Source organism: Protopterus annectens, chromosome 12.part0, assembly GCF_019279795.1.
Source record: "Protopterus annectens isolate FY-2018-M chromosome 12.part0, PAN1.0, whole genome shotgun sequence".
In the NCBI taxonomy this organism is placed as follows: Eukaryota; Metazoa; Chordata; order Ceratodontiformes; family Protopteridae; genus Protopterus; species Protopterus annectens.
In genome coordinates this window covers 432,673,414-432,817,592 of record NC_056746.1, presented here as the reverse complement: position 1 = coordinate 432,817,592, position 144,179 = coordinate 432,673,414, and positions in this window count along the sequence as shown.

Here is a 144,179-nt window from a genome sequence, read left to right as displayed (position 1 = left end):
TGAAGTGATGTTAGCCTAGTACTTTCCTCAGTTACTTCAGTGAAGTGATGTTAGCCTAGTACTTTCCTCAGTTACTTCAGTGAAGTGATGTTAGCCTAGTACTTTCCTCAGTTACTTCAGTGAAGTGATGTTAGCCTAGTACTTTCCTCAGTTACTTCAGTGAAGTGATGTTAGCCTAGTACGTTCCTCTGTTACTTCAGTGAAGTGATTTTAGCCTAGTACTTTCCTCAGTTACTTCAGTGAAGTGATGTTGGCCTAGTACTTTCCTCAGTTACTTCAGTGAAGTGATTTTAGCCTAGTACTTTCCTCAGTTACTTCAGTGAAGTGATGTTAGCCTAGTACTTTCCTCTATTACTTCTCTGCTTTTCCGACTTCACTCCCTTTTGTACACGTGTACTTATCCATACTGCGCCACACCTCCAAATGGGCTCTGTGCCTTTCTTCTCCCTGTAGTATCAAGAAGAAGAACCTTGTTCAGCATTTCTGCCTGATGTCTAGAATTCTCATACGTGTCCTTCCCCTTTCTCCACTAACCCTATACTCTACAGCTCCTTTTATAGTCTGCAAGCTACCTGAACAACTTTCACTTTTTTGCTCATGGATGATTCTCCCCCCATATTGCCTGTTTCAGTTTAGTTAAGTAGTTTTGTTTTAACATATTTTCCATTATATTCTGGAAAAGAGAGAAGTGCTTTGTAGATCCATTGACAGAAAATACTGGAACACAGAAGTCATTGATATTTTTTACCTGAACTATTATAGGTTTTGCAACACCATATCTCGAAAATTTGGTCTAGCAAAAGCTCTTCATCAAGAACTGATGAACTGCTTCTGTTAGTCAAAAAGCTGTATTGTAAAATATTTGTTGCTTGAATAAAAGGTATGACATCATGTCTGTGTTCCAGTCATTTACACTTAAATACAAACAGTTTTAAGTGTAAAGACTCAAATCCGGTCACATAGTTCCCCAAACAGTTACTATCCTATGTCACTGGTAATATCTCAGTTCCCACAGTATCCTTGGTAATATCACTGATCCCACACTCACTCGTATTCCCTAATTCTTTTTTTTTCTAGCCATTCCCACACACAGCATTGTCATTATCTCTGACAGAAGCTTCTTACTTCTTATTAACTTTCCTATAATGCTCCCTAAATTCCTCTGCTCTGTGATGTACCACTCTGAAGGTGTCAACTGTTATACTAATGAATCTAACTTACCCACATGCTCAGGCACTTTGGTAGTACTTGGGCATTATTTGATGTCTCTTTAACAGGAATTAATTTGATCTTTCACTGTCAGACCTCACACAGATTTTATGCAGACTAAACTACCCTTTTGCCTGTGTCATCCCCTCTTAAAAGCATTGGTCATTTGCTTAAAACAGATTCTATTAAGTGCAACTGTTTTACATAATTTCACTGAAAACTACCACAAACAGTAGCATTCTTATCAGGACTTTGTATTGTCAGACAGCTGGTATTCACATTACATTTATTTTTATAAGCAGTACTGACCTTAGAGAGAATTACATTAGTAAGCAGAAAGTGTGGTGGGATGTAACCTCACCTTAGGGATAAGCAAGGTTGCCCCATGTGGAAACATCATTTTTTTTTTGCATTTTTCCAGTATTTGATTCCCTTTGGGAAACAGTACATACTACAAACCATAATCAGAGAAATACAAATGTCCTTAATGCAGCCTGATAAACACATTACATAACCTGTGTAAAAACATCTCAAAAACAGTACACTGGTTGCCCTGTTAGATCCTTTTGCTTTCCGTTTGTCATTACACTTACTTATGAGCTACCTTTACCTTAAATTACACTTCTCTTTTATGGCCTTGTCCCACTAGTGTTCCTTCCTTCCGCATGATGTAGAATGTTCTGTCCGACACATTGTATTAGTGTCTTCTCAAGTCCCCCCAGCCAGAACTGACATCTTTCCCTCGGATCCCTGTCCTTCTTTGCTTTTCATTAGCCATATTGTAGCTACCAATCTTTTTAATTCCTATCCTGCTGCCTTTCCTCTGCCTTTTCATGTCATTCTCCTCCTATTTCTTTCTAATGGGCCTGTTCCTGTCTCTGCTGACTTTTACTATACATGTGTCTACAGTCCTTTGCATATTTCTCCTGTATCTCGTCATCATCTTCCCACACACATGGTCATGTGCAAACTACATAATTACACACTTACTGGAAGTGTAATAATTAGTACCTGCCTGCTAACTCTTTGTAATTTGCACATTATAAGCAGAAATAGACGTTATATACTTTGTTAATATCTGATAAGACTTTGTAATTAATAAAGCAGCAGTGACACATTATGCTTCGCAGGTGTCGAACCAATCATCATAACCTCTTCCCTTCAACCTACATTTAGAAATTGATTCATCATAAAGTCAGTAGTTTCTGTTATGCAGATTTTCAACAGATGAAAGGATAATGCTGAAGATAAACATTCCCACAATGGCTGTTCTCTGTATTTCCCTGTAACATGTATCATTGAGCATTCATGAGTCATTGCACTGAAAAACTTATTTCTTCAGAGGAGATTTGCATAGATCATGTTAGAACTATCATTGTACAGCTATTTATGTGTTCTGCAAACTTTTTTTCTGGTTTCGTCCTATATGCATTTGAAGTGGAACTTTTGTTCTTTTATAAAATGCACATAGAATGCTTTCAACCTGTGAGATTTAAGTTCTTTGGTCTAGTTGCTCAGTTAGAAATTTAGTTTAAAAGGCTGGTGAAGAAAACTATGTGTTGCATCCCCTCAAACAGATACAGAAAATGTTTAGCTCTGACTTTCTGACATCCAGTTCATTGTAAAATTGTGGAACAATGCATTGACTTTGTTTTGATTAGAAAGAAAAAGTCTCTTTTTAGAGGCTTAAACACACAACCTTGAAAAAAATAAATATATATGTGTTATATACACATTTGCAATATGTTATAACAAGGAAGGAAAGCAATATATCCAAGTCTCAAAACAACAGTCAGAAAATTGATACTTTGTGAGAGGTGACCATCGGGCTACTAAGCTGCAGTTACTTTTACTGACCAGTAATGTCATAGGTAATTTCACTCACTCCGTAAAGTATTGACAGTACTCAAAGCAGTAAATCTTATAAAAAGTTTAATGTTGTGCACTATGGAATAGTATACTGATGTGAAATTAAGAAAAATATTTTGAAAAAGAATGAAAAAAAGTTTTTTGAAAAAAAGATTTATAAATATCTCTTTATAAAAAAGACTGTTCACATGGTGCTTAATATCCCAAATTACTGTTGTACAGTAACACAATGTTAATATGGGAGTATCTTTAACAGTAATGATAATTTATTTTAAGCTTTCTACTAGTACAATAAAATGCAGCATTACTGGACATTTCCAAGTTAAGCAATACTGATACTCGCTTTTCAGCTAGACTGTTTGCACTACGAATAAGATATGCCACACCAGACTTGTAGTTCCATTTATACTCTGTTTACAAAAATGACTCAGCCCAAGCAAAAGAGTTGCCTGTATCTAAACTGCACATTTCTTGTGAAAAAGGAAGTATATGATTCTGTTTAAACCTAAATGTCTATAAAATGAAAATTATTCTGATCAATTTTCTTTTCAAAAGCAGTGAAATTTACAAAATAATATTGGATCCCCTTCAGTTAAGCCTGTTATTCCTGGGATTTAGACAAGGCTATTGCTCCCTCTAGTGTCCACTTATTTTAATTGAAGCATTTAAGGTTTGCTACAAAATGTAACTTAAAAAACAGCAAACGGGCCAGTGACTTAAGTAAAAAAATAAGCATGGAAAAGCTTGCACAAGTAAGTTTCAGTTACAATACATTTAAACTGATGTAGTCTATTACAGCTTACTATCATCACTAAGTAAAATAAGATATGGAACCCAACAGCATACCTTTCAACCGTCCAGAATTTTGCAGAACATCTCTAAATTTGTCTCATATTTTTGCCCTGCCCCTCTTAAAATGTTTGATTTTCTGGTAAATCACTGAAGATTACAGTTGGACAATAATGTCAGATATTAAAGTTTCATATTACTTACTTTTCAAAAAAATGCATATTGATGGAAAAATTGTCCCCAGGTTTGGACCTTTGTAGTCGCCCCATTATAATTGCTTTTGTCCAGATTCTTTTTTTTTAAGTTATTAAAGATCTTATTTATTTTTAACACCTTTATTAAATTATCACTTAAGACATAGGTCCACATACATTTGTAGAAAAGAAAACAAACTGTGTTAACATTTTTTCATGCATCATATAATACAAGAAAATAAACCATTTTTAAAAGAAAATCAACCATTAACGTTTCATGCATTATATATATATATATATATATATATATATATATATATATATATATATATATATATATATATATCTTCTTTCTTTATAACACCTGTCATACATAAATTACATACATTGCTCAGTTCATGCTTTCTCTTAAATCTCATTCTTCCTCAGCAGTATTCTATATGTATTGTTCCCACAAATTCCATTTATTTATATGTAATTTTCTCCTTCCCATTTCTAAAGATCCACTTCCATTTCTTTTATTTCTTTAATGATATTCAATATTTCAGTTACAGTTGGTTTAGATTTTGATTTCCATTTTTTAATAATTGTTTTTTTTTTTTTTTTTGCAGCCAGTAGCATTAAACTTAATAAGGCCTTACTACATTTAGGCAATTCAGATCCTGTGTCCCAACTCAAAAGAATCATTTCCTTAGTTGCAGCCATTTTCTCCACTAATAGTTCTGATAGAGTACTCTGTTTTAAATTTTGCCAACTTATTAAATTCGCTAAAAACATGTTCCCAGTTAACATTTCTCTTCCCCATCATATCTCCAGTATTTGCTATCTACCTGAGGAAAACCTCTTTGAAGTCTGCTTGCAGTATAAAAATGCCTATTCAAACTCTTCCAAGCAAAGATCTTAAACCTCATAGATGTTGTTGCATGCTTGGGGAGTCATACATATATTCTGCCATTGTTTCTTTGTGAATTGCTTATCCAGTCTGACTTTTCAAACCTCATTTGATTGATTATGATTCCTATAGTTATCATGGAATATTTTATATGCCCTTCTAATTATCCTTTTAACAGCAGCTTCTGTTCTAGATCCACCTAAAAATCTCTACTAGCATTGTCCGGAATTCTTGAGGAAAGAAATTGAAAGGTATACCAACAGAGAGCATACAAAAAATGATTGACTTTGAGAATTCAAACAAAGGGATAAAATATTTGTATTAGTTTCCACTGTTGAAAATAAGTTACTTGCAAAGTGACAAAAGACATTTTGAAACTGTAGAAAAAAATTACTGTAGCAATTGATATGGTAAAATAACCTGGAAAAGGAAAAACAGAACAGTTATACCACATAAATGTCTGAAGCCTTGAAGAGCAAGTGAAGTGGCTGTAATAAGTATGTTTACAGAGGTTGTTAAGCCCCCTAGTATGTTCTGAAGTTGTAAGGCAATTTGTGCTCAGGAAAAAATAAATGTTTTCAGAACTGCCTTAAAAAAACAGATTTCTCCAGTGAAAGCACTGTTGTAAATATCAAAGTCCAAATGGCAAGTGGTTAAGAAAGTGGCACAGAAAATGTTCAAATCTGAGGGCCATTAAAGAATCCCAAAGCTTGATGGGTCTATAATGTTTTGCAACAACTTCAGAAAATGAAATAGCATATCTAAATTTGATTCATATCCCATGCCTAAGGAGGACAAACAAGTTAAAACATTGAGCAAGGCTACTTTTCTGTCCACTTTAGCAGAAGCGTAGCTGGTTCAACTAGTTCCCTGGGTCCGTACTATGAAGCAGTGCCCCACCACCTCAGCTCATCAAGGGAAGAGTAAACCATCTCAACTCATTAAGGGAAGAGTAAACCACTTCAGCTCATCAAGGGAAGAGTAAACCATCTCAGGTCATCAAGGGAAGAGTGAAAAAAAGCACTTCACTGTCATAAGCTGATGTTTACATTGTAAGTAATCAGTTTATTACACTTAGATCTATGTCCCCCCTCCCCCAGCTCTTCCATTGAAGAGCAAAAAAGAAAAAAAATAGATGTTCCTTCTACTGGCACACTAACTAGATGACCAGATGCACAACATATCTCCCCCCACCCCCACCCCAGCCATTCAGGTCCTATTTCTGTGGCCTGCCACCACCTACCCTTCAACATATTTCCTGCCTGTACAGAGCACTACAGGACTCATTTTCAGGTTTAAAAAAATCCTCTTTTTTAAACTGTAGCAAGTTGTTTGTTACAAATGAAGTTTATACCCTGCCACCACAGAGCACTAGGAAGCTCATATTTTAGTTTAAAAGAGGAATCATTTATTTTTTTTTTAAACTGTAGCAAACTGATTGCTACAAATGTAGCATGCATTTGCTACAGTTTATATCCTGCCTGCACAGAGTGTTACAGTGATCAGGTTTTAGTTAAAAAAAAAGATTTTTTTTAAATAACTTTTAAACTGTAGCAAGCAGTCTACAGTTTAGACCACACAGAGAGTGTAACAGGAATCAGGTTTAACTGCAAATGCAATATCAGCTTTTAAAAGCCAGTATTATATTAAAGAGAGATTGGGGTTGGGTGATTGCACCCCCCAAAACCCTGCACGCTGAGCAGTTGTCCTTCTGTACCCACCCTAGCTATACTACTGCAGTTTGCACCTAACAAAAGGCTATTGTCAAATTCCAGTATCCCTAAAAGATATGGAAAAAAATGGCATTTTCCACACCATATGGACTGGTTGCATAGGTCTGCCTTTTGGTAAGAGGTCAACTGGCAAAATGTAAAAGCCACATACCAAATACTCAGTAGCCTACCTGGATAATGCACTAATATTTGCTGAAGTTTGGGAAAGCTATCTCCTTAAAGTTCAAGCCATTTTTAATTCTCCCCATCAGGTTGAGTTAACTGCTAAATAGCTAAATGCAAGTTAGGCCTGGCAGAATTCTGCTATTAGGTCTATGCAATTGGAAAACATTAATGAAACCACATGTAGGGAAATCTGAAGCAACGCAAAACTGGTCCATGCAAACCACTAGGAAACAAATTAGGGCTTATTAGGTCTGGATGGCTATTAGGCTGATTATTAACATTTTGAAACTTGCATTGCCGAGTCCTAAGAGACCAAAGAAGAAGACAGACAATACAGAAGAGCAAATATGGAACATTGTTCTTCTCTTTTAAACTTATTTTTTGCAATCTGCAATTTAGTGAGCGAGCCTCTGTTACCCCCAAACTTATGCATACCAACTCCTAGATCGCCATGTCTCAGAGAAAGAGAAATATTTTGCAAAATAACAGTCTTGAACTTAGTATAAGTAAGTCCAGATTTCTGGCCATTTGGTGTCCAAATTTCAGGACTCAGTACTGCAGTTCCCAAAATTATAAATGTTTACCAAGCTATTATTATAAATAAATAATGCCCCTTAAAGATTAACTGGACAGTTGAAGCAGGACAAACCTTTAGGTAACTAAAATATGTAGTGTTCTGAACAGGTACTAGTAGTTCTAGACATTTCCAAGCAATTCTTTGTTCAAACAGATGCCTCTAAGCTAGAAATAGACACACCCCAGGATTCACGAAGCCTCCGTGTAAGAGTTATAACTCTTACACGGAGGCTGCAGTTAAACGGAGTGATGTCAGCATGCTTTGCATATTCATGAGAGCATGCTGAATCACACCTAAGTCTAACACGGTCCGTGTAAGACAGTAGGGGGCGTGTCCGTAGGCTGAGCCCTGCAAGCGGACACGCCCCCAGAAGTGTAAAAGTGCCCAAAGTAAACACCCACAACAGAGTCCACGGAAATGTGAATAAACACAACACAACACATGCCCCCACAGACTATGAACATAAAATATATATAAATGAATATGTTATATATTTTTTTAAGTTGTAAAGATGTTTAACCGTGAGTGCGCTCGTTTGCGCGGGCGTGCCCGTAGCGCAGCTACAGTTAGCAGTCAGTGGGAAAGCATATAAGAACTAAATATGCAAAATAAGCCAGGAAGCAATAGCGTAGCAGTAGAGATGTTGGCTGAAGAGCAGGCATTCATGGTTCAAGCCCCCACAATACCAATTATTTTTTTTCAAAATAAGCAGGAAACAAGTCCCTGACAAATATGTACACATAAAACCACAATTTATGTAAAATGTAATGAAATAGCCCATTTATATTGAAGACATGTGAGGTAACAAAAGAAGAAAAAATGCCAGATGTGCTCATAGCTGAGCTACAGTTTAACAGAGTGAGTGCATGTGCCCGTAGATGAGCAGTGGTTTAACTGGTGCAAAATGAGTGCCCGTAGCTGAGCAGTGGTCTAACACGCTAAATCTATGTGCCCCTAACTGAGCTGAGTGTAATATGCGTGCCGATAGCCAAATGAGGCTTAAACCAGTGTATCCCATTTGCGCAGAGCTGCGCACCGCGCAAACCAGCTAACCGACGGGCAACGTTGAGCAAGCCGTATCAAAACTGCCTTTACACAGACACACCCCTCAGCATGTCTAGACAGTCATGAAAAATAAAAAGCAGTGGCCAGGTTCGAACCCAGGATACTATACACCATAGTCAAGGTACCAAACCACTAAGCCACGACAGAAGTACCTAAAAATGCAATAATAGCTAATATATAGGAATGAATACAAACTGGAGCATGACAATGCAGGTTTACTGAAGTTGATACAATTCCAAAATGGCCAATCACAGATATGTGCAGGAAAAACGGACTATATAAGCCCCATAGGCGGGAATACACAGCATAAACGATTGTAGAACTGACCTGCAAGCAGAATGACAGGAGTAGGAGAGGGTAGCTGCTTCCGAGCACAGAGGTGGGGTGTTGAGGAGTCCAGGTACATGGTCTGGCTCCTAGTCCATAATCATGAGGCCCAACTCATGCAGGGCCAGGTCCTCTGGGGAGCATACAGGGCTGAGGCGTGGGACCGGTTGGCTCATGATCTCACCAGTGCCACAGGGATTCCAAGGACTGGTGAGCAGGTCCATCACCACCATGCTGACCTGAAGTGACGCAAGCAGGACCAACTGAACCTTTGGATCCAGGAGGCCCGGCAAACACCCAACGCCCCACTACTGAGTAAGTAACATTTAATTATGTATGTAAGAAATTAAACTAGCTGATATTATGGAGATGTGTATTCCAATATTACTTCATTTATATTACAGCTGCAGGTGTCCGTTCTGCGAACCGCAGAGCCTATGGAGATAGGCTGGTGCGGTTGCGCCACCAGGCAGGTCAGTAATCCACTACCAGTAACTGTAAAGAAATATAAAAGTATGACAGTCAGCAAAAGAGTGCAGTGTAGTCAGTAAGGAATTAAATCTGCAAGTAACAGTGTGAAAGTATATGCAAGTATTGCTTGATTACAAAAGTGTGTTTCAGCCTGTAAGTTTAACCAAAAAATGAAACTGTCTGACATATATTCTGAAATAAAAATGCCCTACCTGTAAGAAAATAGTACACAACCTGCAGCAGGCTGAAAAGTATAGCTGCATAAGATGACGAAATCACATGTGTGAAATATATCCCTGTGGAAATACTGAAACATGACAGACGTGAGACTGCTGGAAAGGATTGTAATAACTACTGGTAAAACATGTCAATAAAGCCTAGAAGTACCATCCTGAATAGTAAAATGAAAGCAAGTGAGAGAGTGTGAGAAAGTGTTATGAATCCAGCAATAGAGTAGTAATAACCCCTGAATAAAGTATACTGCAGTCAAGACAGAATGGAATGCATGTGAGATTCAAAACCAAACAGCAAAATATGTTCAAAGTGTTGCTGCATCTGGAATGTGTATCCCAAAATCTGGATATGTTGCTCTCAGTCTGCAATATGCAGATAGGATGATTGTCTGATATACCAAACATCCACACTTGTCTACAGCTATATAAAGCAAATGTAGCAGGATGATGTAGCTGAACAAAGCTAGATATGAATGTGTATGAAGAACCATAAAATGTATATTGATGTTGCAGTAACAGTCCTATCACCAAGTTGAAATAGTTATCATATAGGAAACTGTAGTTAGAACAGTAGTGTGTATATAACTGTAGCTATTAGAAATGTACAGCATATGTATTGTTATTCGAAGGTGTTAATATTACTTTCTTTACCCCACCCTATAACCACATATAACCCATTCCACGTGAAAATGGTATGTGCAATCACAATTAACACCCCTGGACATTTGTCCTGTTGGGTCATATATATTTGCATGTCCGTTGATGCATCTGCCCTGTTCATACATCCACACCTGATGGCCTGTTGCCATCAATTAACCCTACATGTTGTTGGACTGTGTATTTCTGTTCAAATTATGCATGTGTTATGCACGCTGTTCAATGGTGTGAATATCTGGGTGTTTGGTTAATGGGAATACTAATGCATGCTGTTACAACTAATTGTGAATGGTATTATATGTCACTAACCCAAACTGTCATGACATAATGCAAAACATAGGACGACAGGGAAGGCGGGTTCCAGCGGACCCACCTCTCCCACCTCAGCTGGCGAGTGCACCTGGCACTAGTGCCGAGCCCGGACCCTCCTCCGGTGGCCCTGTGCCACCTGCGGGTGGAAGCGCTGCAGGGGATGGGGCTCGCCCCCCCTCTGCAAGTGTGGCCAGAGGAGAACCACCACTCACCCTCCGTAGCGTCTGGACTGTGGTGCGTAGGGAGATTCGGGACTCTGTTCTTGAGCCCCTATGCCAGCTGAAGGCATGGGTGGCGCAACTAATGGGCATGCCTGTTGCCCCGCCTGCACAGCCCCCAGCACAGCCCCATCCTGGGCAGTGAAGGAACAGTGGCAACTGCCTATGGGTGGGGATATCAGTTCCACTGTTGCCATCTGTGGGCTCATGGGCTCTGGATATCCAAACCTCCATCCCCGTCAATTGCGTAACCCCCCCACATGTGTCATACACCGCCCCTGTATGCATCTTGTTTGTCTTGTCTGTTTACCTACCCAACCTACCTCCCCAGCTGTACCGACTTCCGTCACCTGACATACCACTCTCACCTGAAAAAAAAAGGGCACTCTGTACCCACAAACAAATTACACCCCATACATAGCTGCCCATTCCGCACACATGTCTGCTGGACATGGAACCTATCAATTACAATTGGCTGTACAACAAGTATTATTGTTGTCCTGACACCTCTCTCAGGGTGGAAGGTTTCAAATGTCACACCAAATTACATACATATGCACAGCTGTTGCTGATGAAGAAATGGGCAGCTATGGGCCTTACCTAAATCCCTCCTGCACATCCCAAGCTTGTTTCCCTACTGTCTTACCCTCTTTGTGACCCCTTTTTCACCACTTTCCTGTCTCCCCATTTTCTTTTCTTTCAAAGAAAATAGCGCGGGTGTGCGCAAGAGTAAGCACGTTTAAGCGGTTGTAAGCGGGTGTGCGCAGAGCTAACCACCAGTGCGCATGCATGAGCTCCACGCAAACCAGCGCTAACCCGGTTACAACTGCTTAAAAGTGCCTTAGTCACTTTGATTGACAGGTCCTGTACTCAGTTCAAAAGCAAAATAAAATCCCACTATCAGTCCCGAACCCAGGATCTTGGAAACAGTAGTCTGCATGACTTACCACTAAGCCATGACTCTTATACAAGAACATTGTGCTAAAATAAATATATCATGTAATAGTAGGAATGAATGTAAAGGGAATATAGATGTGTAGTACACAAAGCATGCCATTTAGAATTACTATCAAAACTAGTGGATTTCCATAATAGTAGTGTGTGAACAGAAACAGCCATGCTAGTTGGAAGCTAGTAGGTAATAATGTCACTATAGCACCTTGCAAGCCACACACATACTCACAGCAGGATAATCACTGCCCATACCCCACAACCTCTTACAGGACCACATCTGGACCAAGTAATAAAATATGTGGAGCAAAGGCCCAAAACAAGGGACACATTACAAATAATGTTACAACAAACGCAGACAGTTCAGAGAGTAACAGGGTCTGCACTTTGTGGGATGTTTGGAAGGGTATGCAGTCTGAAACTTGAATGTTTGTCACCATATTCTGACTTGAGCCCAGAGTGATTTGCCAGAAAAAGGTGTGCATGAGATATTGACCAAAATATGAGGCAGAAATGTGGACAACCTGCAAATATCTGTACACATGACGGGTCTGACACCACCATATTTGAATAGTTAAGAGCCTAGACATAGCAACAGTGAATGACTTACAGGGATGCCCCACAGACTCCATGTGAAATGTACAAACAGTAGGCAGAAAGGTGTAACACATGCAATGGTAACTATGGAGTCCTGAAAGTATTCATCACTTGCATGGCAGAAAAAGTGCAAATACATATGCTCATGCTAACCCACAGTCACAACTGCAGCATACCAGACATTTTAATGGGTGTACCCCACTGATATGTACCATTCCATGAGGCACATAACAGATGAACCTGAAAGTCTCTGGGGCCTGCTCAGCAGCATACTCAAATACCCTAATAGATGTCAAGGCCCACACCATGGCCAGACCACACTGCATGCTGTAACACCCTAGCAGATATAGCAAGCATTCCAAGGTGTGAATGTACATGGAAAATAGGAAAGCTACAGCAGCACACTACAGTCAGGACACCTAGCAGGCATACAAGTAGTGACTGTAAAGGGCAACTATTGAAGCCTTAGCAACAAAGTGCAAGCAAAAGTGAAAGGAAAGCACACACACACACATTAACAGTAGTAGTAGTTGTAGGTGTCAGTGTACATACACAGTTAGTACAGGAAACTGGAGAAATGAATGGAGGAATGTTAATCTACAACACACCTGGAAATATGAGAGAGATACCAACCTTTACACTCACAGAACATTGTCCACAGCATAACAGCATGGTCCCTGCCCTTAAAATCTGAAAGGGCTATGCCTATCTCACATACCTTTTTATAGCACTGTTCTGAAATCACAGTGAGAACTGCAGTCAGTACACAACTGGCTGCATGCAATTAACAAATGCTGGCTAACAATTGGTGCAGAGGCCATCACATGGGCATATGCAGATACCTACAAAAGTATGCTGTACTCCCAGTCCACACATGCAATACTTCCATTGCACCCTGAGAAGGACGTGAGAGACAGACAGACAGAGAGAGAGAGAGAGAGAGAGAGAGACAGAGACAGAGACAGAGAAAATTGCAATTAAGCAGACACAAACAAATTGTTCAGCAACAGCCACCTGAAAGCTGACAACTGGGAAGTGGAGCAGCAGGACAGAGAACCAGACAGCAACACAAGCAGCTGTGACAAACACAGGTAATGTAAAGTAATACTATAAAGGTCTACATACTGTGAACCCTCCATATGTGTCATTGGTCTGTATCCATATGTATATGAAGATGTGTAAAGGGCAGGGGACATACAGCAACTATCAGTGAAGGCTGTACATACATTTGTATGTGAGAGCATCTATGTGCACATATCAATGTTGGTTGATTGTAGGTTGTAGTGCCATGTACAAAGTAGGTTTCACAGTTATGTATGTTTAGCAGTATGTTAGTGTGTGTATACAGTATGGTAGACAAACATGTTGATATACCTGCCTAACATATGGATACATATGTATGTGTATGTATATATATATATATATATATATATATATATATATATATATATATATATATATGATATGCATATATGTATACATACATAGAGAGAGATGTAGGAATACATAGACAGATGTAGATAGAATATTGTACAAACATATATTTGTAATGCACACATACAGATATAGATATATGTAGATACATATACATAGACAGACTGATCTGACTATCTACAGGTATGACTGTATATGACGACCTTCAACACAGCCTGTCCCACCCCCTCTGTCACTCTCACCCCCTCTGTGCCCCCCCTCTCCACATCTATAGCAATATATGTACATCAATATATATATGTGTATATGTATACAGACATATATATATATATATATATATATATATATATATATATATATATATATATATATATATATATATATATATACACATATAGATATATACATATATATATATAGAGAGAGAGAGAGAGAGATGTATATAAATTCTGAGTGAGGCACATGTGTACAGATGTATTGCAACAGGTGCCTGGTGACAAAGGCATGGAGTGAACACCAGTGTCAAAACCGGGTACCATACCACATTCCAAATCACCTACACCAGTAACCACCAGATATGTGATTGGCTGCCCACCACTGCATGTGTCAGGGGTGAACAGGGTCATAAATGTGTACAATAGTGGCCCCAATGATATTCACAGTGGCACACTATCCCTGGAATACCTGCACATGGTATGTGTCAGCGGACATGGTGTGTCAGCTATGGACATGTAGGTCGGTGTACCCCTCCACACCACATAATGGATGCCATGGTATGGACCTCACATGACAGCTACAGATATGGAGAAGGACACAGTGACATGTACAACACTGTGAAAATGCACTCAAACACATTACCAATGCACAGTGACTGACAACACCACAGAGTACACATATACTACCCACATAGAGGTTACCACTCCTGGATTTACATATGTAAGTCACACCCATGACAGATGTCCAACAACCATAGTAACACCTCACACCATCCACAACCTAAATGTCTGCTGTGTGTCGTCCGTGCCACTGCAATAGAGTGCACATGTGGTGGTAAAAGTTCCTACCCACAGATAAGACATACCCTGCAATAAACCACACAGTGTTAAGAAGCAAGACTCCCCATGAGTACATGTCACACATACCCCTGCTGAATGTTAGTCAGATAGGTAATATGCCATTTGAGTCACCCTGTGTAACTGTGTGACAGCAGCAGGTACCATCACACCACATGTGTCACAATGGTCAGGGTAGCAGAACAGTACGCTGCTGTAGTCCCAGGGCAATAGCATATTGTATAGTATTGTATTGTAATGTAATGTATTGTGTTGTATTGTATTGGTATGTTGAGGTGCCTCCTTCGTGGAGTGGAACCACTGCTGCTGTCGCCAGTGTACAGGTACATATCCTGTAGTCAGGCTAGTGTTACATAGCACTTCTATATGTGTGTTTAGCTCCTGTCAGAGTTTATGCAGCATGCAACTGGGGATACCATCAGGTCCCATTCATGTTGTGTATTCTGCTGTCCTGAGGGTGGCTCTCACCTGGACATCTGTGATGATTACAGTCAGCTGGGATAACTATGTCTTATTTTGGGGGAGAGGGCGGGGTGACACCTGCACTGAACCTGTCTGCCACAATGTTGTCAATATCTGTGGTGTCAGTGAAATATGTGTTGTTGTGTACTAACTATGGGCATAGAGGATGGATCCTGACCAGGTTGCTAACATAACTGAAGAATGCCTTCTGGTTATCTGTAGTGTCCCTCTTGATTTCCCTCTCAAAGTTGCCCATGGATGTTTGTATGATGGAAAATAGATCCTTACTAGTGCTGCTCAGACATGCCCTCCCTTTATGGAATTATGCTCTGTCTTGCAGTAGCTTCCATCTTCTGTAATACAATCTGTCTATGGCTGGGGTCCACCAGACAGGATGCTGTCCTTTGTGGAGAGTGTCTTGGTCATATATGGGATTGCATGATCCATGCATTCTCGGAGATGTCTGTAGAAAGCAATTGTGTAGGGGTCAGCATTGTGGGTTGTATCTGCCATTGGCCCAGTGGGCTGAAAGGATACCATGTCACTGTTACAAAGTGTAAAGTTTGCATCTGTAATGTTATTCACTATAGTCGTTTGTGCTGGTGGTGGAGGTGGGATATGTATATCCAGGGCAATCAGTGTGTGGTCAGCTCACAGTAGTTGATGATGTAGGCCATACAGTACCTAGATACAAACCCCAGAGTGAGGAGGTGCTCTTGACCTGAATCAGTGTTCTGACTGCTGGGGTTTGGTAGTATGTCGTATGGAGTGTGCCAGGTACTGTTGCACAGTTGCTGGCTGAGCACTGATACCTGGCCATTTACATGTGTATCCACCAATAGACAGACAGATGCTACATATGTGAGATATGTTGTATCATAACAGTTGAGTAGCATGTGTAGTATGTGTGCCAAATTCTGCTGACATATATTGCTGATATCAGGTTATTTTCTTTCTCAGGTACATGGCCCACCCGCAGAATCCCACTTACTCCACAGCTGAGGATGAGGAGATACACCAGAGCCTGGTGCGGGATTATGCAATACTCTTTTCCCGCACCAGCCAGAATCAGCAGGAGAGGGCTGCACTGTGGCAAGACTTTGTCCGTCGGGTAAATGACATAGGCACGCATAATAGGATATATGAGCAGGTACGACATCACTGCAGTGATATAATCAGACATGTCCGTCAGCGTGCGTCGGATATCCACAGGCAACAGGTCACCACAGGTGGTGGGGTGGCTACACATCCCCCACTCACCAGACTGGAGGGACTACTCATGAGTGTAGTGGCTCCAGTCCGCCAGCAACAACAACAGCAGCAGACATGCATTATGATGGAGGCTGGAGCCACGCAGCAGCAAGACAGTGAGCGTGCAGGTAATATGCCATATGTATAGTTGACTGTTGTGTACACTGGTAGTTAATGCATGTGTGAGGTGTGTCCTTGGTTTGTAGCTGTCACCATAGTATTTAATGTGCAAGTGTGATATCCTCAATATTAGCAGCTGACCTGTGAAAGGTGACTGTTGTACTACTGACCTGTATCATACTCAGTAACAATGGCACAGTTGTGCCCACTGACATTAGTTTCTTCACGTCTGCAGGTCCCTCTGGTATAACAGCAATGCAGCCTATCCATGCTGGTGAGTGTGTATTAACAATTCCTGTAATAGTGTTAATAGTAATAGTACTATTTGGCACACTTAGTAGTGCTTTTTGTATGCATGTAGGTGTGTCTGTGTCTGTGTGTTGATATCACGCATACTGAGTACTGTACAATTGTGTGAATCTGTGTGCATGTGTGCATGTGTGCATGTGTGCACGTGTGCATGTGTGCATGTGTGCATGTGTGTACCTGTGCATGTGTGCATGCGTGCATGTGTGCACCTGTGCATGTGTGCATGTGTGCATGTGTGCACCTGTGCATGTGTGCATGTGTGCATGTGTGCACCTGTGCATGTGTGCATGTGTGCACCTGTGCATGTGTGCACGTGTGCACATGTGCACCTGTGCACCTGTGCATGTGTGCATGTGTGCATGTGTGCATGTGTGCACCTGTGAATGTGTGCATGTGTGCATGTGTGCATGTGTGCACCTGTGCATGTGTGCATGTGTGCACCTGTGCATGTGTGCACCTGTGTACCTGTGCATGTGTGCATGTGTACATGTGTGCACCTGTGCATGTGTGCACCTGTGCATGTGTGCATGTGTGCACCTGTGCACCTGTGCATGTGTGCATGTGTGCATATGCACCTGTGCATGTGTGCATGTGTGCACCTGTGCATGTGTGCATGTGTGCACCTGTGCATGTGTGCACCTATGCACCTGTGCATGTGTGCATGTGTGCATCACTGGTAATGTGTAGACATTGTAAACTGTGTTTCCTGTTTCCCTCCCACAGGTTCTGGTGCTGCTCTGGTGTCATGTAGCAGGGAACCTGAACCAGGTGCCGTGGGTACTGATAATGATGACATCTGTGTAATGGCACAGGAAAGTATGCCAGGGTCTGCCATTGGTCAGTCGATTGACAGTACACAGCTGTCGACCCCATCAATGCGCACAGTTATCCTGCCAATACACCCTTTGTCACCAATGTCCCTAGGTGATGGACAGCATACAGTGGGTATTGACCAGGGTAATGTGGTATCTGTGGCACATGCCTCCCCACACAGCAGCCATGGGCATGGCCCAGAGATGGTACCACACAGACAGATGTCCAGGGGTTCTCGTGGGAGCATCCGTGGGCATACTGCCCCTGTCAGACGTGCCCACAGAGGTCTTACAACCTCAGCTATATTTTGGGCTGTCATGCAGGCACAGTCACGTATGGAACGGTACACCAGACAGGGTCTGAGGGAGCTGACAGCATGTCGCACAGCCATGACTGACAGTATGCGTGACATTGCGGCTGCCATCCGTGATTTCACCGATGTCATGGACAGACGTTGTGGGGACATATTAGACTGGTTCCACAACTACATGTCCATGAGCCAGGGCGATGGTGGGCGGTTGAGGCGTCGATGTGGCTGTATTGCCAGCAAAAGCAGCAGCTGGCAGTCGTCGCGGGTGACAACAGGGCCGCGGCCGCCCCTGTAGTGCCAGCAGCAGCCCCAGCAATGCTGGGTCTGTGCTGTCATCAGACCGCCCCAGGAGACCACGTGCACGTGGCTCTGGCCGGGCCCGACAGGGATCTGTGTCCAGTCAACGAACACCTGCTTCTGATGACAGTACCCAGTCTGGGTTGGTACTGGATACGGTCTGTAGCACCCCTGCAAGGCACAGGTACCGTGTCCATGGCCAGAGACACTGATCTGTATGACCTGGCAGGTACAGTCTGTGGCTGTCCACAAGCACCAGTATATGGCAGCCATGAGGTGGAACTGTGTGCATCCATACACACATGCGAATTGACAACACCTAGGGCTACCGCATTCATGCACACACTGCATCAACATTGCCCCACCTTCTACTGCCGTCCCTCACCAGCACACATACACATACATGTCAATCGGTGGTATCAGTGGCTGACTCAGGCATACCAAGTTCACACCCTGTGCATATGATGAAACTGTGCCACCTCCTGCAATCTGTAACAACTGTGCAGGTACAGGTTAACATGTTGCTGATGCACAGGGTGACCACATAGATGTGTAGCAATAGTATCATGTTGTTAACAGTACTGTGTGCTGAATTAATTGTGGGTATATCACAGCATGCCTGATGCAGTAAGTGTGTGATTGTCATGTCCTGTTGTCTACACCCATGGTAAGTACCATAGTATATCATCTGCACATGTTGGCATACTGGTGGTAATGATGTCAACAGAAGGCTACATACATAGGTAGCACAGGGGATAAGGTAATGAATGTAGTAATATGCAATGATGGACATGTAAATTGCAAGTGGCATGTTGCCCACACTGGACTCTGCAATGCAGATGTTTGAGGATGTTGATATGTGTGCAGTACTACACGACTGGTACAGGACACACAGGAGCACCCTAGCACTGCATGCTCACATCTCATACCATGCTAGACAGCCCCAACACACAAAACTAACTGTCACAGGAGGGAGAGTCCCCATATATGTCAGGGATACTGTGGTGGCAGGCCGGGTAGCATACATCCTACTAAGTATGGAACCACTGAGTGAAGGCTCAGTGTCTGTTATTTGACATGTGTATTACTGCAGGTATGAGCATATGGGTTTCCATCCAGTTATTGTACATCCTGACAGTACATGGTCTGTACACTTGTGTGCACTGAGACTAGACCCTAGACATCTGACCCGTGTATTTCCATGTACATGTGCATAGTGCCTGCATATTTGCAGTGTTACCTACTGGAACTGGTACAGCTTGTTTGTTGTACAATGGACTACATGCAGCCCTGTTTACTGTAGCTTTGTTTGCATGCATGTTTGCTTGCAATTACCCTGGAATACTGATCACACCTGCAATGCATAGTTATAGAGCTTCTGTGGATTCCTAGTGCCATCTGCATAGCTTACTATATGTATGTCCATGTCCCACTTGACAGGATGTCACTGTTTGTCCTGTTCACATGTACATTGCCTGTGACACAGTGCATATGACTTACCTGGCATGTGTCCACGTGAGCAGTCATATATGCTACTGCTAACTAATCACAGGCACTACACCTTCACATATTCATCTTCTGTTGAACTACCTGCTTCGCTAGGGACGGCCTGCACCTGTCACCCCTGGGCTTTCAGATATTGGCAAAGGCTCTTGCTACCCCCATAGTGCCTATGTTAGGCAAGGCTCAAATGACAAATCCACCTTCATAGGTATCACAAGGGATAGGAAACTAAGAGTAATGCTACCCAACGCCAGAAGTCTAAACCTCCAGATGCATGCACCCAAAACACTCCTTGGCATGGAGAACATCGATATCTGTGCAGTAACAGATGCCTGGTTCAGGGCTACTGAGATCACACCAGCACTACCAGGTTTAACCTGGTTGATTTCTTTGAAACAGTCACCAAGGCCATTGACGAGGGGAAGGTGGTTCACACAGCCTACCTGGACCTCGCAAAAGCCTTCACAACAATACCCCACTTGGGCATTCTAGAGAAGCTCACCAGCTTAAACATAAGCCCCTATGTCACTAGATGGATTGCACAGTGGCTCAAGGACAGAACCCACATGGTTAGAATTGCTGGAGCCATGCCAGACTCCAAACCAGTTACGAGTTGTGTCCCACAAGGCTCAGTCCTGGGACCTCTCTTGTTTGGTATATATTTATTGGAGGTACAGGCCAACACGGACGGACTGTGGCTGACCAAATATGCAGATGACTGCGAACTGGCCACCATAATCGACTCTCCAGCCGACACAAGCATCTTCCAAAGGGGCATCATAGGAACAGACAACTTGTGCCAGAGCCATGGCCTTCAGCTGAACAGTGTTTAGAAAGGAAATGTGCATCCTGTAGTCTGTTCACCTAGTTGCCAAAAGGGACATTTTCCTCACACACACTAACCCCCCTCAGCCAAAAACACACACTTGCCAATTGCAGGATTCAAACCCCTATCTGACTATGTTATGACACTCGAGACGGACACATTAGCAGAGTGTGCTATTCGCATTACTGGGAGGTTTTCCTTCTCTTGCTGTACTTATAGGGTGCTGACATCATCAGGGTTTAGAAAGGGAAATGTGCATCCTGTAGTCTGTTCAACTAGTTGCCAAAAGGGACATTTCCCTCTCACACAATTGCACACACACTAACCCCCCTCAGCCAACCACACACACTTGCTATTTGCAGGATTCAAACCCCTACCTAACTATGTTATGACACTTGAGACGGACACATTAGCAGAGCGCGCTATTCGCATTACTGGGAAGTTTCTCTTCTCCTGCTATACTTATAGAGTGCTGACATCATCTGTGTTTAGAAAGGGGAATGTGCATCCTGTAGTCTGTTCTCCTAATTGCCAAAAGGGACATTTCCCTCACACACAATTGCACACACACTAACCCCCCTCAGACAAACACACACACTTGCTATTTGCAGGATTCAAACTCCTACCTAACTATGTTATGACACTTGAGACAGACGCATTAGCGGAGCGCGCTATTCGCATTACTGCGAGGTTTCCCTTCTCCTGCTATACTTATAGAGTGCTGACATCATCGGTGTTTAGAAAGGGGAATGTGCATCCTGTAGTCTGTTCTCCTAGTTGCCAAAAGGGACATTTCGCTCACACACAATTGCACACATACTAAGCCCCCTCAGACAAACACACACACTTTCCATTTGCAGGATTCAAACCCCTATTTAACTATGTTATGACACTTGAGATGGACGCATTAGCAGAGCGCACTATTCGCATTACTGGGAGGTTTCTCTTCTCCTGCTGTACTTATAGAGTGCTGACATCATCGGTGTTTAGAAAGGGGAATGTGCATCCTGTAGTGTGTTTTCCCAGTTGCCAAAAGGGACATTTCTCTCCCACAGACTTACACACACACCAACCCCACTCACACACACACTGAGCATTTGCAGGATTCAAACCCCTATCTAACTATGTTAGAACACTTGTGACAGACGCATTAGCGGAGCACGCTATTCGCATTACTGGGAGGTTTATCTTCCCCTGCTATACTTATAGAGTGCTGACATCATCGGTGTTTAGAAAGGGGAATGTGCATCCTGTGGGGAGGCAGACACCAAGCACACTCTGGCTAAGCTGTCATTCCCTAGGGCAAACAGCCTAGTGTTGACCTCTACACCCATATGTTTAATTGTCAAATGCACATTATTTGTTGCTGATAGACTGCACATCTTTATTGCCATAGCATTCCCTGTTTGTATGAACAACTTGTGCATCTGTGGAAGATGTTTGCATATGGGAGGGATCCACTATATCACGTATGTCTCTGTAGTCATTTAACTGTGTGCACTGGGCAGACTGCTGTAATGTGGTTGGTTCCTGGAATAACATGTAAAAATACCAGATATGTGTGTCCAACTGCTAAACTGAGATTTGGCCTAAGTGTGTGAGCATGCCCAGTTCAGCCTTCCCATGGCATGTTGTCTGACATATGTCTCATTTATCAAAGTGTGTGAGCATGCCCAGTGTGAGCATTCCATATGTTGGACTCTGCAGCCCACCACATTTGTGGATGAGTGTGAACTTCAACAAATATCACCCGTTTATGGTTGTGTGTTGTGTGTCATGTTGTGTAGTTACTGTACAACTGCTTTGTGTGTGAACACAACAGGATTATACTGTGCCTGCAGTGTTTGCATGGGATACTTTGCATACAGTTGTCAACATCCGTTCACACTGACCTAACACTGTAGTACTGTATAGTGTACTGGTAGTACTTTGACTGTGGTGGACAGTATCCTGGGCTTTAGTGCTATCACTGCTTTACATTTCGATAGAGAGCACAACAGCCTGGTTAGGGGCCAGTTGCGTACATCTGACCATGTTGCATTCTGTTCAGATATGAACTACTTAAACCAGGCTTGTCCAACATTGGTAGTGTATTCCACAACATAGGTGTACATTTGCAAACACTAGCGATGTGCCCTTGTCCATGTCTAATGCTAGTTGGAGAGTGTGTTTGTCCTTCAACACACATTGTAAGTGGAGTTTGCCATGACATATGTCATGGTTAGTATACTGTGCCTCGGTCTACCTGTGACATGACAGTGATACCCAGGATAAAGCTACCATCTCCCATCCACTCATCAAGATTCCTATTGAGGAAGATTGATAAGTGACTCTATGGGTAGCCTGTACTGGGAGTTCACTCATGGGTGGGGGTGGCTTCTGTGTTATGGATCATGCAGTACAACTTGTCCTATGTAAGTCAGTGCTGGGGTTCAGGTCTCTCATGTGCATAGCTCACTGCCATTCAGATTGTACAAGGTGCAGCATGTTTATTGATACCAGCAACACAGGCAACACATGGCATCTGTGCAAGCTCTTTGATACTCCTGGTGAGGTACTGTTGGGGAATTTACGGTTGATGGAGGTGTCTGCTGAGGTACATCCCACAGGGGCTATTGTAGTCAATTGTACCGCTGATGAAGGATGACTGCAGAGCCACAATGACCTCCCTTATCTAGATCTGACAACCTTCATGATTAGGTGGGTATATGGTATGTTTCTGTAAACACTACAGCACATGTTTGTCCAATGCAGGATATCTATCACCTTGTGTCCCCAGGTCTCTCATTACATGTTAACTACATAATGGGTTAACACCTATGTGGTAATTGGTGGGCACTTACTGTATATCCATGGGGGTTGACTATACACTTTTCTGCAATTAGCTTGCTGACATGGCTATGGCACCAGTTGTCTGTTTCTATGTGGCCCTTTTGTGGGATGCTTGTGTCGGCTGGTGGATCATATGTGGTGAGCAGTTTGTAGTCCTCTGCAAACATGTTCGGACACAGTCCTTCCATGTTTGCCTGTACCTATGGGACATATATACCAGACGAGGGAGATCCCAGGACCAAGCCTTGTGGGATGCCAGTTATATCTGGTTTGTAGTCTGACACATGGCTGCAGCATGTTTGACCATGTCTGTTCTGTCCTTGGTCTGGTTTGCAACCCCTCTACTGACATATGGGTTTATATTTAAGCTGGTGAGCTTATCTATAATGAACACGTAGGGTATTGTATAGAAGGTCCAGCTACGCTGTGTGGACCACATTGCCCTCATCAATGACCTTAATGACTGTTTCAATTGAGTCAAACATGTTTAGGGGCAGGATCTGCACTTAAGAAAGCCACACTGGGTAGGGTCCGGTGTCAGTAGGTCCCCAATATCTTTATGTCTGTGGTACATGCTGATCCTTTCCATAGCTGTGCAGACCGAGCTTCTCAGGATTCTGGGGTAGTAGTTTTCAGTATCCATTCAGGCAACACCTTTGTTGAGAAGGACCACTGTTGTTGTACACTGCTCTTTGGGTACATATTCTGTGGTAAGGCTGACATTGAGCAGTAGTGTGATTTGGCATTCCATTCATCTTGGAGTCCATGTTGCACTAAGCCCAGGACACCATCTCATACCATTGCTGCTGTGTGTTTTGCTTTGTAGATGCTGGCTGTTACCTCAGCATCTGCAATGTCAGGGGCCAGCAGTCTGCTGGGATAGATATTCTGCATTCGGGGGTTTGCACTGCACCTGTCAGGATGTATGTTGGCAATATGTGTGTGTGTTTGTGATATTTGTGTGATTCAGAGCATATCTGTGAATTCCCAACATGGTTCCTACCATCAGTTGTGAAAGCCTTGGGATTATCCTTAGTGTCCTGTACAATTTGTATCTTCATAGGTTCATAGGTTCATACTAGGCTATCCACCCTAGGGCATTTGTTAGCCTAGCCAGAGTGTGTGTGGCTTTTGCCACCCCTTGCTATGTGAATATTATGGCCATTTATGATTTTCTTTGCTGTGCCTCTGTCTGGACATGACACAGTGAAGACCCCCAGTGTAACTCTACAATCATCCATCCACTTGGCAAGATTCCTGTTGAAGAGTGTCAGTGAGGGGCTCTGCCTAACATGGAGTGGGATTCTGGTCCAGGGTGTGGGGAGCCTCTGGATTATGTATCTGTCCCACCAGCACATCCTATTTCATTATTTGTTGAGGTTGACATCTCTCACTCTCACAGCTCCGATGGCTTTGAGTTTTCTGGGGTGGAGCATGTCCATTACTCCTGTGTTGGGCATGGCCTTCTACAACAGGCATGCAATGCCTCTGTGTAGGCAGTATGTGACTGCATTCAGCTGGGGTGTCTACAGCCAGGCAGCATATGACATATATTTGAGACCCTTTATCCTCTTCGTGAGGTACCTTTGAGGTCTTTCTAACTGCTGTAGGTGTCAGGTAAGGTACATCCCATATGAGGCATTGTACTAGATTATGGGTGTGATAAGAGAACAGTATAGGGGCACAATGACCTCTGTTGATGTAGATGTGAATCCTTTCCTGATACGGTGTCAAATGTAGACAGTCTTCCTAGCCACATTGGCAATGTGGGTGTCACATAACAGGTTACTGTCCACTTGTGTCCCTAGGTCCCTGGTTACTCCTTCCATACATAATGGTTTACCACCTATGTGGTAATTTGTGGTACCTTGTTTGGTATTTGGTGGGGCATTCATACTGTCCAGTGTCTTCAGGATGGCTGGGTGGGGTTCCTGTGTATGAGAGTGTGGTCTGTAGCATGCTACAGACTGTACAGCAGTCTTGCCTACAGTTAGTTGCACATGGGTGGACTCCAATACCTTGTGCATTGTCAGTTACCTGGACGTATGGGTGCCTGTGCTGAATATGGATACTCACCCTCCTTTTATGTTTTGTTCCAGGTTTTGGGGCCATGACACATGATATGTGGTATAACCTGGTAGTGCTGGTGTGCTGTCAGGAGGCTTGCATCAGGTTTCTGTCACTGCACAGACATCAATGTTCTCCATACTGGGGATGGCCTTGGGAGCATGCATATTGGGGTTTACACATCTGGCATTGGTCAGCATTACCCTTATGTTTCTTTCCACTTATGTTTTCTAGGGTGGTGGGTCAGTCTTTTCAGCCTTGCCTACAAAAGGCTCTATGGAGGTGGCAAAGGCCTTATCCAATATCCAGACGCCCAGGGGTAACAGGTGCAAGCCATCCCAAGAACAGCTGCGTGGCTTGTCAAGCATGACATCCCAAGCAGACAGGCATTGGATCCCCTTGGAATGACACCAGTAAGTGTGCCACTTGCTATGACTGATCATTCCGTGTTTGTACTGTGGCATTATTCTTGGTAAGGGTAGGATGCAAACGGTGAGTGTCATACCGGCCTGGACTACATAATCAGAGAGCTCATCTATGTCTCTTTTCATGTAGTCTAGGGAGGTACATCTCAGGTCATTCACACCAGCATGGACTATGACTGCATCATATTTCTACTTGCTTTGGAGTGACCTGCATACTTCTGTTATGTAGCGTATTGTGGCAGCCTACAGGCAGCTTACTGTACCCTTTCCCTTGTTCAGTCTGGTATGCGGGACAGCAGTGTGTCTGACTATGGAGTCACCTATTACAACAGTATCAGGCATGCTGTTTCTCCTTCTGGCCTGTGACTGTTTGGCCTTACCTATTCAGGGCACACTGTGGGTAACAACAGCCTTTGCCAGTATCCATACGGCCTGCACTGATAGGTGCAAGCCAGTCCTAGCAGGTGGAGCAACATGTCATGCTCAGCATGTCATCCCAGACTGGTACACATTGGATCCCCTTTGACTAACTGCGATACTTCAGTCAATTATTGCACTTGATCATCTCATTGTCATATTGTGGCATGATGCTTGGTGAGGGTAGGATGTTAGTCAGGGTCCTCAGGTGTGCATATAGTACATGGTGTTACATTACTTAACACATAGCATTCATGCCTCAGGTGGTGCTGCAGGGCTGCCTCTGTCGGATGCGCATATTACACTTCTCTGTACATGTTTGAGAGCAGGTTGTGTCATGTTAGGCATCCCTGTTACTATATGAGTGAGTCAGAGAGGGGTATCATTCCCAGGGTTCCTACAGAGCCAGTGTATGTGCTATGTGTTGCCTCTTTGCCAAGACCAGGGCATACTGGGCACGCCTCCTTCTGCCTACTGGGGCAGGCTCAGGTTGTTCCTCCTCCGAGTCACGCTCTGCCTGTGATGGCCTTGGCAATGGTGGGGGGCTGTTTGGCCCAGCCCTATGCTGGTCCTGCTGCAGCTGTTTTTGCAAGATCATATTATGTAGCATAGCACATACCATGACAATTTGGGTACATGTAGTTGGTGTGTACTGCAAGGCTCCACCAGATGTGTCCAGACACCGGAACCGTGACTTGAGCAGCCCAAACACACGCTCTATTACATTATGTGTTTGTGCGTGTGCCTCATTATGGTGTTCCTGTTCAGGTGTGTGTGTGTTTCTGATGGGTGTCATCAGCCACTGCTCCAGTGCATAACCTGCATCCCCCACTAGGTGTCCGTGCGGGATGTCCCCATTGGCAAATGTCTGGTACAGCTGCGTCAAATGCCAGATGTGGGAATCATTGTAGCTCCCAGGACAGCCAGCACACACATTCATTATTATGCCCTGGGCATCACACACGACCTGGCAGTTGATGGAGGGGAAGCCCTTGTGGTTGATGTATGCCCTACCCCGCTCACTGGCTGGTGCTTTGATGCGTATGTGCATGCAGTCTATTGCACCCACTACCTCAGGGTATTCCGCTATTTGCTGGAAGAGACGCATATTGCAGGCCAATACCTCACGGGCATTGGGGAAATATACATGATCACCGACATGTGCTGACATGGCATCCAGGAACTGGTGCAGTACCCTGGAGGCTGATGCCTGTGATATCCCCATCATATCACCAGTTGGTCTCTGGAAGGTACCTGTTGCTAGTATTCTTAGGCCAACACATACCTTGGTTTCCACTGGGATGGGTTCCCTCTGTTGGTTCTGTGTGTGAGGCGTGGCCTGCACAGCTCCACTATTTGCTGCAGGAGGTCTCTGTCCACTCTATAGCGCTCTACTATCTCCAGCTCATGTAATCCATGGTAGGTGACCCTGGGCCTGTACACTCTTCTCCGTCTCCTCACTGTGGGTTGTCTGGCACCATCTGCATTGTCACCACCCTCAGCAAGTCGCCTATGTCTCCTTATGACAGCTATGGCAGCCCCTAACATTTCTGCTCTGAGTTCAGCTTTTTCAGTTTTCACTTCTAATAACTTAACTCCTGTCTTGCAGTGTCTCTTGAGAGAAACATCCTGCACTGCTGTTTGCAGAGTTTTAAGTGCTGGGCTGGGCTACTATTCTGCCTGTGTAATTGCCTGCTTCTAATTGTTTTCACCTGCTAGCTCCAGCAGTATTCCCTGCTAGCTTCCTACTAAATCTGTTGCTTCCTTTTCCTCTCTGTTTCCTCAGGGAGGAGCCATGTGCAAACCAGCAGAAACACGCTCACAGTGGCTTACATGCGCACACATGCTTATACGGTTCAGAATCTGCTTATTCGGATTAAAATGCGTGCACACCCGCACAAACAGTGTTAAACATCTCCCAACACGGTCCCACATGCTCAGTCTGCCTTACACGTGTGCACACTGCCTTACTCGCGCTTCATGGCGTGCACACGTGCGCATGCACGCCCAGCAAGAAACTTTGGTGTAGGCAACAGTGTACACCTTCCATTTCTTGACTTTCTCATGCTTATTTAGTGGCACACCTCTTTCCATGATATCTGTCTGACATCTGTCATGTAACTCTGACCTCCAATGAACTGCATTTCTTTCTACCATTCCCCCCTGTGATGTCACCTATCTCCTACTCTGTTCCTCCCCTTCTGTAACTCTTACACTACTCAGACTGTGCTCATTTGCTATGTGACAGTGGAATTCAGTATCCTAACACTCATTTGCATCAGATTGCCTACTAATGCTTAGTTACATCTCTTAGACTCAGCTTCCCCCCTTAGCAACCACTACACGGTGGCCATGTTGGTTTTGGTCTGCTGGTCCCTGCATTGACATTCCATGTATTGCATAAAATCCACATTTGTGGGTTTATAACCTTCGTTTTTATGTTTTATACAGTGCAGCCTGTTTGCGTGGGGCTGCGCTGGGTTTAAACATTGGCGATCGCCGAAAAAAAAATTATATTTTTAAGATATTTGCATCAGGTTACCTTGCCAATGGCCACATATTTGGCCATTGGCATGCTGCCTGACACATATGCACCCTTTATTTGGAGCTGACATGGCTCCATTGGTTTGCAGAAGCGTGCTCAGTTGTCAACTGAGTACATTTCTGCAGCTAAACGCTCTTACGGGCTGTTCTGGGCTTCCTGGATCGCTAATCATCCTCATTTGCATGCTATTCAGCTGCAAGTGAGGTGATTAGCTTATCCACGCCCACTCCGTGTAAGAGCCGTTTTAGCTTGTCTCTTACACGGACTTTGGGCTGTTCCTGGATCGCGAAGGCTGCATGGAGTCTTACACTACTCTCAGACTCCGTGCAAGCCTTCGTGAATCTGGCCCACAGTCTTGTCTCAGATTCTAAATGGAGAAGAGCATCTCATTTATTATATAAGTAGAAAACCCAGCAATGCTGAAAGACATTATTCAGTCATCGAAAAAGAGAGAGTTCCTTGCCATAAAATAGATTATCACCACCCTAAAATACTATGTATTAAGTGCAGAATTTGTTTTAATCACAGATTATATCCCTGTACAATAGCTCTGCCATCAGAAAGACTGTAACCCAAAATTATCCAGGCAAGCTTTGACCTCCAGTCTTATAATTTCAAATACACAATGTTGTCCAAATAACAATCACTTAAACACAGGCAGGCTGTCTCAGACTTATATCTCATTTGGCAATGCTGGAACAAGTGGTTCTACTCAAGGAGATGGAGTTATGTGACATATTGACTGCTGAGCCAGGCAAATACATTGCTTGTGATGATATTGTTATTTGTATACCAATTAAGGTGGCCTTTACCAGAGGCTGTGTTCTGGAAGGAAAATTTATTTTACATTATTACTTCGATTTTGTTTTTATCCGAGGTGGTGCAGCAGTAGCATTGTTGCCTCACAGCAAGAGGTTCTCCCGTTCGATTCTCGGCTGGAGTGTGGGGAGTGCCTTCTGTGTGGAGTCTGCATGTCCTTCCCATGGTTGGGTGGGCGTTCGAAAGACATGCGTGTGCCTTGGTTGAAGGTTGGACATCAAGCTGGCACCTCGGCGTTCGTGAAAATCTACTGCCAGTCATTAGCGTACCGTTGTTCCACTGTGGTGACCCCAACCAGGAAAAGCCAAAAGACAAACAACAACAACAACTTCTAATTTGTTTTTGTTAGCCAGGTTTGTCTGACTAGGTTTAGTCAAAAAAACCTTTTCAGCAGAGGCTCAGGGAGAAAAGCTCCAACAATTACAAATATTTTTAAAAAGACATTCAGTAATAAACATGAACAGACATCAAATAATATACATTAACAATTACACATACAGTTGCTAATTAGATTATATTCATATGAAAATAGATTCAAATATTACAATGTAAAAGATACTTATACATTAGTAGATGACCAAGAATATGAAGAGGTGTGACGGCCTCTTTACACTGAGCCAGTAATCAAGGAGCCTCTATCCTCACTGTAAATCTGTGTGTGTGATATACCTTTAAGAAGCTTTCTAGTGAGCTAGCACATGCATATAAGTACTGAGCATGTGCAAGCAAGAGTCCCATTTTGAGTGAGCAGCCAGAGTGAGAGCATGCAAGTATGTAGTCAGGCAGTTAGTTAGATAGTTTGTTTAAGTTTAATGTTCCTGCCATCCATCCTGATGTGTTTGTATATGATAAACTATTTAAATAAACACCCAAGCCTTATCATCTTCTTAATGCACATAAGATGAGCAGCATGGTGTCAGAAGTAGGATCCAGAGTTACAGCCATGAGGCAACTGGTTAAAGTTGGAGGAATATATAGGAGTGGATCATCCCTACTGCTCAAACGACTCACAAAAAAGGTCAGAAACAAATTCCAGGTACTAAAATTTGCTTAAATGATTTCTTTCACTACAAATATAAAACAAAGCACTCAGAATGCTCAAAACAAATTTCTTACTAAACAAAATGTCTGATACTGCAACATATTGATAAAAATATTCAAAATAATTACAAAAACGTTTGAAACAATATCCAAATTGCATAAAATGTATAAAACAAGGAAAACGACCATATTTTTTGCTATGTACTACTTTTTTTTCATTAACTGAAGCTATTCAAAATATCTGAAGTGTGCAAAGTATTTGCAAACATGTGTAAATTACAGTGCAGTTATTTCACAAAATACAGTTATTTCAAAGCATATTTTGCAGAGTACAGTATTTTAAGAGTTTATTGTGCATTTAAATATTATTACAAGTACCTGATGTCTGTGAATGTTCATACATAATTACAAGGGCCATTTTGCATTGTGTTGTACTATAATTTGTGGGAATGGCAGAATGATCTTGCATACCTGCACTGCTTGTGTTTGATAACAATATTGCAGAAAAATTGGAGAGTGTTTGAGGAGGAATATGATGTTTTCATACAGGCTGTTTTTTTCTGACAAAGATGCACATACAAAAGCATTTATTCTGCTTAATCTAGCTAGTTCAGAGACCATTAAAAGAGAGCGTACATTTGTGTATGCACCTGCTGTGTTTGCAGGGGAGGGGAAAGACCACCATATAGTGGTACTGGCTGAAATGCGGGAAGTGGTAGGGATTCCTGGCACTTCCAAAGCTTGATGAGTGGTATTGAATATTCTGATGAAGTTCTTTTTTTGACTGTTGATGTAAAAGATCTTTTTTCTGTAATACCCCAGCAGGAGGGTATTCAGGTCATAGAACAATTTTTATTTGAATAGGCGGAGCCACAATCAGAAATCAATCTGTATAGTGATCTATTTGATACTGTACTTCCCAATAACTTTCTTCTATTTAATAACAGCTACTATCTTCAAAAAGTAGGACTTGCGATGGGGTCACCTTGTGGAACCGTTTTTGCTAATTTAGTTATGGTAGGATGGGAAAATAAATATATCCTGGGTGACGGTTACTCTGATAAGATCGTATTATATCTCTGCTACCTAGATGATATATTTATCCTATGGAAAAGTGATCAACAATCTGTGGAGCAATTTTTGGGATACATCAATAGTGCCACATATTACTTAAAATTTACTCATGCCATAGATGAGCAAGAAATGAATTATCTGGATGTCAACCTTAGTAAGGATAGAATCAACAGTAGATTCATTGCTAAAATACATAGGAAACCCACTTATTCTAACTCTTTCCTGCACTTTAAAATCTCCCTTTCTTTTTCAAACAAAAAAGCAGTTGTAAAAGGGCAATTTATCCGGACTGCTAAAATGGTAAGTTTGGAAGCAGATTTCATGCTTGAGTGCAAGTATTTAACTGAGATGTTTGTAAGTAGAGGTTATCCTAGTAGTTTGAAGTACTTACTGAGGTTAGTTATAAAAAGAATAATGGACACTTTACACCAATCCTTAATCAACAGGTATGTCAGGTACACAGTCAAAAGGAATATAATTATATTGATTATAAGGCTACTTTTATTACATTTAGTGTTCATTTTTATGAGATAAAAACAATAATTTAAAAAACTGGTGCTTAATTGAAGCAGAAGCACCTGTTATTAACATATTTAAGGATGGTGTCAGAATGATAGATAGGAGGGGCAAGAATTTAAAAACTCTTGTTGAAATGTGTCATAAAACAAAAAAACTCCAAGTAGAAGGCATGAAAAATGTGGAATGTGGAATTTTTGCAAACATATGCATGAGGGTCAATATGTTGAAATTAATAGTCAGAAATATATGATATATAATAAATTAAGTTATAATTCTAAAGGGCTGGTATATGTAGCAAAGTGTAGACATTGTACGGCTTATTATATAGGGAAGACTATTAGAACCCTCAAGGAAAGGGTATATGAGCACCTATATGCCATTAGAAAGATGAATTTATCAAATGCACTTGCTAAACATATACAGGAGTATAGTGAACATAGTTTTACATTTTTGTGGTATTTAACAGGTCCATGAGCAACCTAGAGGAGGCCCATGGATGCTACATTTAGAAAAAACAGAATTAATCTGGCAATTAAAGTTGCATTCATATGTATGGCCAGGTCTTAATGACTACTCTGCAATCAATAGCATGCTTAAATTAAAAGCACTGCTTAAATGAAGTTAAAATAAAAACTGTTTTTAATTATTGGTTATTAAGTTATTATGTGATTTTGATCAATCAAGTTTGTTTAGTATCATTTGTACATATATATTGCTCATTTCAAGAAATAGTATGTATTTATAAGTATGTTTATATAAATTAATATGATGATTTTATCAGTTTGTATTTAATATTAATATATGCTTCTTATTAAATAGTTTTTATTTTACTGCACATTGGAATATTATATACTATATATTTAAAATGTGATGTTTAGTATTAATTCTAGTATGGCATCATTTCCTTTTTGTGTACTGGCAGGATTCATAAATGTTATTTATGTAGGTCATCTGTAGTATAGTATTTTATAGTATAGTTATTTCTCAAATGAAATGCGCTTCACCTTATTCAACAAGAATTTTGTCTGCACTCCTGCTGTTTTTATTTGTGTTAAATCAAATAAGGCACATTCTTTTATTTAAAAATGGCATTCCAAGAGGCAAGCTGATCAATTAGAAAGCTGTGGCACTACTTTTTATAGTAATGGTGTGTCTGTGCTTGGTAAAACAGTCACTGCAGTAGATTTATGGGCAGAAAACCAAATCTTTTGTGCTGTTTGGATTAATGGGATTCCTGTAGAGATCAAAGTAGATACTGACTCAAAGTGCAATGATATGTCACCAGAAACGTTTGCTAAAGTAAAAGCTGCAGAACATCTTGATTTGACAAAGTGGGCGAAGCTTGTTGCTTATGGTGGTGAAGAGATTCAAACAAAAGGCTCAGTGGTGCTTTTATATTATTCTGCTGGGAACAGCTATGACTTGCAATTTTTTGTAGTCAAGATATGTGCTGTCATTATTAGACCTCAGAGACAGTTTAAAAATGGGACTGCTTTCATTTAATAAATAGGTCCACCATGTAAGCCTGCATGACAACAGCTCAAATGTCGCCCAGATTATTTTTCTGAGTATTCTGATATTTTTGCTGACAAAATAGGCAAACTACCAGTTGTGTAGTCTATGAAGGTAGACTCAGAGGTCAGACCAATTATCAGATCAACATGGAAAGTTGCAGTAGCTATGCAGAGCAGAGTCAAAGCCAAGCTAGACAGAATGATGCAGCTAGGAGTAATTTGTCCAGTAGAAGAACCTACTGAATGGGTATCCTCCATGGTGATAGCTCATGAGAAAAGTTCAGATGATATCAGAATATGTATTGATCCAAGAGATTTGAACAAAGCATTAAAAAGGCCTCATCGTTGAAGAGGTTGCTGCCCTCATGCCAAATGCCACTGTTTTTCTGTCTTAAATGCAAAGAGTTAATTTTGGAAAATTTTGCTTGCCAAAAAATCTTCATTGTCAGCCACATTTGGTACGTCATTTGGGAGATACAGATTTCTGAGAATGCCATTTGGAATACATTCTGCCAGTGTGAAGTCTTTCAGAGTGCGATGGAGCAAATTTTTTCAGGCTATCCCTGTGCTGTTATAGAAGATGATATTCTAGTAGAAAGCAATGGTGAAGTCGAAAATGATAGAAACCTCAAGAAAGTTCTGGAAAGAGCACATGTAGTGAATCTTAAGCTGAATCCTCAGAAGTGAAAATTCAGGCTACTAGAAGTTACTTACATTGGTCACTTGTTTACCAGTTCAGGCTTATGTCCGGATCCTTCCAAGCAAGCAGCAATTCTTGAGATGCCAGCTCCAGACAATATTCAACCCCTACAATGTTTTATTGGCATGGTCAACTACCTAGGCAAGTTCATTTCAGATTTAAGCCAACTTTCAGCACCACTAAGAGAGTTGACATGCAAAGATGCAATTTGCTCATTGTCAGAACAGCACCAAAGAGTATTTGATGTCCTGAAAGAGAAAATTGCCACTCCACCAACTCTCAGCTACTATGATGTTCACAAACCAGCTACTCTTTCTTGTGATGCTTTTAAGTTTGGTCTAGGTGCAGTCATTCTTCAAGAGTGTAGACCAGTAGCCTATGCATCAAGAACTCTTACCCAGACCAAGATGCAGTATGCCCATATTGAGAAAGAGCTTTTGGCAATTGTGCTTGCATGTTCGAAGTTTCATGATTATATTTATGGTTGACCTATCTGGATTGAAACTGATCACCAACCACCAGTTACTATTTTGAAAAAGCCTATACATACAGCTCCAGCCAAATTACAATGTATGATGCTCAAATTACAGAAGTACAATTTCAATCTTGTTTACACAAAAGGCAAACTTTTTTATCTTGCTGATACTTTATCCAGATCACCCAGAAAAAGCACAGAACAGCATAACAATGATTTTGAAGTCATGGAAGTGAGAAATTTTTTCCACACATCTTGATGAGCTTAGAACTCACACAGTTTCAGATCCAATTCTCCAGAAGCTAAACCTCTTTATCAGTTGAGGATGGCCTTCAAAACAATCTTCTTTACCAGCAGAAGTGCGACCATATTTTCCACACAGTGATGAGATTTTGTCAGATAATGGTATCATCACGAAAGGTCCTAAAGTGATTGTTCCAAAGTCTTTGCAACCAGAGTATATTAAGATCTTGCATTGCAGCTACCCAGGAACTGATTATACCAAAAGAAGGATGAAAGGTCTAGTATTTGGCCTTCTATGTCAAAAGATATTGACAAACCACTTTCATCTTGTTCAGTTTGTAATAATACAAAGCCGCATCAACAAAAAGAACCACTTCAGTTAAGCCAGATTCCTGAACTACCTTGGTCAACAGTAGCCACAGATATCTTTGAGTTGAATGGTCAACATTATTTGGTGTTAGTAGACTCATATTCAAATTGGTTTGAGACTGACCTACTTCCCATCCTAACTTCCAGTATTGTCATTACTAGGTTGAAGTGACATTTTTCTGTCCATGGTAGTCTGCACAGAGTTATTTCTGACAATGGTGCACAGTTTATTAGTCAGCAGGTCAAGAAATTTGCAGAAGCATGGGACTTTGTTCATATTCAGTAGTCCTGAATATCCTCAGTCAAATGGTTTGGCAGAATGTGCAATTCAAAGTGCAAAACAGCTGTTAAAGAAATCCAGACATGACAATATCAATGTTTTTCTAAACTTGTTAAATCTCAGAAACATTCCTCATGGTAATCATCTTGGTTCACCTGTCGAGAGACTCATGTCGAGACAAACCAGAACTACATTACCAATCAGCAGTAATTTATTGGTTCCATGTGTTAAAAACAACAAAGCAATGAAAGCCCAACTGTTGAAAAAAGCATTTATCTTAGAAGTCTTACTATGATAAAACCAGAAAACCGCTCAGTTCATTGAAAAAAAGGAGGTAGTGAGGATGCAGATGTTAAAAAGTTTTGATCACATCGGATTTGTGAAAAGTTTGTGTCAAGAACTGAGACTGTATGTCATGGAATCACAACGACTGGAATTCAGACAAAATTGGAAGCATTTGTTACCAGTGTCTGAACCAGTGTTAAAGCATCTTGCCTGTTGCAAAGACTTTAGTTCTCAGAGTGACTTGTCCAATGTTCCTGTTCCACAGGATATTCCGTCAGCAATCCCCATTCCTGAGAAAATTCCAGAGACTTCTCAAGCAGAACATTCCCCAGTGACTGTCCCTGTTGCTAAACCCAGTCCTAACAATTAAGTCACGAGATGAGGTTGCATCTCAAAACTTAGTTCCAGATACACGGCAAGTTGGACTTGACTGTTGTTTTTCTTTATTAGTGTCTGTATAATTGCATGCCTATTGAAATGTTATTGTTTATATGAAACAGCTCAGTAAAGAGGGAGGATGTAGATCAGTGTGTGTGATATACCTTTAAGAAGCTTTCCAGTGAGCTAGCATGTGCATATAAGTACTGAGCACATGCAAGAAAGAGTGCCATTTTGAGTGAGCAGCCAGAGTGAGAGCATGCACGTATGTAGTTAGGCAGTTAGATAGTTTGTTTAAGTTTAATGTTCCTGCCATCCATCTTGATGTGTTTGTATACAATAAACTACTTAAATGAACACCTATGCTTCATTGCCTTCTTAATGCACATAAGACAAGCAACACTCACCACTGACACCAATGAGAGATGGTCACTAAGCACAGGAGTGGATTTACACAGTATTTTAAGATGCAGCTCTCTGCATCAAGTACAATTTCCCCCAACAGCACACAGGGAATATGCTCCTGACCTGGGACTGGACTGTCTGTCTCTCCAGATCCCAAACAAGACTCACTTTGGAGTGTTGTGTCCCAGTTCCAAGTAGCTGACACACCCACATCTGGGTACTTGATCTTCACACACACAGACTCCTGGGAAAGACTGGCAAATATTTACTAGTTGTACCCCTTCTGCCAGGCTATAAGGTAACCATGCTGCCACCAGTCAATCACTCTGAGGCTCTTATAAGTGTACAAAACAAAGCCAGCAAGCTGAGAAGGTGGAAAGACTGTTTAATTCAACCCAAGGAACAAATCCTATGGGTTATAGAAAAACAATAAATCCACAGAGCCTTCTTCAGTGGATACAAATAAGAATGAGAACAATGCATTAAAAGAACATCTCATTATATATGTGTATGCACACCTAACACATAACAGTGTAACCAATCAGAACAAGACATTAATCAATTAAACAAAACATTAAAATTGGTCATTAAGACCAGGTGGAAACAGAGCTCCCAGTTTGACTATCCATTTTTTCTCTAAGAAATTAAGTAACTCATGCCAACCATCTTTATCTTTACAAATCCCACTAATGTGATCAATGACCACAAATTTGAAGTTAGCAGTAGTATGCTTTAAAGTGTGTTTGAATAATGCATTATTAGGACGTTTATTTTTAATAGCACTTAGATGTTCACATATTCTTAAGCGAAAGCTCGAGAAGTTTGTCCCACATAAAATGCTAGACACGTGCAGGTCACCAAATAGATGACCCACTTAGTGCTACAATTAGCCCATAGCTTGATTTCAAAAACCTGAGAGGTATTTTTACTGGTAAACTCTGAAGTATTGGAGACCCGCATGCAATATGCACAATGGCCACAAGCAAAGCAACCCACTATGGGACCTCCAGTCAAGGAAATTTGATGGCTACCTATGGGATTGCCAACACACTTTTTGTAATGGCTGAGTCTGGAACCTATGGATCTTCCCTTTCTAAACGAGAAAAGACATCTATCCCTAAGAAAGGGATGCAGTCTGTCTCAGCCAACAGGACATTCCAATGTCTCTGAATAATGTTCATAAAACCTTGAGTATTGCGTCCATAAGTTGTGACAAGGCGTAAAGGCTGTATATCCACATTGTTATTACGATGTTTATATCGTAATAAATCTGACCTATTGAAATTGGCAGCCCATTGTTTGACCTGATTGATGATCCCTGGACGATAGCCCCTCTCTAAAAATCTATAAGCCAAATCATCACGTGTTTCAATATAAGATGCCTGGTTAGAACAGATCCTCTTAGCTCTAAGAAATTGTGATTTGGGTATATTTTGGATGATATGTTGTGGGTGGAGGCTCGAAGCATGTAATAGGGAATTGTATTCAGGAAATTTTCTAAAAATAGTAGTGGACAATGTATTGTCAGGGTTCCTAGTAATTTCCACATCCAGAAAACATATGTTGAGTCTGTGGAAAGACATTTTGAATTCAATGCCCCATACATTGTTGTTAAGATAATTAAGAAATTCCCTGAGATACTCCTCAACCAAAACAGCCAGGCTTTTCGGAGTAGCCAAGGCATCACTAAAATAAGCCCAAATACACTCAAGACATTAAATGTATTCTCTAAAAGACCAGCCACAATGAAAGGTATAAAAATATTTAATAATAAATAATAAAACAGGAAACATGTGAATATTAAATATCTAAGTGCAATAAACATCAGAGTTTCAATCACAGGATAAATAAAAATAACACAATCGGACAGATTCAAACAGATGCAGAAAAACAGTACTCAACCAATCTCTCTCTATTTCCTGACTGTCTAATGAATAACTTTGCCCTAGCTAACTTAATTAATACAGCAAGGGAAGATATGATGCTGAGATGCTTATTTCCACAAGGTACAGTGATGAGTTTTCAACTAACTGAACTGAACTGATCTTACTGTGATAACTGTCATAGATTTTTATATCAGATTCCAAAGAAAACAAAACTAAACAAGCTGCTGTGTGAGTTCCATCCTCTCAATGTTGGGTATAGAATGACATCACATTAGATCACCTGACTCTGGTACAATACACATTCAGAGCTTTGCTAAGATCTGTTGCAGTATTTGAAAATTATAGAACAATTTCAACAACCTCTACTTTTCCCTTTCAGAATTATTTGTTTAAATGTAAACATTTAACCAGTTAGAGTAACACTGTTGATAATTTTTTAACACAAGCATCTGTACAAGTCAGAGTGATAGTCAAATGACACAAAATTATTTACAAAACTCCAGCTAACTATGCTGACATATGTTACAGATGCACTACTCTATTCTCCCTGGCATAGATGGCAATACCTCACATTATCACAAGATGTGTATTAGTGAGTTTGCCAGATAGATAATAGATTGTGTGATTAGTGCTTAGAAATTCAAAGAAATGGAGGTGAGAGAAGGAACTAGGTAGGACAGAAAATGTCAGTATTGTAGTTAAGAGGTGGAGATCAAAGCATGTTCAGAGACAATTATGTATATGGCTAACATAAGGTTTATATTAGAAGTACAGAGGAGGGAGTGAGCGATGTCACAAAATGATGTTTAAAGCTGGGAGATTATAGTAAAGCTATTCATTTATTAGTGAAGACTGGTTGTGGAGCAAAGTATTCTGAATGAATGAGAAATGGTTTGATGATATGTCAACCTGAAGATATCAGAGGCATTTATCCTGGAGATTTACTGGAGCATATCTACTGACTTGATAGGTGAAGTTTTAGTTGTATTTTAAATGAGTTTGCATTCTGAATGGATTTAATTGGTAGTGGGATGTGGTTACATAGTTGAGCTACACTGCTTGAATACAGATATTCACCTGCAGTATTAGACGGTATGGTTATAGTGATTAGTGACTTTTCTCTAAACTGTAAATTTCTTTTGGGGGAGTAGTGTTGTATACGTTGTTAAGGGCTGGGCAATTTTTTTCTGGCTTATAGAGAAGGCTGTGCATTGTAGTTAGCTGGGAAAGAACTAGTTGATGTGACAGTTCTAACCAGTTTAATTCTCTAAGAGCTAGGTAGTGGTGTGTTCTTTGTTACAGTTTACTCCACTTTGTCTATTTTATTGTTACATTGCTCAAGTTTGGATAGTTGTGAGTCTTGAAGGTTAGTGAAGATTGCAGCAGCATAGCAGAGAGATGGCAGTAACAGAATAGAAGCTATATATCTTCTAGCCACAACAGTGAGGTAGGTTTTTACTCAGTGCAGAGCTTCTGTGAAATACCGAGCAGGCAGGCAGGTGAACCACAGAGAGGATCTCCATGACAAAAATGTGAAGCAGGTTCTTCTTACAGAATGTCATGGCCACTATCTCTGTAAGGAGTCAAATTCCTGACCTCTCTCTAGAGACAGAGTTGGGAAGAGGAGTCTCCAGGGAGTTATATGCAAGAATGAAGGCAGTGTGGAAGGCAACCTTGAAATCTGAGAAAAAGATACAAGCTGTTGTCCTGAAAAGAGGATCTAATGGAATTCATTCTGCCTTCATGGTAAAGAGTGGATAAGAGAAAAGAGTAATGTTTATAAGAAATACTTGCTTGCCAGCCAACTTTGCTAGAGAAACCTAAATAATCAATGGATGTCTGAAAATGTGTTAGTTAAAAAGATGCCATGCTGAAATGAACTTTGGAAAATAACCTAGTAGGCTATAATGACTGAGTTTCTTTTATGTTACTCCCATTTCATGTACTTCCATGTAAATAAACCTCAGCTTAAAACTGAGAAGGTACCTTCTGAGAATATTTGTTATAACTCCAAGCACAGGAAATTGCTACAATGTACACACATATATATATATATATATATATATATATATATATATATATATATATATATATATATATATATATATATATTGACTTTCACAGGGTGTTTTGTCAAATGTTGCTTTGTTCAACAAACACTAGGGGTGGTTGCGATTGTCAAATATTCAAATAGTTGCACTTTGTGGGTATTGGGAAGGTGTTAGAGTGTATGTGTGTGTGTTTGGGTGTTTAGATATGAGTATAGGTGTTGTGTGTTTGTATGTGAGTGTGTGCGTGTGTGTGTGTGTGTGTGTGTGTGTGTGTGTGTGTGTGTGTGTGTGTGTGTGTGTGTGTGTGTGTGTGTGTGTGTTTTAGGGTTAGGTTCAGGGTTAGATATTATGTTTGTAATGTGTGTTTTTATATGAGTGTGTCTTGTGTAGTAGCAGTGTTACAGGAAGGTTTTTTTAAGGTACAGTGTAGGGTTAGGTTTGGAGCAGGGGCCAGTTTAGGATTAGTGCTAGCACACATTAATGAGGTGATATATAGATATGCATGGTAACATATTGATTCTGGAAAAGGGGTATTATGTCTTTATAATGTGTGTTGCATTGTGCAGTGTGGGAACATTCTCACCAGAGGTAGCCAGGCAGCACTCTGTCCTAGCCAGTGATGAGGTGCCAGTTGATCATCACTGTTGTTTAGAAGAAGGTATCGTGCAAAACTGACAAGTTTGTTCCTCAGCTGGAGGTTCAGACTAGATGAGATACAGTTTGTCTGAAAGTCTCTGGAAGTACGGAGTGTGAGATAAGTTGTGGATAATATATGAAAGAACCTTCTGAGGTTTAGAGCTGCAGTTGGTTCCTAGTCAAGGCCTACTGTCTCGGACTTCTTTAAGACAGCCAGTACTTATAAAAGCTGTGAGAGACTGTAATACTGTTTGAAAGAAACAAATCCAAAAGTACTGTTTTGGTTTGATTTTGAGCCAAGTAGGCTATTAACTTTAATTTTCATACACCTCTGAAAACAACAAACCTGCATTTATAGAAGCTCTGCTTTCAAAGTCTCCTTGAACTTACACACACATACACACACACACACGCACGCACACACATGCACATGCACACCCACGCATGCACGCACACATGCGTGCCCGTGCACGCGCACACACACACACACACACACAAAGGAAGAATAGTGACAGAGACAGAAAAATATAATTTGCAATTAAAATTGAAAGTAAAACAGCCTGTTCCATCACATTAAATGTAGGAATCTGATGAATTTAAGTATAACTTGAGGCAATTTTTTTTTTACTGAGGACATGCTAAAACACGATATACAAACTAAAACAGGCAGTATCTGGTATACCTATAGATTAAATCTCATATCCAGAAATAGTTTGTCACTCACCACAAAAGTATGTGAGACCTAGACAAACAATGGAATTTTAAGTGACGCAAAAGAACTTTAAAAGTTAAGTGAGGTTATAGTGTATCCCATAAAAATCTGCTTGTTTTGTTTTGAATTCTTTTCTATTAAATCTCTCAGTTCTGTATTCTGTGTGGTAGTGGGTTGTCAGAAGAAATTTACTTTGTGTGTTTTTTTCATAACTGAAATAACAAAAGCCTTAATTAAAAACTCAGATCATTAAACATGGTTTGAAAAGGCGGTGCAAAGGAAATGGATCTGCCAAGGCTTGTTAGCTGCTATGAAATTATTTGTTGTAGGTCACTGATTTGTGACGTTGGTATTACATTTTAAATATAACTTATTTTTCAGTTTGTTAACTAGGAGAATGTATGGTAACTATTTGAAATGATGGGACCTGATACAGCAAGTCCCGAAGCATGGAGACTAAATGGCTGGAAAATGGACTTGCATATACCAAGTCCAAGATGGCCATTTCTCAGAATATTCCCATTTCTCTGAGGTATGGTGATCTCTGAGTTGGTATATATGAATTTCGGGCTGTGTGGGGGGAGCTTGTCCCCCACACTAGGGGTCAAAAAGAAGGTTAAAGGAGAAGAGCAATCTTCAAGATTTGCTCTTCTGCCATAGCTTTGGTCTTTTTTTTTCTACCTTGTCGGCAATAGCTTTTGCCTTTTTTTTTCTGGCTTGCCGGCACTCAGCATTTTGAGTACCAACATTTCAATAGAGAGACGATTTTATAATAGCGCTTTTCAAAGTTGAGGAGCAGTACCATGAAGCAGTGTTGACAGAGTGACATACCATGGCAGATTAGAGTTTGGTTTCTCTTTAACCTTGATTGGCACTTTGTTCCTCTGCAGTACTTTCTCAGACCAGCCAGATATCTGCTTTCAAACTGGGCACATAGTCAATTCTGATCTCTTTATTAATACACTTCTTACAACAGATTTGTGTTACTTCTCAATGACATAATTTAAATTATGAAATTTTTACTGGGGATATGTAGAGAAAGTCCACTTAACCAGGTGGGGGGGATTCATTGTTAATCTCCTAATACTACTGATGAAATGGCTGTGCTCTGGATGGTCTCCATTGGCGATAAGCTTAGTAGGAACATATAAACCTAGAGACTCCTACCACAAATGTAATAACAATGTCTGAATATGTTACTTTACATTCCATATCTTGTATCATGTGAAGCATACCAGAGTCCCGCAATTAATATTTTCAGTGGTGAGCACTTGAATCCACAGTGTATGATATTTATAAATACGAAATAAGTTGAAGTCTGCTGTATATAGATGACACATTGGTACCTGCTATTTCATAAATGACATGTTAGTATCCGCTGTGTGATAAATGATAAATCTTGTGTTAGCATGGCTTCATAGGACAGACAGATGGAGCCTTTACTGTGACCCAGGTGACTGGCAATCAATAAGCAGCCTTGACACTGGAATAGCAAACAGGGAGGGAGAGAGAAGCCCACACATCTTTCCCATGAGGTGGAGAGCAGATGCCATCAGGAGCATGCTGAGCCAGTGTAATTTCTCTGAGAGAGCCCAGGAAACCACCACTAGTACTTCCTGAGAAGGTTGGCCTGATTGAAGGGTATGCCTCTTGCAGAAATGAGAAGATGACCTCTGTATTCAGTCCACTGTATAACTTCCACCTGTAGCTTATCTAAGTAAATGTTGGAGGTTAGGGCCAACGTAGCAGAAAACTCAGCTATCCCTGATGACTGCCTTAAAGATGATCTGTCTCAGCTGGCTCTTGCCCCCATGATGGGGAATGAATAGGTTAATTGGTTGGTCAAGTCTGATAACTGGCAGGCACTGGGGGCAAATAAACAGCAAAAATATAAGACTGTCTGGTATTTCTGGCACAGAGATTTTAAGACTATGGCTGATACATCAGTACTCTACACCAGTCCGGCATTTGATTCTCGCAGTGTCTGTTTGCACACTATCTTACACTACGCAAGTCACTTAACTAACGAATGCTCTTGGACTGAGCCCGAAATGGGTCTGCGTGAATTAGTGCTCTATGGCAGGGAAGAAGCAATTGTTTGGCAGTTAGCACAGGGGATTAATTCTATGAGCTGCTAACATGCTGCATTCTATATCCCAGAGTTTGATTCCATCAGTTTCTCTTTGCCCCCTGTGTGACTCTGAGTAAGTCACTCAACCAGTGTTGTGGGTTTGGAAAATGAACTAGACTCCTCAATGGTCTTCTTGACTGCATGCCTAGTTACTAGGTATGAACCTATAAGATGTTGTTTCCTAATCCTATAGTACAACATATTTAATTTATCATTGTAGCAGATTCCTGTATGTTGCATATATCTGCTTTTTTCATTCATTAATTCTGGAATACTATTTCCTGTTTTAAGGGAAAGCGGTAAATATGGAAGCTATCAGATGAGCAGGGCTTTGCACGCGTTACATATCTTTTTATGAGCAAGTTCCCACATGGCTGGTTTTCTACTGTAATTCTGAAGTAAATCTTAACTTTTTAAATAGTGTCAGGGAATTATGTTGTACTATTTAACTAATACAGTGAGACATGTACAGATTTGTTAGTTTTATTATAGTTATGTTTTTCTTTGTTAGTTTAATAATATTTAGTGCAGATTTGATTCTGGTCTGCTTTGCAGGTAATGCTGTTTTCATAGGTTCATAGGTTGGTACTAGGCTATCAGCCCTAGGGCCTATACAAACCTAGCCATAACAATTCCCTGGCTATTTCTTCCCACACTGTTGACTTCCCTGGACCCCTGTCTAGCAGGGCGACTGACGTGATCCCCGGGGTGAATTTCTTTTCTCCCATCCAATCATCTGGGTTCCTTTTGAAGAGGGCCAAAGTGGCACTCTGCTTGACATGTATGGGCAATCTATTCCAGAGACTAGGGAGTCTCTGGGTCAGGAACCTATCCCTCCAGCATGTTTTGTTTATTGTGATGACAAGGTTTAGATCCCTGGAGCATGTGGCTCTGAGGGATTGGGATTTCTTTAAGTGTAGCATGTCCAACAGCTCTGGGTTTGACATGGCCTTGTATGTTAAGCAGAGATTGCCTCTGAGTAGACAATATGCGACAGAGTATAGCTGGAGTTTTTTAAGGCGGTCAGCATAGGGCATCTGCTTTAGGCCTGTGATTCTTTTAGTGAGGTATTTCTGTGGCCTTTCCAGTTGTTGCAGATGTCTTGAGAGGTACATACCAAACGGGGTGTTGTATTTTATAATGGGTCTAATGAGGGATGAGTACAGTGGGACAATGACCTCCTTTTTTCTGGATGAAAAGCCCTTAGTGATGAGGTGTGCCACATAGAAGGATTTCCTGACTGTTGTGGCGATGTGGTTATCGAAGGTGAGACCACTGTCCACCTGTATCCTTAAGTCTCTTATCACACTTTCGGTGTTTAGTGTACTGCCACCTATATGGTAATTCACGGATACATGTTTTTTCCCAAAGGGGATAACTATACATTTCTTGGCATTGAGCTTGAGCCCATGGCTCTGGCACCAAGCATATGTTTCTGTAAGGCCCTTTTGTAGAGTATCCACATAATTTGGGGATTCAATAATGGCTCCCAGTTTGCAGTCATCTGCGAACTTTGTTAGCCAGAGTCCCTTAGTGTTGGCCTGTACTTCAGAGAAGTAGATGCCAAACAAGAGCGATCTCAGGACTGAACCCTGAGGTACGCCACTTGTCACTTGTCTGGATCTGGATTTGGAGTCGGCTACTTTTACAGTGTGGGTTCTATCAGTAAGCCAGTTAGCAACCCATTGGGTGACATAGGGATTAATACCCAGCTTAGTAAGTTTATCTATGATTCCAGAGTGGGGGATGGTGTCAAAGGCCTTGGCAAGGTATAGATAGGCTGTGTGGACTACCTTACCCTTGTCCATGTCTCTGGAGACTGATTGGAAGAAGTCAATCAGGTTCAGGAGAGAAGATCGGCCCTTCACGAACCCAAACTGGGTGGAGTCCAGTGTTTGAAGGTTGCCAATGTCTTTGTTTATAAGTTCCATGATAATACACTGCATGGCCTTGCAGATAAGGCTTGTCAGACTGATAGGATGGTAGTTTCTGGGATCCAAGGTGGATCCCCCCTTGTGGAGTGGGATAACTGTAGCTCTGCACCACTCAGTAGGCACAAAACCTGAGGTGAGGCTATGATTAAACATGGCACTTAGGTGAGGTGCCAGTTCATATTGTAGTTCATGTAGTACACAGCCCGGGATGTCATCTGGTCCCATGGATGCTGTATTATTAGCTTTAGAGAGTGCGTTTTTTACCTGTGTGGCCATTATTACCAGAATTTGGCAATCTTCTGGTACTGAGATAGGCCATTTAGGGGGTGAGAGGGGGGTGAAGTTGGCACTGAATCGATCTGCCAGGATATTGGCAATATCCTTGGGATCAGTATATTTAATGCCATTCTGTTTTAGCTCAGAGCAGATCTGAGCATTGCCATTTAGATTCTTGACATAGTTATAGAATGCCTTGTGGTTGTCTTTGGAATCTTTGGCAATTTTATTTTCATACCTAGCTTTGGAGGATTTTATGAGGGATCGCAGTTTCTTACCGAGGCTGGTAAGGAAGTTTTTTGCATCCTGGGATTTTCCTCTTTTCTGCAACAGTTTCTTCCTTTTGTTGTAAAGTTTGTTTATGGCAGGGGACCACCAGATTGGCTTCCTTTTTTGGATGAGAGCATCTTGGTTCTATTTGGGATGGCACGATTCATGCATGAGTGGATGTGCTCATACAGTGCCTTAGTGTAGGATTCAGCAGTTGAACTTTCAGTTCCCGTCTGCATGGGTATCATGAAGTTTGTAATTTCTGACTTCAGTAGCATGAAGTTGGCTTTGGAGAAGTTTTTTATGGAGGTTTCCTTACTGTGGGGTGGGGGAGGGATGTGGTTGTTAAGGGTGATTAGCTTATGGTCAGACCTGACTAACGAGGGGATGACCATAGATGTGGAGCATCGATTTCCCATGTTGGTAATGACCAGGTCTAGGATATTGGAGCCCCTGGTGAGACTATGGATTAGTTGATCCAGGGCGTTGGAATTTATGAATTCCAAGAACCATTGGGCAAAGGTGTTGGTACATGAGTAGTTTTCCCAGTTAATGGCAGGGTAGTTAAAATCACCCAGTATTAGGGTGTTTGGTTCTATCTTAATATTTTCCAGTATGTTTAGAAAGGTGTAGTGAGAATCTTGGGGTATGGTGGGGGATCTGTAGCAAGCTACAATTTGGATTGCAGTCTTACCTAGTGTTAGTTGCACCTGAAGAATTTCAGACGCATTGTGTAGGGCAACTAGCCTGGTGGTGTGAATATCCTTGGTGAATATTGACACTCCTCCACCTTTAGTGTTTCAGTCCTGGTTTGGTGGCCGAAAAGTGTGGTAAGAGTTGTAGCCTGGTATTGCAGGGGTGCTCTCTGGAGCCTTGAACCAGGTCTCAGTTACTGCACAGATATCAATGTTCTCCATAGTACTCATTCTTTCTTTCTTTCTGTCTTTATTATTATTATTGATACTTTATCTTTTTCATTCTCATTTTATGAAATTTCATTTATACTGGTTTGATTTATGTTATGAGTGGTAGTTGTTTTGTAGGGTTTGAGCATATGTCAGTAACCAACTTCCCTAGTCATACAGTAGAAGATATTTCATGTACCACATAAAGAAGACCCTAGCATATTCCAGTTATCAATTTTTTGCTGTGTTAAAGTGGACTACATTAATTTTTTTGTAGTGTTAGCCACCATCAAGCTTTCCCCAGACAGGCTCATCCATTCCCTTGACCTAGGGGGTTTCACCCAATATCAAGGTGAAAGCTGTCCAAGGGTGGGAGCCATTATATACTCAGCCACAAGGGCACCTTCTCCAGCATCCTGACAATGAGGGATTACAAGATCATAGGAAATACATGGCATCTGAGTGTTATGATCATTTATGCCTTGCCAGTACCCACCTTTAGACTAAGCTTCTTTTTTTGAGGATAGCTAGGCCATCATGCCATGGGTGAATTTGTCAATGCCCGTCCAATCATCCCTTTCTTGGTTGAAGGAAGATAATGTTATTACACTGCTTAATTTGCTGCTGGAGTCTATTCCAGAGGTGGGGAAGACAATGCGTAATGAAACTATCTCTCTACTCTATTTAATTTATTTTCTGATGAAGATTTAGATCCCTGGTTATGGTATTTGTAGGACTATTTCATTTGTGGTGGTACAAGAGATCCAAGAACACTGGGTGCCAATGGCATAGAACGCAAGGCATGGATCTCCTCACAGGAGTCTATGACATACTGAATAAAGGGTCAGTGCTTCAAGTCTTTTCTGGTAGCTTCTTAGTGAAGAACTTCTGGGGTCTTTCTAGTTTCTTCATATGTCTAGTGAGGTACATTCCAAAGGGGGCATACTATTCAATAACTGGCCTGCTCAATGCAGAATATAGGATGACAATGACTTTTTTAGATCTGGATAATATTCCTTTGACACTTGACTGTGCTGTGTAAATGAACTTTCTGACTACTGCCATCACATGATGAGCAAAGGAGAGGGAATTATCAACTCAAACTCCAAGGTCTTGAGCAACATTCTCATTTTGAGGTGGGGTGTTGTCTACATTGTATGCTGAGGGATGTGGTTGTCTACCAAATGTGACAATATTGCACTTTTTAGCACTTAATTTGAGCCCATTTTCGTACAACAAGTGTTTATAAGTTGTTGTTGAAGTATTTGGGCATCTGAAAAAACTTAATAATGTCTCTCAGTTTAAAGCCGTCTGCATACTTGGTTAGTCAGAGGTCTTGGTTCGTGGTCTGGGGATCAGAAAAGTAAATGTCTAACAAAAGAGGCCCCAGCACTGAACCCTGCAAAGTGCCACTAGTCACCTTCATATTCTCTGATGAGGTACCTGCTACCCTCACCACATGAGTTTTGTCTTTTAGGGAATTTGCTATCTACCTTACCACATATGAATATATTTTGTAATGTATTAAGCTTACTAAAACTGCTAGCATGAGGGGATGGTGTCAAATGTTTTGGCCTGGTCATGATTTGCTAAGTGGACAGCATGGACAGTGTCAACAGCCTGTGTTACCTTCTTGAAGAAGTTAACCAGATTCATTAGACATGATCTACCTACATACCTCTCAACTGTCCAGATTTACACAGAATGTCCAGACTTTTGCCTCATATTTTTGATCTCTTCCTCATAACATTTTTGGGTTTCTAGCAAATCAGTGAGGATTGAAGTCACTAAATGACAGTCATTTGAGTTCCAGACGTTACGTCCTTCAGAAAATATTCTGATGAAGTCTGAAACTTGACGAAAAGTGCTTAAATAAACTTGGATTTCGCTGGTGGTCTGTTCTGCATGCTTCTTTCATCTATTTGCTGCTTTTGAGTGGTTTTACTTTGTTTATTCCTTCAGAAAATACATTCTAACACAAAACATGTTATTCTAGCAAATTTCTAAGTTTATAAAAGCAATATTTAAAATCTGTTCCTATTTTGGGGCCTTTGTCCCCCTATCATTTTTGGCTTTGTCCAAACTTTTTGTGCAAAGAGGTTGAGAGGAACATCTACCTATGGCAAAGCCAAACTGCTCCAGATCTAGTTTGATGAGAATTTTAATATCTTAGTTTATCAGGTCTGTTATAATACATTCCATGGCTTTACAAATAAGGGTCATCAGACCGCCCTTGTAGACTGAGGGACAAAGCCACTGGCTGAACTCCTGTTAAATAGTTTAAGGAGTAGCTTGCCATGGCTTGTTTAGTACTGTTCATTTAACAGCCAGGTGTACTAACAGGTCCCATGTAGAAGCAGTTTTAGCCTTAGAGAGCACATTCAGTATATGTCTTTTAATGGTGATGATGGGGTGGTCTGAGAGATTCAGGAATAAGTGAGCTTTGAATTTCATCTCTAAGGCAAAATTCATAGTGACTTTGTTAGTTAGTATGTTGACAATGTCTACTGGATCAAAATATGTGCTGCCATTATGGGTACATTCAGACTAATGTTGAGTGTTATTTCTTATGTTCCTAATATACCTAAAGAAGGATTTGTAGTTGTCTTTAGCTTCAGATGCTAACCTAGGTTTGTGCTCTGCTTTAGTAGACCTAATAGTATTTTTATTCAATTTACTGATGTTTTCTTTGATATGATGGCCTTTTGTTCTGTTGTAACTTTAAGGAGGGTTTTTTCTTATACTTTCATGAGTTTTTTTTTCTCTTAATGTTCACATTATTTATGTTTGTGGACCATCAGGGTGTTTTATTTTTAAATTTCCCACTGTATTTGTATCTAATTGTTACTGCTGGTTCTATAAATGTATCTAAGTGGACATAGGATTCCTTTGTGAAGCTACCAGCAGTGGCAACATCTGTGGTGATGCTGCTATGAGTGAATCTTGAAATCAGCATTTGATGAAATTAATGCATTTGAAATAATTTAATTTTGAAATATTGCTTTCAGTGGCTTTAGAGATTTTGAAGATGAAGGTTCAAGTACATTTAGGAAGCTTACATAATTTTCAGGAGAAGTAGAAGGGGCTTTGACAGGCTACGCAGTTATAGTTGGTCCTGTTTAGTATGATTTGGAGCTCAGTGAGTTCCATTTCTGGGTTTCTAGGAATCAGTGTAGAGATGATATAGTCCCTAACAAATATGAGATGCCACTACAGTTGTCATGGGGTCTAAAGGCATGATAGTCACTCCACTACAGTTGTCATAGGATCTAAAGGCATGGTAGTCACAAAACTCAGATATGGAGGGAAAGCTTTCTAAACAATTATACCAAGTTTTTGTAACTACATGGATTTGGGTGCATTTCCAAATACAGGAGAGCCACTACATGGATTTCGGTGCATTTCCAAATACAGGAGAGCCTCAGGGTCAGGCAGTTTGTTGCTGAGACTTCTGGTGCTGAGTAGAGACACCTTAATGTGATCCTGTTTTGGATTTGATATGTTAGTTACATTGAGATGTGCATTAGATGTACACTAACTAAAAAGGCACTATGTGGACAACAAATGTTTTAGCTAGTATACAGCAGTCTTGGAATGAGAGCTGCAGGCTATCCTTTGCAAAGCAAGGGCTGTCAAGCATCTCATCCTGTGCCAGCACATACTGGACCAATTATTTAGCCAATGGGGTAGCAAATTAGCTTTTCTTTGCACCTAGACATCATTCTTAGAGAAGGAAAGATTCCACTCAGAACCTCATTCTTGCCTGCATTGGTAACATGCATGGAGAATTCTGACATGTCTCTCTGTATATCCCTCAGGGTTTATTCTTTCCAAGTCATTCAGTCCCTCATGGGCTACATCTATGCCCTAGTAATATTTGTTAGGTGAAAGTGTCTTAGGGGGCCTCAGAATATCAGAGATCCTGGCCCCTGAAAGACAATTCATCAATAGCCAGCCTTTGTCCAACCTAGTAAGAAGATGATCAGTGTGTCTGACTATAGAGTTATCAATCACTGAAACATTTTTATTTGTAGAGTGGTCTGGAATACTGGATTTTGGGTAATTCTTTTTTGAAAGTGTGCTTGAAGGTGATGTGGTGCTGAATTTTCACTGAGATCACTTATTGGGTCTAGGAGGCTTTGGTAATGTTTTTATAGTCCCAGCATAAGACATTTTAATGTGGGTTGGTGCAGACTGAGGGGTTTTGTATATTGCCCACAGTATGTGCTTTTCGTGAAAGGAAAGTTTCCATATGTGTTAAATATTTCCATCCATCATAAACAAAGCATCTTGTGCTGAGTAAAAGTTTGTTATCTGTGAACATAAGGCTCTTACTACACTGCCCAAGGATATCAAGTGCTATGAGTCTGGCAATAGAAGGGAAATAAGCAGGCTGACCTTCCATCTTGGTCCACAGATTTAGAGTTAATAAGGATAATACTGAGTACTGTATGTAGTTCATGGGCTATACTGTGATGGCTGCAGTTCTGCAGATTTTATTATGAAGGGTTTACATTATAATAAGGTACATTAGGTTTGGTTTGTAGGGGTTCTGAGTCTGCTATTATTCGAACTAAATAAGGCAAATCAGGTTTGGTTGGTCTGGATAAATTGACTGACAAAATAAATGAAATAAGTTGGGTTAAGTTGCAGATGTGACAAGGAATAGTATAGCATTGCTAAGCTACTGTACAATATGAACAGTGTGGAGTTACTATGGGCTGCTTTTAGTAGAGTAGAACATTATGGGCTATGTAGGATACGGCAGAGCAGCTATGGGGTGCTAGAGACCACCTGGAGGATATGTGATATACAGTGTGATTTGCATGCAACTGGAAGTAACTGCCTGCACTTCTATGTATCACCAGCCACATTAACTAATAGGTTATTAGGTAGATGTATGTGGTATCAAGACAGACAGGAATCAATGCTTGCAACTATGCAGAACATGTAATACCACTGAGCTAAGAGCAGTGTCACACAAGTGTGGGAAATGTATAGCAACATTGACAAAAGCTCAAAAATTCAAACAAGTACATTAGCCAATAGCAAACGACACTCTTTAAGGTCATCTTCAGCAATCTGAGAACCAGATCTACAAAAATGTGTGAGGATATCACAGTAAACTCAGTAGAAAAGAAAAAAAAACAATTACTCCAGATCTTACAGGGCTGATTAGCTTATAAAGTGAATGCAGCAACAGGCGTATGCAACTATGACAGAATACAGAGAATATGTTGAAGGCTCTCCAGTAAATTGCAGTCTACTCCCAGATGTTGCAGAAGGCTCTCCAGTAAATTGCAGTCTACTCCCAGATGTTGCAGAAGGCTCTCCAGTAAATTGCAGTCTACTCCCAGATGTTGCAGAAGGCTCTCCAGTAAATTGCAGTCTACTCCCACATGTTGCAGGTTTAAATGTCAGATGGGAAAAAGGGATTGACATATCTAGGTACTGCAGTGGGCACTAAACTTACAAGAAGAGATGAAGGACAGAGTAACTCAAGCTGCAGCAACCTAAGAAGAGGAACTTCTAGCTTGATCTTCTTGTGTGCACTAGTAACAATAGAAATGACAATGGGAGGGGCCTCCAAAGGCAATTTGCAGTAACTGCAGGTGAAGAGACACTCTGTATGAAAGAGCAACATGGGCTGGTTGGGTAGGCACCCTGTATTCAGGATCTATCGAAAACAATTGAAGGGTAAAAGTATTTAAATAGCTAATAGGGAGTGGATTTGCAAGCTGATAATTTTGTGCTTGATGACAATAGCCAATGAAAAATGAGAGGGAGGATTTCTATGGTCAAATTGGCATAATAGTCAGATAACAAGAGAGACAAATCCTAGGTTTTTAAGAACAAAACAAGAGCAGGATGGGAAAATGGAAATTCTTTTTTTTTTTTATTTAATTTTTTAGCCTAAGGCTCTCTTGTTGAATTGCCTAGGACTAGCACAAACAGAAGCAGAAGGCCTGACTGAAAAGCTCATGGGCCTCAGACAATAACAATTAACTATATAGGTTCATAGGTTCATAGGTTCATACTAGGCTATCTGCCCTAGGGCATTTATAAGCCTAGCCAGAATGTGTTTGGCTTTCGCCACCCATTTTAAATTTATTTTGCTATGCCCTTTTTCGAGGTTAGTATACTGTGCCTCTGTCTAACAGTGACACAGAAGTGATACCCGGGGTAAACCTACGATCTCCCATCCACTCATCAAGATTCCTCTTGAAGAGTGTCAATGAGGGACTCTGCCTAACCTGGACTGGGATTTTATTCCAGAGTGAAGGGAGCCTCTGGGTTATGAATCTGTCCCTCCAGCATGTCCTATTTATTTCAGTGCTGCAGTTCAAGTCTCTCGAGCGGGTAGCTCGATGAGATTTGGATTTTCTGAGGTGCAACATGTCCATTAATTCTGAGTTGGACATGGCTTTATACGTCAGGCACAGATCGCCTCTGAACAGGCGGTATGCCACTGAGTAAAGCTGGAGTTTCTTTAACCGGGCAGCATATGGCATCTGTTTGAGCCCTTTGATCCTCTTGGTGAGGTACTTTTGGGGTCTTTCCAGTTGCTGCAGGTGTCTGGTAAGGTACATCCCAAAAGGGGCATTTGTACTCAATTATGGGCCTGATGAGGGATGAGTAAAGAGGCACGATGACCTCCCCTGATCTAGATGTGAATCCCTTCATGATTAGGTGGGCTATATAAAATGTTTTTCTAACCACTTTGGCCACGTGGTTGTCAAATGAGAGATTGCTATCAACTTGGGTCCCCAGGTCCCTAATTACTTCTTCTGTACTTAATGGATTACCACCTATGTGGTAATTTGTGGCACTTTGTTTTGCCAAAGGGATGACTATACACTTTTGGCATTTAGCTTGAGGCCATGGCTCTGGCACCAGTTGTCTGTTTCTATGAGGCCCTTTTGGAGGATGCTTGTGTCGGCTGGAGAGTCGATTATGGCACCCAGTTTGCAGTCATCTGCGAACTTGGTCAGCCACAGTCCTTCCGTGTTGGCCTGTACCTCCGAGAAATATATACCGAACAAGAGAGGTCCCAGGACTGAGCCTTGTGGGACACCACTTGTAACTGGTTTGGAGTCTGACATGGCTCCAGCAATTCTAACCATCTGGGTTCTGTCCTTGAGCCAGTTTGCAATCCATCTAGTGACATAGGGGTTTATATTTAAGCTGGTGAGCTTATCTATAATGCCTGAGTGGGGTATTGTATCGAAGGCTTTTGCGAGGTCCAGGTAGGCTGTGTCGACCAGCTTCCCCTCATCAATGGCCTTGGTGACTGTTTCAAAGAAATCAACCAGGTTTAAGATGCAGGATCTGCCCTTAACAAAGCCGAACTGGGTAGGATCCAGTGTCTGTAGGTCCCCAATATTTTTATTTATGAGGTCCATGATGATCCTTTCCATAGCTTTGCACACCAAGCTAGTCAGGCTTATGGGGCGATAGTTTCCAGGATCCGTTGAGGCACCACCTTTATGGAGAGGGACCACTGTTGCTGTACGCCACTCTTTGGGCACATATCCTGTAGTAAGGCTGAGATTGAACAGTAGTTTTATGTTTGGGTTTAGCTCTTCTTGGAGTCCATGTAGGACGCAGCCTGGGACACCGTCTGGTCCCATTGATGCTGTGTTTTTTGCTTTGGAGAGGGCGGCTATTACCTGAGCATCTGAGATGTCAGGGGGGCAGCACTCTGCTGGGATAGATATTTGCCCTTTTGGTGGGGAGGGGGGGCAGAAGTTTGCACTGAACCTGTCAGCTAGGATGTTGGCAATGTCTGTGGGTTCGGTGTATTTTTTGTCATTTTGGACTAATTCTGAGCATATCTGGGAATTACCACCCAGGTTCCTAACATAACTAAAGAAAGCCTTGTGATTATCCTTAGTGTCCTGTGTAATTTTTCTCTCAAAGCTGGCCTTAGACAATTTTATGAGTGCCCGTAGTTTTTTGCTAATACTGATCAGTGATGCCTTCTCTTTTTGGGATTTTGCTCTATCATTTAGTAGCTTCCTCCTTCTATTGTATAGTTTGTTTATGGCTGGGGTCCACCAGACAGGACGTCTGCCTTTGGAGGATTGGGTCTTGGTTTTATTTGGAATCGCATGATCCATGCATTCCTGGAGGTGTTCATAGAATGCGTTTATAAAGGATTCTGCAGTCTGGGCCATATTTTCCACAGGCCTGGGGGCTTTGAAGGATTCCACCTCGGTTTTGAGGAGTGTGAAATTTGCTTTAGAGAAGTTTTTCACTGTGATGTTCTGGGCAGGGGGTGGGGTCGGGATGTGAATATCCAGTGAGATTAGTTTCTGGTCTGATCTTACCAGTGAGGGATACACTTCTGGTCTTGAGCATAGAGTCCCCATGTTGGTGATGATCAGGTCCAGTATGTTTTCCCCTCTTGTGGGAGTGGTAACAAGTTGTTCCATAGCATTTGAGTTTATAAATTCTAGGAACCTTTGGGGTAGGGTGTTGGAGCTAGAGTAATGCTCCCAGTCTATGTTTGTGTAGTTGAAGTTGCCCAATATAATGGTGTTTGGAGAGACCTTCATTTTTTCCAGTGTTCTCAGGAAGGCCGAGTGGGGTTCCTGGGTTTGAGAGGGTGGTCTGTAGCAGGCTATAAACTGGAAGGCAGTTTTACCCACTGTTAGTTGCACATGGATAGTCTCTGATGCTTCTTGCTTTGCCACCAACCTGGAGGTGTAGGTATATTTGATGAATATCGATACTCCCCCTCCTTTTGTGGTTCGGTCCAAGTTTTAGGGCCGAAAAGCATGGTATGAGGTATAACCTGGTAGTGCTGGGGTGCTCTCGGGAGCTCTGAACCAGGTTTCTGTTACTGCACAGATATCGATGTTCTCCATGCTAAGGAGAGTTTCGAGTGCATGCATCTTGAGGTTTAGACTTCTGGCATTGAGTAGCATTACTCTTAGTTTCTTACCCCTTGTGATACCTATGGAGGTGGGTTTGTCTTTTGAGCCTTGCCTAAAAAAGGCACTATGGGGGTAGCAAGAGCCTTTGCCAATATCCAAAAGCTCAGGAGTGACAGGTGCAAGCCGTCCCTAGCGAAGCATCGTGGCTTGTCGAGCATGTCATCCCAGACTGACAGGCATTGGATCCCCTTTGAATGACACCAATACTTAAGCCAATTGTTGAAATTGATCATCTTGTCTTCATATTGTGGCATCATTCTTGGTGAGGGTAAGATGCTACTCAAGGTCAGGGTCATACCGGCCTGGGCTACATGCTCAGAGAGCTCCTCTATGTCTCTTTTCATGTAGTCCAGGGAGGTACATCTCAGGTCATTCACACCAGCATGGACAATGACTGAGTCATATTTGTACTTGCCTTGGAGTCTCCTTAGTGCTTGTGTTATGTGGCGTATCCTAGCGCCCGACAGGCTGCTCACCGTGACCCTCTCCTTGTTCAGCCTGGTGAGCGGGACGTCAGTGTGTCTGACGAAAGAGTCACCTATTACAAGTGTATCAGGTGTGTTGCTTCCTGCCCCCACCAGAAAATCAGTTAGAACTTATACAAGCAACAGTCTGACTCTTATTTCCTCTCACAAAAAGAAAAGCATAATTTTAATTCCAAAAGTTATACCACTTGAAAGGTAAAAGGAGTGTAGTTGTTTACAAGAATTACTGAATAAAGGCTTAAAGAGCTTGCAACCCTTTAACCAGATGATGTAGGGTCAGAAACAGAAGAAGCACTTGTGGGGTACGTGATCCATATCAAAATGAAGGCTACTGCCTGTTGGTGGCTTACTGAGCCTAACACCCAACCACATGCCATTTGTTTGCTTCATAGTCTTTCCTCCAAGGGAGACTGGTGCAGTATGTGGCTGGTTTTAACCTGTCTTCACCCCCAAAAAACACTCCTTGTCAGCACTGTCAAGCACCCTTGCCACAAGTCAGACTTGGACCACCTGTGCCTTAGGGCTTTATCCCTCTATACTATCAGTGTGGGCTCTTTTATGCCACAGGTGCTGCTGAGTGGGCTGCATTCATTGCCTAAGTATATGCTGAATGGGACTTTTGGTAGTTTGCATATGTTTTTAAGTCTGGAGTGCCTTTTGACTGGTTTTGTCCTTGTGAAGTAAATGTTATTTTCTTTTAGTGTTAATTCATTTGTTTGATGCATTTTAATAGCCATAGTGAACGCTCTTTTAAGATTTGTTAGTTTTATAATTTAACTATATTTTATGTCCTTGTTTATTTTAGTTAGTTAAACTCAGGTCCATTTCGTTAGTAATAACATGTTATGACTCTGCATTTGGGGTTTGTGTTTTCTTTTTTTGCCTTTTATTTATTTGTTTGATTGTTTGTTTATTTATTTAATTATTGTTTATTGTTTTGACATAAATACATTTCACATCTACAGATTTGAATTGCATGACAGTATTGTTTTTGGGGGAGGTTGTATATGTTGATTTTGTGTGCAATAAATGAAGTTCACCTTTTATCTATTGCAGTGGCATGGAAATGCAGTCAGTGATTTATTTTGTATTTAGTGATTGATTTTTTTCATTTCTGGGGTATAGCTTAGGTGGGCACTATTTCTTAGGGTTTTATATGTGTATTTTGTCAGTGGAGTGTTTATGATTATTTTTACATTGTAGAGAATAGGAAATACAGTCTATGTTTTGGTTATTTTATTATTTTATGCTGTTTAACTATAAATGTGGGTTTAGATGAGCTATTTATTTTAGGTATCTTGGGGTGTTTATGTGACAGTGTGCATGTTATGTGCATGCAGTATATAAAGTTATATATTTACCCTAGGATTCAGTAAAATTCTCATTGCTCACACTAGTTGCCCAAAATGGGTTGGTCAATTAGAGTGCTGTTGAGAAAATTTTCAGAGAGGCTACAATAAGAAAGACCTTATTATCAACTCATTGCCATGTTTCTGAATCATACACTAGCATTTGCAGACCTGACACTGCTAGTGTTTTCTCCATAGCACCTCATGTATTGTGTTATCAAAGGTACCCCTTTTTTAATTTCTCCAAATCTTTTGGATTTCTAATACCATGACGGGAATGGACCCCATTCCTAAATCAAAGTACAATTAAAGTTCATGAAATTAGTATTGTTTCAATCTTTGATGTCAGCCAGAAGTGCTCTTCGCAGCACCCGCAATGTACCCAGTAATGACTCCTTCTGTAATTCGTATGGGGTTACAAGTATTGGTAACATATCTAAATATGAGTGTAGATTCTTTTTTATAAGACCCATTGTTCCTCTTCCACATTGCTCTCGTTTCTGCCTGCAAATCCTGATATTTTATGACTTTGTGTCTCTCTGTATGGAAGACACTGTAATCACTGGGTGTGGCGATTTCAATGATCAATGCTACTTTTGTCTTCTTTTCATGGACCACTATATCTAGTTTTCTAGCCTCTCCCTTTTGAACTGTTGGTAATGGATGATTCCATGTGATATAAACTTCATTATTTTCTATGATGCTTTGTGGCTCCTGTTTCCAGTGTTTGTCAGCCACTTCCATACCATAATGTTTGTACAATCCCCAGTGAACAATCTTGCCACATTATTATGCCTTTCAGTGTACAGTCCTTCTGCCATTAGTATGTTACAACAAGCAACAAGGTGTGTGACTGTTTCCAATTCAGTTTTACAAAACCTACATTTGTCTGTTTCTCCCACATGTTCAATGGATTTTGTAAACCAACGTGTACACAGCCCACTATCTTGGGCCGCCAATATTAACCTTTCATTTCTTGGTTTATATTCGCCTCTCGTTAACCATTCCTGTGTTCGTTCTTAATCAACATGAGGTTCTTCCAGACGTTTTCTATACTTGCAACTATATTTATGCATTTTCCACATTTCTTGCCTTCTCATCTGGTCCTTCACCTTGTATTCCTTCTTTTGTTTTTTGACACATTCAGTTGCTGCCTGATTTTAATCTACTTCTGGTTTGATTTCCATTCCTGCTTGACGCCAATATGCTTCTGCTAAATTAAGCAGAGAAGTCATTTTACATTTATTCTCCTCATGTTTCAAAACTTTCACTACATTTGGGTCTTGTGAGGTCAGCAGTTATGTGTGGAGTCCCATGATTGCAGATCTATACATGTAATCAGTTTCAAGGAAGACCACTCCTCCTTCAGAATGTGGAATATATAATCTTGGTATGCGCTAAATTTTATAAAGCATTTGGTAAACATGAAGTATCCTTTTTGTTTTCCTATCTAATCTATCCAACATGTTTTGGGGCCAGTCAATCACTCTAAAACTGTAAATTAGGACAGGAAGAGCAAACTGGTTTATAGCTTGGATTTTGTCGTAGATGTCAAGGCTGTTTTCAGGATTAATTTTAATCTTCTAAAGTATTCCTTACTAAGTTTTATTTACATTTGTTCATGTTTTATTGTTGATCCTTCATCACTTCCCAGATATTTATAAACTCCCTCTTGCTCAAGTTCTTTTATATCACATTCTTGTCCCAAACTGATGTTTTCCTGGTGCTGCAGTTTTCCTGCTTTAAATGTTGCTTTTGCACATTTATTAAGACCAAATTACATTTTTATATAATCTGAAAAAGTTTTGACAACTTGCAGTTGTGCTTTCAGTTTCTCATCTGATGAGCTATACAGTTTTAAATTATCGACAAAGAGAAGATGATACGTCTTTACACTTCGCTGTTTTCTAGGAGCCAAATTATAGCCATGGCCTAAACTGTTAAGTAGACAGCTTAATAGGTTAAGGGCAAGGCAGAATAGCAGAGGTGACAGAGACTCACCCTGGAATATCCCCCTTTGAATTTTTATCCCTGGGATAATAATTTGTCCTTTATCACGGCTTAATTGCAAAGTGGTCTGCCACTGTTTCATGGTCACAGTAATGTAGTCGATCAGTGTAGGGTGCATCTTATACATCTTTAAGCACTTTTTTATCCACGAATGTGGGACACTATCAAATGCTTTTTTGTACTCAACCCATGCCATACTTAGATTCTTTCCCTTTATACAGTTCTCCACTATGACTTTATTAAACAACAAATGATGCTTTGTTCCATATGACTTTCTTTTATTGTCCTTTTGTTCTACTGCCATAATTGAGTTTTCTTCTAAATGAGTATAAATTCTGTCAGCATTAATTCCTATGTATAGTGCTGGAAGGCAAGTTATCAGTCTATAATTTTTAGGGTAGCTTTCAGGTTCATTCTTAAGTAGGAGCATTATTTTTCCTGTTGTTAGCCAGGTTGGTGTCTGTTCGGGGTGCGCACATAAACAGTTCTTACTCATGGCTAAATCTTCATGCAAAGATGTTAATACTTTTAGCCATAAGTTAGGTACTGCATCTGGTCCTGGGGTTTTCCAATTAGAGGCTTTTCTTAACTTTGTTTCAATCTCTCAGGCTGTTACTTCATCCCATTTCATATCCTGTACTTTTGAACTTCTTATTCTTTCTTTAATTTCTTCTATCCATTTAGCATCTTTGTTATGTTCCACAGGCTCTTCATAGATACTTCTCCAAAATGTATCAATTTCTTCTTTTTTTTTTTTGGCGGTCTTTCAATTCCTTTTACCTTGTTTCCCAGTTCTCTATAAAACCTTTTTGTGTCATCAATAAGTTGCTTATTTTGTACTTTTCCTTTATATTTTTCTGCATATCTTCTAAGTTTTTCCACCTGTGCTGAAATTTTTAGTTTGTTATTTGCAATAGTGCATGATAGAACCTGATCTGTTCTAATAATTGCTTTTATCACGCCTTTCTTAGTATTTTTGTTGATCTGTTCCCACTTCTATATTCCTCTTTCTTGGTATTTTTGCTGATCTGTTTCCTCTTCTATATTCCTCTAACAGTGACACTTCTAGTCTTAATTGCTTTATAGTTTTCTCTATTCGATACTTCCATGATGGTATATGATTTCTCCCCTTTCTTTCCCTCACTACCCTGTGTTCTGTTGATAGAACTTTATCAGTTATTAATTTAGCTGCACAGTAATATATCCTGTTTATTTCTGTTATATCACATGGATCTCTATGGACAGTCCTAATTACTGTGTTCATTTGCTTTATCAAACTTCTGACCTTTTGAGCTTTATTGACCTTCTGTAGTCTATTTCTTTCATTGATCTTAATATGTCTATCTATGTCTATTAAATCAAGCAACTCTTCTCTTACCTAATTTTCTTCTAAACTGATGGCACATTTTTTGTTTTCCATTTCCTGCTGGCATTCTATAGAAAGTGCTATAGCATCTTCCTGTGGCATGTTCTCTTCAATTTCATCCTGTGCCATCTGTTGCTCTGTCATATGAGAACTCACTGGCCTATCACTCCTCAACATTAACTGTGTCAGAATTTCAACAGTTTCCTATTCCTTCCCTTGCTGTCCAGCTTCAAGTGAATGTTTATACTGATTTCCTGTGGAACGCTCGAAAATATCTTCATATGGAACCTGACCAACTGCTTCCTATTCCACTGGTCTCCCCTTAATTTGGATATCCATTGCTCTATCCTGTTATGGTGTTTTCTAAATTAGATTTTCTGCACTGAATCCTTCACTTTGCAGGTACTCCATAACCTCAGTTTCTATTTCTTTAACTTCTCCATTACTGATCTCCTTTTGTATTTTCCCTCTTTGTCTTCTTATTTTTTTGTATTGTAAAGTTTTCCATGTCCAGATTCCTTTGCCTGTATTTCTCTTTGAATATCTTCGGTGCTGCTCTTTTTGTATTGGTTGGTTTTGCTTTCTTCTTTGCATAAATATTACACCATATTAAATCTCTTTTTCTCTCTCATGTCCATATTTCTTCTTCAGATGTCTCCTGATCTTCCTGCTTCTCCTTACCTTGTGGATTCACTACATTTTGCTGTGATGTAACCTGTGTTAGACCTTCTACACCAAATCCTTCACTTTGCAGGCACTCCATTACTTCACCTTTTATTTTTTTAACTTCTACTTTACTAAACTTTTTTATATTCTCTCTTTGTGACATTATTTTTTATTGTGAAATTTTCCATATCAGGATGCCTTTGCATATATTTCTCTGAATATCGTTGGGGCTGCCTTCTTTATAATGATTAATTTGGCTTTTTCCTTTGCATAAATATTGCACCATATCAAATCTCTCTTTCTTTCCCATGTCCATATTTTTTTATACTTTTCAAAAATCTCAAAGTTTTGTTGTTTATATTTTTACACTTCCTCAGATGCTTCTTTTTCCAAACAGATCAAAGTTTCTTGATCTATATACTGTTTTTCACAAATCTGTTGTATTAATATGAATACAATTTTTTATTTGAAGCTTCTGACCGTTTTTGTTGTGGAAGTATTTTGCTTTCCTCTAATTTCTCTCTTAATCATTTTCTATATCTTGTGTCTGGAAATTCTGGGTTTTTTTGCATAATAGTAACAATACATCATTTTTTTCTTATCCTCACTAGTCCACTTTATCATCTTTATGGCTCTTCTTTGGCCTATCAGTTTTTGTGATTTTTGTGGACTACTACTTCCTTCTACAACAAAAGGGCCATCCTCCTCCCTGAGCCTGGCCTGGCCCCATTGAAGGAATGTTTCTGTATTTGGAGGATTCTACGCTGTCATGTTTTCCAGCCCTGGCACCAGTGTGCCTACCAGGATTGGACATTTTTTTATCCTGGGTCTTGTGTACCCAGCTATCTTTTTTAATTTTTAGCTTAATTCTGTCCATAATATATGCTATATAAATACAATCTATATATCTGTGTCATCTTGGTGAGATTTTGTGAAAACAGAGTCCACCTCATGAAGGTACTTACCAAGACTTGAGGATGAATTCAATTTCAGCAAAACTACCACTTGCCTGTTGACTTATCATCTCTCCATTCGGACCCCGCACCCCCCTTAAGGACATGCACATGCATACACAGGCACAGGCACAGACACACACACACACACACACACACACACACACACACACACACACACACACACACACACACTTATCAACAGACAAGTGCCCCCTCCCGCACTGAATTCCACTCATGGAATCTCTCGTCCATTACTGGTTCAGTACAGTGTCTCTGTAAGAAACTCTAGCACTATGTTAGACCTGACAGTCATAGTTTTCTCCATAGCAGCCCATGCATTGAGTTAACAAAGGCACCGCTACATGTACAAACCAGCATACACATACACACAGACACAGACACAGACACACACACACACACACACACACACACACACACACACACACACACACACACACACACACACACACACACACACACACACACACACACACACACACACACGTGCTCAGACACATGCATGCACACAAACACACACACACACACACACACACACACACAGTTAATGCAGGATCATTCATGCACCCACAGACACACACACACACACACACACACACACACACAAAACACATACACACACACTCACATAACCACATACATACATGCCTACCCCCCCCCCCACTTCTTCTCTGAACTTATGTACTGTCATGGGAGTGAATAGGTGACCAAAATGATTTTATGGTGGTTACTTTCTCATCCTAGAGTAACATTTGAATTGCTTAGCCCAGAAAATAGGAAGACACAGAAAGGATTAGCATATTGTGGAAACATTCTGAGTTAAGGCTTCCACATCACACTAAGCTTCTTGAATTAGTTATTATTTAGTGAGTAGCAAAATTAAGGTGGGTTTAAAGGAATCTTAGCAGCTTTGATGACACACCTAAGATTTAGATAAACTATTTATGCTGCACTAGATATGTAGATAGATGTTGATGATGCACCAAGAGAATTAGCTTAACAAATATCTATCTGCACAGAATCTCAGATTATCTGCACAGAATATCAGATATGTAATTTAATCTTGCAGTTTATCATTAGTCTGTAGTGAGAATAAAAGGGTTGTTAGAACCAGAAGCAAGTACTGCTTGTTTTTGATGAATACAACTCTTTTTGCATTGATTCATGAACTGTTTGACATAAAGATATTGAATGGGGGATAAACACATCATATATAATTTTTTTTTAATACTGTTGGACTTGATTTTGAAACCACACTGCAGTCTTGAGCACGTGTGACATGGAAGAATATACCATTATGTTACCTTGAATACAACTTTGTGTGTATTTGCTAATATGAAAATTAGCATAAATATGTTTGGGGTAAATGCAAAGGATGGATGGGAATACATTTTATTTTTATTAACTCTTTCATTTTATTTTATGACTGCACCTATGGCGCAGTGTGATTTGACAAAGCATACCATTCATCTGACTCAAGAACACATAGTTGATACAAGGGATTTGTCAGTTTGAAAGCCAGCAGGAGTACAAATAAACAACAATGATTAGACAGGGAGTTTTTTTTTAACTGATAGTGGGAACAGCTTTGAGTCACCTGTGATTATCAATCTTTCTTACTACTCCACATCTTTTTTTTTTTGCATCTACACAACCCCATCTCGTGGTTCCCCTAATTGTTCCCAAATGGCCTATTCATTCCTCCAGGAACTTCATCAATCTATTTATTCCAGTATCAGGAGCTAGAAATCAGGCCAGTCTGTCAAGTCATACAGACCCCCCTTCCTATATTTGGTTTAGCCCCTCCATGTGGTGTCCATGCTTTCTGATATACACTGTTGCCAGGTAGAACTAATGCATACTACTGCATAAGTCGTCCCTGTTCCAAGGAGCATGGAATCACTTAGTGACCCCTATGAAAAGAAAGACGACAATGAGAATAGAACCAGGAGAAACAATAAAAATCTATGACATCCCAGAGCAGATGGAGGGGGACAATATGATTAATTTCCTGACTTCTTGGATTCCTAAAATACTAAACCTACCTGAAACACTATACTTCTGGATAGAAAGGGCACACAGGTCTTTAACTACAACTTCTGTATGCAGTAAGAACAGCCATCAAAGATCTATTATTGTAAAATTTATCTCCACTCAAGACAAAGGCTTTGTTTTAAGAACTGCCTGGTTACTTGCTCCATTAAAAATTGGTGACCAAACTATCAGGTTTGTCAACAACTTTTCACCCTTTGTAATGTCCAAAAGAACAGCATGTGTTCCTCTAATAAAATCATTAAAAAAGGAAGGAATCTAAGCACAACTCATATTCCCAGCAAGAATAAGACTATCCCTGCCAGAAGGAAAGAAAACATTTGACTCTCTCAAAAAAGCATCCATATTTATCCAAAAAAAGAAACTTTTAAGTCAACCTGAACCCATGGATTCTTCAATGAACTTAAAAAGACAAGCTTCAAAAAATGAGTGGACTATTAAAGAAAAAAAGAAACCCAGAGACAACTGATTATACATAACTTCACAATTTATGCAAGTTTTTGTTTAATCCATTCTAAATAATATAATCATACACAGAAGGTAATGTAACTTTGTTCTCTCCTATTACCTTTTCCACAAAAATGCTAACTTTATAAGTAATATACAATCTTATCCAACTGCAAACTACTATTTTATACTTTTATCTCTTTTATAAATGGCATAGCACTAGTGAAATGGTATAAAACCACTCACTCATTTCATAGATTTATATATATTTATTTTATATCCTATACTTATTTCTTCATGTATGTGCCTTCCCTTTCTGTTTTAGTCCTACTGTCATAGTATTTAATCACTGCAGGAGAGAGAAATGCTTACTGTACTTTTAAGTATTTAAAAAGAAAGTGGTGACATTTTATTATTATATATACATTTACTACTTAACTAAACTTCTGTAATGTGCTCCATTTAGCTAATATATCTTATAGCTATGTATTACTGGTAATTTGGAGCCTTTATTTTAAATATTCATCATTTTACAAGTTATGCTTAAAAGTTTCACTTCACTAGAAAATTCCTGCCTACTTACTTTTTTGATGGAATTTTGATAACTTTTGTGACAAGCTTGAGCTTCTAAAGACTTCAGTTAGCTCCTAGACTTATGAGAAGCAATCTGTGCTGCCTTCCAGGAAGTAGGTGTGACATTTGAACCTGTTTCTCTTCACTGAACTCTAACAGCCAATCATATTCAAGAATCATCATTTGAACTATGTTTTCTTTCATTTAGAAATTATTTTTATCTAAAAAGTATAGTAAGCATATTCTTTACTGTAAACAGTGAATTATTTAATCTGTATTACATTTATATTTAAATTAGAATTACAAATATGCTTCTGGCAGTGATAGTTTTAAATGCATTTTTTTTCCTTTCTGCTTTAATGGCATTATAGTCCTGTATTTACCCATAGTAACAAATAATTATTAGGATTAATCAATTTACCTTATTTAGTCTGTTTAGATAAAAAAAATAAGAAATTGTATACAGCTTCAGGTTCTTAGTTCATGCATACGTAGAATATTAAATCGATTTTTTCCTTTTGTATGTTTTTTAATGTATACACAGTTTCCCTTCTGCTTGCTATTAACCAGTAGTAGCTAGGAATTCCCACTAGATGCCATGAGAGGGTTAGTTTGTGGCTTCTATGAGAGATATAGTAAGCCTGGATTTAATTTATCCATGCAGAAGGTTGTTAAAATGTACAGTTTTTTTTATTTTCAAATTTAGAGTTTTTAAATTGTCCATAGCAGTTTTTAAATGTATTTGCCATAATGAATCAAGGAAAGTACTTTTCAGTTTTACGTACAATAGCAATTTCATCAAATAATAATATTTAACATAATATCTATTAATGTCAATGGGTTGAACAACCCCATGAAAAGGAATAGTGTCAACAAATATTTAATGCTACATAAAGCAGATTTTGCATTCATTCAGTAATCTCACTTAGTAACAGAAGATAAAAAAAAATTAACCTTTAGGGATTATAAGATTTTGGTAAGTTCAAACTACTACTGCAAGAGAAGAGATGTCCTAATTTTACACAGAAAATCAATGAGAATTCCAGAAATAGTTGACTGATACTCAAGCAATGATGGCATGCTTGCTTTAATCACACTAAAACTAGATAAAAAGATGTACACTTTTGGAAACACCTACTGGATACTGGGTATTGGGACTAAAACTGTAAAAAAAACATTTAGACACCATAACATTAAAGTCTAAAGGTGAGTTACTATTAGCAGGTGATTTTAATTGTATCTTGTCCTCCACTGATACTACAAGCTCTAAGCCATTTAAGTTGTCCCTTGTTGCCAAGCACTTGAACAACTATATAAAAGATAGAAACCTAATTGACATTGATGGTATAAAAATATTATCCTCCCTGAAATATTCTTACTACTCTTACAGATTTGGTATGCAGACCAACATAGACAAAGTCTTTGTAACCAGTTCTTTACTGGCCAAAATTGGTAATGTAGTGCTGACATCATGCCCTATGTCTGACCACAATGCTATCACCTTCAGTGTAACACTTAATACTGACCCCTTAAACTTCTGCCAAAGACTACCTGCTTATCTAGTAACAGTACAAGGATTTAAATAATGGTTAAAAGATGAAATAAAGCTTTACCTAGATGGCAATAATAATGGAGAGGCTTCAGAAATTATCCTATGGGACACTTTAAAGGTAGTCTTACGTGGAAAAGTCAAACGTTGGTATATAAATAAAAGGAAAGAGTGGGATAAAAACTGGTAGACATACAAAAAGAAATTGATGAACTAAAATTAAAACTTACAGCAAATGACAAATCTGTATTAGTTGACATATATAAACTGAACAAGGAATATCAGGCTATCATGCAGCATAAAATATCAATAAATCTGGAAAAAAATCAGATCACAGCCTTACTCAATTAATCCCAAGAGTATGCACAGGATTGTGAGTAGATCTAAACACTTAAATAAAAAAATCATATAAAAGAAATAATATACACTAGAAGTAATCAGACTATCAAAATTACAGATCTAAAAATATCTTGTTATGTTTTAAAAACCATTGCAAGAATATTAATAATAATAATTCATCTACAAGTGATAACAAACGTATAAAAAACATTCTTGCTAATAATATTCAAAAGAAGCTATCCAAACACAGTATTCATAACAAAGATAAACCCCTTTCCTTTAAAGAATTAAAGGGACAAATAAAAAATCTTAAGACAAAAAAGGCACCAGGGCTGGATGGTCTGATTCTAGAATTTTACAAACTCTTACCTGATAACATCTTTTTTTTTTTTTGTGCAAAATCTTTTATTTCTTTTTTATAAAAACATATACAGTGAGCATAACAATGATAATTGACAGGTAACAGTATGACCAGTGAATACATTGCTGATTAATAAAACATAAAAGCAAAATAGTGAAAACTATTTACACATATGCCAAAAGTCCATCCTTAATTATATATACCTTCAAATTAGAATGTGTTCAAAAAGGGATTTCCAAAATTCTGTAAAGCGGGTGTGGGATTTCTGAGTGTACATTAAATATTTGTGAGCTAGTAGGTGTTTAATAGCTAATTGTTTGAACCCCTCCCAGGTGAGTGATGCTCTATCCTTCCAATGTAATGTAATGTAGTATTTAAGTAACAAAACTAGTGTTATTAATATACATGTTTGTAGTTTAGTCAGGGCAGGGAAGGAATGTGTAAGAGAGCTAGTTTCCAAGATAAGGTTGCTTTTTCATAACCCATTTTTTCTAGCTGGACTCTAAGTGAGCACCATAGCTTATAGGTGCACTTGCAGCTCCAGAAGATGTGGACTAGATCAGCTTTGTGATTATCACAGTAAGGGTCGAATGGCGAGGTGGTTGGGTATATTTTCTTTAGAATGATTGGAGTAAGAAAGGTGTTATGGAGTATCATGATCTGTGTATATTTAAGTTTTTTAAGGAGAATAAGTCTGGAGGTAAGCTGGATCACTTGAGATGTTTGTTTGTGATTGAAGGATCTATTTCCTTCCAGTAACTAGAATAAATAACTTATTTTTGCATTTTGATCGATAGAATAAGTTTGTAGGAGTTAGATAACATTTTTTTGTTTGAAGATAGGAGGTTCCATATGGTTTTACAGGTTTGAATGTCATTTGCATTGACATCAGGATTGTCTATGCTATATCGGCTAAGGTCTCAAGTTTGCCTTAAAATGATTGTATAGCTTTTAGGGAGCTTTAATTGTGTTCTCATTTCCGTGATAGTATTGTTCTTGAAGGGAAATATATCAGAGATGGTTAGTTTCTTGAGGAGGGGATAACTGTTTAGGTTAATCATATTCATTTTGAGATTGGGGTTAAGGTGGATTGGTTTTAGGGAAGTGAATGCATAATATAGATTTAATGACTTGAAAATCTTTTAGTGATTTTATGTTTAATAATTGGGTGTAGTTTAAGATTTTTTACATTCTCATTGTAAAGGAAAGGGAGGGGTCTGGGGTTGATGCATAGCGTTTTGATATAGTTGTGTAATAGTTTGACCCAGGCTGGAGACCATTGTTGTGGTGACCGGGTGTGGTAAGCTATTGTTATTAGTCTATTACAGTTTATGATATCGTACTAGAGTTTAAAGTCTGGCAGCCCTAACCCTCCATAACCTTTATGGTAGGTCAATTTATTATAACTGATTCTGATTGATTTGGGGACCCAAATAAATTTGGAAATTGTGGAGTGGATGGTTTTGAAGAGTTTTAGGTTGATAATAGTATTGGAGGCATTAAAAATATATAGAAATCTAGGTAGAAGATTTGTTTTGATTGTGGCTATTTTAGCAAGGAACAGAAGTTGAAGTTTTGTCCATCTGCTAATATCCTGCTGTATGTCTGACCAGAGTTTAATGATATTATTTGTATATGATTGTTTAGGATCTTGGTGGAAGGATATTCCAAGATATTTTAATGATTGCTTAATTTTAATACAAGCTGCTAAGGAGTATGTGGGAAGCTGACAGAGGGAGTTAATAGGGAAGATATTTATTTTCTTTAGATTTAGATTGTAATTCGAGAAAGTTGAGAAGGTGTCTATAGCAGATAGTAGTTTCTGGAGGTCTAAATTAGGTAGAGAGTAGATTTAGATCATCAGCGAAAGCTGCTTACGTAATTTTAGTGTTAAAGATATTGGGGATATGGTGGAAAGTTTTCTGAGAAATGAGAAGGAAAAGGGATTCAATGTATAGATTTAAAAGATAGGGGGACATAGAACAACTTTGTCTGGCACCATTCTTAATGTTAATTAGAGAATTGCCTGATAACATCTTGAAAATTTTACTCGAGGCATTTCAAGAAGTTAAAACTACAGCAAACATTCCCCCTCATGGAAATATGCTATCATCTTTCCCATCTTAAAACCAAATAAAGAGCCCAATGTTTGCAGATCATACAGGCCAATTTCTTTGCTTAACATTGATTACAAGATATTCATGTCCATCTTAGCAGGCAGATTAAATAATATTCTTTCAATATTAATTCATAAAGATCAAACAGGGTTTATCAAAAACAGAAAGGTACAAGACAATGTAATTAGATTACTGTCCTTAATTGACTTAGCAAACAAGAAAAAAAAATGAGCTTTCTATTTTAAGCCTTGATATAGATAAAGCTTTCAACTCCCTAAGTTGGCCATATCTGTTTAAACCTCTGCAAAAATACAATTTCTCCCCAGACTTTATAGGATTAATTAAAAAAACTATATGAAAAGTCCATAGCCTATGTAAAGATTGGATCTTATCTATCTTTCCCATTCGAAATATTAAGAGGTACTAAACAGGGGTGTCCCCTCTCCCCATTACTCTTTTGCCCTGGCTATTGAGCCTCTTGCAAATTATATTACAAATAATGACAGCATTAAAGGATATAAAGTGTCAAACAAATTATCCCCCAAGATTTAACTGTTTGCTGTTGACCTACTAATAAATTCTAATTATATTGAAAATTCAGTAGATCACCTATTACATAACCTAGACATATTTGCAAACATCTCTGACCTAAACTTCAATCACAACAAAACTCAGGGACTTCTAGTGAATAAAAATGTTACTATGAAACTTAGATAAAAAGAGACTTAAACTGAAAGGGCACGCATATTAAATATCTAGGTATCATTACTGAATCTAATTATAAAAAAAACACACATATCTAATTACCAACCACTTATAAACTCAATTACAAGTCTAACTGACAGTTGGAGCAGACTCTTCTTCACATGTGAAGACAGACAAACTTTAATCAAAATGATACTGTTACCTAAAATCTTATTCATTCGCCAAGTTCTAATACCTCACCTGTCAAAATTAAGCAGAAAATTAATAACTTATTACTCAACTTCCTTTGGTATCCCCAAACAACAAGAATTTCTTTTCTTTGGCACTCCACAAACTGGGATGAAGGAGGTATAAGGTTTCCAAATATTGATTTTTATTTAAACTCCACATTTATTAACATAGTGTTGCTTTGGAATAATACTTCTTATACATCATATTGAAATCAATACATGAAACCTTACTTCTTAATAGTAACAGGACACTCCTTGAACCATATATTCAAATACATACATCTTTATATGGATTTTAAAAATATACACTAAAAGTGAAAGGTCAAAACTTATTCTTACACCTCTTACAAACCAAATTTTGCTGTTGTTTAAAAAGCTTATGTTTTCTAATCAATTAATTAAAAATGTATAGTGTTGTTGCCTCACAGCAAGACGTTGTGCCGTTCGATTCTCATCTAGAGTGTCTTCTGTGTGGAGACATGCATTAATGGGCATACCTTCATTGAAGGTTGTGCATCAGGGCTGGCAAACTCGGCACATAAAAAATCTACTGCCAATCATTAGCAGACCGGAGTTCCGCTGTGGCGACCCCTAACTGAGAAAAGCCGAAAGACACAAAATGAATAATTATGTTTCTTATTGCCTACACAAATGAATGTTTGATATCTTTTGATACTCAGAAAATGTTAGAAGTTAAGAAGGGTGACCTATTATATTGGAATCAATTTCTCTCAGGTAATAAAATAAGTTCTGCAGACTATTTAATCAGCAGATATAGTTTGCAAAATTGTAATTGGCTGGACATCCAAACTTGTAAGGATTTTATACATACTAAGCTTGTACCCTCATTAGAGGCATACTATAAGAGTAACTTAAAAATCTTGAATTTTATCTCAAGAATAATTAATAGCTCCCCCAAGAACATTTCATACATATCTGTTATTTATAAAATTCTCAGAAATTATTTTAGCAAAACAGGTGTTTCTTTGTGGAATTATTCAAGTGACGTTAATAAACAAGTATTCTCAGAAAAAGATAAAAAAAACTTTGTTTACAGCCAGTGAAGGAATCCACATCTTCCCTGTTCTAGCATGTATACACATGGAAATTTTTGCATAGATGTTTTTTCACCCCACATAGATTAGCAATAATGTACGAGAAAGATGAAATTAAATACTGGAGATGTGGACACCCTGATGCTGACTGGATACATATAATTGTTAATTGCAAAATAATTTCCCCATTTTGGTTAAAAGCTCAATGGAATGACAACTGTATAATTTCTGACTCCCTTATCCTTTTCAATGTTCCTGAAGTCATTCCTAAAAACCAAACATTTTTACTATGGTCTACCCTCTCTATAGTAAGGAAAATTGTTACTAAAAATTGGAAATCCCAATCTACTCCTGTCTTTAAAGTTGAGTTTATTTATCTTGTGAAATACATTTGTAAGAATGAGATTGCTACTATAAAAGCAAGGACTAACAACATAACTCATCATTTAATTGTTTGGACAACATTGTCTAATCCATTAGAGAAATATTAAGTGTTCTTCTATGCATATTGCTTTTTTAATTGTTATGGACATTGTATATAGTTTGTTTTTTTCTTATTACTATACTGTTAAGTTATTGTGTTATAAAATGAATAAAAACATTTTGGAAAAAAATTTAAACAACAAGCAGCCTAACGTTGAGGCACTCCTGTATTTGGAAGGAACCTATATATGTGTATTCACTGAAACCTGGTTTAAATGCTTAGAAAGCAGTCTCTCCATACCTTGGTTTAATGCCTATCATACCTTCAGAACCAAAGGCAACAGTGGTGGTCTACTCGTTTTTGTCAGAGACCATATCACCTCTGCAAAGATTCCTAGAAGCCCACAAATTGAACTTAATGAACTCCAAATCACACTTCATAAAATCAGATCTTTTTATGGTCTGTTACAGGACCCCTTCCATGACCCAGAAGTCCATAAGGGGTCCCTAAACATCACGGATGAACTCCCTATAAATAAAAACCCCATCACTCTGTCAGATTTTAACTACCTATCAATTGACTGGAGTAACTACACCACCAATGTAGAACATGCTCAGAAGTTTTTAGATCTAAAGAATATAACTTCAATAGACTACATTGTTATTAGCTCAATTAGAAATCAAAATATTCATCACCTGGTACTTACAAATGTAGTGACATCATGCACAATTGTCCTAGTAACTTCCTCTATGACTAAGTCAGAGTACAAATTAGTAACCCTTTCTCTCAGATTAGCTAAATCCCTGAAAATACTATATTGGAATTAAAAAACTTTAAATGTCCAAATCTCTTAAGTTCTGTGATGAACTCTCAAAATTCACTTTTAACAATATTATCTCAGCAAATAGATTTGCCAAGGAATTTTATACCCACATAAATAAATGCATAAAATCAGCAGTCCCATACACATCCCAACATAATGGGAAATTTCAAAGCAAGACATCTCAGTGGTCCAGTAAAATCTACAATAAAAGGAAAAAAAAGTCTGCAGGGGGCAGTGCTTGTTTTCACCAGGATGAGGAGTCGTGATTCATCACTGTGATGTAGCAGAAATTCCCTGAGGCTCTAACAGCAGAATAAGTGTGTTTTTTACATTTATTTCACTGAAGTGTACTTCCTAACACTTATAGTTGCGCTATACAGCTAATCTACTGCATTTTGCACTGTTATAAAGTTTTTTTACTGTTTCATTGCAATTGTGTATTGTTTTATACTATTTTAACTGTATTTTCACTGCTAAGTAGTGTTTCATTACTGTAACTGCATTTTTATTGAATTACTTAGCTTTTTCACACTGAGAGTTGTATTTTCTGTTTGTAAGTGCTCTATCTGTGCTTTTCTGTGCATTTTCTGGGAGTTTTCTTTGTTCTAGTCAAGTAGCATAGTAGTTTGCTGCACCTAGGCCTGGTTGTTTTGCTTGCTGAGTTTCATGGCAACCATCTTGTACTGGAAGGGGCTTGTCTTCTTTGTTAGTGAGATTAACATGGCTGCCTGACCCTTCTCTAGCATGAGTGATTGATTGAAAGTGCAGGGGCTAGCAGGACTGAGTAGTAATCTGAGCTTATAGATTCTTCCATCTTTTCTGTTATTTAAACCCTGTGTTTGCATGGGGCTGTGCTTGTTTGCACATCGTGCACTGCCGCTGCACTGATGTAACCCATTTAAAGGTATTCCAGCTTCAAATTTTCCCTTACTAGTACTCGCTTGATCCTGAGGTAGTGAAGCTTCTTTACAGCCTCTGTACAAACACAAGCAACTAGTACCCATCTCATTTCTTTCCACCTTTTTCCCTCTTAGCTCATCCTCCACACTGATTCTGACAAATATGGATGGGCAGTTTCCTACAGTTTCTCCTGCCAATCTAGTTGATATGGGCATCCTGAGTCTAGCAACTGTTTGATGTACACAGACAGCCCTCTCTTACTACCACCTAGGAACACAATTTTTGAGAGATGCAATTACATTAAAAACCTGCAGTGTATGCGCCCTCCCTCATAAGCCAGTATAGCTGGCACTGAGAACGTTGTCTGCACAAACACCACACCTCAAACATCACCCACACCAACACAACATGCACCCACATATCTGGAGGTTCTTAACAAAAACATACCTAGAAAAAGAGACCTCTGAGACAAAAACACATGCAAACTCCACAGCCTACCACACCACATACCACACATAGTCCACACGCCTGTGTCTCACAGCCATCAAGGCTTAACCATAAACCCAATATATTAATCATAAGGGACTCCATTGTGAGGCACACAGATCTGCACATCACCAGGCTGGATAAGAAGAAAGTCAAGGTAAGTTGTTTGTCAGGTGCCAGAATCCGCCACATCACCCACGCACTCAAGTCCCTCAACAAGTACTGTTATGACTCTGTCATAGTACATGTTGGCGTGAATGACATGAGACATACCTCTCTGGACTATATAAAGAGAAACATGATCGAGCTCTCCAAATATGTGTACCAGGTAGGTATGTCACTAGCCTTAAGCAGCATTCCACTGTCACCCAGAATGATGCCTCAATACAAACAAAAAATAATTGACTTTAACAACTGGCTTAGTTTTTGGGTCTATATCAGAACATCGAAGTTTTAAAACTTTGAATATTCTAATATTGACCTGTTTTCAGTGAAAGCTAAAAATAGCAAAGCTGCAGAACACCGAATTCTTTCCTAGGGAAATAATTTGGTTGGCCAGTTCTGTGGCTTTGCTATTTTCAGTGCTGTGGTGGAAAGTTACGGGTCGGGTTCAGGTAAGTGTGTAATTGTGTGGACGTTAGGGTTAGGGTGCAGGTTAGGTGAGTTAGGGTTACTGCACGAGTTAGGTGAGTTAGGGTTAGGGGCAGGTTAAGTGAGTTAGGGTTAGGGCACGGGTTAGGTGAGTGTGCGATAGTGACGGTGTGATAGTTAGGGTTAGGATTTGGGTTAAGGTAAGTGGATAGATAGTAGTGTATGTACAGTTTAGTGTAGGGTTAGTTGTAGGATTTTAAGTGTATGTGTGTGTGGATTGACATTTTTTAGGTGTGCTTGTGTTGTGTGTATGTGTTTCAGAATAGCAAATTTTTTCCTTGGGAAAAAATTTACTGTTCTGAATGTTCGATATTATGTGGTGTAGATATTTTAGGTTCTATGAAAAAGCATTCGCTATTTTCATCTTTTGATAGTGTGATATAAACGCTAGTTTTTGATGTCATTCTAAGGAGATCCAGTGCCTATCAGCCTGGGAAAACATGACTGATAGACCACAGTGCTTTGCCAGAGATGGCCTGCATCTGTCTCCCTTGGGTTTCAGGCTCCTGGCAAAGGCTCTTGCCTCCTCCATAGTGCCTTTTTTAGGCAATGTCTTGAGGTCAAAATTACCAACATGAGAATCTCATCTAAATACAATTTCAAGGTCACATTGCTGAATGCTTGGAGTCTCAACATGAAACTACACTTATTGCAAGCATTTTTAACCCGGGAAGATGCTGGCATCTGTGCAGTCACAGAAACCTGGCTCAAAGCTGTGGAGAGCACCCCAGTCTTACCTGTTTACTCATCCTACCATACATACAGACCCCAAACTGAGGGCAGCAAAGCCAAAGGAGGTGGTGTTTCAATATATATTAAATATATACATACCTCCAGACTGGTCAAACAGTATGACGCACAGGAGATGCTCCAGGTGCAGTTAATAGTTGACAAGACCCCTATTCAAATCATAGTTAGCTACAGACCTCCAACATTAACTCAGGATGCCCATGCTGCTTATCTGGACCTCCTGGAATCTATTAAGATTCAACCGTACACCCTGATCTGAGTGATTTTAACTATACAACCATTGACTGTAAGAACTACTCGAGCCAGAACACAAATGCTCAAAGTTCTTGACTTCATCAAAGCAAATGCCTTGGACCAGCTGGTTGACACCCCCACAAGACATGACAACATCTTGGACTTGATAATAACCAACACAGCAAACCATTGCAGCATACCCACAGTGTCATCATCCCTGGTAAGATCAGACCACAAAGCAGTCACTTTCTAAGTCACCATCTCCCCTGAACCCCCTCCCTCAATTACGGTTAAACAAAAAAACTTCTCCAAAGTTGACTACAATCTCCTGAGGGAAGGTCTAAACAGCTTCACAGCCCCCTCCCTAACAGTAGTACCAGGCACTAATGTCCAAACCTAGCCTAAAGTACTATATGACCATTTATATAAATGCATGGATTCTGCAGTACCTGACAGGACAAAATCCTCCTCCTCAAGAAAGAGTAAAGCTGTCTGGTGGGCATCAGCTATAAATAAACTCTACAACAAAAGGAAAAAAATTGCTGTCCAGGACCAAGAAGGAACAGGTGCCAAGTTGGAAGCAATCTCTTCTTGGCCTAAACAGGCAAATAAGGGTATTAGTGAAGTCCTCCAAAGCTAACTTTGAGTCCATACTGGCCAAATCTACTAAAAACAATCATAAGGCCTTCTTCACATACATCACACATGGCAGAATAAATACTCACATTAATTAATTCCATAAATCAATTAACATTTAAATGCCCATGTATTTAAAGTGACCAACTAAACCATATACATCAAAAAATATATATTTTAAATACATGGGTATTTAAATGTTAATTGATTTATGGAATTGAAGGTGAAAAGCTGAGGTACCAGGATAATAAAATGGTGCATCTATGTGTGGTCTTTATTTGTTTTTTGGTGGTTGTTTGTGTTTTTTTTTTTTACTTTATTTGGTCTTGGGGCCCCTGCTGTTTGGAAACAAGCCAAAACCAGAAGCCTATGGCTGACCAGGTTTGCAGAAGAATGCAAGCTGGGTGCTGTCATCAACTTCCCTACTGCTGTAGACATACTACAAGAGGGTCTCACCCAGACAAGTGACTGGTGCTAGAAACATGGCCTCAGACTAAACGCCAGAAAAATGCATCATCATCCCCTTTGGGGAGAGTGACATCTCCACAAATTATCACATTAATAATAACATCCTAAGTATGCAAGCAGGTGTGAGTGACCTGGGCACCCAAGTTGACAACAATTTAACTTTTGACCACCATGTTGTCTCCGTTGTACGGAAAACTTTCTACATTGCTCACCTCATTAGTAAGGGTATTTCTTCCAGGAACAAGGACGTCATAGCTTCCCTGTATTTCTCCCTTATCAGGCCCATTGTCAAGTATAACACCCCTTTCAGCATGTACCTCACGAAGCGCATGCAGCAACTGGTGAGACCACAGAGGATCCTGAGCAGGAGAATCCAGGGCTTCAAAAATCTATCCTACATGAATAGGCTAAATGCCCTGTCCCTCTACTCCATCTCATACAGACTCCTTAGAGGTGATCTATGTCTGGCATACATAGCAATCTCAAACCCCACCTGGATGAAATTGCTGCATATCCACAAGCCAAACTCCACTCATGTGACCCGCAAGCAAAACCACAACTTGGTCTGTGACATCAATAGGACTTGCTGGCAGGACAGATTTGTCTCCCAGAGACTCCCCCATCTGTGGAATAGAATCCTTCTCCATGTCAAGCAGAGTACTTTATTATCCCTCTTTAACAGGAACCTAGATGACTGGATGGGAAATAGAAAATACACCCCTGTGATTCCACCTGTGTCCCTGTTGGACAGGGGCATCAGGTGCTAACTTGTGGGAATATGGACTAATTTATTGGCTAGGCTTTTAAGGGCCTCAAGGCCAGTAGGCTAGTAACTTGCTATGATCCTACGTGTACAGTACCTCTAAAGACACCAAGGAAAGGAAAATATTAAGAATTTGACTCAGATTTTAAAAAGACTATTACATTTACTAAGGCAGCCCTTGAACTAATGCTTGCATCTAAAGCCAATGACAATTACAAATCTTTCTTCAGTTATGTCAGACAACTAGGAGACAACACTCAACAGTATACTTAAAGCATGCTAAATGACAAAACCTACTCAGACCTTGTGGTTATTGCCAATATCCTAGAAAATAAATGTAGTGCACTCTTGAGACAGCTATCCAAAGCTCTACAGTCCTTATGGCTGTCACCACCCCCCATCACCACTAAAGAACATGTACTGAAAGTGCTGTCCAAGACTAAGAACACATCCTCTGTGGGACCAGTATACCCAACTGTTTGATAAAGAGTACCAAACATGCCCTGGTGGGATCTCTCTCCACAAGCTATTTAACCCAAGCCTGGTTACAGGCTCAGTACCAGAAGTATGGTGTACAGCAGTGGTGATGACACTCCATAAAGGTGCCCCTACCACCAACCCACAAACTGTAGGTCCATCAGTCTGACAAGTCTCCTTTGTAGGGACATGGAGCACATTATAAAAGATGTGATTAACACCGTCATTATAAATCATATCAAGCTAGATCTGCAGCAATCTAGGTTTGTAAAAGGCAGATCTTGTCTAATGAAGCTGGTTAACTCATTTATAAAGGTAACACAAGCTGTTGACAGCAGTCACATTATATACATAGCTTGCCTTGATCTGGTCAAAACATTTGACACCATCCCTGCATTTAGTTTAATTATTAAACTAAATGCATTACAAATAGATCCTTGTCTGATAAGATGGATAGCAAATTGGCTAGAAGACAGAACCCACATGTACAAGTGGCAGGGGCAGCTGCAGAGAAATTGAAGGTGATCAGTGGTGCCCCAGAGGGCTGAGGGCTGAGACTGATTTTATTAATATATATATATATATATATATATATATATATTTATTTATTGACATTTGATTACAGGGAAAGTCTGACTGGGTAGGAGTCCATTTTCAGTGAAGGCCCATGGAGAAAAGATATTAGTAATAATAATTTTACAGTCTAAAAATAATACAAAAAAACAACCACAATTTAAATAATTATACCAAATTTGATATAATACGAAAACATTGGTTAAGAACAGATATAACTTATATGACAATGATTTAATAATCAAGTTAATCACTTTTATTTGATATTTACTTCTGTGATCTACAGACTAAAACTCAAGGCTTATGACTAACAAAGTTTATGGATGACTGCAAAATGGGAGTTATTCTTAAATCCCCTTCTGGCACAGAAGTGCTCCAGCAGAAACTCACACTTATAAATTCCGAGTGTATTCAGAATGAGCTTTAATTAAATGAAACAAACGCAATGTTGTTGTACTTGATAGGCAAAGCATCCCCCCAGCATACAGCACTCACAACACCCTACATCAAAATAAAAATGTATTTGAAGATCTGGGAACCTGGGTTGTTAATTCCCTCTCCTTTGTAGCAACAGCTGTCAGAAAATTCTTCTACTTGGTACACCTGATCACCAAAGGAATATCATCCAGATCTAAAGGTTACTGCCCCCTTGGTGCAGCACTGATGAGACTAATTATAGAATACAATGCCCTCTCTGGAATGCATATCATCAGATATATCAAGCAGTTATAATGACCAAGAGGTTCCTAACAAAGAGAATCACAGACTTAAAATCCCTAAGCTGCCAGAAAAGACTAGAAGTACTGTCCCTCTTTTCTGTGTCTTATAATAGGATATCCATATTGATCAATGATGGCAGTTATACATATCTATTAATTGCAACACCTTTGCCATCCTCTTATCTGGTATAGCTATAAATTACAATCATGGCTTGAAATTGAAATTGATCTATGTGAAGTTAAGCCCAAAGGGTCTTTCTTTGGGTCTATATCACTTCAGAGAAGTCACAGTTCAGCGAACAACATTTCATCAGAAACGCTGTCCATCAAAATCTACTCTTGTGGGGGCTGCACCCCACACACACACCACTAATTATATATATCAACTCCGAGACTGCACTATAGTGAGGAAATGGCAAATTTCCCAATCTTCACTGTATCACAATCTCAGTATGAACAGTTCAACAAATTGCATGTTCGATGAAAGTGAACTGAAAATACAGTTCGCTGAACTGAATTTTCGCTGAAGTGATATGGACCCCTTTCTTTACCATTTTTGGGTAATAAAGCCATTAAAAGTTTCTTTCAAAATGCTGGTACTTTTCCTCCTTTTAAAATAATGTTAAACAAACCTTCTAGATCTTTATCACATTCTTCCCTCCCAACTTCCAAATTTCCACACGAATGTCATCTCTACCTGGAGACTTCCCTGTTGATTAATTATAAATCACCATTTTTATCTAATCTCTTCTTATTTCCACTATTAGTGGTTGAGCCTCATCTTCTTCTAACCTTGGCATAATTAAGTATTCCATAAATATTCACATTTGTGCCTTTTCTTGGTTTCTACATTTCTCTGCTTTATACAACTTTTCATACAATTTCTAAAATATCTCTAATATCTGTATAGGATCTTTGGTTATATTTCTTAAGATAGGCTCCCTAAGCTTGGCAGCAACCCTTTCTACTTTCTGTTGCCTAAGTTGTGCTTAATGTTTTTGGGTTCCTATTAGATGACCAAAGATGCATTCTATCGAATGCGTCTTGGTCGAACTTAAAACAACGAAAAGGTAAAATAGCAAAGCGGCTTTTAAGCTAATTCTTTCCCAGGGAAAGAATTCACTTGGCCGCTTCCGTTACTTAGCGATTTTCGGCACTGTAGTGCAATCTCGGAGTTGGTATATTTAAGTTGGGGGGGTGAACCCCCCCCCACTTTATGTATTCTTTCAATTTTTTTTTTTTTTTTGGAACAGCGATTTTTTTCCCTTGGAAAAACATCGCTGTTCTGAGCTTTCGAGATCGTAAGCTTTCGCTTACATGGGGGTTGATTATTCATCATTCGCTTTTTTAAGCATTCAATGATATAATATAGACCCATGTTTTCATGATCTAGAATTGTTGTCAAATAATAGTTCTTAATAGCAACCATTCTAAATTCATACATAGTATCTATTTACTCCTTTATTTTCCATGTAGCACTCTGTAGATGTTCTTCTTCATTATATGGCCTGAAGCTCAATGCCAAAAAGTGTATTGTCATCCCCTTTGGTAAAAACTCTGTACCCATGAACTACCACATAGCTGGTAGTCTACTTAATGTCGAAAATGTGATAAGAAACCTTGGGACGCAGGTGGACAGTAGTCTCTCCTTTGATAATCACATCGCCACAGTGGTCAGGAAATCCTTCTACGTGGCTCATCTTAACACAAAAGGATTCTCATCAAGAAAAAAAGAGGTCATTGTTCCCCTCTACTAATCACTCATTAGACCCATTATAGAGTACAATGCCCCTTTTGGTATGTACCTCACAAGACATCTACAACAACTGGAAAGACCACAGAAATACCTTACAAAGAGGATTACTGGCCTCAAACAGATGCCCTATGCAGACCATCTCAAAAAACTACAGCTTTACTCCATTGCATAATCGCCTACTCAGGGGCGATCTCTGCCTAAAATACAAAGCTATGTCAAACCCAGAGCTGTTGGACATGCTCCACTTAAAGAAATCCCAATCCCTCCAAGCAACACGCTCTAGGGACCTAAACCTTGTCACCACAATAAGCAGAACATGCTGGAGGGATAGATTCCTGTCCCAGAGACTTCCCATACTCTGGAACAGACTACCTATCTATGTCAAACAGAGCTCCTCATTAGCACTCTTCAAGAAAAATCTTGATGAATGGATGGGAAATAGGAAATTCACCCCAGGGATCACTTCTGTGGCTCTGCTCGACAGGAGCACAGTAAAATAATTTTCTTGGGTGGTGAAAGCCAGGGTACATTTTTTGGCTAGGCTTGTATGGGCCCTAGGGCCAATAGCCTAGTACCTAACTATGAACCTATATGACATTCCCTTCATTCTGTAATACTTTAATCTTTGCCAGCCCCTCTAAATAATTCCTATTACTTCTTTCCCACATATTTTTTCTTTTATTTCTACCCTATTTTTAAACTCTATTTTCATTTAAGCCCATCCACTAGCAATCCCGTTTAAAGAAATGTCTATCTTTCCTAATAACTCTCACATACGTTCCACTATCCCTTTCTTAAATTTCTTTATCTTTAACAGGTTAGTAGGAAGGCACCAGTGTCTCATTTTTATTTAATTACCCTCTACCTTTATCTTAACTTTTATTGGTGCATAATCTGAAATGCTTATTTGAAATGTGTCAAAGTTTTTAATTAAATACACATGCTCCTGTGAAATATAATTTCTATCCAGTCAAGCCCAGTTATTGTTCCCTGGGGAACAATGTGTAAATTCTGTCTGAGTTCCTACTACTGAATTCATACATTGCCTAACAAATATTCTCATATATTTTTTCAGAAATCTAACCTCTTTTTGTTATATTTTCCATTCTAGAGATCCCTGATACATCCTCAGTATTTCAAATTAAGTTCCAGTCCTCATTCATATACAATATTCCCTGCAGAAAGTTTATTATTCCTCCCAAATTTTGCTTAAGATCCATAATAGCAATTTTTGGTAGAACATAAATGCATTCCAGCATAATTCCCTTCCTTGTCCATAACCTTTACTACCACAGTTCTACCCTTAATGTCATTTTCCTTCTTCCATCACAATCAAAGCCCCTCTAGCAATCATTATTATTACTGTCACTTTCCTTTGTCCCTGATATTCTGCTGAATGTCAAATTCACGTGCTCATTTCAATCAAATGTGTCTCCTGCACTTTTGCTATTTGCACAGTGCATTTTTATAATATCATTCTTTACGCTTTGCTTTTTATCTATACCTATAAGGTCATTTGCATTCTATGATAAGATGGACAGAGAAGCCATTATGATAGAAAGCTCCCACCTTTATACATGACACTTCTTTGGAATGTATATTTGCAGCTTTAAATCTACATGCACACAGTAATGTTTGACAGGCTGATCTTTTATACAGTAGTTTTTCTTCATCTCCAGCTGAAATTATGTCACATTTTTCAATACTTATTGCTTCAATGAAAACACTGAAACAAAAAAATTAAATACATTTTCAAAACCCCTATCCCCTTTTAACTTAGAACAAACACACAAAGCTATGTACACCCTGAGCTGTCAGATCAGTCATTTTTATTCAAATGATCTCTAAGCACAGAGATGATTCCCATTCATTGCTCAAGAAAGCTTAAGCAGACAGGTTATGTGCAGCTGTGACTAACTACATCATTTCGGGTATAATCCCAGAGATGGATCAGATATTAGAAGACTTTTTTTCTGTGCTTCTGAATAGTGAGAGCAAAAGTCATTGTTTGTATCAATGACTGGCATCTTTTAAGTAGACTAAGAAAAACAGTATGCTTTTAAAATACTAGCCAACTAATGTCCTACCAACTCAGTTACCAGTTCTGTACATGTGATGTTCCTGGATAATCTCCATACCTCTATTGCCACCATTATTTTATGTAAATGGCCATAATATAGCTACTTATTCACAATCTCAAATTATCTACCATCTATCCCTCTCTACTACCTCTATCTCTAGCTCCCTTTTTACCTGAACCTCTCCAATGCTCCTTCATAATTTGCAACCATCTTCATCCTATAATTACTTCACTGTCTGTTATTCAATATCTATTTACAGCTGATTTCATTTGAAAATAACTAGATTCTTATAAGCTTGATATTAACTAATATTTTACTATATCCTTGTTTTAACTGTTATGCTTTCATTAACTGTCATATTATTACTATTTTATGTAGATTCATTTACTATTGTTAAGTATGTGCATGTACTATTCTATGTATGTGCATTTGTTTTTTTTTTTTCATTAACTGTCATATTATTATTATTATTATTTTATATGTGTCTGCCCTTGGTCAGTCAAAATGAAGGCTGTAAAAACAGTTGTTCTCTCAGGAGCAGGTAGGAAGTATATAAATTTTGAAATGTAGCAGGATGTGCTAGTCATAAATTTACTTTTATAAAAAAGTAATGTAATGTTTTAAGTAGCTGTTATTATGTGGCATTAGAATGATTTAATAATTTACTCTGATCATTTCACTGCCCTGTGCATTTATGTGCAGAATTTTGCTACTGTGTTTTTTTACAGGCGTTAAATATCTCTTTACACAAGTTGCAGTAACCTAAAAGTTGGTTTTAAGCTGGTGACTACAGGGGGCAACCCAACAGCAACCAGTTTGCTAACTGTGGCTTTTTTGATATTCTTGTAGATTTTGTTACACAGTTGATATGTGACTACTAATTTTGCTATAGATCTTTTGCACAGTGTTTTCATATACTGTGTTCTCTCAGCAAGACTATTACTTGCTAAACGTCTATGTTCTATGTCTTCTTGGGTCTGCCTTTTAGATAGGTGTTTTGAGTTTAGAGACCTGTCGATGAACAGGTATATAAATCACATTTAATACTGTGTGAGCTGACATTCCAGCTAGTCAGTTTACTTTTCTGGTTGTTCAGCTGCTGATGATGATCTCACATTTTGATGAAAACTCAAGTAGTTGTATTATAAAACTCGTACACTTTTGTTGGTATTATATCACATTACTGTTGTCCACCAGTGTTTTCTTATAGTACCAAAAACAAACTAGGTCAAAAAAAGGAAAGAAAAAAAGAAGGAAAGAATAGCAGCGAATTAACTAACTTAAATTCACAATGGGATTCCAAAAAAATCCAAAATCAATGAAATTTATTTTTTTATTGTTGTGAAATAAAAATAACTGGCACCGACACAACAACAGACAACAAAGCGCTTTCACCCACCACTATGCATTGCTTTTCAAGATGAAAAGGAAAAAATTGATCACAGTGCACCTGCTTTTCTTTCCTTTTCTTATAGTACACCAACATAGCAATTATCCTTTGGCTGATATCTATTTGATAATTATAATTTAAAGATTTTACAGTCGGCTGCACATTTTCAAACATTTTTCTCCTGTGTAGAAGTTTTATTGCACCCAGTTACGTTACATCATTGTCTATGAGCTAAAATTGCTATTTTTTTATATACCATTACATCTAATCAGCCTGCTTTAAAATGGTGTAAGGCAACAGCAGGAAGGATATCTCCAGTGCTTCTGAACTTGGCTGTCTTATGAGTAATGAAACAAGCATAAGTACAATTTCAAAAACATCCCTGTTAACAACTAAGCATGAACGCTGTATGAGCCTGGGGTTAGTCTGTGCAGAAGGGGCCAAAAGATGCAATAATAATTATAGTGGTTGGGCAAAATAATTTACTCTTGATGACAGTAACAGCTGAAGCAAATGCATATGTTACTTTTTATTTTCTGTTTTTATTAGTAAAACATTGTCTCATGTGCCCTTTCATTTTAGCATTTGAGTGATGTATAACAGTGACAGTATTCATAAAATAAATTTGGATAACCTCCTCCTAACAAGAAACGTTTTACATTTGATAACTCTAAATAGTGAATACTTCCAGAAAGAAACTACAAACTTTTCTGGAGAAAGATAACCTTGCTTAGAATGAAATAAACTTTGGTCTGGGGAGTTGTGTTCTGCTTCCATTACATAAGCATTTTGAGATGTTGCAAGTTTGTTTTCTATGACCTGGATATGGCATAGAAAGATGTTTCCATCAATCCACATCCTCTTATTCCCATTTTTGCACATGGGGTTGAGGTGTCACTTACACCACTGGGTTGCTAGCACCACTGTGGTAGCTCTTCCACAACACACACACTCCTATAGCCAGTTTAGATTGTTCAGTCCACCTACTGCATGTCTTTGGAATGTGGGAGGTAACTGGAGCAAATTCACATGAATACAGGGAGGACAAACAGACTCCACACAGAAGGAACCACAGCAGAGAATCAAACCAGGGATCCTCTTGCTGTGAGGTGACAACACTATCCATTGACCCACTGTGTTTGTGATCAGGAAAGGTATCCAGTGATTTTCAAAGTGGGTATACCTTGCCTTAATGCACTTTCACAGGTGGACCTTGCAGTTGCCTAATCAGATACTTAGACAATGATGTGCCCTTTTTCTCTGGATAAGGATGTTGCTGAAATGTTTGACTTAGTAGTGTGTAGGAGGAGGATTTGAGTCATATTACGCGGAATATTTATCAGAGTGATCTTTATACAGCTGCTGAATTTGTCTTTGAAGTATTTTGGGAACCTGCAGGATCAGGAGAAGGACCCTTGTACAAATGCTGTTTATGATTCCTTCTCTGTTTAAGGATATTTATTAGTGCTTAGAGACAGTTGACAATAATCTGGGCAGGCTAAAGTGTTGGATGTTTGTGTGCAGTTCGTTGTATGTTCTAACACATTTATTAATGTGCATATCATAGTGATTTAATGGCTAAAAATATAATACTTTCATGTCCAGAAGGCAAACCTGGTTCAAGAGGCAGCCTTATTAATAGAAAGCAATTAGTCTTACCAGGAATCTGTCTGAACATCAGAGTTCCTGTCTGGAAAAACTATTGCTGCTGTAGTCTTACAAATGGAGGAGAAAGGGGGAAACACACTTTTGGGTATGGCCCACGTTGCTTTTGCATCTTCCTGTCCAGGTACACAAGGTGAGAAATTTATCTTTTGTAATAAACATGGAACAGAACAGAGTTAGCTTCTGCAGAGGAGGCCAGATCATTGAGTAGGTGGAGAGAGAGTCCTTAAGTCTGTTTTTTCTTCAGGTCTGGAACACTTTATGTACATATGTGTTGCACTGGTTTAGGGTGAGCCTCTTAATGAGGCTTCCAGTCATTTCAACTTGATCTTGACAAGGAATGCATCAGTTAACAAAGTAAGTAAGTAAATAAATGAATGAATAAATAAATAAATGTAGTGCTAGCTAGAGGCAAAATGCTGAAGGGTCAAAAATGTTAGTGTTCTTCCTCTGTACCTGTAACTGCAACGTACCTGCATGAAGGATGAAGGACAACTGTTTTTGAGGTGTTACGTTTGAATGCTGTGTGAATTAATATGTGACACCCACGCATTGGCCCAGTAATCAAGGAGCCTCAATCCTCCCCACTAGCATCAGTGACAGGCATGCACATTGGGAAGGATAACAAGTACACACACAGTAAAGTACAATTTCCCTTAAGAGCACACAAAGATCCCAGTCAGTCTGTGGCTGTTTTCTCCATTTCTCTCCAGATCCCCAGTAAGACTCCCCACTGGCACAGCTATAGGGTACAGACCTCAACCTAGTAGTCAAGCCAAAACCTTCAGCACCCTCTCTGTCCAGCCAGTACTTTGTGTCCCTGCCCAAGTAGCTGACATGCACAAACTTTGATATATGAGTTATATACAGACATACAGACACTCCTGGGGAAGGTTGGCACAGGTTCTCCAGCTATGCCCCCTTCTCTCCAGACTATAAGGTAGAAATCACTGCCACCAACCAATAATATCAGCTACTATAAGGCCCTTCCCAAAGGTGACCAGTTTTGCTGTGTAATATTACTGTTATCCAAATAGTAAGTGTGGCAAACAGCAAGACTATTGGAGTGGCTTGGACAGTATCAGCAAATATATGCAATGTATTCTAAGAGCTTAAATTATCTCTACACAAAACGGCCACAGTTGAAAGGTTTAAAAATATTTAATAAATAATAAAAACACAAGACAATACTTATTACTTCAACACAATGACATTACAGAGTTCAGAAATCACAGGAAAATGTTTTAAAACAATACTGTAGGATTGTCTGACATAAATATAGAAAACATCTAGACAAATCTGGCTAAATTCCTATCTAACTCTAAGAGAAATACTAAGATCTAAGATCCTACTTACAGAGTAAAACAAGTGCCTGGTGAGCTGATGTCAGCTTCAGACAAAATCCAACATTCTCAAAATTTTCTCTCTTGAGATAGTCTTAAATTGCTATACATATTACTGCATAGTCATTTCACATTCCATCATTTTTGACACCTCTGCTGGAGTTTCCCAGGCTCACAGAACTCAAAATTTAACATTTGTTTGTAATCTTGCACCTGCCAGGAAACCACAGCAATAAAGGACACTTTACATATAAAACCTCGTAATTAACTTTTGTTCTAAGACAATAGAAAGAATTTCTTAGTCCAGACATCCTACCTCCGAGCTTGGGATCAGTCACAAAATGCTTCACTTATCAGCTTTCTTCCAGCAGGGTGCACTGTGGTTACATTTTTGAAGCTCGGAACATATAACACAGTTTTCTTCCATTTAGTTTTCTTACATTTGTAAAATAGCATACCTGTGGATTATATTAATATTTACAATGACATAGAATTATCTAAAAATGCTATTTGGCTGGGCTGGCATCCTTCACATATCTCCCCCCAACTAAGAACTCAAGCTAGTTTTTCAAGTGACACTTGAGAAACATTGCTTGAGAGGGTTAGGGTTATCTGAGTATACCTTACTCCATTCCCTGTCTTGAGAACCCATCTGCATTGGCATTGCTAACCCCACTGTGATGCTGCACTGACATATCATGTACTTGCAACCCTAGGCTCCATCTTAGCAACTTAGCACTTTGCTGGCTGGCTCAGTATAACCATGTTAGGGGATTGTGATCTGTAACTACAGTGAATTTTCTTCCATACAAATAAGGCTGAAGTTTCTGCAGTGCTCACACTATGGCTAGACATTCATTTTCTACAGCTGGATATCATTCCTCCCTGGGTTGAATCCTATGACTGAGATAAACCACTGAGTGCTCTTCTCCCTCTGAAGAAATCCAGATAAGTACAGCCCCCACCCCATGGTTCAAAACATCTACCTGTACAACAAATTATTTGCTGTAATCTGGACTGGCTAACACAGGGGGACCTCCCAAAGCTTCTTTAAGCTTCTGGAATGCCTGCTCACATGATGTGGTCCACACTACCTTATCTGGCCTGTTTTTCCTTGTCAGGTCTGTGAGGGGAGTAGCTAAGGTACTATAACTGGGAACGAACTTTCTGTAGTATCCTGCTGTCCCTAAGAATGCCCCACCTGGTTTTTGGTAACAGGTGCAGGCCATGCCTGAATGGCTTCCACTTTGGTAGGTTCTGGCCTGATCTTACCACTCCACACTCTATGTCCCAGGAAGGAGACATCTGCCATACCCACCTGACATTTGCTCAACTCAATGGTCAACCCCGCCATCTGAAGTCTGCCTTGCACCTCCCTGACATGTTGAAGGTGCTCTTGCCAGGAATGGCTGTAGATGGCAATATCATCTAGCTAAGCAAGGGCAAACCCTCCTGGGATGGTAGGGGGTGGTCTTTAGGTGCTTCACCCCACAGTACTTAAACAAACAAGTCAGCAGGTCTAACATGAAATTGAAACCTCTGTCAGTCAGTATTTCTTTTGGAAAACTTACCCTGCTGAAAATCTCTAACAAAGCATGTGCCACCTTTTCTGCCTCAATGGAAGACAAAGCCACTGCCTCAGGGTATCTTGTAGCATAATCTACTACCACTCGGATATACCTTTTCTCTGTGGGCCTTGGGGTACTCAGAGGCCTCACAATATCCATAGTTACCCTCTGAAATGGCTCCTCAATCACAGTCAAAGGCATCAAAGGAGCCTTCACCTTATCTCCTGTCCTGCCTACCTTTTGTCATTCCCCACAGGTCCTGCAGTACCCTGTTACATCTCTGGGAAGTCCAGGCCACTAGAAGTTCTGCATAATACATCTCTTTGTTCATTTTATGCTCATATGACCTTCAAAGGGAATATCATGGGTTATGGCTAGAAGCGCCAGAAGGTAGGCTCTAGGCACTACCAACTGCTGTATTTTCTCACCTTCTAGCCCTCCCTCAGGGGTACACTCTCTATACAGTAAACCTTTGTCCCAGTATACAGAATCCCCTTCCCTTGAGAATCAGGTGCCTCACTAGCTACCTCTTTCAGGCCTTGTAATGGAGGGTCTATGAGCTGAGCCTGTCTCAACTCTCTCTTTGTAACCCTTCACAGTTCCCCTTCCACAGGAATTCTGATATCCTCTGACAGCAGTGCCTCACTTTCAGCCTGGGTACTACTACCCTTGCAGTCACTCTGTCCAAGGGAACATCAGTACCCACAAGCAGCTGTGGTTCACATTCAGTCTCACTGCTACAGAGTAGCTGCCTCCCTGAAGTAACCACCTCACCAGTCCTGGCTGCAAGTATGCAGTCTGTCTGGGTCTCCCCAGGCTACCAGACCCACATGCCTGTCTTGAAGCCTGACTGCATGTAACTGCATTAACACATGGTACTGCATTTTCAAAATCTGCAGGATGGTAGATTGATACCCCTGTTGTCTGAAGACAACCTACTATTGACATTTTGTCTTTCACACTTACTGGCTCTTCCAACTTTTGTTCCCCACCTTGCTTCTGAGGACATCTATATGCCACATGGCCCCACTGGTTGCATTTAAAACATTTCAAAACATTTATCCTTAGGTCCTGGATGTGTACCTGGACTAGTGGCTTCCCCTGCTACTGTCAGATTCTGTTGGGGCAGTCTGGGCTGCCCACCATGGGTTCCATTAGACCCAGGAGGAGCACTGGGTGTCCCTTTCCTGTACAGGGATGCCCTGCTTGCTAGGTATAGGTCTCCCTTCTTCCCCAACTCATCTGAAGTAGCATATTGTCTGTCAGCTAACCAGTTCCTCATGTCCGCAGGTAAAGTGCTAAAGACTTGTTCCCTCATCAAAAGGTCTGCCAGCCCTTCAAATGTGGTTACCCGACATCCACTGACCCAGTTATGAAAATAAGTGCATAGTTCAGCAACATATTCACACACACTTTCATCTGCCTTGCGTCTATGCTCACAAATCTTTCTCCTATAAGCTTCAGGTGTTAGCTTAAAAAGTACTAACAAACAATTCTTAACAACAGTATAATCAAAAAATTCACAATCAGATCATTTAGACAGCACAGTTACAGCTTTACCATGGAGTAAGGGGGTCAGGAACCATACCCAGAGCCTTTGGTCAACATCATACTGTTTACAAACCCTCTCAAACATGAATGAAACTATCACAATTATCCCCCTCTGTAAACTGCGGAAGAAATTTACTGACCTTTTGTGCTTCTGGGGCCCAGTTACTCCCTTCCCTATTAACTCCAGGACACTGGCAAAGAGTCAGCAACTTTTTTTTGTGCTGCCTCTGCCTCTCCTTCTCCTCAGCTTCCAGGCATAGCAGTTTCTTATTCTCCTCACCCTGTAAACATCTCAGTCTAACTGCTGCTTCTCCTTTTAAACACCTGACCTCCAACTCAAGTCTCTTTAGCTAAATATGGATTTTTAAGTCCTCTGCAGAAAGCTTGAGCTGTCCATTCTCTGAGTGTTTTACATCTCCACAACCAGTCTGATTGTCCTTCTTGTTGCTATTTCCTGATGCAGCTGGGAAAAGCTGCAATCATGTCTGCCTTAGTCAGGTTTCCATGCACCAGTCTTTTAACCTGGCACATCTCAGCTAAATGGCTCCTTGTCAGCTTACTGTACTCCTCTGCTGACACGCTTGACTGCTCTCCCTGACTAACTAAGCTAACAAAAGAAATAAAACAATTGTGATCTAATCTCTGAATATTCACTGAGTGGCTGACTTAGAGTACAAAATCGCCTTCAGTGATCACTGTACACAAGCTAAAAGAATTCACTATCCACACCACTACAAGCCAATTAGTATGTGATGTGGCTAACTCACCACTATCAAACAATTAATATTTGATGTGGCTATCCCACCACTGCCAAACAATTAATATGTGATGCCTGCGCACTGGTCCAGTAATCAAGGAGCCTCAATCCTCACCACTAGCATCAGTGAGGGGCGTGTACATTGGGAAGGATAACAAGTACACACACAGTAAAGTACAATTTCCTTTAAGAGCACACCGAGATCACAATCAGTCTGGGGCTGGTTTCTCCCTTTCTCTCCAGATCCCCAATAAGACTTCCCACTGGCACAGCTATAGCATACAGATCTCAGCCTAGTAGTCAAGCCAAAACTTTCAGCACCCTCTCTGTCCAGCCAGTGCTTTGTGTCCCTGCCCAAGTAGCTGACACACACACACTTTGAGATATGAGTTATATACAAACATACAGGCACTCCTGGAGAAGGCTGCCACAGGTTTTCCAGCTATGCACACTTCTCTACAGACTATAAGGTAGAAATCGCTGACACCAGCCACTAATATCAGCTACTATAAGGCCCTTCCCAAAGCGTGACCAATTTCACTGTGTAATATTACTGTTATCCAAATAGTGTACCAAACAGCAAGACTATTGGAGTGGCTTGGACAGTATCACCAAATACATGCAATGTGCTCTAAGAGCTTAAATTATCTCTACACAAAACAGCCACAGATGAAAGGTTTAAAAATATTTAATAAATAATAAAAACACAAGACAATACTTTACTTCAACACAAAGACATTACAGAGTTTGGAAATCACAAGAAAATGTTTTAAAACAATGCTGTAGGATAGTCTGACATTAATATAGAAAACAGCTAGACTAATCTGGCTAAATTCCTATCTAATTCTAAGAGAAATACTAAGATCTAAGATCCTACTTACAGAGCAAAGCAAGTGCCCGGTGAGCTGATGTCAGCTTCAGACAAAATCCAAAATTCTCAAATCTTTCTCAATGAGATAGTCTTAAATTGATATACACATTACTGCTGAGTCATTTCACATTACATCATTCTTGATACCTCTGCTGGAGTTTCCCATGCGCACAGAACTCAAAATGTAACATTTGTTTGTAATCTTGCACCTGCCAGGAAACCACAGCAATAAAGGACACTTTACATATAAAACCAAGTAATTAACCCTTGTCCTAAGACAATAGAAAGCATTTCTTAGTCCAGACACCCTGCCTCCGAGCTTGAGAACATACAGTCACAAAATGCTTCACTTATCAGCTTTCTTCCAGCAGGGTGCACTGTGTTTACATTTTGAAGCTCAGAACATATAACACAGTTTTCTTATATTTAGTTTTCTTACATTTGTAAAAAAAACATGCCTGTGGATTATTTAATATTTACAATGATATAGAACTATCTACAAAATTCTATCTGGCTGGGCTGGCAGCCTTCATATGCTGTTTGGGGTCTATTTTACTGATAGTCAGAGTGAGACTAATACTGAAGTCTTCTGTAAAGTGAGGGGGCATTAAGGTGGCCCCTCTTCCTGTCAGACAAACTGGATATTCCATGTCCAGACAACTGGAGAGATATTCCAGATCTGTTCTACTTGAATGAGCTTCTCAGAGTGAAGAAATGTTGAATGATACTCTTTAATCCATCTTTTCCTTCATACTGAAAGTAATGTGGATACATATTCTAGATTTGACAAATACCTTTGTTCAAGCCCCACATTTTCTTTCTGAGCTTTTTGTGGCTATCCATCACTTAAGTTCAGTACTTCACTTTAGTCAGGTTATGCCTTTCTGTACATTTTACCAAAAGTTTAACAGCTCTGGTGATAGCAGTATTGAGTGGCATTTGTATTTTCTCATTCCTGGTTGATTACTTGTTACCAGCAAAATGTCAGGTGCAGGCTCTGAAACACTCGAGGGTGGTGATTTACCTTTCTGAACTCATTAGAGTTCAACTAACAACAAGAAAGAAAAAACGTATCTTACGTTAGAGGCAAGTCATTTCAAGAGCAGTTTTGGACTGTAAGATGGAAAGGCATTTTTAACATACAATTTAGAATGTATAGGTTTGCTTCCCTGGTGCTGAATTCTTTACCTGGAAGTTTTTGAAAATTTATATATATATATATATATATATATATATATATATATATATATATATATATATATATATATATATCAGCAAACATTGTTATGGTCCTGGATACATGAGTGCAGGAGTATTTTGGGAGCCTGCAGGATACGGAGAGGGACCATTGTACAAATGTTGTTTATGATTCCTTCTCTGTTCAAGGATTTTTATTTATGCTCAGAGACAGTTGACAATGATTTGAGCAAGCCTTTCATAATCCTTCATCTGGACAGGTGCTAACAAGCAGTGTGTTGGATATAGATTACTGCCTGCTTCCATGCAGGAAATGTGATCCTTAGGATAGGTTATGATTCACTTATGGGCTGAAAATTTGCTGTGTCTATATTGGTGTACATATCTCCACACAGCTCTGAGATGAGGAATTCTTCAAGTAATGTTTATGCATCACCATGGTTTTTACTAGGGGTCCCAATACCCTTGATCTTATTCTCACAAATATGGCCACTTTTTGCACACCACTGTATGTATCATTTTCAGCTGTTAAATCAAAGCATAGATCAGTGATCTTTTTCTTTAAAACTGATGGTACTTCACCTGCAAATACCTCTTTGTTTAGGGACTTCTCAAAAGCTGACCACCTTCATTTACTTGATGACCTAAGGTTCCTCTGTAATCCTCCTTCTGTCATTCCCATTGTTAAAGCTGTTGCCTTTGCCTTTGACTTTTCACTGATTCACACATACTCTCTCTCTCTTTTATGATTCACAGCCAACACCTAGAGTGACTGCCCATAGGCAGCCAATGGAGTTTTGAAGAACAAAGGCAGGGGTGATAGCAAGTTGCCAGGTCTTTCTTCCATATCCTACACTCATGCTCTTACACGTGGATAATTTTGAGTCCCCAGTACACTTAGGTTCATAGGTAGGTACTAGGCTATTGGCCCTAGGGCCTATATAAGCCTAGCCAAATGGTACCCTGGCTTTTGCCACCCAAGAAAATTATTTTACTGTGCCCCTGTCAAGCAGAGCCACAGAAGTGATCCCTGGGGTGAATTTCCTATCTCCCATCCAATCATCAAGATTTTTCTTGAAGAGTGCTAATGAGGAGCTTTGTTTGATATAGATAGGTAGTTTTTTCCAGAGTATGGGAAGTCTCTGAGATAGGAATCTATCCCTCCAGCATGTTCTGTTTATTGTGGTGACAAGGTTTAGGCCCCTAGAGCATGTAGCTCAGAGGGATTGGGATTTCTTTATGTGGAGCATGTCCAACAGCTTTGGGTTTGACATAGCTTTGTATGTTAGGCAGAGATCGCCTCTGAGTAGGCGATATGTGACAGAGTAAAGCTGGAGTTTTTTGAGACAGTCTGCATAGGGCATCTGTTTGAGGCTGGTATTCCTCTTTGTGAGGTATTTCTGTGGCCTTTCCAGTTGTTGTAGATGTCTTGTGAGGTACATACCAAAAGGGTCATTGTACTCTATAATGGGTCTAATGGGTGATGAGTAGAGGGGAACAATGGCCTCTTTTTTCCTGGATGAGAAACGTTTTGTGATCAGGTTTGCCACGTAGAAGGATTTTCTGACTACTGTGATGATGTGATTATCAAAGGAGAGACTACTGCCCACCTGTGTCCCAAGGTCTCTTATCACACTTTCAGTGTTAAGTAGACTACCGCCTATGTGGTAGTTCATGGGTACAGAGTTTTTACCAAAAGGGATGACAATGCACTTTTTGGCATTGAGCTTGAGGCTATGGCTTTGACACCAGGCATCTGTCTCAGTGAGTCCCTTTTGTAGGATGCCCACATCGTTAGGAGATTTGATTATGGCTCCTACTTTGCAGTCATCTGCGAACTTTGTTAGCCAAAGACCTTCTGTGTTAGCCTGTACTTCAGAGAAGTAGATACCAAACAGGAGAGGACCTAGGACTGAACCCTGTGGTACTCCACTTGTCACTGGTCTGAAGTTGGATTTAGAGTCTGCTACTTTCACAGTGTGGGTTTGGTCAGTGAGCCAGTTGGCAACCCATCTTGTGACATAGGGATTTATACCTAGTTTAGTGATTTTTTTCTATAATTCCAGAGTGGGGGATGGTGTTGAAAGCCTTGGTGAGATGTAGATAGGCTATGTGTACAACTTTACCCTCATCTACAGCTTTGGTGACCACTTCAAAGAAGTCTATCAGGTTTAGAAGACATGATCTGCCTTTTACAAACCTGAACTGGGTAGGGTCCAGAGTTTGGAGATTACCACTGTCATTGTTTATAAGTTCCATGATGATACGCTCCATAGCCTTGCAGACCAGGCTCATCAGGCTAATGGGGCCGTAGTTCCTGGGGTCCGTGGTGGCTCCCCCTTTGTGGAGTGGGATAACTGTTGCTGTGCGGCATTCAGTGGGCACAAAGCCTGAGGTGAGGCTATGACTGAACATGGTACTTAGGTGGAGTGCCAGTTTGTTCTGTAGTTCATGTAGAACGCAGCCTGGGATGTTGTCAGGTCCCATGGATGCTGTGTTCTTGTCTTTGGAGAGTGTGTTTTTTAGCTGTGCAGCCGTGATTACAGGTACTTTGCATTCTTCCGGTATAGAGATGGGCCCTTTAGGGGATGAGAGAGGGGTAAAGTTAGCACTGAACCTATCTGCCAGGATGTTGGCAATATCAGTTGGTTCTGTATATTTAGTGCCATTGTGCTGTAACTCAGAGCAGATCTGAGTGTTGCCATTGAGATTCTTGACATAGCTATAGAATGCTTTTTGGTTGTCTTTAGAATCAGTGGCGATTTTGTTTTCGTAACTAGCTTTGGAGGATTTTATGAGGGATCTCAGCTTCTTACTGATGCTGACCACAGAGTTCCTCCAATCATGGGATTTTACTCTTTTTTGCAACAGTTTCTTTCTTCTGTTGTAGAGTTTGTTTATAGCAGGGGACCACCAGATTGGCTTCCTTTTTTGGAGGATAGCATCTTGGTTCTGTTAGGGATTGCACGATCCATGCACTCGTGTAAGTGCTTATAAAGTGCAATTGTATAGGATTCAGCAGTCGTATCTCTATTGTCCAACAGCATGGGTGTTGTGAAGTTTGCCACTTCTGTCTTAAGAAGCGTGAAGTTGGCTTTGGAGAAATTTTTTACGGTGGTTTCCCTAATGGGGGGGTGGGGCTGGGATGTGGATGTCTAGGGTGATTTGCTTGTGGTCGGATCCGACCAACGAGGAATTGACCTCTGGTGTGGAACACCGGTTGCCCATGTTGGTAATGACCAGGTCTAGGATATCTTTAGAATACAGAAGGAAACTGGAACACCCAGAAAGAAACACTATACAGGGAGGACATGCAGATTAATGCAGAAGGCACCAAGGCTAAGAGCTCAACCAGACAACCTTTTGCTGTGAAGCTGTAATGCTACCTGTTTTACCACTTCCATTCCCGCTTAAAAATTGTATTAATAAGGCAGTCCCTATTCACACCAAATATACTGAGAACTTCAAAAACAAGTCCCTGTTGTGGAATACCCATGAAATAAATTATATAACAAGTGAAATAAGTTACTTAATACATATAAGAAATTTTATTCTACTTACCTTAATAGCAGGGCTGTTGTATCCAGCACAAGGTGACTTAGGCAACTGCCTAGGGTCCAGTGTTAGCTGGGGAGTCTGGCTTGGTCATTAAAAAAAATAAATAAATAAACACGGATTTCCTGTTCTGCTCACATTCCAGTCTTGCACTTCCTGAGCCAATGAGTGCACTTCCTGTCTTGTCTTCTTAAAGTGCAGTATTTTCATGATGGAGATTCAGATTTGTTTTCTCAAAGATCAACACAACATGTTGAGATTGCACCATATTGGAGTTCATAAAGATGTATTTTTGTGGGAGATCCAGGAGATCACACAGGGCATTTTTGAGAGAGACTGTGTGTGTGTGTGTGTGTGTGTGTGTGTGTGTGTGTGTGTGTGTGTAAATGACTGTGTGTTTTTGTATGTTTCCCTGTCTCATTCGCCTCAACAATAACATGGTGCAGGATGATAAGCCAACTCCAGGATGAACCACTTTCCAGGATAAGCAGAATATTTGTTTTCAGGTAAATCACTGGGGAATGGGATGGGATGATGCTATAGCTGGTGTGGGGTCATTTTATACCTACTTGTGCAGGGTCTCTTGCTGCTTCGTGGCATCTCTATCTTCTCTGTATTATCCAACAGTCCTTCCCAAATTGAGCAGAACAGTTTAGGCAGAAACGTAGTTGTATATGTAAATTGTACAAATATTCATATTTAGGAATAGTTCCCTCTGTCTGTTTCTATCTTAAATAGAGACATATGCTGAAACACAGGTGCATGAAGCACACACACACACACACACACACACACACACACACACACACACACACACACACACACACACACATACACAGATACACACGCACACACTATTAATCTGCTACTCTGCAGTACCTTTTTTGAACTTTGAATATTTTTACTTTCATGTTATTGACCAGATATCCTTGAAGGGTTTCATGATTACTGATACCAGCTCTCTGCTGGTGGCTTCTGTCACTACAGTTGGAACTGGTGACATACCCAGCAGCTATCTCTGTTGGATGTTGGATGTTAAATAGTTCATAAAAAAGCTTCATCTTCTGAGGATGATGAGAGGCTCTTGTGGAAGGCTGGCCCCTACCCTGTACATAATTTACATAAAAAGTTGTAACAATAGGCTTACACTAACGCACCATGTATTGCATTCGTTATTTTTCTAGTTTATGAAACTTTTCTCCAGTTGTAGATAAGTTTTTATCTAGCTTAGTCTATCTTAGTAAAATGTACAAATAAACAAGCAATCAAATTAATAAATGAAATATACTGGATGCTGATAGTAGGAATTATGAATTTCTTTGGACTACTACATCCACTTGTAGGAGAAATATCACATATGGTGTGCTCTGATTAATGGAGCGATAATTCTCTCTGAAGAAGCAGTTCACGGTTCAGATACTCTTGGTACTTGGATGGTAAAGATCCGCCAGGCACAGAACATGCTACTTATTCAGACTGTAGCAAGTTTCTTTGAAAGATGCCTTTTTGTTACAGTCACTGTGGAATTTGTATGAAATAGGTGTGCATTTGTATGTTAAAGATATTGTGCCTTCAGCTGTACAGAGACATTAGAATCACCACCACCAGCCCCCCACACACACACTTTTTTTTATTCTGTTAACCAGTCCCAGGAACACTGTATAGTTAAGTAAGTTGATCATTCACACTGTGGGTAAGTAGCTAAAATGAATCAAATATTGTGCCCTTCACTACCTTAGAGAACTAATCCACTGTAGTAACTGCCAGACCTTCATTAACTTCATCATTCTTTGATAAATCACTGAGTATAAAAGTCTGTGAATAATGCTAGTTATTAGAATTTCAAAGTTAATGTTGTTCAGAAACTGCATTTCAAATTACAGTTGCCTGTCATTTAAGGCTGTAAGCCGTTAACAAACTGCTTCCTGTAGTCAAAAGTGTAGGGTTTGAGTCCTTCTACCTCCACCTACCTACTGTTTGCCTTAGAGCAAGTCACTCAAACAGTATTGCCGAATCACTCTTAAAAAGAGACACATTGTTCAGTGAGTAGTTTACATGGTTAACAGACAGATAAAAAACAATAATATTTAAAATTTGGGCCTTTGCCCACCATTATTTTTGGCTTTGTCCAGAAGCCTTGAGCAAAGAAGTCTGAAAGGTATTTTTATCCATTCCTTGTAAAATTTGTGACTTTCTGGCAAATTGTTGTAGAATGTTGTCAATAAATATTAATGGTTAATGAGTTCAGACTTTGCATCCTTCAGAAAATGCTTGATAATGCTCATCTTTTATGCTAGAAACTATGTAAGTATATAAGAGAAACATTTAAAATCTGTTCCTAATTTTTAGGTGTTTATCTCTGCTTCTTGAGCTAAGATATTGAGAGGAAAGTTGGGAATTGCAGTGAGTTCCACTGTATAGTTTTGACAGCAGTGAGCTGAGATACATTTCTGGACCATTATTTATAAATGTATGCATTAATTTGATCTCAAGCAGATATCTAAGGTGTACAGTCATACAAGTGACTGTTATTGATGTGTGTGTGTGTGTGTGTGTGTGTGTGTGTGTGTGTGTGTGTGTGTGTGTGTGTGTGTGTGTGTGTGTGTGTGTGTGTGTGTGTGTGTGTGTGAGAATACCTGACATCAAATTCTCCCCAAGACTATCTAGTACTGCCTTTTTGAAGGAAACATTTGAAAATGGGTTACTGCTTAACCCTGTAATGGTCTGCAGACTGATTTTTCTTTATTTTTCTCTCAACCTGAAAGAATGCATAGGGGTACCCACTGTTTGTATTTGTGCAGAATGGTTATTACTTTCTGAGAGCAGATCCCTTCTGTGGGTCTGAAGCCAGCAGCAATGTACTGTCTGGGTGGAATGTTTTTGATAGATTTGTTCATCAGATTTATAAGGTTAGATCATGACTGGTAGCTTAGTCTAAAACATTTACCATTTCAGATTATGATTTTTAATGGGAGAACGTCCTATTGATAGAACTCCTGCAACTTTGCAAAATGCTGAGGTTAAAAATTCTGAATAACTGAACAAGCGACTCAGCATATACTTATGTCATGGTCTGACTACTTTCTGTATGATTTCCCATGTGCTCCTGTTATTCTGAGGATCATACAGATGGGTATAGATGAAAAGGCACTCTTGAAACTTACAGCTCTCGTGCTCTTGAAACTTAGAGCTTCAAGGCAGTCAAGTTTTCATAGGGATAGGGTAGCTATGTCTACTAAACTCTTTTCATGCTCTAACATATGTCAGACAGTGTCATGATCCATATGAGATTCCTTTTTATGATACACATAAACAGTTTGAGGAGCAAGCTCTTTCCCAACAGAATCCTGAAGGAACCTTTACAGTTCTTTTAGGAAATTATGTCAAATGATTTTCTGTTTTGCCCCCAAATAGATTAGGGGTGGTATTGCAGACACAATTAGCACAGTGTGATATGTGAAATAGTGCGATGAGTGCTGATGCATAGAGAGGGGTGATTCACAGAAACACAGCATGATATCACTTAGAAAATAGTGCAGTATTTATGTTAGAAAAATGTGTATTTGAATACATGAGAAATGCTAGTTTAAAAGCAAAGTAGTATATAATGCATTTTATTCTATTAATCATATAACAGTAAGGATTAATTCATGTGTAAATGCAAGTAGTTTTGAAACTGCAGTGTGGCTTGAAGCAAAACTGATCTTTGACCCTGGCAGAATGCTAGCTTAGCAAGTTTAATGTTTATGCTTTTCACAAGTGATTATCTGCTGGGTCAGGAAATTAAACGTGTGAAATAATGAAATCTTCTGCTCTTTCCTGTTGGAATGATTTGGCCTTGTATATGTATTACTGAGATAGCACGCAGCTGTGTGAGAAAGTGTAACAGAGAACAAAGATGTGTATTAAAAGACTGAAGCTGCTATTGTATTCGAACTGATATGAAACCTTGAAGAAGTAACTTTACAGAAAGACATTATGTCTGACCAGCTGGATAGCAAGGCCGTATTGTATCTAGAGGAAAAGTTTTTTTTTAAATATACAGCATCAACAGCTTTATGAATAACAGACTGTAAGCTAAAAGTGATGTAGATGCCCTGTGACATATCACGTCAGTAAGGTGGGCATAGCTTAAATGTTAAACCTATATAAAATTGTGTGCTTCCTGTTTCATGTCAGACAAAATTCTGTACTTGTACGTTTTTTGCCTCCTGGTGTACACTAGTAAACTTTTTAACCTGAACCTCCTGTGTATTGAAATTTTATTTTATTTAACAATTTATTGTATGCAAATGAAAATATAATGACATACAAATGAGATGATATGCAAAGGAGAGCCATCATATATGAAAATAATGACATCAAACAGGGCAGACTGATTAAGAAATGTATAAAATTAAAATGAAGAGCTGCAGGGAGGAGTCAGCTGTTCTGAACATCAGCATTTTCTGGTTTACAGGAATGCTTACTGCAATAAGATGCTAGCAGCAGTATCTATACTAGCCAAGCAGCATGCGTTAATAGCCTAATTAAGCCAGTGTCCATAATATTGTGCAGCATCACATATGGGTCTGCCAGCATTTGATGTACCATCACTCCACAACTGGGCATAATGGACTGCTACCATGTGAACAGAGAGACCACACAGAGCTTGTAGACATATGCCGTGACAAGAAATCACAGGAAATACGTGGAATGCCTACCCATTGGAAACTAATATCTATGTAACTTTAACCATCCTTGCTACAGGGACTTTACATCATCAGACAGGAAATGGGGTAGGAGTGTCATGGACTTTTGCGTCATGAAACCTGCATAAGTTCTTTGACATGATGCTGCAGCTTGTGGAAGAGCACATATGGTTCCCATGAACTGCGAATGAGAGAGACACCACCATGAGATAATTATGTGACATATCCCATTTCCAGGAGATGCTGGGGACCAATAACATCACACAAATTACTATCAAGGCCCCGACTGCATCACATGGCATCCAACATATCAGCTGAATTGGCTTCTACTCCATCAGCTACCAGTTGGTGTGCAACAAACAGGGTATCATTTACAATGTGAGTGTGCCATCCAGGCAATTCTCACAATTTACACATGTGACTCATGTGGCCTGTGGTAGTAGTTTCTGTAGGATGATTTTTCTACATGGTCATCTAATCAATAAGTAAACACATCTACACAGGCCAAGATAACATGCCAAACATGCATGTAGGCTACATAGCAGCATCTTCTGTTGTGTGTTGCAGGCAAGTGATGCCAGATACTTCTTTGAGCTGAGGCTCTTGGTCCCCATCTGCAGCCCTGAGACTATGGCAGAGATGTCATACAACACTGCATTGTCACAGACTCATTACATTATCAAGCATCTGTTTGGAACGTTGAGGATCTGCTTCCATTTCCCAGATAGGTCTGGTGGTAAGTTGCAGTATTCTTAAGTTCAGAGACCTGCATCAGGACATTCTTGGTCTGTGCTATGCTACGCAACATGATGCAACATAAATAATTACAGCATGGGGACACCATCAATCTGTCTGACAGACCTGAGTCAGCAGTGGAGGAAGAGCCAGGTGAGGTGTTGTCAGAGGATATGGTTACAGTGGCATCACATGCAAGGCTGAGGTGCAAAAGCAATTAGTGGCAGTACTGGAAAAGAGGTTGTATCTTGTCCACAGCTATGGACCATGACAGAGACAATGCAGAATAAAACTGATGCATGCATCGTACACCCAGGATTGCTATACAGTGCATTGTCTGGCTGTACTCTGTATCTGACACTACCTATTCCACACGTTTGAGGGCAGACCACAGTTATTATGATTTGCTCAGGTGGGGTGGGGCACCATGACAGTGAACAGAAATGCTATCATAGGTATAAGGGTTAAGGGCAGTGAATGCAGTAGCCAGGTACATGGCTGAGTGGCTGGGGGGAGTCAGGGATCACATCGTCTACAGATGGGGCAGTGCTTCCAAGAGGGAAATACTGACTGTGTAGTCTGTAGGGCATTGCAGTACCATGATGGACTGCATCTCATACAATACATGAGTAGCACTTCATGGGCATATATGTGGCCCCAATAGGGGGAGGTAGTAGAGTGTTGACAGCTATGCGGATGGTCGCATTGTGACAGTGCACATTGTAAGCTATGAGATTACATGGATGGTGTGGAACTGCATGACCCAGAGTGGATGGTCCTGTAGGGATATACCCACACTACAGCAAGAAGATTGTCAGTCATGCCAATGTGGCTGTCCACACTTAGGCTAGAAGGCAGCCATCAAAAGCAGGATAGTTGATGTAGGCCCTAGAGTGCTGTGAGAGACCAATGGAGACCAGACCTGTGACTGTGCACCAGTTATGTTACTTCTGACATGGTCATGGTGGGTATTGACCATAGACCTCATGGAGACAGCAATGGATGCCTACAGACCCACTACTGCCCTCAGCAGGGATGTCTGCTCCTAGTTGCAAGCTACTATTCTACCATACAGGCATTACAGGCTAAGACGCATCTGGGATCCTGGCATCATAGAAAATGCAAAGCAAATAAGCCAAGTGGCCATTTATGCCTTGCCAGTACCCACCCTTAAACCTTACCTCCTTTTTGAAGGAGAACTAGCCAGTCAAACCAGGGGTGAATTTGTGAATCCCCATCCAGTCATCTAGTTCCTCTTTGAAGATATATAATGTATCGCACTGCTTGATTTGCAGAGTAAGTCAATTCAGGAGGTGGGGATGGCACCACATAACACATGTTTCTCTCCACCATGTGCTATTTATTTGCAGATGTAGGTTTATATCTCTGGTCCCAATATTAGTGGAATTGTTTGATTTATGGAGATACAAGAGCTCCTGGACAACTAGGTCCATAAAGGCATGGAAGGTAAGGCACAGATCACACCTCAACATTCTATTGGACACTGAATAGAAAGACATTGTTTACAGTGTTTCCTGTGGCTTTGGATTCTTTCAGCAGTAATCTTTTTAGCTAGGAACCTCTGGTGGCTTCTTTGTCTGTCTTTTCTTGGGAGTTTTTGTTTAATAAATCCCAGAACTTTTGGGTATATCCTACATTTGAAGTATAGATGTCCTTGTTTATTGAGGGGTAGTTAAAGCCTCCCAGAATAATGTTGTTTTTGTTTAAGGTAAGTTCTTCAGGTATATGTAGGAATTTGTTGTGGTATTCAGGGGACATATATGAGCTGATAATTGGTTTTGTTTATTGTGACTTCACCTTAATAAATTTTATTTGTGGGTTTCTATGAATCTGCCTAGGGCTGATGTGGTCTCTCACAAATACAGAGACTCCACCACAGTTCCCATAGGTGCTAAAGACTTGAAAGACACAACACCCAGGTATGGAGGAGGTGCTATATGAGCACTTAAAACAAGTTTATGTGATTACAGAAGCAAGGATGCACTCCAAATGCTGGAGGATCTCAAGGTCAGGCATTGTATTATTGAGACTCCTGGCATTGAGCAGAGCCACAGTGATAATATTTTGTGTTTGATTTTTTTTTAGTAGGTTGGGAGAGCCATTAGCTGGACTGTGCTTAGAACAGACATTATGGGGGCAGTAAAACTTTAACTTTTGTCAGAATCCTTTGAACAAGAAGTGCAAGCCAACCATAGCAAAGCAAGTAGGGCTGTCCAACATTGTATCCCTGGTTGAGACATATTGGATCCCCCTGGAATAACACCAGCAATGTTGCCAATTCTTGAAGCCAAGTATCTTATCATTGTACTTCGTCATCATTCTGATAGAAGGAAGGATTCAGCTCAAGACCAAGGTGGACCTGTACCTGTGACATGTATGGAGGATTCTGCCATGTCTCTCTGCATGTCACTCAGGGTTTTGCATGCTAAATCATCCCACATAGATCACCACCATGCCATACTTGTATTTGTTAGGTACAAGGGCTTTAAGGGACCTTGAGATGTCAGAGATCATGACACTTGAAAGACAACTCACTGTCACCTTGTTCTTGTCCAACCTACTGAGATCTGAATAGCTGTGCCAGACTACAGAGTCATCAAGCACTATGATCTTTTTTATTTGTAGTGTGATTAGGAACAGTGGATATGAGATGATTTACATTACGTTGTCTCCTTGTTGTGGAGGTACCACTAGGTAATTTGGTGTGTGCCTGTCACTGAGACCTAGTTTAATGGGTCTAGGAGGTTTGGCAAAGACGTTTTTACAGTTGCCACATAAAATAATTGAGCATGTGCTTGAGTGGAACACTGTGAAAGAGTTTGATTGCTGCTCAGTGTGTTTTTGCAAGCGTTGCTACCATGTTATTCAAGTACTTGCATCTCTCACAAATAAAATGCATTTTGCTGAGTAAGAGTTCATTGTCTCTGAGCATCAGGCACTAGCTACACTGTCTGAGGATACCAAGTGCTATGAGGCTGGCATAATAAGGAAGACAAGCTGACTGTCCATCCATTTTAGTCCAGGAAATCAAAACTAGTTGATATGTCACTTACTAGTTAATAACAGAAGATGTAAATATAATTAAATTAATTAAAAGTTAATTTACAATGCAATTAAATTCATTTTAGTCTATGTTTTGTATACTGGAGCACAGATTAAGGAATGGGATAATGTCAGATGAATATCTAGTTGAATTATGCAGCACTTAATTTATGTGGTACAGCCTAGGGGTTGTATTATCATAAAACTGAAAATAAAACTGCCTGTGTCTAACTAGTACAGGTTTGCACAGTGATGAGTAGAGCAGTAGTACCCCGTGCAGTATAAACAAGCTAGAAAAATGAAAGAACCAAGGGAAAAAAAAAAAAAGATGAGCTTTGGCCAATAATGCCAACTTCCTAGAAACAGCAGGAAATTATCTCCTGCCAGAGAATAACCAACGACTAGCTCATAGCTTAATACTCTGCAAAAACTGACTGCAACTTTATTAAATTCACAAAATGGTAATTAATGTAGAAATAAAACAACTTTAACAGCAGAAAAACAGTTTTACAACACTAAGAGACACAACATTTTAAACAGTCAAGTAACTATAAATATGACAGCAGATTATTTTTTTCAGTAAAATGGATGAAAACATGCAGTAAATGTTTGAAAAATAATATTTTTATGCAGAAAACTGTAAGCAAATGTAAATGAAGATGAAAACAACTACATCCCTGCTTCTCAGATGTAAAATGGAGTTAAAATGCTAATTTTATTACTCTCTCTCCCTCTCCATTTATGCACAAAAACACAACTCCCGGATTCTTTAGATAAAGACAACAAAAAAATCGCTCTCTGCACTTTTTAAACCATAAGGAAAAATGAAAGAACTAATGAAAAAAAAATAGCTAGGGTTTCAACCAGAATAACCATCTACTAACTCCTAGACACCTTACAAGCTTGGCCAAATATTTGCTGTAACTGTACTAAATTCGCAAGAGTAATTAATGCAGAAAAAGTCACTTTAACAGCAGAAAAATGCTTTCAGAACACTGAGGGACACAATACTTTAGTCAGGTAACTGTAAATATAACAGCACATTAGCTTTTTTGGTAAACAGAAAAATGCAATCAAAGTTTGAAAAACTAACTCACTGTATGCAGAAATTGTAGGTAAATATAAGTACATATGAAAACAATTACTTTCCCACTTTTCTGATGTAAAATGGACTGAAAGTACTAGATTTCACCTCTCTCTCTCTCTCTCTCTCTCTTTCTCTCTTGCCCTACATGTGCATAAATGTACTACAAGCCTCTGAAGCCTTTGGAGAAAGATATTTCCACACAGATGTCATGTTTCACATTGATTGTCTCTGACAGGATGTGATTGGCATCTGTCTCTGCCTCAGTCACAAGTTTGTACATCGCTGACTAAAGCCCGGGGTGACACCCAGGTTTAGGAATTTCCAGAGGTCATGGCGGTAATGGCTACTTTCTGTACTGTGTCTTCAGAGGCAGCAACAATCCCTGCTGCCTTTGTGCAGGTGAGGTATGTGAGTCTTGGGATGGGCTTACATGGCCGGTCTTGACATCATTAATTACAGGGAATGTTGGAGGTGCATGAAACCCCACCAATGGTATATTGGCAGAGGTAGGTGGTACCATGCCTTCTACTGTTATTGTTGCTGACAATGTCACTGTATCATGTGCAGGATGTCATCATTATCAGCCAGTGATGATAACCTATTGGATCCCCTACCAGTGGTACCTCTGAATGCAGAGGCAGTACAAATCAATGGCAATGGTGACACAGAAGTGAGAGTACCACCACCATGGGCCACACATATACATCACTACATGCAGAATGGGTTTACAGGTAAAAGGCACACAAGTACCTTGTGGTGCAAGTTGTTTTCATTGCATTTTTTTATATAACTACAGGACAGATATGTTAATGTTTCCCATCAGTGCAGCAGTGGCATTAGTTGGGCAGTGTCTTGTGGTACTGGCACATGTGCATGCTAACCTGGTGCATTCCCTACTGACACATATGCTAACATTTCCCATCAGTGCAGCAGTTCACACATATGCTAACATTTCCCATCAGTGCAGCAGTTCCCTACTGACACATATGCACTTATCAACTCCCTGTATGAAATTTCAAAGTCCTCAGACAAGGATAGGATGAAGTCATCTGTATAAGGCCTCAATGGCCCGTCTGTCTCTAGTGATTTCCAGTGTCTTGTGCCTTGCATGTAGAATCATATTGTTCACACTGTTATGCACCTCTTCTAACATCCTATTATGGACACACACCACATTCACATCCTGCGACAATTCCTGCCAATCCCGCTGGAAGTCTTTGTCTGTCTTGATCTTCACTAGTATATGCCTGCCATGTGTACATAAGGCTTGTAATACCACCTCTGTCTCTGCTATGGTGAACTTTTCCAGCCATTTATGCCCCTTTGATCCCATGACAGCATCTGTGCAGAATAAGCACAACTAAGGATGTAATATTTATGCAGATATAGCTCCTGGTCCCTGCCACTGCCCACTTCCCTAGCAGCTGTTATTCAGGATACGTGTGAAATGAATCCTCTGCAGTGGCAGCAGAGGTCAAGCCAAAACAGTATTCCATGTAGTGGCAGTGTTTGTACAGTGCAGACTGCAGTATACAGACTGTAGGATGTATAGACTCTGTAGTATATTTTGTAGGCTCTGAGACAGTGGACACCACTACAGACTGTATACAGCTGAACTCCTCCACAGTCTGGCCCATTAACCTAGCCTGTTGCACCCCATACACACACACAGTTGCTATCTTCCCCCTATGCAGAATACTCTGTTCATTCCTACCCCTTTTTCCATACTGCTATATCCTCCAGTCTGTACAGTGATCCCCAGTAGCATGGCCTCCCACAGGTGGTACAAACTGAACCTTGCTATGTATAAAGTAATGTTTCAGTCTCTAGTAGTGTCTAGTGTAGTGGCAACCTCCCTATGCAGTGAGTGATCCTGTGATTTGTCTGCATCCATGTGCACCCCACTATATTTTGTGGGTTGCAGTCATGTTCCCTGTTTGCTTATATAGTCCCTTTGTATCTTACAATATAGGAGTATTCTCCTTGCTTGCTGTAATGTGGTCTTCAGCATAGTGTGACCATTGCTTTTATCATGCCAAAATGGGCCCCAAAATGCTGGAGTTATGCAATGAAGGGTTTGAGTGAGAATGCAATACAATGTCACCCTTAATCTGTTCTAAAGTGCATGTCCCTGCCATGAACAGACTGGTAGGTCTCCAGTACTGAGTGTGTATTCCCAGTAGCTGGCTGTGCTGCTGCCTACTGCATCACACTATACTATGGGATGACCGCCATACTGAGCAGTAGCATTGCACTGCTGTCTGGGGTGGCCTTGCTACTGCCAGTTAGCATTGTGCTGTTATTTTAAGTGGCCACAGTACTGCTGTCTAGATTCAAGCTGCTGTTATTGGTGGTTGTGCTATTTATTGCCCATTAGCATTCTACTGCCATTTTAGTCGGCTGCACTACTGTACACTGGCATCCCATGCATGTGACATGTGGCTGTGCCAGTGGACATTACCATGAAGCTATTGTCAGTTTGCATCATGCTACCATGCTGATCTTCACATGGTGTTCAGTAAACATGGTTATGCTGTGCTCATTATGTGTGGCTGTGCATGCAGCCATCCATTTTTCTCCTGAAAGCGACCAGTAAAGTGAACATGACCTGGTGAGGCACTACCTTTGGAAAGACTTCATCATGGAGCATTAGGGAATGCAGAAGTTTGCTGTACCTGCAGCACATGGACCATCAGATGCACCTGCTGGACACTTAGGAGAACCTTCTTTATAAAGTAAATGTTTGGCAGCAGCTTGCCAAGGATCTGAGTGGAGTCACTGGCATCAATCACTCTGGTGATCAGGGTTGACACCAGTAAAGTGATCTGAGGAAGTGCCTCTAAAGTCTTCTCCACCAGTCTGAAGGAGAGGTTAAGGAGGGACAGCCATCACTTGAGGATTGTCTTGCATTGTCACTGTTATGTAGGTCTTGCATATGCAGCTGTATTTTTCTCCAATTGTCAGGAATCTGCTGATATGATTACTGCATATTTTTCTGTTTTACAGCACCATAGTGGATTAAAACTAACAGGTTAGCCTTTACAGGAGTTAGGCCAAGCTCTTCAGGTGATGGGATAACTGTGGGGTATTGCTGGGTGTTGTGCAATAGTTCAGTAAAGTGTGCCATGCATGCTTATAAGCTGCTTTTGCGTCTTTTGGTGTTTTTGTGTCTGTTATTATCTTATGTTCTGTTTTGTTATTGTTTTGTATTTCTCCATTTATTTTAATTTTCTGCAGTATCAGCCATGATGCAGGCAGTGATGATGTGGCAGTCACCATACTCTATAACCTCACCACAACAACCACTGGGTCCCCAATGGTCCCCACGTCTGCCTTCCTAATGAGGGATAAAGGTCACTCTGTAGAAGGTGACCTGGAGGGCTGCTGGTGGCCTCCATTGTCACCTGACAGGTAGGGGGGATTTAAAGGTTTCTCCTCTGAAAGCGGAGCAGGAAACCTGCCTGAGTCATTCTGTAGGAAGTGTCAATACTGGTGTGGGCCACGGTAGAGTGGTGTCTGACTGCCCGTTTTGGCACTCTGGAGCATCTCCTCGCATAGCTGGTAGAGCTGCAGATTTTGCTGGCCTCAGCCACAGGAGGTAGTGCTTACATCTGATGTCAGCCACAGAGTTGATGGACTTCAGAATGAGTTCACATCTGGGTTGAACTGGCAGACCTACTGCAGGTGTGTGTGTGTGTGTGTGTGTGTGTGTGTGTGTGTGTGTGTGTGTGTGTGTGTGTGTGTGTGTGTGTGTGTGTGTGTGTGTGTGTGTGTGTGTGTGTGTGTGTGTGTGTGTGTGTGTGTGTGTCTGTGTGTGTCTCTCCCCATCAGTATGTTCCCCTTCCTTGTGTCTCTCCCCGTATCCTGGTTGTTGTCCATTCCTCTCCATCACTGGCTGTCTGCCCTTTGTCTGTCCATGCCAGTCCCTTGTTGCCTCACTTTTCTGTGTCACCACCTCCCCATCAGTCCTCATATTATATATTTGTGTGCCACCTTCCCTACACCCTCCTTTCTCTCTCTACTTGCTCCTTGTTCTTATCTCCCTCTACTCTTCTTAAAAAAAAATGCCTCTTGCCCCCACAAAAAAGCATACCATTCTTCCCTCTCCCACCTATCATCCCTTCATCTTGTCCTTCAGTGTGTTTCATTTATTTGCTCTTCCCCGATTCTTTATTTTGTATGTCTTTTCCTCCCTATTTCTATAATGAATTGCCTTGCCATTGTACTGTCATGCCCCTGTATGAGCCACAGACAGGTGTGTGTGTGCTACAGCTAAGTGATGCTTTTTTGCATGTGTGAATGCATACAAAGGTGGGAATGTGTTCTTCATCACACTTTTCTGGTGGGTCACATGACCATCACACAACGATCTGTGTATTTATTTATTTATGTATTAATTATTTGTTAACAGGGTAGTTGGACTGATCCAAAATTCCCTTTGCAGCCATGACCTGGGTAAATACTTGTAGAATAATTAGCAGTAGATTTCAAAGCATGAAACATGAAGGATAAAAAGATCGTATTACAGGAAGTATTTACAGAAAATGAGTAGCAAGTTATGAAGCATAAATAATAGCAGTGCAAGGGGTTTTAACAAAATTAGTACAGACATGTTTACACGATTAGCAATATACAGACTAATTAGTACAGACATTTTAAATTTTCCATAATAATCTGATTAACAAGCAGAAATAAAGAAGTTTCTCTAACTCTACACAAATATTTCCATGAGAATCTGAAAGACTGGTTAACAGCAAAGGAGCATTTGCTTTGGTTTATCCCTTGTTTTTAATTTTTTTTATTTAGAAATGTTGTGTAGATGAGTAACTAGAACCTTTTTGTACTCCACTACGGATTAAATACACCTTACCTCTGGCCATAGTGTAAGGCCAAATTTAGATAATGCACGTTCATCCATAGTTGTTTAAAAGAGGGCCCAGTAAGAGTGATGAAATCTTAGGAGTTTCAAAGTGAGTAGGTTTGTTCCTAATGGGGAATAATCTTCTTAAAGGGGGGAACAGTGTCCCTCCTTTAGTACTTCAGTAGTTTCACTGCTGCCAGTCTCTCACCCTGCAGTCCAACCTCTGACGTGACTGCTCTGTGACTATTCTTATGCATAATCAGCACTGGAACTCATCACACTAAAGATTGCAGTATTTCTCACCATGCGACTGCATTATCAATCTTTCAGAATAACTTCCTCCCCAATACTGGTGGGAAAATGGATGACTTCTCACTTGTTGGCAGCCGTTTCATTTGCATTTATGAGGTAAGGAAGCCCTTGTCCATTTTCTTTTTATTTTGAAGACTGTTTCATGACAAGAGCTACAGCTTCTGTAACTTTTTATCAAAACTGTTGATCCAGGCAGCTTTTAAGAGATGTACATTTACTTACCAGATGTTACAGATTAAACTGCTAGCTGAAGACAAGGGAAGGCTAGATGCAGCCTCCTTACTGCTATATCCTTCAGTAAGTCTTGTTAGAGAAAGATAGTGATGCAGACATAAAAGTTGTATGATGAACTTACCAAAACAGTAGATGCTGATACACATTTGTGTCATTTTCAGGCTCCATCTCACTGTCTCATTTGTTAATCATTTCACCTGTTTGAATGGTTATACGTTTGGTGTTATGTTTTGTTTTGTTTTAGTGCTGTGTGCGCAAGTGCCTTTATTGACAGGAGTGGCTGAGAAATGCATATTCAGGCTGCTGGGTGCCCTGCCAGGTGTGTGTGTGTGTGTGTGGGGGGGGGGGGGGTCATTGAAAGGCATTGTCTCGGACATGATCCCACATTGCATGATGTGGAGTATGGCAACACAGCTATTTCAGGTTGTGCTAAGTAAGAGGGCCTGGTTGTCTTCAGGATAAGTGGATATTACTCAAAGTTGGAGCCAAATATTGTCATATAAAGACAGTGTGATTGGTGAGGCAGGAATAAGTTTGGGGTCTGCTACTGTGGTAGGTTCCTCACACATCAATAATTTCCCCTTGTATGAGTCATGAAAAGAAAATTTGTAGTATTAATTTACATTGAGTAAAGCCAAGTTAACTTATACTAGGAGAAAGTGACAGTAAGACTAAGCCCATTTTCTGTCTAGATGAGGAAGCTGTCTTTATTGTGGACTGTCTGACTTCAGGAACTGAAATTCTGTTTTTGTGCTTTTTGGCCCTGTTGCCACATGACTATCAGGCTTTTTCTTGGTCTATCAACCCACTGGTGACCTTCACTGCACAAAAGTCAAAACAGGGTAGCCATCCAAACATGATATTGATTTTAATACTGGCTGGTGTACATTGAGCATAACCAATGTTGCTAAGATCCTTTTTTAGTTAGCATTCTACGTCACAAGATCCATGAACAAAGCAGTGAAGGATAAAGTCATTACTGGGACAAATCATTGCCTGATCAATGACATCTTGGGTTATGTTACTGTTTAATAATGAAAGAAAGAGGGACCCGATAGTATTATGGTTGGTACTTATTGTAATGAGGCTTGCTGTTTCTCAGCATGAATGTCATTATGTTTTTTGGTTTAGTTAGCACAGGCTTATTCTACTAGAGTCTTGTCTTCTTCGATGCCATGCTGGAAACTAGTGGACTGTAGAAGCATTCTAGAGGAAGCTACTTGGTCATCTGTGCATTCTTTTGCAAAGCATTACAAACTGGATTCCTTGTCCAGGTCCAGGACAGGCTTAGCAAAGGATTCTGTTCAATGCTCCAATGTCCAGACAGGACCAGATTAAAGACATAAGTTACGTACTAACCAGAACTATAGATGTATCTGTTCTCTGTCCAGCTGCTCGAATGATCTGCCCAACTTTTCCTCTTTGAGTTATTATTTCCAAGTGACTTTCAGGAATTTTTCAGACCTAGTTTTCTCTTAAGGGTTTCTAAAGCATTATCTTGCCTTTTATTTGTATGCAAAGCTATAACTGATTATTCCTTAATTTGCTCTGGAATTCTCTGCTTAGACCAATTATTGGACAGAGGAGAAGCTCACGTTTGTGAGGGGATTATTGCAAAAAGAAAAAGGAGACCAGTCCAGCTGTTACAAGTGTGTTTCTATGTGATCTCTTCATTTTTTATTCCAAGACAGAGTCAAGCGACTTTCACAGTACTCAAGTACCGACATTTCTCTGACTGAGTTTGGTAATGTCAAAAGATATAACTCTAGCAGAACTGCTGTCAGTATCTGTGTTCATGGCCCCTGTGATTATGTGTGGTTCAGGAGAGAATGAGCCAACCACTTCTCCGTTGTTGTCTCAGGCCAGGCCCCCTGTAACATCATCTAATTTAGTTGCTTTTTTGTTCTGTTACAGCTTTCTTTTCTAATTATGTATTGTTCGCTCAAGGTAGATTTAAAAACAAACACACAGGTAAGCAAGACTTCATCAGAATATATATTAAACATACTGACCCAACTTTAAACAAAAACTCAAGACACATGATAAAAAACATCCGATCACATATAAAAAAGATACAGACCTTCAAAGAAAGCACACCCACACACACTCGCACCTACCCGCATGTCTTTAGAGTCACTCGACCGTGGACGGGACATGCAGACTCTGCACAGAAGGCACACCAGCCTTCTGTGCGGAGTCTGCATGTCCTCCCCACGGTCGAATGAATCTAAAGACATCTTGATGTACTTTTTGTAAAATGAAGAACACAAGCTTATTAAAACTAGAACATGCCATACCACATTTTGCCAGTGCATTCCAAACATTTTTTTCTGCGTGCCATAATTATGCTGGCATATACACTTTTTCAAAGATTTATCCTTTTTTCCTATATAAAATGCAGAGCATGACAGACATGTAGTCACATATACTACTCCAACTGCATTACAATTAAAATATCCCTTACTGTAATATGTCACATTATTCTTCACAATCATATCAAAACTTTCAACATATTTACATTGTTTGCATGCCCTGAATCTGTACATACAAAATTGCTTAGTCAGTTTTGACTTTAAAATATTGCACTCTAACCTAGCCTTCATGATAAACCCATATTCATTTTTAAACAAGGTTCCTGAAAAGCATATTATTTTTTTAGAAAAGGAGCATCATTATGTTAGAATGATTTTTTGGGTCTATATTATAAGCACGAACGTTTACTTACCTGAACACCTAAACATCAACACGTCTTCAGCAAACCACGTAAACATTAGTCATCCAGAAACGCAAAATCAGAAACATCGAATCGTCATGGTTGGCCCTTCTGCGGTATAGCTTCGTAAGGTAAGTGTGCAATAGTAGAAGGAAAAAGTGTGCAATAGTTACGGACCTTAGGATTAGGGTGCGGGTTACGTTAGGTGCATACATGGTGGTATATGCAACATTTAGTGTAAGGTTAGAAGTAGGGTTTAGTTCAGGGTTAGAAGTAGGGTTTTGGTTAGTGTATGTATGTGGTTTATTTAGTTTGTTTGTGTAGATAGTTTGTAGCGGGCGATGGGGTGGGACAACTATGACAGTTCGACTTTTTGAATTTTGCGGTTTAGGGCATTCAGTGTATTTGCGGTTCACGGAATATGTGTCAATGTTTAGGTATTCGGGTAATTAAACATTCGTGTTTATAATATAGACCCGATTTTTTGTGTGACAGGCAAAAACTGTCTGATTTTTAAGTTTCACTCATGATTATTTTAAAACTTGGTATTAATTATTTGGATATTTACATCTATAAGGATTATGTAAATGGGAAAGTCACATGTAGAATATATAGGAAAGCCAGTTATAGTTACTTGTATGTACATTATGCTAGTGGACATGCATGCAGAGTTAAACATAGCATAGTGAAAGGGCAGTTTGTCAGGTTATCCTATTTAACATCGGATTATCCAGCATGTACTCAAGAAGCTGTTTTTCTTTTGTTTTTTTAAGCCGCATGCAAGAAGAAGAAACAAAGCATTTACATCAGAACCAGATGATGGTCAAATGGGGCCTAAGGCAGGGTAATGGATCAGGTGCCCTCCACACACACACACACACACACACACACACACACACACACACACACACAGTCACATGCAGCACCCCACCCCTCTCAGTGTGCATACTATTCTCTTCTTCTTTACTTCTAAAATAATTACAGATATTTAGATTTAATTTAAATATTTTATTTCAAATTTTATAGCACAAATACCGATAAACATTTTCTTAACAAAACAATACAGTCTCACAATGAAAACTGACTTAGCATTAACAGTAAACTTCTCCGCCCTTCAGACTCAGATTCATTGAAACTGCGTTGATTGAAACCCACATTCAAAGAAATGCATCTCGCCAGTGGCAGATAAAGTTTACCTTTGGGCTGTTTTCAAACCATAGGCCCCTTGCACACATTTTCAGGACCACACACACACACACACACACACACACACACACACACACACACACACAACACGCACACACACACACACACACACACACACACACACACACACACACACACACACACACACACACACACACACACACACACACATATATATATGTGCATGTGTTCTTTGATTCACCTTCCTGATTGTATTAAATTATATTCCTTTTACAGTACAGCACCACTTGTTAGAGTGTGTTTTAATTTTGCAGTTTTAAACATTTTTTTTCAGCAAGCAATAAAACAAAACTCATGACACAATAATGACAAAACTGCCCATTTTGGAACATTTTAACCATAAAAGGCCACTCAAGCTTCTGTCATTACAATCCACCAATACCAGTCAATATACACAATCTGTGCAGAAGTAAAAGTTATCTGAATAATTCCACATTAAAGAGATCTGTAACTAATGAAAAGGTTGCTACTAGCAAACATTATATTTCAGTGTTTCATCTACAAATTCAGTACCTGCTGCCCTTGAAGAATAAATTGTGTATACATCAATCCACAACCCCTTTATCCTATTTTCACACATGGAATTGGGGTTTCACTTCAAATGTGACAATCATCTAGAGCCAAGATTTACACCACTGGGTGCCCTATGTTACATTAAAAAAAATGGTAAGCTGGTAAAATTGCAATAGGGAATGAATGACAAACCTGCAACAGGTTCATAGTCACTTGGTATTTTAACCAAAGGAGGACACACGCAGGACTGCCACAACCCCTTACCCTCTTAATGTGCAACACAGTATCAGCAATGCATCTACATGCTGTGGGAGTAGAACCCACAGCCTTCTGCATCAGCAGGAAACGTGCTACCTGTTATGCTATGACCATTTGCTAAACAAAGCAGATGCACATTGAAAACAGACAGCATGAGCAGCAGTAAACCTCTCTTCCATTGAAGCTCACAATTCCCTGAAAATGCACTGAAGCTTGCAGTTCCTTGCAAATGCACTGAAACTCAATTCTCAAAAATACACCATTTTTTTACTAGTTTAGTAGTTGGTGTAGAGGATTCAGTCTCTTGTTTCCTGTAATCAAGGTGCAGGGTTACAAGAAAGCTCTCAACTATCCACATTTTTGCCTCAAATTTTTGGTCTGTTCCTCATAAAATTTGTCATTTTCTAGTACATTACTGAAGACTGAAGTTTCTAAATATTGGCATACATTTGAATTTCAGACTTCATACTGTTTAGAAAATGCATCCTAACAAAAATCCTGTTATTCTAGCAACATTCTAAGTTTATAAGAGCAATATTTAAAATCTATCCCTATTTTTGGGCTTTTATCCCTACATTATTTTAGTTTTGTCTTGATTTGAGAGGTATGCTAACCATACACACACACACACACACACACACACACACACACACACACGCACACACACACACACACACACACACACACACCCACACACACACACACATGCACACACACACACACACACACACACACACACACACACACACACACACACACACACACACACACACACACACACACACACACACATGCACACACACACACGCAAACATCTTGTATTTAAACTCCATGTGGAATGCAGAAAAGGAGTATGCAACAAGTGCATACGCACATCAACGCATGCTGGGACACAAAGACAGAGGGTGCAAAGGATCCATCATTGGTTTTAGATTAAGCTTTTTGCATTTAAAATCCAAAAAGCTTCTGTTACAAAAGGAAATACTGCCAGCTCAGCTATCTGAAATTTTGTAAATAATTATATGTCATTTGTGAATATTAATATGATTTATATAGAAGAGTGACAGAAGGAGATACTGCCAGCACAGCTGTCTGGAATTTTGTAAATAATCATATGTCATTTGTAAATATCAGCATGATTCATATGCTTGCCTTAGAAATGTATTAGAACTGCATGTTATGTGTATATTAAACTGCTGGTACAGAAGTATGTGTTGAACAGGGTTTGTACAGTACTAAGCCTAGATATGTGACCACAGTGTTCCCTGCTGGATTAGAGCAGAAATGTATAGAAAATATTGTACCTGTGTAAATGTATATGTCTTAAAAGTAGGAACTAGAACACAGGGGATTAACTTGCAAAACTTTAAGAAAATAGTTGAAATTAAATTGTGTTATGATTCTGCTATAAAAAATAGTTTCAATGCAGCAAGGAGACAGGATGTTTAGAACTAGGGAGCCTTCTGCATTGTATTGTAAGTGTTTTATTGTTTTATGTCTTCTATCAGCTTTAAACATCTGAAGGCTATGTATTTTCACAGGGGGATGCTAGATATTGCATCAGTGAGGGCTGTTTGTGAGCCTGGGAACTGCAGCCAGGTGACAAAAAGTGATGTCATGCTGCAAGTATCCCTGCAGCAATATTTAAGATATCAATTTAAGAACTCTCTGAGAGAGGGGGAGATGGGGCATTTTGTATTTGTCTTTGACCTGACAGCATCAGCTGGGAAACATCCACACACCACTTCTGCCTGTTTATTGTTCTGTAAGTGAGTTTTTAGGGCATAGTAACTCTTTTAGATTCAGATAGGAACATAGTAAAGTATAGCTTAGATGTTTTCTTTATTTATTTGAGACTGTCCTGCAATGTTGTTTTAAATATTTCCTGTGATTTTGAACTCTGATGTAACTGATTATTTACTGAGTATTGTCTTTTATTATTTATTATTAAATATATTTAAACCTATCATTGTGGCTGATATCTGTGAGACATATTTAACCTCTTAGAGTACTTGCATATCTATTTGGTGACACTGTACAGGCCATTCCTATAGCCTGGCTCTTGGTCAAATTACCATTTGGATTAATAGTAACATTACACAGTAGGATTAGCCACCCTTTGTTAAGGGCCTTAAAGTAGCTGATAATGGGTTCTGGTGGCAGTGATAACTACCTTATAGTCTGGGCAGAAGGGAGCATTGCTAGTAAACCTGTGCCAGCCTTGCCCAAGTGTGTATGTATGTGTAGAATAAATCTCCAAGAGTGTGTGTCAGCTACCTGGGCAGGGACCTGAAGCACTGGTTGGACAGAGAGAGTGTTGGAGGACTTGGATTGGAACCCTGGCTGAGGACTCAACTCTATAACTGTGCCAGTGGGGAGTCTTACAGGGGATCCGGAGAAAGAGGGAGAAACCGTCTTGTAGTGGTGGGATATCCACATATTAGGATTCAGTGGTGTGGATACTGAATTTCTGTAGCCTGTAAACAGTGGTCACTAATGAAGGTGTTAATACTGTCAATCAGCCAGACAGTGAACATTTAGAGTTTCATATCACAATTGTTTTTTTTTTTGTTAGCTTAGTTAGTCAGGGAGAGCAAGCAATAATGGCAGCAGAGGAGTATGGCAAGCTGACAAGAAGCCAGTTGGCTGAGATGTGCCAGGCTAAAGGAATGGTGCATGCTAACCTGACTAAATCAGAAATGATTGCATCCTTGGGCATAGCTGCATCAGAGACCAGCAATCATGATATCAACCAGGCTCGCCTTGGAGGTGTACAACTCTCAGAAAATGGACAGTTCAACCTTTCCACAGAGGACTTAAAAATCCATCTGGAGTTAAAGAGACTGGAACTAGAGTCCAAATGTTTGGAAATAGAAGCAGCAGAGAGATTTAGACATCTGGAGGCTGAGGAAAATGAGAAACTGTGATGTCTGGAAGCTGAGGAGAATGAGAAGCAGTGGCAACATGAAAAGGAGATGCTAACTCTTCACCAGGGTCATGGAGGTAATGGGGAAGGGAGTAACCAAACCTCAGAAGAAACAAAGGCCATTAAATTTCTTCCACAATTACAGAGGGGGATAATTCTGATAGTTTCATTCATATGTTTGAAAGGGTATGTAAACAGTATAATGTTGACCAAGGGTTCTGGGTATGGTTTCTGACCCCCTTACTCCATAGTAAAGCTGTAACTGCTGTTTCCAAATTGTCTGATACTGATTGATTAAACTATAATGTGGTCAACAATTGTTTGTTAGAATGTTTTAAGTTAACACATGAAGCTAACAGGAACATGTTTTTTCAGCATAGATGCAAAGCAGATGAAAGTGTGTGTGAATATATTGCTGAACTAAGCACTTATTTTCATAGGTGGGTGAGTGGATGTCAGGTCACTACTTTTGAAGGGCTGGCAGACCTTTTGGTAATGGAACAAACCCTTAGCACTTTGCCTGAAGACATGAGAGTCTGGTTGTGGACAGAGAATATAACACAGCAGATGAGTTGGGGAAAAAGGGAGACCTATACCTAGCAAGCAGGGCATCCCTGCACAGGAAAGGGATACCCAGTACTGCTCATGGGTCTAAGGGAACCCATGGTGGGCAGCCTAAACCATCCCAAAAGAATCCACCAGTAGCAGAGGAAACCACTAGTCCAGGTACATGTCCAGGACCAAGGGTTAAATGTTTTAAATGCAAGCAGTGGGGCCATGTAACATAATGATGTCCCCGAAGGCAAGGTGGGGGAAAAAAAAGGTGGGAGAGCCAGTAAGTGGGAATGACGGAATGCCAGACGTAAGTTGTCTGGTGACAACAAGGGTACTAAACTACCACAAGAGGATATGTCCTATCTTAGTAAATGGAAAAGAGGCCACTGCTAAGAGAGAGAGACACAGCCTCTGACCTAACCATTGTGAAGCTCTCAATGGTTAAAGAGGAGCACTACTTGCTTGAGCAGTGTGCTCCAGTCAGAGCTTTAGGAGGGATCTCATTCCAAATACCTTTGGCTAGGGTTTACCTTGACTGGAAGGGTAAAAAAGGAAGCAAGCAAGCAAGTATGTGTATTTGAGGATATCCCTGGAGATGTCCTGATAGGGAATGATTTTGATAATGCAGTACATTGTGTGCATGTAGTGACATGCAGTCAGGCTTTGAGACAAGCATGTGGGTCTGGTAGCCTGGGGGAACCCAGACAGACTGCACACTTCCAGCCAGGAGTGGTGTGGTTACTTCAGGGAGGGAGCTATCCTGTAGCAGTGAGGCTGAAGGTGAGCCACAGCTGCTTATGGGTACTGTTGTTTCCTAGGACAAAGTGACTTCAAGGGCAGAGGTGAGTAGTAGTACCCAGGCTAACAGTGAGGCACCACTGTCAGAGAATACCAGGCTTCCTGTAGAAGGGGAGCTTGGAAGGGTTACAAAGAGAGAGTTGAGACAGGCTCAGCTCTCAGACCCTACATTACAAGGCCTGAGGGAAGTAGCCAGTGAGGCACCTGATTCTCAAGGGAATGGGGAATCTGTATACTGGGACAAAGGGTTACTGTATAGAGAGTGGACCCCTGAGGGAGGGCTAGAAGGTGAAAAAATACAGCAGTCGGCAGTGCCTAGAGCCTACCATCTGGCACTTCTAGCCATAGCCCATGATTTCCCTTTGCAGGTCATATGGGCATAAAGCATACCAAGAGATATATTATGCAGAAATTTTATTGTCCTTGGATTTCTAGAGATGTAACAGGGTACTACAGGACCTGTGAGCAATGCCAAAAGGTAGGCAAGGCAGGAGACAAGGTCAAATCCCCTTTGATGCCTTTACCTGTGATTGAGGAGCAATTTCAGAGTGTAGCTATGGATATTGTGCAGCCTCTGAATACCCCAAGTTCCACAGGGAAAAAGTATATCCTAATGCTACTAGATTATGGAAACATATACCCTGAAGTGGTGGTCCTATCCTCCATTGAGACAGAAAAGGTGGCAAATGCTTTGTTAGAGATATTCAGCAGGGTAGGTTTCCCAAAGGAAATACTGACTGACAGGGGTGCCAATTTCATGTCAGATCTGCTGGCTTGTCTGTAGAAGCACTATGGGGTGAAGCACCAAAAGACCACCCCCTGCCATCCCCAGACTAATGGTCTTGTTGAGAGGTTAAACTCTACACTCAAGACCATGCTACAGATATTTGCAGACCAGTTCAAGAGGGAGTGGGTCAAATATTTGCCCCATCTGCTGTTTGCTTACAGAGAGGTTCCCCAAGAATCTATAGGTTTTTCACCCATCAGGTTGTTGTATGACCATAGGGTGAGGAGACCTCTAGATTTGATTCGAGATGAGTGGGAGGGTGAGTGTGAATCCCACAAGGAGTCTGTTGTGGCATATGAACTTCAGGACAAGGCTCAGGGAGCTCATGGGCTTGGCCCAGGAGAACCTGGCAGAAGCCCAACAGCAGAAAAAAGTCTGGTAGGACAGGAATGCTCAAGCTAGAGAGTATGCTATGGGGCAGCAGGTAATGGTTCTCATTCCTGTCAGACACAACAAGCTGCAGGTAGCTTGGGAGGGACCCTTCAAGGTGGTAAGGAAGGTCAGCGATGTTAACTACATGGTAGAACTGCTAGGCAGGAGGCAGGGGCACAAACTGTACCATGTAAACATGATGAAACATTCAAAAAGACAATGAGCCAGCAAACTGTGACCTGAAAAAAGTTTATTAATTAAAGCAGCATAAAAAACAAGTAACCAGACCAGTTTCGGCTGGTAAGAAACACAGCCTTCATCAGTGTAAACATAAAAAATCAAATGCTACTGTTTATATACCTGCATCAACACCTTCATTGGTTCATTTAAAATTGCTCATTAAGACCAGGTGGAAATAATCCACCTAGCTTTACAATCCATTTTTTCTCTTTAGAGTCTAGAATGGAATGCCAACCTGTTTTGTTTAATTTATTACCCTTTACCACGTCAATAATCATAAATGTAAATTTAGCTGAGTTGTGTAGCATACGATGTTTATATAATGTATTGTTGGATTTTTTTGTTCTTCATATTACTTACATGCTCAGAGATTCTAAGCCTGAGTGGACGAGATGTTTAGCCAATATAGAAAGATCCACAAGTGCATGTGGCTAAATATACCAGCCAATCACTGCTGCAATTGGCAAAAAATTTTATGTCATACAACATGCCACAGTTTTTGCTCATAAACTGTTTGGAATTAGATATTTTATCACAGTTAATACAATGGCCACATGGGAAACATCTAATTAAAGGTTCACCTGTAATGGTAGTTTGTGTCACTTCAGACCAGCTTTTATCATGAGAATGTTTGTAATGATTGAAACAGGATGCCAAATTTTTGCCTTTGCGAAATGAAAACAGACACCTATCCGGCATCATATTCGATAGCTTCTGATCACACTGTAATATGTTCCAATGTCTGTATATGCTGTTAATAAGTACATCTTAATTCCTTGCATATGTGGTGACAAATCTAATGGGTTGTGGGTTATGTTCATCCCGTGATTTCTAGGTCAACAGATCCTCCCTGTTCAATGTGTTTGCCCAGTTGCTGGCCCGCAGAACATGTCCCATATGATATCCCCTGGACTTGAATCTCCTAGTCAAATCCTGCCTGTGTTCTTGAAAAGTGGGTTCCTGAGAACAAATGCGCCTCATTCATATGTATTGTGATTTGGGGATATTCCTTGCTAGATGAGGAGGATGAAAGCTGGATGCATGGAGGACAGTGTTAAATTGAGGATACTTCCTAAAGACCTGTGTACTTAAAGTGTGATCAGGTAATCTATTGATCAAAACATCAAGGAAGGTGATGGTATCTACATGATGGTTGACTGTAAAATGCAGGCCTCATTTGTTGTCATTCAAATAGGATATAAATTCCAACAAATAGTCCACATCTGTCCTCCATACCATCCAGCAATCATCCAAATAGTGTCTCCAAATGTCAATTTCATCCAGGAAAATATTCCGGCTACTATCATAAATGATTTGCTCCTCAATAAATGCCATGAATAGGTCAGCATAAATGGGGGCAAAGGATGCCCCCATAGCTGTACCCTTGGTTTGCCAATAGCAAGTGCCCTGGTAGAAAAAGGCATTGTTGGTTAAGACATGTTCTGCAAGACCTACAAGAAAGTTGTTAAAATCAGGCTGATATAAACCAGCCACCTGCAACCAATAACCAATGGCTTCCAGACCAACCTGATGAGGGATGTTAGTATATAAAGCACTAACATCAAGTGTGCACATAAGCCACCCTGGTTCCAACTGGGATTCAGAAATAATTTTTAGGAATTCTGTAGTGTCTTGTAAATGGGAACATACCCTAGGTAGCAAAGGCTTCAGATACTTAGTAAGAAAAATTGACAAAGGTTCCGTTATGTATCCTTTTCCTGAAACAATTGGTCTTCTGGGTGGATGAACAGGATCTTTGTGTATTTTAGGTAGAAAATAGATGTATTGATTGGCCGAATCATGAATCATAAGTTGCTGCATCACCCTGTCAGTGATAATACCTTCATTCCTAGCAGTTATCAAAAAGTCATCTATTTGCTTCTTGAATCTAAAGGTGGGGTTGATAGGCATTACTGAATAATAGCGTCTATCTAGAAGCTGTCTTTTGGCCTCATTATTATATTCAAACCAATTTATTACTACTACTGCTCCACCCCTATCAGCAGTTATGATGACAATATCCTTGTTGTTTTGAAACTCCATAAGTGCATCCTTTTCAGCCAGAGACAAATTATTGGGTTTGAATAAAATATCAGAGCTTCGATAGTGCAGATCTTTGAGAACACTGCTCTGAAACTGGTGCACTATGGGATGCATAGGGGGAAGATATCGTGATTTGTGGTATATAAACATATCATTATCAGTGTTAGCATCCATATCACCAAATTGCAATTTAAGATTGAGTATTCTACAAAAAGACATTACATCCTGTGCCAAAAAAATCCTCAGAGACCACAAAACCAGGAATAAAAGTAAGTCCTTTATTCAAAATGAACATGAGAGTTGTTGACAAACTGAAATCAGATAAGTTCAAAACATTTACATTCCATTTATTTCTGTATTGCTAGTCTCAAGAGACTTTGAATATTGTTGATTTTTCCTTTGTTTCCTCCCCCCTCGTTTGTATCTTGGCCTAAAGGGACAAATCCCTGTGTCCTTTTGGGGGTCGGTGAATCTGATGCCAGGTGCGTATCGCTGTCCATACAAGAAGATAGATCCTTGGTAGATGATCCATTATCAATTGTCCGTTTTTTGAGAATAGATCTGGGCCTTTTTCTTTTAGGAGTTCTGGATTGGCTTGGTGTAAATCTAAATTGCTTATTGGTATTACTAAATGGGTTACTGCCCTGATAGTCTAACTGATCACGTTGGAATTTTTTGATTTTTCTAGATTTGAGTTGCTCTTCAAGGTTACTTAAATCAGTAGCCACCTTATTCAAGTGTCTTGTGAAGAAAGATTCTCCTTCAAATTTCTGCACTTCACTACACAGTTTTGTGACCTCACTGATCTCACGATCAACCACTCTGTCATGGTACTTAGCCAAAGCCTCAACAAAAGACATGGTAGCTTGCTGCTGGATGGCTCCCCACTGACTACTGAGTTCCTCATCCGTCTCACTTACATGAGGCTGTATTCTGATCCTAAGCCCTCTGGGTGTGATACCTTTGGCCATATAGGCCTTGAAGAGCTTGGAGTGCCATACATTAGACCTCAATGACCTCATATGCTTGTGCAATTGATCAAAAGCCAAACCGCAACTGGCCTCAGGACCCAGGGATACACTAATGTTGCCATTATCAGTAGTTGTACCAAAACCAAATACCCCAAGATCCTCTCTGTCAGCTGACAAACCAGATATCAAACTGATTAGATCCATACTGTAAACTTGCAATGAATACAATGCAAGGTTTATAACCCTTTAACAATAACAGATCAAGATCAAGCAGTAATCCACTTCTTAATAATGCTGTTCGTCAAAAAACATATATATAAATGGATATTGGCAATAATAGCACTTACCACAAACCAAGTAATGCTACGTCAATATCAACAGACTGTATTCAGTCCATTCACAAACCGAACAGGAGCAATAATAGCCAAAACCTGTGCCAAAATCTGGCAAAAATTAAGTTAAAGCTACGCTCCACTATTCATATACTAGTGACTGAAGACCTTGAACCATTATTGAAGATGTTGAGAAAAAAATCCTTGGCCATCATGTTCCAAATACTGATAATGGTTTGAAAGCTGACAAAGCAAAATCAACAATTGCACAATTCTTAACAAAAGCATTAGCGGACACCACTATACCAAGTTCCCAAAACACAATATAGGAACCCAGATAGTCAGAGAGAATTCTCCAGCAGCAATATTCAATAATGCCTACTATGCTAAAACTACCATGACAACTTATTGTTGGTCCAAAACTGTACAGTGTGTCCAGAGACTGTATGAATGACTAAACTGTGAATTTACAATAAGTAATATGTTGAAGTTAACTAAGAAATGAAACAATTCAAGATCCTTGTATGCTGGACCCATATGAATGGTTCCCGTATAAACAAGAACCAAAATTAACTAGAAAAAGTATAAATAGCAACCACATAAATTGGAAACAGTTCTGGAGCCTTGTCACCTAAATTAGGAACTTGAATATAAAACTTGTTAGTCCTAAAAAGTCATAGGTAAAGCTGCATAACTACTATAGTAAGCCCATTCAGTGCCAAGCCAATATATCAAAAAGCAATACCTAAACAAATATTATATAATTAACCCTAACAGGCCAGTCAGATAGAAACATTAAATAAAATGTATACCATATTAAGCCATCCATATAAGGAAATAAGGTATACTGGGATCATAATGTGTGAATAAACAATATGGTTGAGTCCAATCTGTACAAACCCAAAGGCTTGACAATAACCTACAAGAAACTGTCCACTGATTTAGGATATTGTAAACTCCCCACCATTTGTATTTGCATTAATACACATATACATTTGCCATGAACATTATGTGCACTATTCCCAAAAACAAGTTATAAGCAAAAAAAGTGTAACCCTGGTGATGCAGTATCACCGAATCCAGTTATTACACCAAAACCAAAAAGCGAACCTTTAAATATCTGGTTGAAGCTTATAAAAATGACTGGTTTCAATAATGCCCAAAGAATGTAGCATCTTATTAATGGATGAATCTCATCAGTGAACCGATAAGCATACACAGTACTGACATAAATGGCCAAACATGCTAATAAATCAAAACAAAACATGTAGTTATGTCCATACAATCAGACAATGTTCAACAACTTTGTGATAGGTTCAAAAAAGCAACCAGATGATCCAAATGATATTACTATGCCACCGCTAGTCCTTATGATGTTCAAGTACCTCCTTCAACAAAATCATGGTAATTGGTATCCCAAAACACGTATACATACACTCCCATTTGGAAAATATGTCCCAATGTGGCATTTAAAAAGTATACCACCCAAAAGGTAAATACACCATATCCTTCAGCCGAAAAAGCCAGAGAAAAACAATGCCTGCTCAGTGTTTCAAAAAATAAAATGCCAACACTTGAGCTATGGATTGTGGATAGTTTAAAGTCCCAAACAGAAAAAATGTTCCACTCAAAACAAGAATAATAAACAGTACCTGTTAAATGTTAAAAAAAGGTTGAATATCAATGCTTGTAAAGAAGGATAGCCGCATATGCGTTAAACCATTACGCCAAGCCGCCTCGAATGTGCAGAACCAGAAAAAACACAAATCCAACGTACATTCGTAGTATAATTCAGACGTGGAAGGGATAAATATCCAAATGTGCCCAAAATTGATCAGAGAGCACTATAACTGAACTAGGAGAAGGTAAAAAGCAAATTTAGTAGCTGCAGATATGATCATGCAGCCAGCATCAGGTTCACAGGCCCCCAGCAGGATACAGATACAAGTGCAACCACCAAACAAGTCCTCCTGCACGAAAGGTAATTGCATGGCTCCACAAAGCAAGTACATCCAAAAAGACAATGAGCCAGCAAACTGTGACCTGAAAAAAGTTTATTAATTAAGGCAGCATAAAAAACAAGTAACCAGACTGGTATGGAACATGTTCTGCGGGCCAGCAACTGGGCAAACACATTGAACAGGGAGGATCTGTTGACCTAGAAATCACGGGATGAACATAACCCACAACCCATTCGATTTGTCACCACATATGCGAGGAATTCAGATGTACTTATTAACAGCATATACAGACATTGGAACATATTACAGTGTGATCAGGAGCTATCGAATATGTTGCCGGATAGGTGTCTGTTTTCATTTCGCAAAGGCAAAAATTTGGCATCCTGTTTCAATCATTACAAACATTCTCATGATAAAAGCTGGTCTGAAGTGACACAAACTACCATTACAGGTGAACCTTTGATTGGATGTTTACCATGTGACCACTGTATTAACTGTGATAAAATATCTAAGTCCAAACAGTTTATGAGCAAAAACTGTGGCATGGCGTATGACATAAAATTTTTTGTCAATTGCAGCAGTGATTGACTGGTATATTTAGCCACATGCACTTGTGGGTCTTTCTATATTGGCCAAACATCTCGGCCTCTCAGGCTGAGAATCTCAAAGCATGTAAGTAACATCAAGAACAAAAAATCCAACAATGCATTATATAAACGTATGCTACACAACTCAGCTAAATTTACATTTATGATTATTGGCATGGTAAAGGGTAATAAACTAAACAAAACAGGTTGGCATTCCATTCTAGACTCTAAAGAGAAAAAATGGATTGTAAAGCTAGGTGGATTATTTCCACCTGGTCTTAATGAGCAATTTTAAATGAACCAGTGAAGGTGCTGATGCAGGTATATAAACAGTAGCATTTGATTTTTCATGTTTACACTGATGAAGGCTGTGTTTCTTACCAGCCGAAACCGGTCTGGTTACTTGTTTTTTATGCTGCTTTAATTAATAAACTTTTTTCAGGTCACAGTTTGCTGGCTCAATGTCTTTTTGGATGTACTTGCTTTGTGGAGCCGTGCAATTGCCTTTCGTGCAGGAGGACTTGTTTGGTGGTTGCACATGATGAAACCTTAACATGATAGGGAGGACCTGGTGCTGAGTATTTGCAGTACAAAGCAGGAGGAGTTTGAAGGGGATCTATGGCTACAGGGAGCCAGCAAGCCAAATCCCAAGTTACTATTGTGGAGCCTAGGGTTGTAGGCATATGATGGGACAGTGCAGCACTGTACTGGGGTCAGCAATGCCAAGGCAGCTGGAATCTCAAGGCAGGGAATGGGGTAAGGTATTCCTAGATAGTCAACCCTCTCAAGAAACATTTCTCAAGGGTCACTTGAAAAACTAGCTTGAGTTTTTTTTGGGGGGGAATATCACAAAAGGAAATAATGCCAGCCCAGCCATCTGGAATTTTGTAAATAATTATATGTCATTTGACAATCTTAATATGATTTATATAGAAGGTAGTTGAGAACGCTAATGTACAAAGACCTAAAATTATATTGTTTGAAGGTTTTAAAGTATTTAATTACACTGCAATTGAGATAGATATTTCTTGTGCCAAACTTTTAAGTAAAGGTATGAAGTTCATACCTATGACAGGATGGAATTTGATAGACAACATTAAGGAGGTCAAAATGTATTGTAGGAAGCTGAATTTGGCTTTGCAATTTGATAAAAATAAGGATTCTAATACAAGGGGTAAGGGCGTAGCAGGAACGGATCTCATCAAAAAAAGTACTTATATACCCATTTCTAATCCACATGTATATAATTTTGAGCAACTGGTGTGCAATGATATATACTGGACATATAACAAGAGGAAAACCCATGGGAACTCTACACCAGACAATTTAACTTTGATGGAAAGAAAAAGTTTACTTGACATTTTGAATAATAGAGAAATCAGGGTAATGAAACCCGATAAAGGAGGTGGAGCCATGATATTTTATACTGATGAATATTATCAAGAGATACACAATATTTTATATAATTCAGGAAATTATGAGAACATTTCATTGAATCAAATCAATATAGGTCATAAGCGCATAGACCTTATAATAGAAGAGTATCTTATTGACAATAGGATATCCAATGATACATACTCTTATGTGAAAGTAGACCATCCGGTGTTGTCCAAGATGATCGGTATTCCCAAAGTACATAAATCGATCGAACATCCACCTTTTCGACCTATTGTGTCAGGTTCTAGGTCCAAAACTTTCAATATAGGGAAATTGATCGATAGATGGCTTAAGAAAGTTTATGACAACATTCCCCATATAATAAAGGACTCTTGGAGATTTTTGGGTGAAATCACTAATGATAAATGGAGTCCGAATTTGATATATTTGACTGTGGATGTCATTGATCTTTTTTCTAGCATTCCGAAGGTGGAGGGCTTAGAATGCTTCGAAAGAAGTTTGAAAAAGTACACTGATTTATCATAGGAGAAAGTTTGTTTAATTTGCGATATGATGTCATTAGTGTTAGACTACAATTACATCTCATTTCAAGGGGAGTTCTTTAGACAGACCAAGGGAGTGGCTATGGGAGCAGCCTGTGCTCCCATTTTCGCGAATTTGGTGATGGCGGATTGGGAATCTGAACATGTGTTCAAGAGTGAATTCTTTCAAGACATTGTATTATATGTCAGATATTTGGATGACATCTTTATATTGTGGAAAGCATCAGTGGATAGACTACATGAATTTATGCTCTATTTAAACAACACAGTAGATTTTTTAAAATTCACTTATGACCATAGCTTTAAAGAAATTTCATACTTGGATGTACTTTTGAGTCATGATACACGAGGTTTTACATCCAGAATTTACAGGAAACCTACATTTTCGAACGATTATGTTCATTACAGTAGTAACCACCCCTCATATGTATTTAAAAATGTGATTAAAGGGCAATGCATACGTGCAGCGAGAATGTCATCCAATATACAGATTTTGGATACGGAACTAAACGTCATCAGGGAAATGTTTATTAGTAGAGCTTACCCTGAAAAGATGGTTATGGATGTCATTAGCTATGTACATAATGAGTGGGGAATCAAGTACAAACCCTTATTAGGATGTTACAAATTGGATAAACAGGCAGGTTTGGATAGTGATACATCAGGTAGGGTTTGTATACTCACATACACTCCTAGTACATATATTATAAAGGAAATTCTGGAAAGATATTGGAAGACATTAACTGTTATGGATTTGGAACAAATATTAGGATCAAAACCAAGATGTGTATATAAGACAGCTCCTAATATGAAAAAGTTATTAGAAAGAGCTAGTTACAATACACTAGCAAATGATATATTTAAAGGCACATCCAAATGTGGAAATTGTCAACAATGTAAATACATCAACCTGAATAAGGTAATTAAGTTGGATGATATTTGTCATACTATTATTAAATGTAAGAAAGGAAATTGTAATACCAAGCAGGTGGTCTATATTGCTGTATGTATAAAATGTAATGCACATTATATAGGCAAGACAGAAAGGCAGCTGAAAAAGCGCATTTATGAACACCTTTATAAAATAGGTAAATGTGACACAAAAAATGCATTATATAGACACATATTAGAGAAGGGTGATGACCACAGCTTTTTATTTTCTATTATTGATCAGGTGATTGATATACCTTTTGGGGGAGACTGGAAAATGAGATTGGCACAATTTGAGAGTAAATGGCAAATTTTAACAGATTCTACGAGACCGCCAGGTCTCAATGATTTTATCAGTATTAAACCTTTTTTAGCTTTAGAATAGCATATTGTTGCCATTATCTCAACTGGGTATATCTGTATACATGTAGATAGCACAGTAGTAGATTGCACTGGAATGTGTTAATTTAGTATACATTTTTACATGTGCTTTTTATATGTATTATTTGCACACATCTAGTTTGGGTATATAAACAGTAGCATTTGATTTTTCATGTTTACACTGATATATATTTTACATACATAGCATCAATCTTAGAGATTTGTTTTATATATATTTTATATTTATAACTGTTTATACATATATTTGGCTCATATATATATTTGTACATATATGTGTCAGTGTAGAATATTGCCTTGTCCATTTTGTTTGGTGGTTTTAAATGTATGAAACCTTAACATGATAGGGAGGACCTGGTGCTGAGTATTTGCAGTACAAAGCAGGAGGAGTTTGAAGGGATCTATGGCTACAGGGAGCCATCAAGCCAAATCCCAAGTTACTATTGTGGAGCCTAGGGTTGTTGGCATTTGATGGGACAGTGAAGCACTGTACTGGGGTCAGCAATGCCAAGGCAGCTGGAATCTCAAGGCAGGGAATGGTGTAAGGTATTCCTAAATAAATTCTGAAACATTTCTCGTCCTTGAAAAACTAGCAGTTTTTACATAATGCCAGCCCATCCATCAATTTTGTTCCTAATTATATGATCACTTGTTGAATTTGGGTTATATAGAAGTATGACAGAAGGAGAGACTGCCAGCACAGCTGTCTGAAATTTTGTAAATAATCATATGTCATTTGTGAATATCAACATGATTCATATGCTTGTCTTACAAATGTATTAGAACAGTATGTTATGCGTTTATTAAACTGCTGGCACAGTAGTATCTGTTAAACAGTGTTTGTACAATACTGAGCCTAGATGTGTGACCATAGTGTACCCTGCTGGATTAGAACAGAAATATATATAAACTGTTGTACCTGTGTAAATGTATATGCTTTAAGATGGATCAAGAACATAGAGGGTTAAATTGCAAACCTTCAAGAAAATAGGTGAAATTAAATTGTTTTATGATTGTGCTATAAACATTAATTTCAATACAGCAAGGAGACAGGATGTCTAGAACTAGGGAGCCTTCTGCACTATATTGTAAGTTTTTATGTCTTCTAGCAGCTGAAAACATCTGAAGGCTATCTATTTTCACAGGGAGATGCTAGATGCTACATCAGTAGGGGTTGTTTGTGAACCTGGGAACTGAAGTCAGGTGACAAAAAGTGATCTCATGCTGCAAGTATCCCAGCAGCAATATTTGAGATATTAATTTAAGAACTCTCTGAGAGAGAGAGAGAGAGAGAGAGATGGGGCATTTTGTATTTGTCTTTGACCTGACAGCATCAGCTGGGAAACATCTACTCACCCCTTCTGCCTGCCTGTTATTTTGTGAGTTTTTTTGGCATAGTAACTCTTCTGGATTCAGACAGGAATATAGTAAAGTATAGCTTAGATGTTTTCTTTATTTATTTGAGACTGTCCTGCAATGTTGTTTTAAATACTTCTCTGATGTAACTGATTATTTACTGAGTATTGTCTTATTCTTTTATTATTTATTATTAAATATATTTAAACCTATCATCGTGGTTGAACTGCGGTGGTGGTGCTGCGGTAGCATTGTCGCCTCACAGTAAGACGCTGTCCTGTTCGATTCTCAGCTAGAGCGTCTTCTGTGTGGAGGCATGCGTGAATGGGCGTACCTTCATTGAAGGTTGTGCATCAGGGCTGGCAACTCGGCACGTAAAAATCTACTGCCAATCATTAGCGGACCGGAGTTCCACTGTGGCGGCCTCTAAACAGGAAAATAATAAAAACACTATATGGCAAACACGAAGAAAACCAAAGAACTATTCAGTCCGAACAAGCAACCAAATGAGAGATGGAGCGCTGAGGAACGATATAAACTTTATCAAAATAGTTTATTAACGCTGTCAATACAATTCTGCGTTTTCATATAAAACACTTCTTCAGATAAATTCATGTGATTCAAATGCTGTTTAAATACTATGACGAAATTCAAATACAAAACATCATTGGATATCCAGTAATAATTAAAATAAAACTTCCATTTTCGAAATTTTCAAGAATATAAATAAATAAATAGTCAATATTATTACCCTAAAATCTTCTGTAAAAAACTAATTTAGTCATAATAACAATACATGAGAAAATATAAATGTATATATAACAAACTTCAATTATGTAAAAAATTCGCCCATGTTGAAGGAAATGAATAATATACAATGCCCTCTAGTGGCACATGATAAAATGACATTAATAATTTTTACAGTTTAGCTGATCTAAGTTTTAAAACAGGTATAATAGACAACATTTCATTTAAACCAGGATTCCTGTTGGCCTATAAAATAATTTGCCAAAACAGTTCCCTATATTCCAGTTTTGCCTCCCACATACCTCCCCGTATTTCCTTAGGAAAACAGGAAAAGCCGAAAGACACAAACAATTGTGGTTGATATCTGTGAGACATATTTATGCTCTTAGAGTACTTCCTTATCTATTTGGTGATACTGTACAGGCCACTCCTATAGCCTGGGTCTTGGTCAAACTACCATTTGGATTAATAGGAACATTAAACAGTAGAGGATTGGACACCCTTTGTTAAGGGCCTTAAAGTAGCTGATAAGGGGCTCTGGTGGCAGTGATAACTACCTTATAGTCTGGGCAGAAGAGAGCATAGCTAGTAAACCTGTGCCAGCTTTGCCCAGGTGTGTGTGTGTGTGTGTGTGTGTGTGTGTGTGTGTGTGTGTGTGTGTGTGTGTGTGTGTGTGTGTGTGTGTGTGTGTGTATGTAGAACAAATCTCCATGAGTATGTGTGTCATCTACTTGGGCAGGGACCTGAAGCACTGTTTGGACAGAGAGAGTGTTGGAGGGCTTGGATTGGAACCCTGGCTGAGGACTCAACTCTATAGCTGTGCCAGTGAGAATTCTTATTGGGGATATGGAGAAAGAGGAAGAAATCAGCCCCAGACCGACTGTGATCTCTGTGTGTGCAGTTAGGAGAAATTGCACTTTACTGTGTGTGTACTTGTTATCCTCCCAGTATGTACCCCCCCCCCCACTGTTGTCATTGGTGAGGATTGAGACTCCTTGATTACTGGGCCAGTGTACATGGATCAATGCATGCAGGGACAGACAGACAGAGGGTGCAAAGGATCCAGCTTTGGTTTTAGATTAAGCTTTTTGCATTTAAAATAGAAAAAGCTTCTAAAAGGCAAGGCTGCACCCCCTTACTCTTTGCATCTGGGGTGGACCGCACCCTTTGCCTTCACATTAGTATTCCTCTAGGACCATGCACGTGGCCCTGTGGTAACACTTCATACTCAACACCAGCAGGTAGTATGGATTGTGTGAAATTGTGTGACCCTGACTACCTTTCCCTGTAAGGTCTACCCTCAGCAGAGCTGGAGGAACATCAGTCATGCCTAGATATGGAGGCAGCCATAGTAAGACTAATGGGCAACAGAAGATCTGAAGGGGGTGGGACAGTTGTGAAGGTCTCCCCTCTGACTGTGCACTACACGGTTGAAATCTGGCATGTTCATGCTAGACAGTGGCCCTAGCCCTAATGCAAGTAAATACTGTTTCCTATATTTCCTGTTATTGCACAGATGTCACAGGCCTTCATATATGTTCTAATGCATGTAATGACTAACACAGATTATCTCTTACAGGGTATCAGTAACATCTGTGTGTTCCTTCATCATTGACCTGCACATTAGTTGCTTGATGCCTAGGGTAAGACCCTGATCAGGGAATGTGCGAGATTCATGGCAGTGATGGCCACCTACACATGCCTTCCATATTCTATCTTTGTGCTGTGCAGTTGCAATACTGGCACCTCCTGTCACATGTACAGATGAGGACTTGGCTCCCAGTGATGATCTGACATGGACAGGCAGGGCCCTTCAGAGGATACAAGGAGGCCATAGGTGGCCAACAAAGATATATCTCCACATGTTCAATGTTAGATCACTGGTGCAGGAGCAGAAGTTTTTTGGGTTATATCCTACCAGGGATTTGACCAATCAGCTTTCAAAACTTTGGGGATCCTTCAGTGCAATCTTAACTGCCTTGAACTCGAACTGAGTCACATAAGAAAGCAGTTTGGGTATCAAAAGCTTCATAGCTTTCTTGCTGCTGAAGTACACTCCCTCTGCAGGCTTTGTGGAAATTATTGTTGGCCAATGATCCTTTATGGTTGGGCAGATAAGGTCCTTTCTGTGAAAAAATGGCCACATTTTTATTTCTGTGAGAGCTATCAGAACTATATTTTCATTGAAATTATTGAGTTTATACAAGGTAAATTATTTTTGTGGGTTGTTATGACTTGTAAGGTGATTTTTACTCTGTAAATGCTTTTGTGAAAAAAAAATTGTAGAATTCTGTTTTTTTTGTTTGTTTTTTACTTATTTTTTTAACATACAACTTATGTCTGTAGAATTACTCTGTTAAAGGCAAGACATTGTGCTTTAGGGGGCTGGCATTTGAGTTTTTACATTAAAATCAGCTTATCTTTTTTTTAGTGCCTTTATAAATTCTATAATATTGAGTGACTCTTGGCTCATTTATACAAAGCAAAGTACTTTTACTGAATAATCACACTTTTATGAGCTGTTTAAGGCACACTGCTGTATTCATATTGTTTGTTAGAGGTAGCACTTTACTTCAGACACTCTCTTACTGTGCTTTAACATTAGGAGGTTTACCTGGTCTTTCTGAGCTGGGAAACGCACAAAATAGCTCTAAGTATTTTGTCTTTGCGCTTCTTTTATACACTGTGACTGTACTTCAGCAGTTAAAAAACGTACTGTTTGCTGCTGCTTTGCAGTGTATTTTGGCTATATTTTACAGCAACTGCTGCTTTTACTTAATTTAAGAAAAGATCTGTTTCTGCTGTTTTATTCTGTTGGTATTATTAATCCAAGAAAATCTGTGCTGCCTTTTACACTGTTGCTTATTTAATTAAAAAAATATCCTGCTTTTTTCTGTTGATCCATTGCACTTCTAATGGCCATCGTATAGACTGAATTCAGACCAGATGAATTCAATTCTGTTTGTAGATTGAGCTCTAAAAATCAGGACATCTTTTTTTTTGGGAGAAGACCCCCTGTACCCGCATGGCAAGAGCATACAGTAGGACTACCTAATTGAAGGTTGCTGGTTCAGGGCTCAGCCTGAGCTATTTCATTTGTGTAGGGCTCAATTTGAGTTTTTTCATTGGTTTCTTTGTGTTAGCTGCTTTGCTGTTGCTTGTACGTAGTGCATCATCACTAAGCACCATGCAGAGGGGGTAACTCTTGGCAGTTATAGACGCAAAAGTGCCAATAGAAGTATTTTCCCTTAGAAGTGGCTGCTATCTAGCAGAGCAGTTCTTGAATAGCAATCATCTGTTCAGTGAAACACCAAGCAGAGATTTGACCTCTACCTATCAACACCAGACCCTATAGCTCCCCTCATTTATAGGCCTCCTACTGTACACCCCATAGGTTAGTCACCCTAAAAGAGCTCCCTGCCTGATGCCCCCATCTTTTTCTCCTTATCTGCTGAGATACCAGGTTCAAACCTTGCATTATAGACTGTCAGTTTCCTTCTGTTTCTCCTGCCAGCCTGGTGGACATGGGTTTTTTGAGGCAGTGTAGCAACTGCCTCATGTACACTTACAACCCCTTACTCCTAAATCACTCAAGTACAATTTGCAAGAGATGCTCTTACACTAAGAATCTGGAATTATTGCTGTCGCATGCTCAGAACAGCAACACTAAACAGGTTGTCTGCACAAACACACCAAAACTCCTATTCGTAATATACACCCAACACATAAACCTTCATATGCAGAGGTACTCTCCACAAACCTAACTAAACACCAGAGTCCTTCAAAACACAAACATGGTACACCTAATACAACACCCAAAGCACCCAATACACATAAAAACACTAGCACCTGTGTCTCACCAAATAAGCCCTTAAGGCAATGCACAACTGTCCCAAATGTTTTTGTTATAGGTAACTCTATAGTGAGACATACAGACGCCCCACTCACCAGGTTGAGCAAGGAGAAGTTTACGGTCAGCTTCCTGTCTGGTGCAAGGATTCACCAGATCATACATGCAGTCAAGTTTCTCAACAACAAGTACCGTTATGACTCCATCATAGTTCATGCTGGTGTGAACAACTTGAGATGTACCTTTGTGCTCTATATGAAGAAAGAATTGATTGAGCTCTCTAAATATGTATCCCAGGCAGGTATGTCCCTAGCTTTAAGCAGCATTTTACCCTCACCTAGGATGATACCACAATATAAACAGAAAATGATTGGCTTCAATAATTGGCTTAGCTTCTGGTGTCATTTGAAAGGGATCCAGTTCCTGTCAGCCTGGGACAGCATGGCAGATAGACCACACTACTTTGCTGGAGATGGTCTTCACCTGGCACTTCTAAGCTTTCAGTTGCTGGCTAAGGCACTTACCCCCCCCCCCCCACCATGATGTCTGTTTTAGGCAAGGTCACAACAATAAAATTTCCAACGTGAAAATATCAAACACAAAGAAACTAAGGGTCATGCTGCTAAATGCTAGGAGTTTAAATCAGAAACTCCACTTTCTGGAAGCACTCTTCTCCCTGGAAGATGTTGATGTTTGTGCAGTAACAGAAACCTGGCTCAAGGCCATAGAAAGTACCCTGGCCTTGTAAGGCAACAATGCCTTCCACACTTTCAGACCATAAATTGAAGGTGTGAGAACCCAAGGAGGTTGAGTATCTGTCTTCATTAAAGATAATTGCACCTCTAGACTGGTTAGACAAGAAAAATCTATGGAGCTACTCCAAGTCCAAGTTACTCTAGGTAAGACCTCCCTTCAGGTCATCGTGTGTTACAGGTCCCCTTCCATGAACCAATATGCCCACAAAGCTTATTTAGACCTACTTGGGACAATTCAGGTACAACCTAACACCCTAGCCATGGGTGACTTCAACTATCTTCCCATTAATTGATAAACTTATACAAGCCCAAACTCACTTGCACAAATGTTTTTGGACTTTATTAACTCAAATTCCTTGGTACAAATAGTGCACCACCCCACAAGGGGCTCCAGTATTGCAGACCTGGTCCTCACCAATATGAGTGGCCAATGCAATACCTCAAGTGTAGGCCCCACACTGGTTAAATCCGACCATAAATCAGTCATTTCTGAAGTAGCAATAGCACAAGAGCTCACCAAATGAGAAGTCAGGCTATAAGACTTCACCAAAGCTAACTATGCACTCCTCGGGGAAGGTAAAACTGACTTCCAAGCTCCAGTTTTGACATATGGAATTGATGGCTATACTAAGGTATACACTGATGCCCTGTATAAACATCTACACAAATGTATAGAAAAAGCTGTGCCGGATGGGATTAAAGCAAGATCCTCAAGAAAAAAACAAACCATCCTGGCAGACATCTAGCATTAGTAAATTATACAATAAGTGAAAGAAGCTGCTGTCTAAAAATACAAAAGTGAGATCCCAGAACTGAAAGAGCACCCTCCTCAGCCTAAACAAACAAATAAAACAACTCATAAAATCATCAAAGAGCAACTATGAGAAAAAATTAGCAACCATAGACTGGGATAACCATAAGGCTTTCTTCAGCTACTTCTACAACCTAAAAGGTAGGACTTAGATGTGTGCTGAACTAATTGTGGATGGCATCACACACACTGACCCTGCGGAAATTGCAAACCTGCTAGCAGACAGGTTTGGCAAAACTTTCACCCCTATCCCCCCAAGCATACAACAATCCATGTCTTCATCATCTCCTCCCTGCATTTCCAAAGAGCAAGTCATCAATGTTCTCTCTCCAAGGATAAGAACACAGCCTCCATAAGACCAGATGGCATTCCAGGCTGCATTCTTAATGTTTTAAAACAAGAGCTAGCTACTCCATTAGGTACTCTATTCAACCACAACCTGAGTATTGGCTTTGTCCCCACTGAATGGAAAGCAGTGACTGATAACCCCCTCCACAAGGGTGGCTTGGCAACAGTCTCAGGCAACTATAGCCCCATAAGTTTAACCAGCCTCATTTGTAAAGCAATGGAACAAATCATCATGGACCACATAAACAAGGATATAGGTTCATAGGTTCATAGGTGTGTACTAGGCTAATGCCCTGGAGCCTTTACAAGCCTAGCTCATAGGATTACTCTGGCATTGTGCCACCTGACCTTAGTTCCCAGTGCCTCTATTGAGTAAACCTACTGGAATGATCCCTGGGGTGAATTTTCTATTTCCCATCCACACATCAAGATTTCTCTTGAAGAGGGCCAGTGAGGTGGTCTGCTTGACATGTATGGGAAGTCTATTCCATAGCATGGGCAGTCCCTGGGTTATGAACTTGTCCTTCTGGCATTTTCTGTTGATTGTGGTAATGAGGTTGAGGTCTCTGGAGCATGTGGTGCTGAGGGATTGGGATTTCTTCAGATGTAGCATTTCTAACAGAGCTGGGTCAGACATGGCTTTGTAAGTCAAGCAGAGATCGCCTCTAAGTAGGCAATATGAGACAGAATACTTGGAGATTTATTAGTCTGTCCATATAGGACAAATGTTTAAGGCCTAGGATCCTCTTTGTGAGGTTCTTTTGCAGCCTCTCCAGTTGTTGCAGGTGCTTAGTGAGGTACACGCCAAATGGGGCATTGTACTCAATGATTGGCCTAATGAGGGAAGAGTAGTGGGAGACAATGACCTCTTTCTTCCTGGATGCAAAACCCTTAGTAATGAGATGTGCCACATAGAAGGACCTTCTGACCACAGTGCCAATGTGGTAATCAAAAGAGAGCTTGCTGTCAACCTGTGTTTCCAGATCTCTTATAATGCCTTCTGTGTTCAGTGGACTACCATTGATGTGGTAATTCATGAGAACTGGGTTTTTCCCAAAGGGGATGACGACACATTTTTTGGCATTGAGCTTAAGGCCATGGTTCTGACACCAGTCGTTGGTATCAGTGAGGCCATTCTGTAGGATGTCAACATCACTTGGGGAGTTATTAATAGCTCCCAACTTGCAATCATCTGTGAACTTTGTCAGCCAGAGTCCTTTCATGTTGGCCTGGACATCAGAGAAGTAGATACCAAACAGGAGAAGACCCAGGACCGAACCCTGTGGGACTCCACTCATGATTGGTCAGCAGTCTGACTTGGAGTCAGCTACTTTCACATTGTGGGTTCTACCTCTGAGTCAGTTTGCAACCCACCTAGTGATATAGGGGTTGATGTCTAGCTTAGTGAGTCTTTCTATGATTCCTGAGTGGGGAATGGTATCAAAGGCCTTGGCCAGATCAAGGTAGGCTGTATGAACCACCTTGCCTTCATCCACAGCTCTGGTGACTGACTCAAAGAAGTTAACCAAGTCAAGCAGGCATGATCTACTCTTCACAAAACCAAACTGTGTGGAATCCAGAGTTTGGAGATTCCCTATATCCTTGTTTATTAGGTCCATGATGATGTGCTCCATAGCTTTACATATCAGACTTGTCAGGCTAATGGGGTGATATTTCCCAGGGTCTGTAGTCGCTCCTCCTTTGTGGAGAGGGATGACTGTAGCAGTGTGCCATTCGATAGGGACAAAGCCTGAGGTGAGACTATGACTGAACAGGGCACACAAATGAGGTGCCAGTTCACTCTGTAGTTCATGTAGAACACAGCCAGGGATATTGTCAGGTCCCATAGAAGCTGTATTCTTGGCCTTGGACAATGCTGTTTTAACCTGTGCAGCAGTAATACTGGGTGCCTGGCAATCTATTGGTATTGTGACTGACCCCTTACTGGGGGGAGAGGAGTAAAGTTGCCACTGAATCTGTCGGACAGTATACTAGCAATATCTGTTGGCTTGATATAGGAGGTACCATTGTGCAGTAGCTCAGAGCAAATCTGGGTATTGCCATGGAGATTCTTTACATAACTATAGAAGGCCTTGTGGTTGTCTTTGCTATCTGCTGCAATTCTGTTTTCATCGCTAGCTTTAGAGGATTTGATGAGGGATCTCAACTTTTTGTTGAGGCTGATAAGGGAGTTTTTCCAGTCTTGGGACTTCACCTTATTCCGCATCAGTTTCCTCCTGTTGTAGAGTTTGTTTATGGCAGGGGACCACTAGATTGGCTTCCTTTTTTTGGAGGAGAGCTACTGGGTATGATGAGATACATGCATTTATGTACGTGTTCGTACAGTGCATTGGTGTATGATTCGGCGGTCATGCAACTGATCTCCATTTGCATGGGTGCAGTGAAGTTAGCCACCTCTGTATTTAGGAGCCCAAAGTTACGTTTGGAGAAGTTTTTCATGGTGGTTACCTTTGCGGGGCGGGGGGTGGAATGGATGAGGATTGCCAAGGTGATTAGTTTGTGGTCGGATCTAACCAGGGAGGAGTTGACTATTGGTGTAGAGCAATGGTCGCCCATGTTAGTAATGACCAGGTCAAGGATATTGCAACCTCTAGTGGGGGTAAGAACAAGCTGGTTCAGGGCATTGGAATTAATGAATTCCAGGAAACACTGGGTGAGTGTATTGGTACATGAGCAGCTTTCCCAGTTAATGGAGGGGTAGTTGAAGTCACCCAGTATGAGAGTGTTAGGTTGGACCTTAATATTCTCCAGGGTGCTTAGGAACATGCAGTGTGAGTCTTGGGACATGGTTGGGGACCTATAGCAGGCTACGATCTGAATCACCATCTTACCTGATGTTAGCTGCACCTAAAGTATCTTAGATGCGTTATATTGGGCTACCAGTCTGGAGGTGTGTGCATCCTTTATGAATATGGAAACACCACCACCTTTGGAGCTTCAGGCCAAGTTCTGGGGCCAAAACGTGTGGAATGAGTTATAGCCTGGTAGTGCAGGGGTGCTTTCTGCTGCCTTGAACCAGGTCTCTGCTACGGCATAAATGTCGATGTTCTCCATT